The sequence below is a fragment of the Ovis aries genome, chromosome 13 (genome assembly GCF_016772045.2).
Source record: "Ovis aries strain OAR_USU_Benz2616 breed Rambouillet chromosome 13, ARS-UI_Ramb_v3.0, whole genome shotgun sequence".
NCBI lineage: Eukaryota > Metazoa > Chordata > Mammalia > Artiodactyla > Bovidae > Ovis > Ovis aries.
Window position 1 is genome coordinate 53,145,715 of NC_056066.1, and position 140,550 is coordinate 53,286,264.

General features: G+C 42.6%; 1 protein-coding gene and 2 pseudogenes across 4 annotated transcripts; 2 read left to right on the forward strand and 1 right to left on the reverse strand.

Annotated features, from left to right (window-relative positions):
* The first annotated feature begins 16,132 nt into the window (after positions 1 to 16,132).
* Positions 16,133 to 93,893, forward strand: LOC101105937 (tyrosine-protein phosphatase non-receptor type substrate 1-like). 4 transcript variants are annotated; one of them, XM_060396904.1, is made up of 6 exons: positions 16,133 to 16,287; positions 76,403 to 76,759; positions 82,288 to 82,608; positions 83,386 to 83,715; positions 87,606 to 87,711; positions 88,332 to 93,893. In XM_060396904.1, exons 1-5 carry the CDS (start codon positions 16,155 to 16,157, stop codon positions 87,707 to 87,709), a joined length of 1,245 nt encoding a protein of 414 aa, XP_060252887.1. In that variant the 5' UTR covers positions 16,133 to 16,154; the 3' UTR covers positions 87,710 to 87,711; positions 88,332 to 93,893. The 4 variants fall into 4 exon arrangements, with proteins under 4 accessions (XP_060252887.1, XP_060252888.1, XP_060252889.1 ...); XM_060396906.1 differs by lacking the exon at positions 16,133 to 16,287 and adding an exon at positions 55,437 to 55,558; XM_042229834.2 differs by lacking the exon at positions 16,133 to 16,287 and adding an exon at positions 55,437 to 55,558 and having other exon boundaries at positions 88,354 to 93,893.
* Positions 93,894 to 105,227: 11,334 nt separating this feature from the next.
* Positions 105,228 to 106,125, forward strand: LOC105606236 (alpha/beta hydrolase domain-containing protein 17C-like; annotated as a pseudogene).
* An 11,085-nt stretch (positions 106,126 to 117,210) lies between these two features.
* On the reverse strand, positions 117,211 to 119,381 carry LOC101115300 (melanocortin receptor 3-like; annotated as a pseudogene).
* Positions 119,382 to 140,550: the final 21,169 nt, after the last annotated feature.

Here is a 140,550-nt window from a genome sequence, read left to right on the forward strand (position 1 = left end):
AGGCGGCAAGAATACACGGAAGAACTGTACAAAAAAGATCTCCACGACCCAGATAACCATGATGGTGTGATCACTCATCTAGAGCCAGATATCCTGGAATGTGAAGTCAAGTGGGCCTTAGAAAGCATCACTACGAACAAAGCTAGTGGAGGTGATGGAATTCCAGTTGAGCTATTTCAAATCCTGAAAGATGATGCTGTGAAAGTGCTGCACTCCATATGCCAGCAAATTTGGAAAACTCAGCAGTGGCCACAGGACTGGAAAAGGTCAGTTTTCATTCCAATCCCAAAGAAAGGCAATGCCAAAGAATGCTCAAACTACTGCACAATTGCACTCATCTCACATGCTAGTAAAGTAATGCTCAAAATTCTCCAAGCCAGGCTTCAGCAATATGCGAACCGTGAACTTCTTGATGTTCAAGCTGGTTTTAGAAAAGGCAGAGGAACCAGAGATCAAATTGCCAACATCTGCTGGATCATCAAAAAGGCGAGAGAGTTCCAAAAAAACATCTATTTCTGCTTTATTGGCTATGCCAAATCTACCCCTTACCCTCACTCAAATTCTTAAGAAAACTTTTCTCTTGGTTAAAGAGTAGAATTTCTTGCATTGTTATCTTAGTCTCTGCTTCCATGCTGGGTAGAAGTGAGGAGGAAAGGATGGATAAAAGACACAAGAATCTTGCCTATATCACCTATATATTCATATCCATATCTATATCTATAATTATAACCATGTCCATATCTAAAACATATATGTATACACACATATACATATATATATAATCTAATGCTATCTGAAGCTTCCATGCCTTAGGAAATCTAATGAGTAATAACTATTCATTTTATTGACCACTCAGCATGTGCCAGACAATGTTGGAAATGCCCACAGCATTTACTCATGTGATGATTATATCCAAGCTAGATCCTCTTCTCAACCCTTACCTTACAGATAAGAAAACTGAGCAAGGAAAGTTCAGGGTCACTCAGTAAGGTACCTGATAAAGGTATGATTTGAACTCAAGCAACCTGGTAGTTAAGCTCATGAGTTTAACCATGGCTCTTCTTGATACTGTGCCCTTTTTCCATCCCATGATATTTCTGCACCTTCTGCCAGTGGGTGTGGAGAAGTATGGAGTGTAGGAAAGAGGGTTTATGGTTTTCTTCTCCTGGGCTCCTTCTCTTCCTGTATAAGTGCAAATTTCTTTTGTTTTTCATAAACTGACCTACGTGGACAACTCAACTTCTGATATACTAGTAATTTCCAGAGAAATCTCCACTTAAAATAGAATTCAGTGTCTCATGGAGATGTACAGTGGGCAATTCAAACAACATATATTTTGGGGATACTTTCTATATTGCAGGAAGGAACTTGGGGTACTTTGGTGAATAAAAGAGACTAAGAAGTTCTCCTCATGGATATTTAGCCTAGTGGAAGAAATGACAATAAACAATAGACTTATACTTAAATAATATAGTATATTAGAAAGTGATGTGTTTTTAAAAGAGTAGCTAGATAACAAATTGGGAGAATATGTTGGGTGCAATGTATTTCAAACCTGGTGATCTTGGGTGGGCATCTCTGAGAAGGGGAATTATGAGCAAAGATGAAAAGAAAATTCCGAAGTGAGCCATGTGGTTATCTGGGGGAGGAGCCTTCCTGGCAGGGAGCAGCATGTACAAAAGTCCTGAGAGTAGAATCATCCTCCTGTGTTGAAGGATTTGGTTTTGCTGTGAGTGAAATGGTTACCATTGCAGTTTCTTCTTTTAAGATTTCATTTAGTTTGTTGGACACAAACTTTTCCAGGAGTATGCCCTATTTTATTTATTTATTTTTTAAGGTAGTTTTATTTCAGGTTTTTAAAGGATCTCCATACTGGTCTCTGTTGTCACCATGTAAATTTATATTCCCAGACACAGATGTAAAGAAGAGACTTTTGGATTCAATGGGAGAAAGCGAGGGTGGGATGATTTGAGAGAATAGCGTTGAAACATGTACATTGCCATACGTAAAACAGATGAACCGTGCAAATTCAATGCATGAAATAGGGGACCCAAAGCTGGTGTTCTGGGACAACCCAGAGGGATAGGGTAGGGAGGGAGGTGGGAGGGGGGTTCAGGATGAGGGGGACACATGTAAACCTGTGGCCAATTCATGTTGATATAAGGCAAGCACCATCACAATATTGTAAAGTAATTATCCTCCAATTAAAATAAATAAATTATTTAAAAATTTTATATTTCCACCAAGAGTGTTTCCCTTTTCTCACATTCTCTCCAGTATTTGTTGCTTATGGATTTTTTTATGATGGCCAACTTGATTGGGATGAGGTTGTTTTGACTTGCATTGTAGCTTTGACTTGCATTGATTTAATAATAAGCAACACTGGGTATTTTTTATGTGTTTATTAACCATCTTGTATGTCTTCTGTGGAGAAATGTCTCTTTTTATGATATTGAGGTGCATGAGCTGCTTGTAGATTTTGGAGATTAATCCTTTGTCGGTTGCTTCATTTGCAATTATTTTTTCCCATTCTGAGGATTGTCTTTTCATCTTGTTTATGGTTACATTTGTTGTGCAAAAGCTTTTAAGTTTAATTAGGTCCCTTAGGTCCCATTTGCTTATTTTTGGTTTTGTTTCCATTACTCTAGGAGGTGGGTCATAGAGGATCTTGCTGTGACTGATGTCAAAGACTGTACTGCCTATGTTTTCCTCTAAGAGTTTTATAGTTTCTCATCTTACATTTACGTTTTAATCTGTTTTGAGTTTATCTTCGTATATGATATTAGGAAGTGTTCTAATTTCATTCTTTTAAATGTAGCTGTCCAGTTTTTCCAGCACCACTTATTGAAGAGACTATCTTTTCTCCATTGAATATTCTTGCCTCCTTTGTCAAAGATAGGGTGTATATAGGTGTGTGGATTTATCTTTGGACTTTGTATCTTGTTCCATTGGTCTATATTTCTGTTTTTGTGTCAGTACCATACTGTCTTTATGATGAAGTTTGTAATACAATCTGAAGTCAGGAAGGTTGATTGCTCCAGCTCCATTATTCTTTCTAAAGATTACTTTGGCTATTCAGGGTATTTGCATTTTTATATGAATTGTGAATTTTTTTCTAGTTCTATGAAAAAATGCTGTTGGCAATTTGATAGGGGTTTCATTGAATCTGAGATTGCTTTGGGTAGTATAGTCATTTTCACAATATTGGTTCTTCCAGTCCAAGAACAATATGAGCGTCTATTTATAGTGTCTTTGATTTCTTTCAGCAGTGTCTTATAGTTTTCTATATACAACTTTTATGTCTCCTTAGGTAGGTCTATTCCTAGGTATTTTACTCTTCCTATTTCAGCCCTCATAGTTTTGAAGAGAGAAGAGACATAATCTGACATGAGTTTTAATTTATTCTACTATTTGATTGAGAACAGACTATACATAACAGAAACAAGTAGCTGCTGCTGCTGCTGCTAAGTCGCTTCAGTCATATCAGACTCTGTGTGACCCCAGACAGCAGCCCACCAGGCTCCCCCATCCCTGGGATTCTCCAGGCAATAATACTGGAGTGGGTTGCCATTTCCTTCTCCAATGCATGAAAGTGAAAAGTGAAAGTGAAGTTATTCAGTCTATCCGACTCCTAGCGACCCCATGGACTGCAGTCTACCAGGCTCCTCTGTCCATGGGATTTTCCAGGCAAGAGTACTAAGAAACAAGTAGATCATTTGAGATAATCACATTCATGCAAAAAAAAAAAAAAGTAAAAGTGACTTGCACCTGGGCAGGAGCTAATAGAGATAAGAGAAGAAAGTCAGATTCCAGATGCATGCTGATGAGGAGGCAACAGAATTTTCTGATGCATAGGATTTGAGGTGGAAGAAAAAGACTCCAATGTTTTGAGATTTCTGCATCTGTGTTTTAGTGAAGGTTTTCACTTTTGTCCCAGGTTCAAAGGATTTGTTAACAAAATAAGCTACTCATTGTATACAAATCCAGTAGTCATGTATGAATGTGAAAGCTGGACTATAAAGAAAGCTGAGCAGTGGAGAATCTATGCTTTTGAACTGTGGTGTTGGAGAAGACTCTTAAGAGTCCCTTGGATTGCAAGGAGATCAAACCAGTCAATCCTAAAGGAAATCAGTTCTGAATATTCATTGGAAGGACAGATGCTGAAGCTGAAACTCCAATACTTTGCTCACCTGATGCGAAGAACTGACTCTGGAAAAGACTCTGATGTTGGGAAAGATTGAAGGCAGGAGGAGAAGGAGACAACAGAGGATGAGATTGTTGGACGGCATCACTAATGAGAGGGACATGAGTTTTTAGCAAACTCCGGGAGTTGGTGATGGACAGGGAAGCCTGGTGTGCTGCAGTCTATTGGGTTGCAAAGAGTCAGACCTGACTGAGTGACTGAACTGAACTGAACTGATTAGAGAATTATCAATATACAACTTTTTTTTTTTAAGAGAGAAATAGAAACAGCAGAGGATATTTAATCAGATTGGGTTTTGACCAACACCCAGACTCAAACAGCATTGGGAAGTCCCCGTGACACAGCACATCTGGAGTCCCAGTTGGGAAAAGGTCTCAGGCAGAATGTCTGTTCTATAGGTGAGAATTCAAAAACTGCAGTTCAGGATTCCCAGTTATAATCACAGAATGCAAACTGATAGCATCATCAATCTGTGAGCAAACTGCAGTTCTGGTTTCACGTTAATGCTGTTTGTTTTGTCATGTAAAACTTGGAATGTTGAGCCTGTGACTTGGTTAGCCAGGGCCCCTCCAGCGGCTCAACAATTTTAAGATTCTTATCCATGGTGCTACAAGATTTGCACTCACAGCAGGCAAGTCAGGGCACTCACAGTCAGGTCAGTGTCCAGGCAGGCTAGAAGCAAGGTCACAGGCCTGCTCTGCTTTGTCTCTGAAGCTTAAACAAGACTATTTTTTTAATTTCCCTAACAATCTGGAAGAAGAAGAGTGGCTCAGCTGAGATACAGAGAATGTGGGGGAAATTCAGTCCTGTTTTAGATGTTTTAACTGTGAGATGGTTATATCTATACAAAGAACATGAAGAGTATATAGTTGGACATTCAATTCAGAGCTTAGAGGAAAGGTCTGGAGCAGAGATGTAAATAGGATAATTATTGATTCACAAATTGTAGAGTATTTTTTTTTAATTCTTTGGCTCCTGACCCTTGTTCTCTTCCCCCTCCTCCTCTCCTTCCATTCCTCCCTCCAATGTTCTTTCCTATTTCTTCCAATTTTTGTCTTAACAGTTCAACTTCCTTAACCTCAATCTTGTCTAGACTTAAAAACCTAAACCATTTGATGATGTTGGTACATCACAGTACTTACCCTGTAATAGCATGCACCCTCATTAAGAGGCGTGATTGGTTACAAATAGTGCTTAGGTCCGTATAGTCAAAGCTCCAGTAGTCATATATGGATGTGAGAGTTGGACCATAATGAAAGTTGAGCACAGAAGAACTGAAGCTCTTGAACAGTGGTGTTGGAGAAAACTCTTGAGAGTCCCTTGCAGCAAGGAGACAAACCAGTCCATCCTAAAGGAAATCAGTCCTGAATATTCATTGGAAGGACGGATGCTGAAGCTGAAACTCAAAACTTTGGCCACCTGATGCGAAGAACTGACTCACTGGAAAAGACCCTGATGCTGGGAAAGATTGAAGGCAGGAGGAGAAGGGGATGACAGAGGATGAGATGGTTAGATGGCATCATTGAGTCGATGGACATGAGTTTGAGCAAGCTCCTGGAGTTTGTGATGGACAGGGAAGCTTGGCATGCTGCAGTCCATGGAATCACAAAGAGTAGGACATGACTGAATGACTGAATTGAACTGAAGTGAGTGGGTTACCAGCTCACACTCTGCAAAGATGAACCACACATTTTCTGCTTAAGGAATAGGGAAGAAACAGAAAAGAACACAGAATTTGTTTGTGGCACAACAGCCTGCTCCTCTGATTTATACCCCTGTAATTAGACCCTTGCCTGTTTAATAGAACATTCCAGATAATGAATATGTTTGTATTTCTCTGTATCTCCAGAAACTGGGTAGTTGAGGAGGCAGCGAAATCAATCTGGTAAACTTGCACATGTAATAAAATAATTGGCCCCATGGTGACTCGTGTCCCTTTAACTTGTAACTCATTGTCCAAATGTAGTCAGCCACCTGCAGTTCTTTCCAAAACATGATTTTGGAGTTTGCTGTTTCCTTGCTTGCTTGTCCCCATGGTTCTACCTTCCTATTCACTTGTAGTTTCCTCAAATGTATCAACATTTAGAATCACACATTTATCACTTCTTGGCCTTTCGGCTAAGATCAAGTGTAGAATCACACATTTAATTTTTCCTTGAACCATTTAGTTCAGTTGAAAAGCTTGGGGCAATCACCGTGTTTCAGATCTCTCTCTTTTTTTTTTTTTTTTTTTGCAGTGAAATATAAAAAACATAAAATTTACCACTTTAACTACTTTAAAGGATGCAAAGTGGCACTAAGGACCTTCACAGTGTTGTGAAGCACTACCAGTACATACTGCCAGAACTTTTTCAACATCTGTAGCAGAAAATCTATTCATTAAACTGTAACTCCCCATTTCTTTTTCCCTGCAACCACTGGAAACATCTATTCTGTGAATTTGCCTATTCTGTGTACCATAAGTGGAATCATCTACTTGTCCTTTTTTATCTGGCTTATTTCACTGAGTGTATTTTTAAGGTTCATCCATGCCATGATGTATATGTCAAAATGTTTTGCTTTTTAGGACTGAAATATTATATACATATATATATATATATATATATCACATTTAATTTATCTATTCATCTATTGATGGAATTTTGGGCTATTTCCTTTATATTGAAGTATAGTTGCTATAAAATAATTTGTAAACTACAAGTGTAAAATATAGAGATTCACAATTTTTTAAAGTTATACTCCATTTATTGTTATTATAAAATATTGGTTGTATTCCTGGTATAGTACAATATATCCTTGTAGCTTATTTCATATGTAATAATTTGTACCTCTTTACCCCTTAGCCTATATTTACCTCTTCCTTTCTTTGTTCCCACTAGTTTGCCCTCTATATCTTTGAGTCTGTCTCTTTATTGTTATATTAACTAGTTTGTTGTATTTTTTATTTTCCACATCTAAGTTGTATCATACACTATTTGTCTTTCTCTGTCTTATTTATTTCATTTAGCATAATGCCTTCCAAGTCCATCTATTTTGCTGCAAATGGCAAAATTTCATTTTTATGGCTGGGCAATATTACATTATAAATGGAAACCTGTTTGCAGGTTCAGAAGCAGCAGTTAGAACAAGACATGGAACAACAGAATGGTTCAAAATTGGGAAAGGAGTACGTCAAGACTATATATCATCGCACGGCTTACTGAACTTAATGCAGAGTGAAAAGTGAAAGTGAAAATCACTCAGTCATGTCCAAGTCTTTGCGACATCATGTGAAATGCCAGGTTGGATAAATCACAAGCTGGAATAGAGATTTCTGGAATCAAAACATGTCAATAACCTCAGAAAGTTAAGATGAACTAAAGAACCTCTTGATAAAGGTGAAAGAGGAGAATGAAAAAACTGGCTTAAAATTCAACATTCAAAAAACTAAGATCATGGCATCTGGTCCCATCAGTTCATGGCAAATAGATGGGTGGGGGGGGGGAATGGAAACACTGACAGACTTTATTTTCTTGGGCTCCAAAATCACCGCGGACTGTGACTGCAGCCATGAAATTAAAAGACACCTGCTCTTTGGAAGAAAAGCTATGACAAACCTCAACAGAGTGTTAAAAAGCAGAGATATCACTTTGCTGATAAAGATCCACATAGTCAAAGCTATGGTTTTTCCAATAGTTATGTACAGATGTGAGAGTTGGACCATAAAGAAGGCTGAGCACGGAAGAATTGATATTTTTGAACTTTGGTTCTGGGGTCTGAGAAGACTCTTGGGGTCCCTTGGACAGCAAGGAAATCAAAGCCATCAATCCTAAAGGAAATCAACCCTGGATATTCACGGGAAGGACTGATGCTGAAGCTCCAATATTTGGCCACCTGATCTGAAGAGCTGATTCTCTGACAAAGCCCTGATGGTGGAAAACATTGAGGGCATGAGGAGAAGGGAGTAACAGAGGACAAGATGATTGTATAGCATCACCAACTCAATGGACATGAGTTCTTCCTTCCTTCCTCCCTCCCTCCCCCCCCCCCCCCCCCCCCTCTTTTTTTTATTTTTTTTTTTAAACAAATAGTTATAGGAGAGATTGACATACTTATAAAACAGGGTAACCACAAATTTAAAACACACAATAGATTCAGGCAAAACAAAAAGAAGAGAATGTAAGTATAATACAAAAGAAAATCATAAAACCACAAAGGAAAAAAGTGAAAGAAAAAGAGAAAGAAGAAATATAAAATCAATTGGAAAGAAAAACTTAAAATGGCAACAAATATATACTCATCTATCAATACTTACCTTATATGTCAGTGGACTAAATGGTCCAATCAAAAGACACAGACTGACAGATTACATTTAAAAAATAAGAGCCTACAATATGCTGCATACAAGAGAACCAATTTAGGGCAAAGGGCTCACATAAATTGAAAGTGAATGAATGGAAAAAAATATTTCATGTAAGTAGAAATGAGAAGAAAGTGGGGGTTGCAATACACATATCAGACAAACTGGATTTTAACAAAGGCCACAAAGGTAAAAAGGACACTATAAAATGATAAAAGAATCAATATAAGAAGAGAATTTTATCAACATATATGCACCTAAATATAGGAGCACCCAAATACATAAAACAAATAGTATCAGATACAAGGGTAGAAATTGACATGAATAGTAGGAGACTTTCCACCCCACTCACATCAATGGGCAGATTTTCTAGAGAGAAAAGCAATAAAGCAACAGAGATCCTAAATTATATAAAAGAACAGTTAGACTAATTGACATTTTCAGGACATTATATCCTTCCAAAAGCAGAGCACACATTCTTTGTAAGTATTCATGGAGCATTTTCTCAGACTGACCACATATTGGGGCACAAAACAAGACCTAACAAATTTAAGAGTATAGAAACTATCTCAAGTAATTTTTCTGACTACATGGCATGAATCTAGAAATCAACCACAAAAAAAGAAATGAGAAAAAACAATTACATGGAGAGCAAATGACATGCTACTAAAAACCAATGGATCAATGATGAAATCAAAGAGAAAATTTAAAAATACCTTAGTTCAGTTCGGGCTTCCCTGGTGACTCAGACGGTAAAGCATCTGCCTGCAATGCGGGAGACCTGGGTTCGATTCCTGGGTCGGGAAAATCCCCTGGAGAAGGAAATGGCAATCCACTCCAGCACTCTTGCCTGGAAAATCCCATGGAGGGAGGAGCCTGGTAGGCTACAGTCCATGGGGTCGCAAAGAGTCGGACACGACAGAATGACTTCACTTTCACTTTCACTTTAGTTCAGTTCACTCAGTCGTGTCCAACTGTTTGCGACCCCATGAACTGCAGCACACCAGGCCTCCCTGTCCATCACCAACTCCCGGAGTCTACCCAAACTCATGTCCATCACCCATGTCGGTGATGCCATCCAACCATCTCATCCTCTGTTATCCCCTTCTCCTTCTGCCCTCAATCTTTTCCAGCATCAGGGTCTTTTCAAGTGAGTCAGCTCTTCGCATCAGGTGGCCAAAATACTGGAGTTTCAGCTTCAGCATCAGTCCTTCCGATGAACACATAGGACTGATCTCCTTTAGAATGGACTGGTTGGATCTCCTTGCAGTCCAAGGGACTCTCAAGAGTCTTCTCCAATACCACAGTTCAAAAGCATTAATTCTTCAGCAGTCAGCTTTATTTATAGTCCAACTCTCACATCCATACATGACCACAGGAAAAACCATAGCCTTGACTAGACAGACATTTGTTGGCAAAGTAATGTCTCTGCTTTTTAATATGCTATCTAGGTTGGTCATAACTTTCCTTCCAAGGAGTAAGCGTCTTTTAATTTCATGGCTGCAATCACCATCTGCAGTGATTCTGAGCCCAGAAAAATGAAGTCAGCCACTGTTTCCAACTGTTTCCCCATCTATTTCCCATGAAGTGATGGGACCATATACCATGATCTTAGCTTTCTGAATGTTGAGTTTTAAGCCAACTTTTCCACTCTCTTTCTCTTTCATCAAGAGGCTCTTTAGTTCTTCACTTTCTGCCATAAGGGTGGTGTCATCTGCATATCTGAGGTTATTGAGATTTCTCCCGGCAATCTTGATTCTAGCTTGTGCTTCTTCCAGCCCAGCGTTTCTCATGATGTACTCTGCAAATAAGTTAAATAAGCAGGGTGACAATATACAGCCTTGATGTACTCCTTTTCCTATTTGGAACCAATCTGTTGTTCCATGTCCAATTCTAACTGTTGCTTCTTGACCTGCATATAGGTTTCTTAAGAGGCAGGTCAGGTGGTCTGGTATTCCCATCTCTTTCAGGATTTTCCACAGTTAACTGTTATCCACACAGTCAAAGGCTTTGATATGGTCAATATAGCAGAAATAGATGTTTTTCTGGAACTCTCTTGCTTTTTCCATGATCCAGCAGATGTTGGCAATTTGATCTCTGGTTCCTCTGCCTTTCCTAAAACCAGCTTGAAAATCTGGAAGTTCACGGTTCACGTATTGCTGAAGCCTGGCTTGGAGAATTTTGAGCATTACTTTTCTAGCATGTGAGATGAGTGCAATTGTGTGGTAGTTTGAGCATTCTTTGGCATTGCCTTTCTTTGGGATTGGAATGAAACTGACCTTTTCCAGTCCTGTGGCCACTGCTGAGTTTTCCAAATTTGCTGGCATATGGAGTGCAGCACTTTCACAGCATCATCTTTCAGGATTTGAAATAGCTCAACTGGAATTCCATCACCTCCACTAGCTTTGGTCGTAGTGATGCTTTCTAAGGCCCACTTGACTTCACATTCCAGGATATCTGGCTCTAGGTGAGTGATCACACCATTATGATTATCTGGGTCGTGAAGATCTTTTTGGAACAGTTCTTCTGTGTATTCTTGCCACCTCTTCTTAATATCTTCTGCTTCTGTTAGAAATACCTTAAGACAAATGATAATGAAAACACAACCACACAAACTCTATGGAATGTTGCAAAAGCAGTTCTTAAGAGAAAAGTATCACAGGCCTTCATTAAAAAAAAAAAGAAGAAGAAAAATCTCAAGTTAGAAATCTAACCTACCTAACCTAATAGAATTAGAAAAAAAGGAACAAACAAAATCTAAAGTCAACAGAAGCAAAAGAATAATAAAGATCAGAGAGGACATAAATAAAATAGAAATTAAAGAAACTATGGAAGAAATCTATAAAACCAAGAGCCAATTCTTTGAAAGAGTAAATAAGATTGACAGACCTCTGGCCAGACTCACCAAGAAGAAAAAGGAGAACCCAAATAAACAAAATAAACAATGGAAAAGGAAACATAACAACCGATACTGCAGTATCAGTTATATATATATATATATATACACACACATATTTATATATCTTATGTGTATATGTGTAGAACATAAGAGAATCCTATGAATTCATAATCCTATGAATTATATGCCAACAAATTTGACAACCTAGAAGATATGGACATACAGTCCACCAAATTTGAACCAAGAAGAAATAGATAATTTGAATGGACCAATCACTAGAAGTGAAATAGAATCTGTAATTTAAAAACTCCTGGGGATTTCTTTGGTGCTCCAGTGGTTAAGAATCCTCCTTGCAATGCAAGGGACACTGGTTCCATCCCTAGTCCAGGAAGATCCCACTTCTAAGAGCAAGTAAGCCTGCATATCACAACTACTGAATCAGGACTCTAGAACTTGTAAGCTGTAATACTGAGGCCATGTGTTGCAGCTATGGCAGCCCACATGCCTAGAGCCTGCACTCCACAGCAAGAGAAGCCAGCACAATGAGGAGCCCACATACTACAAGGAAGAGTAGCCCACTTGCCACAGCTAGAGAAAGCCAGCATGCAGCAACAAAGACCCACTGTAGCCAAAAAATACATAAAAATAAATATGTATTTTTAATCTAAAGAAAGAAAAACTCCTTACAAATAAAAGTATAGGACAAGATGGCTTCTCAGGTAAAGCCAACCAAGCATACAAAGATGAACTTTTATTAATAATTCTCAAACTCTTCCAAAATGTTAAGAGGAGGGAACACTTCCAAAGACGTTCTATGAAGCCAACATCACTCTGATACAAAACCCAGACAAAGACACCATCAAAAAGAAAATTATAAGCCAATATTTTTGATAGATATCAATGAAAAAATTCTCAACAAAATATTAGAAAACCAAATGCAGTGACACATAAAAGAGATCATATACTAAAACCAAATGAGATACATCCCAAGTTCACAAGAATGATTCAACATATGCAAATAAACCAGTGTGATACACCACATCATAAAGGAAAACACAAAAGCCACATGATCATCTCAATAGGTGCAAAAAAGCATTTGACAGAATTCAGCAGCCAAACAGGATGAACTAAGCAGGAAGTATAACCCTCCCAGACGTCAGACACTATGATACAAAGCTACAGTAATCAAAACAGTATGGTATTCGCACAAAAATAGACACATGGATAAATGGAGCAGAATAGAGAGCCCAGAAATAAACCTATGAGTCTACATTCAATTAAACTTTGACAAAGGAGGCAATATACAATGGGGAAAAGATAGTTTCTTCAGAAAATGGCATTGAGAAAGCTGGACAGTTGCATGTAAGTCAATAAAATTAGAACACACCCTCTCACCATGCACAAAAATAAACCCAAATGTCTTAAAGCCTCAAGTATTAAACATGGCATCACAAAAGTCCTAGAACAGATCATAGGCAAAGCATCCATTGACATAAATTGTAGCAATGTTTTCTTATGTCAGTCCCCCAAGGCAATACAAGTGAAAACAAAAATAAAGTGGGACCTGATCAAACTATAAACTTTTGCACAGCAAAAGAAATTATAAACAAAACAAAAAGACAACATACGGAATGGGAGAAAATATTTGCAAATGATGTGACTGACAAGGGCTTAATTTCCAAAATACATAACAATTCATGTAACTCAACAACAAAATAACAAAACACCTAATTGAAAAATGAGCAGAAAATATAAGTAAACATTTTTCCAAAGAAATAAGGATGGCTAATAGGTATAGGAAAAGACATTCACTAATTATTAGAGAAACGCAAATCAAAACTACAATGAGGTTCCGCCTCACACTAGTCAGAATGGTCATCATTAAAAGTTCTACAAATAATAAATACTGGAGAGGATGTGGAGAAAAGGGATCCTCCTACACTGCTGGTGGAAATGGAAGTTGGTACAATCACTATGGAAAACATATGAAGTTTCTTCAGTAAAATAAAAATAGAATTACCATATTATTCAGTGATCCCACTCCTAGGCATATATCCAGACAAAACTCTAATCCATAAAGATACATGCATCCATATGCTCAAAGCAGCCCTATCCACAATATCTAAGATACAGCCACAACACTGAAGTCCATCAACAGTTGAATGGATAAAGAAGTGTGGTACGTGTATACAATGAAATGCTACTCAAACCCACACAAAAAATGAAATAATGCCATTTGAAGCAACATAGACCAACTAGAGATTATCATGGGCTTCCCTGGTGGTTCAGATGATAAAGAATCTGCCTGCAATGCAGGAGATCCAGGTTCAATCCCTGGGTCAGGAAGATCCCTTGAAAAAGGGAATGGAGATTATCATAATAAATGAACTAAATTAGAAAGAGAGAGACAAATACCTTATAACTTATATGTGGAATCTAAAAGATGATACGGGAATTCCCTGGTGGTCCAGTGGCAAGGACTCTTGAGTTTTCACTGTAGACGGCCCAGGTTTGACCCTTGTTGGGGAACTAGTATCCAAAAAGCCATGCCAGAAAAAGAAAATGACACAAATGAGAACCTACCTGTGAAACAGCAACTGACTTGCTGATGTAGAAAACAGACTTGTGGTTGCCAGGGGGAGAGCATAGGGGATTATAAGATATTATGTATGGTATGGATAAACAACAAGGTCCTTCTATATAGCATGGAGAGCTGTATTCAGCATCCTGTGATACACCAAAATGGAAAAGAATATATTTAAAAAACAATATATATATATGTATAACTGAGTCATTTTCTGTACAGCAGAAATCAACACAACATTGTAAATCAACAGTTGTTGTTTAGTTACTAAGTCACGTCTGACTCCTTTTGCAACCCCATGGACTGTAGCCTGCCAGGCTCCTATGTCCATCGGGTTTCCCAGATAAGAATACTGAAGTGAATTGCCATTTCCTTCTCCAGGGTATTTTCCCCAGCCAGGGATCAATCCTGCATCTTCTGCTTGGCCAGCGGATTCTTTACCACTGATGCATCAAGGAAGCTAACCCTAACCCACATCAGTTTTTAAAAGTTATAAATCAAGTAAACAAACAAGAATAGTGTTCCCCAAAGTGATCCAGGTCCTAATACTCATCTATGACTATTTTATGTGGCAAAAGAGAGTTTGTAAAAGTGAATTAAGTTAAGACTCTTGCTATGGGGAGAATATCCTAGATTATCAGTGTGAGCCTAATATAATCTGGTAAGAAGGAGACAGGAAATACAAAGTTAGAGAAGGACAAATGACAATGGAAGCGCTTCTCGAGTCATAAGAAGATGGAAACCATGAAGAAAGGAGTGTAGACAATCTCAAGAATTTGGAGAGGCAATGATCACAGCCTCCAGGAATGTAACCCAGCTGACTCCTTGATTTTAGTCCAGTAATACCATTTTTGGTCCTTTGACATCCAGAATTATCATTTTAAGACACTAAATTTTTGTCAGTTTATTACAGTAGCCTAAGGTAACTAATTTAACATGACTATGTCATTGGAGGGCTTCCCTGGTGGCTCGGCTGGTAAAGAATCTGCATGCAATGTGGGAGGCTTGCGTTCAATCCCTGTGTTGGGAAGATCCCTGGAGAAGGGAACAGCTACCCACTCCAGTATTATGGCCTGGAGAATTCCATGAACTATTCCATGGGGTTGCAAAGAGTCAGACATGACTGAGCAACTTTCACTCACTCGTTCATGTCATTGGGATAAAATCCCAGGGACTTCAAACAATGTTTTACTTTCTTCTTGAACTAAATGTGCATTTTGTATTGGGAGCTCTGCTCATCACTGTCACTTATGTAACCAGGTTGTTGGAGTCAACCCCAGCATGAGAATGTGGATCTCTGGGGAAGAAAGAAGTTGTTTCATAAAATTTTTCTCATTAAATAAATAGCCTACAAAATACATCCATCACTTCTCACAACTCAGTGGTCTAAAAAAGACATGTGGTTCCAGTTAATGCAAAGGTCAGAAGTGTGACATGAGGCCACAAGAAGAGCCAGAAATATTTGGTGTAGCACGACTGAGCGACTTCCCTTTCACTTTTCACTTTCATGCATTGGAGAAGGAAATGGCAACCCACTCCAGCATTCTTGCCTGGAGAATCCCAGGGACGGGGAGCCTGGTGGGCTGCCGTCTATGGGGTCACACAGAGTCGGACACGACTGAAGCGACTTAGCAGCAGCAGCAGACACATCCAAAGAGGGCTCAAGTACTCAATCCCATTCTCTGCCACATCATTTGACCCCTCTGTGCCTCAGTTACTCTCTTGTGTTAGTGCCTCACATTACAGGCTCATGGTATAGGTCACATGCGATGTACATGCAACGAGCTGAGTTCAAGGCTGGCTCATGGTGCACTAAGTCAATAAAACCTGTTGCTGATACATACTGAAGAAAACACATAGGATCACATAAGGATGGACAAATAACTACTTTGTGTTTTCTTCCAGGAGCAGCAGGTTAAGGAAGAGCTGCAGGAGATTCAGCCTGAGAGGTCAGTGTCAGTTGCAGCAGGAGAGACGGCCACTCTGCACTGTACCGTGACCTCCCTGAGCCCTGTGGGGCCCATCTTGTGGTTCAGAGGAACTGGGCCAGGTCAGGAGTTATCTACAGTCCAAAAGAAGCCCTCTCCCCAGAGTAACAAATGTTGCAGATGCCACAAAGAGAAACAACATGGACTTTTCCATCCATATCAGGAACATCACCCCAGCAGACACTGGTGTCTACCACTGTGTGAAGTTCCGGAAAAGAGAACAGGGCGACGTGGAGTTTAAGTCTGGACCAGGCACTCATCTCACTGTGAGTGGTGAGTACGGCCTTTGTCCCCTGGACTATGATAATATGTCAATAGGAACGCCCTCCACTCTTTTGGGGAAAAAGAAAAATCAGGTGCAACAGTGGGTGCTTATTCATGATCTGGACATAGTATAATTTCACTCTCTTCTACAGATCAGGGAAGTTGAAGCCTGTTGGGGTCGTGCTATTTGCTCAAGGCCCTGTGGCTGGTAAAGGTCGGGAAAGGCAGGAGGCCAGTCTGCCTGGCTCTACAGCCCATAGTCCTCTCCATCTTGTCCAGGCTTTGGTTCCAGGGATGAGGGAACTGAGAGTCTGAGTGACTCGCCCTGCCACAGGCCAGGTATCACCTCCCACTTCCAGAGAGTGCTCCCCTCAGTGTCGCAGAGTCTTCTCCTCATTCAGCAGTTACTGAGCACCTACTGTGCGCCAGACCCTGCTCTGGATGCTGTGGAATAAGCAGTGAACAAAACAGACGGGGCTTTTCTCCCATGAAGCTTGTGTCCTCTTCCCTCCTAAAGAGGAGAAATCCATCCAAGGCAGGGAGGGGAAAGTGTGTTTCCTTATTTTCTCTTCAGAATGCTACACTGAGAAGAAATTCCAATGGCACCAGCTCAGTGTTTACTCTGATGGCCCTGCTTGGAGGAGAGGCCTAGAGGTTGGGTGTTTCCTGGGAATCTGTTGAGAAAACCCTCCTGTGATTCGGGGACTGACACACAGTCACTGAAGGCTCCCAGCAGAGCTGGGTCATCTCAGAATGTCCCTCCCCAGGGAATAGGTTCCCCTTGTGGGTGACTTAGGAGGAGCCCCAATGAGGTAGCAAAGGTGCTCATTTAGAGTGTTCTGACAAAGATCCTGGATCCTCTTTCTAACTCCTGAATCCTGGACTGTCAGTGGAGGAAGTACCTTTAGATTCTACCATCCTCCCAAGCCCACATGTATCGATGGGGGCCTGAGGCAAAGAGGTGACAGGGGCCCAGACCACAACCACATGGTCAGCGAGGGGAATCCATCAAGAGCCCAGTACAATTCAAGGTCAGTCTCCTTCCTGTGCCAGCACTGGAACTCGTTTCATGGAAGAATCTGGCACAGAGAAGCTGCAGAATAAAAGCTCCTTGAATTAATCATGGAACAGGCACTGTTTCCCAAAGGTGCAGAAAGCCCCTCACATTCAGACCCTGAGCCTGAGGTGACTGGAAAACTCTCCCTACTTCCAGCCACGTGATCTCAAATCCCTCATTCCGTATCAGCACCTAGAGCTGGCCTATGCTTCAACAGTCACTTAATACTCAGCATATGGAGACAGCATCATTTACTGTACTGCTGATGGACACTAAGTTGTTCCTAACCTTGGGCTACTGAAACAGTGCTGAAGAGACAACTTTTCATGCGTCCCTCTCCTCAAAGGAGGAACACCCACTGGAAGTGGCACTGCTAGATCAGAGAGCATGTGGATTTTAATTTGTGTGATGATATTGCCTAATTTCCTCCTAGTCATGGCAGCAGATGAATCTCTCCAAACCTCCAGACATCAGCAGGGCAGGTGGCTTTATCCTGATTTTGAAGGTATTACTAAACTTCCCAGATGGTGGGTCTCCTGCTAAGTCTGAATACAGCTAGTAAGTGGCTCCCCACCTCTCAGATCTGCTGGCTTCCAGGACTGCTCATCCTGTTCCCCAGGCCGCCTGCCCAGATAATCCCCTAGATGAGAAAGAAGGGAGGGGAGGAGCAGCAGCCGGTCAGGTGCTGAATCTTCTTCATGGTGTTTACTTCTTATAAGCAGTGTCTGGGGAGGGGCTCATCTGTTTTCCCTTTACAGATGAGGACACTGAGGCTCAGAGAGGGGACCTGGCTGGTGGGCAGGTAGGGGAGCCAGGGTTGAAGCCCAAGCACCTTGACTCACAGCTCTGCTATCTGCACCCCCTGCTGTGCCTGTCAAAGTGTGGAGGAAACTCTCCTGTTAACTCTTGTATTTTTCTCTCCTTCAGCAATAAGCATTTTTGAGAAGTCTCGTGCGGGAAGCACAGCTAGCTTTACAAACCAGATTAGATAAACGCTGCAGTGCCTCATGACGTGCTGAAATATTCCTAAAAGTCAGGGCTCAGCACACGTAGCAGCATCAGGAATCTTTTATTCTGCCCGTTGTTGTGATGTTGCCCTTCACTAGGCTTTCCTGCGGAGCAGGTCCGGAAGGTGAGTGTGGACAGAGTCCAGAGGGGCCACTGCAAACCCAGCAGCACCAGACACGCCCATTCCTGGCTCTGCAGACTGAGGATGAGGAGTGGGAGGTGTTCCCTAGAGGGTAATGAGGGCCCTGCGTGAGCAAGAGTTCCTAGTCTAGACTTGGGTGTCAGGAGCCCATGTCTTTCCTTGTTGCTACAGGGCCCCCAGCTCTTGGCCCTTAGAGGTCTCTCCTCCCTGTAATCGCTGGAAGTCAGGAATCTGAGGGAAAAGGGAAGGGTGGTGGTCAGTGTGGAGGCTCCTGAAGGTGGGCACTTGCTCTGCTGATGGATATGAAACTTTGGAGGTGGCAGGAAATACTCCTGGGACAGAGTGGAGTGGTACTGAGGAAACAGTCCCTTCATTCCTCTCCCCTCAGTTTTCTCATCTATAAAATGGTAATCCTCATGGTCTCCTTTTAGGAGAGTTGGAAGGATTTGAGATGCTCTGTCTAAATCAGCACAGCATACGGAATTCCCCGATTGAGGTCTTATTTCAAGGCTGAGACCCAGTTCCCTATGCTGGGCATCCTCTCCTTCACCTGTAGAAAGGATAATCACACAACCTTTGCAGAGTGTCCTGAGGGCAGAATGACCTGGTGAAAGGACAGCTCCTCAGGGAGCGATGGTGCTGGCCTCCCACCTGTGCAGTCCTGGGAGCGTCTCACAGTTCCCTCTAGTCCTCAGTTTCCCCGTCTGCAAAATGGTGATAATCATACTACCTTTCAGGGGTCCATGATGACTGGAAACGGTCTAGGAAGTCCTGAATGGTGTGGGTTAGAGTTGGTCATGACTGGAGCGACTAAGCACGCACGTACACACGCAGATGTTACGATAACAATCATAGGTGCTATTGATTAAGCACCTATTATATGCAGGCTCTGTGGTTTACAAACATCCTCACTTATCTTACCAGGGGGAGCTATTGTCCACGTTGTATGGAATCAAACACTGAAGCTCAAAGATAGAGAACAAAGCTATTAAAATCAATCAGTCCTGCTGAGATGATCTCTGAACATTCCTTGACGAGTGTCCTTGGTCAGCTGCTTCCTCCCTGAGCCTTGTCCCGTCAGTGGAGCCGCTCTCAGCCCTCCCCCTCAGTACTAATGCAAGGGTTAAATAGCTGAGGGTCCTAGAGAAATCAGCCCATCTTTATGCTCTGAAGAAACTTTCAATAAGTTTCACAGCATCTTCTCCCTTTGGAGGCATCCAGGATGCTGTTGTTTTTATGACTCAACATATTCAAGTAACGTCTCCTCACTGCGTCCTCAAATGTTTGATGAAATTTAGGAAGAAAGTTAAATGCTTAAAAATGAAAATATCTGTAACATTTGCTGTCTGCGAACTTTTACAGGAGATGTTGGGTGATAATGAGCAATTTGGAGACACCCTCCAGCACCCTACACAGGAGAAATCACCCTCACTTTTATTGGCTGATTTGTGTACTTTTTCAGGACACAGGAGATACTTCTGCCTGCTTCTGAGGCCTGTGTCTATGTTTCTTCTGATTTAAGAACCATTAGGAAATTAACCACCTTTGGCTGCTCAGCACTCAGTGATCTTTGTTTTCAACCCAAAACTAACCCAAGAGAAAAACCCATATTCAGAAAAACATCTCATTGCCCTCTTACTTTGAGACTCTGGAATCAGCACATTATTCCTACTGGAATATTAATGGAAAGAATGGAAATTATGGAGTAAATTCACAGACACCTGAAGGGACAGCTCTGAATACAAAGTTTGGGTTCAAGATAGACCTGTGTTTAGTTTTGTAAACTATCTTGTGTTATACGCACAGAAGAAATGCCTGATTTAAACCTCACTGCAGTCCCAGAAAGGGAAATGCCTGCTGTCCCCTTTCGCTTCAGTCGTGTCCAACTCTGTGTAACCCCAGAGACGGCAGCCCTCCAGGCTCCCCCGTCCCTGGGATTCTCCAGGGAAGAACACGGGAGTGGGTTGCCATTTCTTTCTCCAATGTATGAAAGTGAAAAGTGAAAGTGAAAGTCACTCAGTCGTGTCCGACTCCTAGTGACACCATGGACTGCTGCCCACCAGGCTCCTCCATCCATGGGATTTTCCAGGCAAGAGTGCTGGAGTGGGGTGCCATTGCCTTCTCCAAATAATCCCCTAATATCATTTAGAGTGCAGTATACATTCAAATTTTCTAAGTATATCTTTTATCATTGTTTTTGTTCTCCAAAAATGCCTTTTAATTCATCTATAAATGCATGGTCAAATTTTCCTGTGACACCATCTGGCCCTTGAGGATCTTTATTTCTTTTTTAATTTGAAAATGTATCAGAATTGTTAAGGGCTATTTAAAGTATTCATTTCATATTATGTGAACTGTGATAGCTTTTGCTTTTGGAAGTATTTGGTCCATGTTGTCTATGCTGTCAAGTTTCTCCTTATAGCTGTTCATCAGTTCAGTTCAGTTCAGTCGCTCAGTCGTGTCCGACTCTTTGCGACCCCATGAATTGCAGCACACCAGGCCTCCCTGTCCATCATCAACTCCCGGAGTTCACTCAGACTCACATCCATTGAGTCCGTGATGCCATCCAGCCATCTCATCCTCGGTCATCCCCTTCTCCTCCTGCCCCTAATCCCTCCCAGCATCAGAGTCTTTTCCAATGAGTCAACTCTTCGCATGAGGCCAAAGTACTGGACTTTCAGCTTTAGCATCATTCCTTCCAAAGAAATCCCAGGGCTGATCTCCTTCAGAACGGACTGGTTGGATCTCCTTGCAGTCCAAGGGACTCTCAAGAGTCTTCTCCAACACCACAGTTCAAAAGCATCAATTCTTCGGCACTCAGCCTTCTTCACAGTCCAACTCTCACATCCATACATGACCACTGGAAAAACCATAGCCTTGACTAAACAGACCTTTGTTGGCAAAATAATGTCTCTGCTTTTGAAGATGCTATGTAGGTTGGTCATAACTTCCCTTCCAAGGAGTAAGCGTCTTTCATCTGCAGTGATTTTGGAGCCCCAAAAAATAAAGTCTGGCACTGTTTCCACTGTTTCCCCATCTATTTCCCATGAAGTGATGGGACCAGATGCCATGATCTTCATTTTCTGAATGTTGAGCTTTAAGCCAACTTTTTCACTCTCCACTTTCACTTTCATCAAGAGGCTTTTTAGTTCCTCTTCACTTTCTGCCATAAGGGTGTTGTCATCTGCATATCTGAGGTTATTGATATTTCTCCCAACAATCTTCATAGTATTCCCTTATTATACTTTTGATATCTGCAGAGTCTGTAGTGATGTCCTCTGTTTCATTTCTGATAGTAGAAATGTGTCATTCTTCCTTTTTCTTTCTCTGTTATACTGGAAGTTTTTCAACTTTATTGGTCTTTAAAAAGAAACTTTCAGTTATTTTCTTTATTGTTTCTCTGTTTTCAATTTCACTGATTTTTCGTCTTTATGATTTCCTTCCCTCTGCTTGCTCTGGGTTTACTTTGGTCCTTCTTTTCTTGTTTCTTGAGTAAGGAACTAGGATTATTGGTTTAGACATTTTTTCTGGTGCCACACCAGGGTCTCCTCTTTGCTGGGGAGTTAGGAGAGTGGGCCTGGGTGCCTGACCGCTAGGTTACTTCTCCAGTACCGGGGTCTCTAAGTCTGTCTCCTCTTCCACCTCAGAGTTCTCCTATGCTTTTCCCTTGTGTTATTTCTAGGGTTCAAGTTGTACTGACCTGGGTGAGCAGGAGAGAAGAATCCACTCCATCTTGCCTGGAGCACCTTGGAAATACTTCCGTCTCCTGCTGGGGCTCAGGCCAGGGCTGGCATTTCTCGGTCCTGTGGGTCTCAAGTCTGGAAATGTTTCCAGGGACATCCAGGTTGTGAGGCTTGAGCCAAGTGTAAGATGCCCGTGTGATCCTGCTGCTGCTCAAGTTGGTCTCCTATGAGCATGCACATCTTATTGCTCGTTTCCTTGAAATTGGGGTGTTTTTAGAATTGGTGTGTTTCCAGCCTGATGGACCTCTCGTCTCTCAGTACATAATAATCCAATAAGTTAATGGAGTTTTGGGTGGGTTGGTTGGTTGGTTTTTATAGAGGGAGAAAGGTTCTGAGTCCTCTAATTTCTTGGTTCTATTTTGTCTTTCAGGAACCTAAATACCTCCCCCTACTTTTTTCTTTTTCCCTTCACCACTCAATTGCCAAATTACACTTTTTACTCCTTTTCGTCTCTTCTCCCCAGATGTTGTATATTTTAACTTATTCCTGTCCTTTTCTTTTTTTATTGACTTCCCTGGTGGCTCAGATGGTAAAGCATCTGCCTACAATGCAGGAGACCCAGGTTCAATCCCTGGGTTGTGACGATCCTCTGGAGAAGGAAATGGTAACCCACTCCAGTACTCTTGCCTGGGAAATCTCCAGTACTCTTGTCTGGAAAATGGACTGAGGAGCGTGGTAGGCTACAGTCCATGGGGTCGCAAAGAGTCAGACACAACTGGGCGACTTCACTTTCTTTCTTTCTTGCCCATTTATTCACATCTCTCCTTGAATTAAGTTCCGATAGTCACTGTAAGTAACTACCATGTTTAGTGATTTAATGTGTGTGTGTTAAGTCACTTCAGTTGTGCTGATTCTTTGCAACCCTATGGAGTGTGGCCCACCAGGCTCCTCTGTCCATGGGATTCTCCAGGCAAGAATACTAGAGTGGATTGCCATGCCCTCCTCCAGGGGATCTTCCTGACCAAGGAGATCTTTTACATCTCCTGCATTGACAGGCAGGTTCTTTACCATAGTGCCGCCTGGGAAGCCCTCATACAGTTGCAGCACGCAGAAATCTACAACAGGCCAGCTATTGTAGACTAGAGTTCTCCTACAGAGCACTCCTTCTGAAGTCCCTTCTGAAGGCTGTAGGGGAGAGTCCATTTCCCTGCCATTTTCAGCTCCCAGAGGTGCCCACAGTCCTTGGCAAACGGCCCCACATCACTCTGACCTCTGCTTCTGACATCACATCTCCTTTTCCAATTGTCCTGCCTCCGTCTTTTACTTATAAGAATCTTGGTGATCACATGGGCTCTACTTGGAAAACCCAAGATAATGTGCCATCTCAAGGTTCTTGACTTGATCGCTACGGATCATCCCTTGTGACGTATGTAGTAATATATGCACACATTCTGGAGATTCTGTGTCGACCCTTTTCAATCAAGCATAAATTGAATCCCCTTCCTATGATCTGTGCACTGCTCTGTAGGACACTTTTCCAGTATTTTCAAATTTAGGCAAATTTAATATCACTTGCGGTATGTTGAAGTAACTCTGGGTTCCTCTTCTATCTGTCTTGTCTCTTTCTCCTGCAGTTTTCCAGGTGGCTGGCTGAGGATGGGATTGCAACCTAGTGAGATATTGTGCCCTAGGATCTGTTGAATTTTCCCTTGTCTCACAGTTATTTTTACTTCTGGCATTTTCTGTATAAGAAAGAGGACACTTGCAGTCTGGTAGACAGTGAGTAAGAATGAATGAATGACCTTTTTACTCTGATTTCTGCCTTGAGCTGAGCCCAGAACAGGACGCAGTCAACGGCTCAGAGTGGGGATGGGCCTACATAGCCTCAGGTAGAGTAAGTGAGACCACTGAGAATGGCTCCTGTGTGATCCCTCTAATCATTCCTCTTGTCCCCTGATTGCCAGGCCCAGAGATTCTCCTGGCAGTTCTCCTCGTCAGCCCCAAGCTGCTGCTGCTGGTCAGTGTGTCTGTCATCTTTGTCCACAGGAAGCATTGAGCCTGACTGTAAGTTGGGGTGGGAGGGATGGCAGGACAAGATCTGTCCTTGAAGACACAAGGTCATCAAGGGGGCCACCTGCAGGCCACACAGGGTCAGAGCCCACATGGAGTTAAGAGGTGACACACCTCTCTCAATACCCTCGGGAGTATCCTGTTTCCCTCTAAGAGATTCCCAACTCCCAGGGGGTGTGTGAAGTCCTGGAGGATGTGAGTTGGACTTGGGGTTTTCATAGTCTTAGCAGTTCTCTGGAGGAAGTAGCGAGAAGGTGCTATATGAGGGGAAGCTGAGTGGAGCACATTTCTAGATCCCTTGAACTCTACGGCATTTATTTGGAGGCAAAAGGAATCCATGTTTTAGGGTAAAGTTGAGAAGTCCTTGATCAGCTGTTCTGAGGGGTGTCTTGCTCTGATTCTGTGTGTGATGGAGTGGAAGGGCTGGAGAGTGGGTAGCAGGACCTGGGGAAGAGGGGAGGAGTCCAAGGGGACACAGTCCTATCTCAGGGGCTACCCATCCTCCTAGGACAGGCATCCAGGAGGAGAACACCTGGGCATGTGGGAAGCATGCAGGGAAGATTTTTGATTGATGAGCAGATAATTAAGGATCAACATGTTTTCACCTCCCTCCTTCCTCCCTACTAGGTGCCACCGCAGCCTCTACTGCTTCCTTCCCTCCTTGAGGGGCCCAGCCTAAGAGAATGACCCAGCTGGTATGTTCCATATGCCTCCCCTCCATGCAGACCTGCATACCTGCTCCTGAGCTCCTTCCCACAGTCCTTTGTGTCCCTTGAGCTGGGTCTTCATACGTGATCTTGAGCAGGGATCATGGGAAGTAGCTCTGGGCACTGACTCAGGACATCTCCCAGAAATGTGAGAACTAGATCTACGCAGACAGGTTATCTCTCATCCATCACCTCTGACTTGCATGACTACACATTAATGGACCCTGTACTGAGGAGTTACTCTGTTCTGGATTCCTGCTTTCACCTAACTCCTGATCCTCAGAGGTTCTCTAGTTCCTCTTCAGTACAAATATTCCTCATCTTTGTTTAAGAGAAATTACTCTCCTTGTCCATTGTCTAAATGGCCTACTTGTCAATTCTGGAAAGTAGTGTCCCCTCTTCTCTCTGCGATGGGAAGAGGAGTTTTTCTATTACTGTGCATCCTTCTCAACCCTGTTGCTCATAAAATATACCATGTCCAGGAACCTGGAGTCATATCTTTCTTTTATAGACAATATTCAAAATGGTTATGTCCAGTGGTGAGATGGTAAATCTTTAATAGTTGACTTTAAAAAAAAAAAAGCTTGATTGATAGTACAATTTTTGGTGTAAATACTCCCAATGTGGTTAATTTCAAGTTAGCAAAATCAATAATTAGCTTGCAAAATTCCTCAAAATGTAAATATCAGCTTTCATCAGTCCAAGCCTCCTCTAGCACACCACAGAGCTCTTTCCAGTGGGTAAGAATCTGCCCATTCTTATGCGCATCTCTACTCTGTGATCCCAGACATCATTATCTCTTCCTGAACCATTGCTATGGTCTCTAACTGGTTTTCCTGTTTCAGGCGCAGTGATTCTCTGGAAATGTCAGTCAAATCTGGTTGCTCCTCTGCTCCCTTCCCTCACATACCTGCATGGTTCATTCTCTCTTCCTACAAGCCTCTGCTCAAATGCCACTTTATCAAAGGCACCTTTCATACACCACCCCGTACAAAATATCAATTCCATTTCACCCTGGCATTCCATGCCTCTTCACCTGATTGGTTTTTTCCTGAGAACTTTTTACCATCTGATGTAGGAAGTGCTAACTGTGCATCATAGAGAAGAACCATAAAAATGACTATGTATGCTGAATCCTGGACAATGATCTCAGTAATCAATGGGAAAAATAATGATTATTCTATGATCTTTAAAATTTACTTTCAAAACCTTAAAAACTACCTTACTCTCATCTTTAAATATATGGAGACATTTTTTAAAAGTAAATCCAATAATATATAGTTTGACAAATTAGAAACACTGAGCGTTAATAAAACTTCTTTATAAAAACTTATCCAAAGTGTTTCAACAGTGCTTGACGTCTCCTTTTTGTATAATTTACAATGATTCAAGTCAATGTATGGCAAAACCAATACAATATGTAAAGTAAAATTAATTAATTAAATTTTTTAAAAAGAGTATCTTTTTATGACGTGATGAATTACCAAGCTCCTTGCTATGTTTGGATCAGTTTCAGACATGATATGCCTTGTACTCTCAGTGTTGTGAAATCTTTACGAGACTTTCTTTAATTTGCTGCTCTCACTCCCTCTGGGATCTTTTCACTCTTGGCCCCTCACCACCAGCTTCCTCATTTATGTGGTCAGCGGGCCTTCGCTAAGTTCTTCTCGCTGCACATCTGAAATTTTTCTAACAGTATAAAGTTACTACTCCCATGATCAGCTATTTCTTCTGTAATCCATTAATTTTCAGTTTGAACATAAGTTTCAGCATCATTTGTCATCTCTTCATTGCACTTTTCATTTTTGCTGCCAATTCCTTTCTACGATTTTTTTTTGTAAATGTCATGTAGATTTATCATCAGATGAGGGAGACAACAAAAGTACATATTTTAGTGTTTCTGCCTAAACAGAGTAACAGTGGCCAGTAACTTGAAGAAAGGACATGATGGATACAGATCACAATGAGCATCTATTAGCACATAGTGATTTGTGGTCTGCAGGACAGTTAGCAGCAAAGCTGTACTTTATGCAATTGCTCACAGCAAATTTCTTGTGGTAAATGACATCTGAACTGTCATGTATGGATCTGAGAGTTGGGCTGTGAACAAGGCTGAGTGCCAGAGAATTGATGCTTTTGAACTGTGGTGTTGGAGAAGACTCTTGAGAGTCCCTTGGACTGCAAGGAGATCCAACCAGTCCATCCTAAGGGAGATCAACCCTGGGATTTCTTTGGAAGGAATGATGCTAAAGCTGAAGCTTCAGTACTTTGGCCACCTCATGCGAAGAGTTGACACATTGGAAAAGACTCTGATGCTGGGAGGGATTGGGGGCAGGAGGAGAAGGGGACGACCGAGGATGAGATGGCTGGATGGCATCACAGACTCGATGGACGTGAGTCTGAGTGAACTCCGGGAGATGGTGATGGACAGTAAGGCCTGGCGTGCTGCAATTCATGGGGTCGCAAAGAGTCGGACATGACTGAGCAACAACTGAACTGAACTGAACTGTGTGTTGGGGGATTGGTGCTATTCAACTAAACTGAAATTCATGCACCATGCAAAATGTAATGTTTCTTCCTCAAACAGAAAGTCAGTTCTAATGAGAAGTGACTTTGAATCCTCAGTTGCCAAAACAGTGACTGCAACATACTAGGCTGTTAATATTTAATTTAATAAATGATTGAATTAGTTTTTACTAGATAATGATTTCAAAATAAAAATTACCTAAGTCAGTCACCTGGATCTTGTGTTTTAAAGTCCTTTCATCAAAGGCTAATCTCTCTTCTTGTGTTCAGAAATCCTATAATCAATTCAATATTCTTCAGAAAGCAAGGAATTTAAAAACCAAAAGAATACAGAAAAGCAAAATTGTCATTGATTGGAGTTTGTCAAAGGGGCTCAGAACCAATGAAAAGAGGTACTAATGGTCAACAATGGAACAATTTGAGCAACAAATATATAAAGCATTGGAGATACATATGTATGTGTGTGTATGTATATATATGCATATTCTGAATGTTTTTGTCCCCTCAAACCTCACATTTTAGAATACTATTGTCCAAGGTGATCCTGTTACAAACTGGCACATTTGGAATGTGATTACTTTATGAGGGCTCTCCATTCATGCATGGAATTAGTACCCTTGATTGCAACCATGAAATTAAAAGATGCTTACTCCTTGGAAGGAAAGCTATGACCAACTTAGATAGCATATTCAAAAGCAACAAAGGTCCGTCTAGTCAAGGCTATGGTTTTTCCAGTAGTCATGTATGGATGTGAGAGTTGGACTGTGAAGAAAGCTGAGCGCCGAAGAATTGATGCTTCTGAACTGTGGTGTTGGAGAAGACTCTTGAGAGTCCCTTGGACTGCAAGGAGATCCAACCAGTCCATCCTAAGGGAGATCAACCCTGGGATTTCTTTGGAGGGAATGATGCTAAAGCTGAAAGTCCAGTACTTTGGCCACCTAATGCAAAGAGCTGACTCATTGGAAAAGACTCTGATGCTGGGAGGGATTTGGGGCAGGAAGAGAAGGGGATGACAGAGGATGAGATGGCTGGATGTCATCACCGACTTGATGGACGTGAGTTTGAGTGACCTCCGGGAGTTGGTGATGGACAGGGAGGCCTGACGTGCTGCGATTCATGGGGTCACAAAGAGTCGGACATGACTGAGTGATTGAACTGAAATGCCGGGGTCCAGCCCTGGTGGATCCAGGGAATTCGACGCGAGGACGGCATTGGCAAGGAGAAACTAATTTATTTATTAATATAGAAATATAAGATTAGATTAGGAAGAAATGGTATAGTAGGAAATTTAGGCTGAGAAAAGGAGGCTGAATAACTTGGTTTACATGGAAAGCCACTAAAGTTCCAGACAAGGAACTTGCACCATCTACGTTAGGCCACCGGCGTCCGTTTGAATATCGGAGAGTGCCCCGCCTTGGGCTCTCTCTCTTACGGATCTTAGAAGCCGGGACAAGTAAGTAGACGTGGTGAGCCTCCTCGCTCCAGATGGGAATTCAGCCGAAAAAGGGAAGAAAAGAACGACATGGGGAAGCCCAGCATCAGTGCAAGACTCCAAAGACTCCACTTTCAAAATCAGCTTATATACCCCAAGTTGTACATAAAGAAATAATGGAATATGCAGAGTTATGCAGGGGCAGCAGTCCTGACCCTCATTGAGACAAGGCTTTCTTTTGCATACCCTCCCATTATCTTCCGGCCAAGAGGCCTGATAACGTTTTTATGGCTCTCTTCCTGGATAACTGTCTATCAACCAGAAAAGTCCTTTTCCCTAGAAGTGTTTTTTCTTTACTCTGCATCACCCTCAAAGTACTAAATAAAGTTTCATTCCTGTAGAACAAAGGTGTAGTGGGTTATAACAAAGAAAGTACTTAACTCAAAGATCTAATATTGCTAATACCAGGTCTACTACCTGTTTTTCTATATACCAACTATATCTAAAAATAAAGGATATGAAAATTTGGCAGCAAGTATTGGCTCAACAAATGAAACCTTTAATCAGTCTTATTCTAATGATTTTGACTCCTCGGAAGCCCCTACATTCCTAGGATGTTTTAAGCTTCCTATGCCTCCCGCAGTCGGGAGGCCTCAAACAATTATATGCACAGCTGTACGAGTCCTGCAGGCAGGCTAGAAAGCCATCAGAGGGGTTTTTGGATTGAAACACTCATATTATGCCCAGGAGATTTATTATCTAAAAGCTCTAAATTAATTTTTTTCTTTTCCAGAAAAGGTGGTGGGGGACAGCCCCTGTTAATATCAGAAGAGTAGGTGGAAAGCATAACACAGTAAAGCAGACTGGTCTTGGGGGTGAGGGATGCTCAGGAAATTCCAGGGGGAACCCCTGAAGCCTGATCACGTCCTTGCGTTTTGCCAGGCTTCCTTCCTCATGACCTTGTCACGGTGGGATTCCTCACGTTGGCTCCCGGCACTGAAAAAGACATCCAGTATCTTAGCATCTTCTGCCATGTGAAGATACAATGAGAAATCTGACATCCAGGAAGACCCTCACCCAATCATGCTGCCACCCTGATCGTGTACTTCGAGTCCCCATAACTATGAGCAATAAATTTCCTCTGTGAGCTGTTCAGTCAGATGTTTCGTTCTGTGCGTGTGTGCTCGGTCAGGTCTGACTCTTTTTGACCCCATGGTTTATAGCCCAGAAGGCTCCTCTGTCCACTGAATTTTACAGGCAAGAATACTGGAGTAGGTGGCCATTTCCCACTCCAGGGGATCTTCCTGAACCAGGGATCGAACCTGAGTCCTTTGCATCTCCTGCATTGGTAGGTGGATTCTTTACCACTGAATCACCTGGGAAGCCTTGTGACATTTTTGTAATAACAGCTCAAATAGACTAAGACAGATTATAGCCCAAATTATAAAAGAAATATATATGAGCCCATGTTGGTATAAATAAATAATTTAATATATTAATAAATGGAGGAAATTTTATTAATGAATTTTAATTGTAAATTCAATTACAATGTTGTGATGTGTTTTGTCACCCATCAACATGAATCGGCCACAGGTATACATGTGTCCCCCTCATCCTGAACCCCCCCACCACCTCCCTCTCCAAAAGTTTTCTGTGCAGGAAAGTCCCAAGAAATTTATGTACAAATAGATACTTTGGTCTAAATAAGGGAAAATCAAGTTCACCACTCCAAAAGTATGGGCTACACCTGTTAACTCCCTTTCAAAGAGGACAGAAAGAAAAGAGGAAAAAGGTAACTTCAAGGTAGGGAATCTAACAAAAATAAGTTAGCCAGGTCATCAAGAGTTCATCACCAATCAAAAATCAATATCAATAGGCATAAATCATATAGATTTGATTAAAAATGGCACTTTTCCTCTGGGATCTTCTTCCCTAAAGCCCTTAACCCTAGTTTAATTATGAGCAATGCATGGGACAAATTGTACTAATCCTAGAGAAATTTCTGATAATACATCTGAATAATATTCATTCAAAAACAAGGAAAGTCAGAGGTGTCACAACTGAGAATAACCTAAGGAGACATGACAAGTAAATGTGTACAGTATCCAGCATGGGATGTTGGAAAGGACAAGGATTTATGGAAAACTTAAGGAAGTCAGGTATAGGCTGAATGTTTGTGTCCGTTCAAAGTTCACATATTCAGATATGATCCCTGAGGTGATGGTGCTCAGCAGTGTGTCTTTGGGAAAGAATTAGATCATGAAGGTAGAGCCCTTTCCCAGAATGTCACATTGTTGGAATCATGAAGCATGTAGGTTTTTGCTTTCAATTATTAATAGCATTTAAGATTCCTCCACATTATGTCAAGGCTTGAGAGCTCATTTTATTTTAGTTCTGAATAATATTTATCTGGGTTTATCAATTTCTTTATCAATTCACCTACTGAAGGTCATCAGGGTTGTTTTCAAGATTTTGCAAGTATAAATAAAGCTGCTATGAACTTCAGGGAGAGTCTTTTCCAGGTCTCTTCCCAGTTGGTACCCCAAATATTCCTTGGGTTGTAGATGGCATTCCCCTGTGTCTTCACACTGAAACCGTGTACAAGCCCCTGTGTCCTTGCCTCTTGAAGTAAAATGTTGACTCGAGAGTTAATGACCGGGAAATGTGAAGATGTAGAAACAAAGAATAGTTGTTGAGCTGGGGCACTGGTAAAAATGTAGACTAAGATTCTGCCACATAACAGAGTCACTGAACTCCCAGTTCCCTGAAAGACATAGATAAAGGCCTGATACACATTCCAAGTTGTTTTTACAGGAAGCAGACCCCCATCCAGATGGAAAGTGTTGGCCACAAGAACATAGACCCTCGACTGATTGAAATCAGAAGGTTGATGCTGCTTGAAACATCACCATGATGCTAACCAGTCTAAGAAATGTCCATGAGCTGATCACGCTCTGCTCCATGAACACTATAAAACTCCTCCCTAACCTCTCCAGGGTGGGTCACATGGTCTTCAGAGCATTAGCCCATTGTGGATCCTTATGCCTGGCAAAGCAATAAAATCTATTCTCTTCTAATTAACCCAAAACTCTGTCTCTGTGTTTCTATTTGGTGCCAGTGAACAGAGGCCAAGTTTTGGCAACAACACCATCTTCTTTCTGTGAATGACCACTAAGATAAGTTGTGTCTGAACTCCTGATTCACATAAACTATGAAATAATGGACTTGTGTCTTTTAAGCCACTATATTTGTGGTAATATGTTATTCAGCAATAGAAAACAAATGCAATAAATTTGAGAAATCTGTCTAGAAAAAGTCCTCCATAGTTTTGTAGAACTCATCTCAATACATTCTGTGTGTATCTTCCATGAACTCAGTGACAATGATGGTTGTGTGATACCTAAGAACACATAGCAAGAGTATTAAATACTGAAGAATAAGATCTGCTGGGTAAGGTAGAGCACTGATTACTATGAAACATTGTGATAGTTCAGATTTTTTCACATGATAATTCTCATCCATTTGGAAAGATATCAATTTCATTGAGAAAGCAAGTCTTAACATTCATTTTCATGAAAGTGAACTTTCAGAAAATGGGAGATGGCTCTTTCTCCAGGTAACTCTTATAACATTGTATGCTGGTTATCAACACATTCTTAGATTGGGGCCTTGTCTCCGATCCCAGAACATAAAGAAAAGTCTAACATAAATTCTATTTGACACTTCTTGTTTAATTAAAATGTATTTGTCCTCATTGTAAGTGTGTTAAATTGTGTCTGCTATGCTCTGGGCCATCCTCATATCCTGATGCAGAAGGAAGATGCCAGCCTCCTTCCTGTGCATTGCCCTCCCCGCTCCTATTGATTCATGTGGCAACCACATTTATAAGTTGGTGCCAGTACATGTGGCTAAAAGGATGTGTAATGAGATCTCACCCTGATTTTAAGAGAACGTCAGAATATCTTGGGCCAAGACAAGGAACATGAGCAATGAAGTGGCATTCCCTACAGGAACTTCAGGTGAAGAGTTCTGGGTTAACTAACCTGAGAGTTGTGACAGTCAAGGCTGGAGATGCTCTAACCAGGACTACAACGTGTCTTCTTTGTCCCCAGGAAGTCTTTTCTAGTGGCTCAATTGCAACTGGGCAAGAAAGATAACTAATCTATGGTTTCAATAGAAGACATTTCCCACAAGTATTCCAAGTAGAAAACACAATAAGGATCAAAACAGGTTGATCCCATCTTCATCAGTGATGTGTCACAGGAACTGTGGAACCCTAGCTGTGTGAAGCGGGGCTTCCTAGTCGCTCAGATGGTAAAGAATCTGCCTGCAATGCAGGAGACCCAGGTTCAGTCCCTGGGTTGGAAAGATCCACTGGAGAAGGGATAGGCTACCCACTCCAGTATTCTTGCCTGGAGAATTCCACAGACTGTATAGTCCATAGGGTCGCAAAGAGTCAGACACAACTGAGCAACTTTCACTTTCACTTTCTGTTGTGTGAAGTTAATGACAGGACATCCTGACATGCCGTGTATCTGGTTCAGGCACTTATGTGTCCATGAATGGTGCTAATAATCTGATAATTCTATGCCCTTGCTTGGCAAAAGTAAAATTTTAAAAATCTGCAATATGCTGTAGATCATTGTCACATACTAGGTTCTGTTCCCCTTCATTCACAAAACAACCCTGTAGACTGACATCCTGCTGATGGCCCTTCTGGTTATTCACACTAGGGTCCTTTGTCCAATATTGAATCAAGCCCTTCTGTGGTGGCCAAATATGGTATATCCCAAATGTAAGGCATTGGACATTCCAAAGTAAAAATATTTGACATAGGAGCAAAGCAACTTCCAAAAAGTTGGGAACTGAGACCTGGAAGGCTGATTAGTCATTCTGAACTTTTGGAGCAAATCTGGGCTCCAAAATGTATGTTGTGTCTCTTATGACCTATTTCTTGACCTTGAATATCAGAAACAGATACTTGTAGCTGCCTTCTATCTTCTGGACTCAGGATGAAATCTCAGCATGGGTGAAACTTGCCCCCAGATTCCCAATATCAACTGAGCCAAAACAAGGGAATCCTTAAGCAAGCAGAATCTCTTCCCATCTTCACAATTCTATGCAACAATTTCCAACTGGAATATGAATGGGGCCTGTGGCAGGTACCTGAGGCATCACCACCGTTTAGTCAGGGACTTCATTCATTTACCACATAGGAAGTCAGTGAATGAGTGTGTCCTCCTACTAAGGCCAGGAGTAGCTCTGGGGAATTGTGAGACTGGAAGGAGAGGTCTCGAGTGTCACCCACTTACAGGTCATGTTTAGAAAAGCTCTCCAGGAGGGGTTGATTCACTCTCCTATCCCCTGACCTTTCCTTGGTCTGCCCTGAGAATTCTCCTCCAAGGTCTGCCCTTCTCTTATTCTCTGGGAATGTGTGTTTCCTCCCCCCTGCCATCCTCTGAATTAATATTGTGAAATACATTTAGATGACTGTGTTCTTCTTGAACACAAAACCAGCAGAAGGAAGAAAATGAGAAGATTAGGGCAGATTAGAGCAGAGATAAAAACAATGCAAAATCAAAAGAAGGCATTAAGAGAGGAAAGGAGGGAAAGATATGATATACAGAAAACAATGAACAAAATGGCAATAGTAAGCACTTCTCCAATAGTAATTATTTTAAATGTAAATGAATTCAACTCCTCAATAAATAGACATAGATTGACTAAATAAGAAAAAGCAACTAGGACCCAAGCACATTCTATCTATAAGAGACTCATTTTAGATCTGAAAAACATATTTAAACTGAGACTGAAAGAAAGGAAAATCATGTTCATTAAAATGGTAACCAAATAGCAGGGGTCACTATACTAAGAGTAGATAAAATAGAATTTAAGTAAAAACCTGATACTAGAAACCAAAAGGATTACATAGTGATCAAAAGGTCACTATGTATCAATTCAACCAGGAAAATATAACTGATATTTATACATCAAATGTCAGAGTTCTAAGTATAAGAAGCAAACGTTGAAATGACGGAAGGGAGAACTGGACTGAAATAAAATACTGAAAAGGAGACTTTCTCAGGAATCCAGGCTGGAAAAAGGTGGATGAAGCCTCTTGCCAGCCCCTCTGGGCAGCCTGGCAGGAAGGTCATATGTGAAAACACCTGCTATTTACCTTGGGTGTAGACAGTCGTAAGCTAAGGACTCAGGGTAAAAAGGGATGAAGGTGAAGAAAGGGAGGATACCTTGGACTGGTGATAAAACTCTCAAGTACCCACCCCCAAATTCCATTTCTCCACCCCCTGCTGCTGCTGCTGCTGCTGCTGCTGCTGCTAAGTCGCTTCAGTCGTGTCTGACTCTGTGCGACCCCAGAGATGGCAGCCCACCAGGCTCCCCGTCCCTGGGATTCTCCAGGCAAGAACACTGGAGTGGGTTGCCATTTCCTTCTCCAATGCATGAAAGTGAAAAGTGAAAGTGAAGTCACTCAGTCGTGTCCGACTCTTAGCGACCCCATGAACTGCAGCCTACCAGGCTCCTCTGTCCATGGGATTTTCCAGGCAAGAGTGCTGGAGTAGGGTGCCATTGCCTTCTCTGCTCCACCCCCTACATCCTCCTAAAGAAGAAGGAGTCAAACTCCTGTCCCCAACTCCATGTACTCTTCAGGTTGAATGTTCTCTGAATTAATAATTAGACTGGAGGAAACAGTAGACATTATGCCCAGCTATGCACCAAAGTCCCTTCCAGGAAGGCTTCAATCAACACTGGCTCAGCAGGAAGTTATTCAAAGTCAACTCTAAAGACAGGCCGGAATTCTTTCCTGACTGGCTTAGCTGGGAAACAGGTGGATGTGGGTTCAAGATTCTCATTCTCCCTACTATTAATTTTGATCATTCTTTATCCTCCACTCCCCCTCCCCACCCTGACTCTTCACAGACTCTTGTTCTTTCTCCCTCTTTCCTCTCCATCTTAATCTTTTCTCCCCTCCTTATCTCACCCTGTGTAGCTTCAGAGGTCTTTTTCCACAAGAGGGAGCTGCCAGCAAGCAGTTCAGCCCAAAGGGAGGGGGTTTTTTTGTGCTCCAACATTGCTAAATGAGTTAGCTCGGCAAAAGAACAACTGAGCGGAAGGGCAGAAATGTGGAGAGAGAAGAGGTGGAAAAAATTTCAGGTCAAGTTTAGCATTAGCCAGTTCTGGGCCAAGTAAGAATGAACCAGAGTCGGGAAAAGCTCTGTATGAGCAATGGGAACTTCTGTGACTGCAATCTGTATTACAGCCCAAGTAACCACCTGCATAAAAGGTAGAAGGGATACTGGGCTGGAAAACCACACATATTTACCACAAGGGCACTGACCCTGCATTCATTCTCTCTCTGGAAGAACTGGCCTTTTCTGCCTGCTCCAAGAATAGTCAGAAAGAACGAATGACCCCACTACCTTTCAACTTCTGTGTGCCTTCTTTTTTATCCAGCAGAAAATAAGAAAAATGTTCACCCAGTAGGATTCCAGATTGGTGTGAAAAACTCCAAACTGGTCCTTTCTGATCAGAATCAAGTTATAATATTTCTTTCTTCTTCACTCTGAGTATTTCTTCTTTGTCTTGTTTTTCTTCTTTGCCTGCATGAGTGTATCTGTCCAGCTGCTGCAAGGTTAGCCCCGTGAGAGCATCACTTTGATTCTGCCACCTCCCTGTGCAGCTGATTGAGGGCACTGTGGTCTGCAGTGGGGAAGGGAAACTTCCTTTTCTGGCATCAGGCCCCCTTCTGCTTGGACTTACTGCGCCTTTGCAGTAACACCTCCTCAGGTTAACCCTAAGCCCCTTCTTCAGCTCCCACCCCTTACACACTCCCACCTCTATACCTCTGGTCATGTTCGCTGACCCCTGTACAGCACTTTCTGTGTACCAGCTGTCCCCATGTATGTTGTCTGATGTATGAGATGGGACAGGCAGCAGGGGGATCAGAGAGACCAGGTCTTAAGGGTCTCAAACGACAGAGCTGGGGTTAGAGGCAGGGTTGTCTGTTTACACATTCAATGTGCTTTCCATACTTTTTTTTCTTCCATTCTCCATAAGAATACGAATCTTAAAGTTATAGAAGTCTTATTTCAAATCTCCATTTCAGTTCTCTATATTTAATATCCTGAACTGTCGTGTCTGTACACATTCAGTTCTCACAGTTGGCACCGAGACTTCAGGTCTCCCGAGAGTTTCCGACTGGGAATTTGATGCATTTAAGCCTCTCCTCTTTGTTGAGACCCTCACAACTGGCAAGCAGACACTGCCTCTTACGTTTGGAGGTGGCCAGTCTTTGGAGTGGAATGGATCGGTGCCACCTCTCATGGCTGCCCTGAGCCATCTGTGACACCAGAAAAAGAACTGTACTCCTGAGCTTAGTTTCCTAAACTGTGCAATAACAGTGTTACGTCCACCTCAGGGGGATCAGCTGGGGACCCCTTCCCTTGACCCCTGCTTGGCATCCAGACAGTGGGGCCCACGCTGGGTGCTCTTAGATGACTCTGTATAGTTTCCATGCTGCCCAGTCCAAAACTGAAGTGAAAGTAGGAAAATACTGAAGGTCGTTGATTATAATGGTGACAACTATGGAGAAATAGAGACAGCTGTGATGTAACAGTCATAATTCCTGAGCTGGAATGTGAGTTCTGTTTGCTGTGAGGCCTTTGGGTGAGTCATCCCTCTCTTCTGTCAACTTTAGAAATATGATTTAAAAGGTTTCTCAGATGGTTATAGCGGATATATGATGATGATAGCTATAACTTGTAGAGTGAGTACTGTATTTTAGGTGGGTTACTTTACTGAGTTTCCTAAATAACTCTGAGAATTAAGGATCATTCCCACTTTACAGATGAGGAGACTAAGGCTTAGAGAGTTGAGTTATCCAGGCTCATGCCATGGAGGGTCTGAAAGTGCAAACTTTGGCTGAGTGCGACCCCAAAGCCTGTGCTCCTACCCCTTCTCTGTACTGCCTGCCTTCATCTGACCTGTCCTTGAGCAGTAATACACCCTTCCCTGTCCCGGGACTGAAGACAGAGCTGATCTTAGTCAGCGAGCACAGATCCTAGGTCCTTAACTCCTGGCTAAGAACCCTGACTCTACTGACCAGCTGTGGAGCTTGAACAAGGTACTTAGGCTCTGGACTCAGGATCCTCATCTATGAAATGAGAACAGGAGCAGCTCCCTCCTAGGGTTCAATGAGGACTCGATGGCTTAGGTTTCATAGTCAGTAAGCAGGGTCATAAGGTGTGGGTGGGAGTCAGTCCTCCTTACAAACTCCCATGGATCCTGTAACTTCCTTGTCTTCCTTCTGAAATCAGCTTCATAATCAAGCTCACTTCGGAAGGTAATCTTCAAACTCTGTGGAAGAGGAGGCGATGTGCCTTGTCGATGGAGATGCTGACGATTTGCTCACATTGGATTTGGGCTCCTCTGCATCATCTCATAGGCGGTGTCTCCGCTATAGACAGGAGCAGCTACTCTTAAGCCTTGCAAGGCCCCCCTTCAGCGATCTGAGCTAGGTGCAAACATCCAACTGATCTTCATACCCCATAGATACCTCAGAGACCACATTACTGTGACCAGGATTAAAAAAGACCAGGGGTGTTAAAGATCAGCATCCACTCTACTAGAGACACCTACAGTGTAACCAGCAGTGTGCTTGTTCTGGAGGCTGATGGTATGCGCTCCCTTGTCCTTTGCTATGTCAAGCACAGGTCCAGATTGCTTTCCCAAGAAACTATTAGCCTAGATTTTCTTAGAACGGTTAGTGCAGAGTTAGGCTGTAATGTCTCTGGACCTCAGTTTCCTCATCTGAAAAATGGGACATCCCTCACTTGGTTGTGGTAAGGATATAGTACTCAACACATAAAGTACTCATGTTAACCACACAGATTGCAGCCTGTTATTACTCATTGCAATTGTAATTATTCATTCTTGTTAACTATTTACCTTATCTCTTAGAATTCAGTTTCCTTCCTTATTTGTAAAATGGAGACAAAACATTGCACTAATTTAGTATTATCATTAATATTTTTACATTAATGTGTATGAAGAGGGGATAAAGGTCCTTGTGAACTTTAAATTTTGAGGACTAAGATGTCTTTAGATAATTAATCATACCTGGTTAAAGACCTTATTTTTATTCTGGCTTTCTGTTGAATTTGGCCTGTGTCAGTGGTTAGCAGGTATGTAAATTCTTTGTGGTTATAAATATCAAGACTAAAGAGAATCTTATTGATCATCCCTTGTTTATGACTGGAAAGTCCTGAGAAAGCAATTGAGTGGTCCAAAGTTGCACAGCAGTAAAATTAATTACATATATATATCAGACTTTTAGGCTTCACTGATGGCTCACACAGTAAAGAATCTACCTGCAATGTGGGAGACCTGGATTTGATCCCTGGGTTGAAAAGATCCCCTGGAGAAGGGAATGGCAACCCACTCCTGTATTCTTGCCTGAACAATTCCATGGACAGAGGATTCTGGAAGGCTGCAGTGCATGAAGTCACAGAGAGACATGACTGAGCAAACAACACTGTCACACTTTCACATATCAGACTTTAAAGTTTATAAAATATTTTCCCCTTTGCTTTGTGTGTTATTATCACATCATTATGCCTGGTTAAAAATAATGGTATCCTTATCGCAAAAGAGGACAGCACAGTGTCAGCAAAGCACATTGGAATGGATTGACTTATTCAGTGTGTGTAACTGCCCTAGCCTATTTGTCTCAGTCAATTACAGAAGGAATTTTATTTCAAGAAGTGAAGGCTGCCTGAGATTGTAAAGTGAGTGAATGAGAGACCACTGACATGAATTCAGGCTTCAGATATGGGACCAGCTAGGAGACCATCTGCTTCTTACTTAAGTTCTCTCAGCCTTGGTATATTTGATTGTTAAGTTGAAGAATTATAATTTAGGAGAAGGCAATGGCAACCCACTCCAGTACTCTTGCCTGGAGAATCCCATGAACGGAGGAGCCTGGTGGGCTGCGGTCCAAGGGGTCATTAAGAGTTGGACACGACTGAGCAGCTTCACTTTCACTTTTCACTTTCATGCATTGGAGAAAGAAATGGCAACCCACTCCAGTGTTCTTCCTTGGAGAATCCCAGGGATGGGGGAGCTTGGTGGGCTGCTGTCTATGGGGTAGCAGAGTCAGACACGACTGAAGTTACTTAGCAGCACCAGCAGCAGCTTTATATGAATATTTATTAAATAAATGCCATGGTGTTAGAGAATTGTGTGGAGAGGCAAATATTGTAGAAAATACAGATATTTACAAATGAATTGATTACTTATAAAGTTAGCCCCTGCTCAACACTGTCTGCATCTCAGGTTGGATTTCCTGTCACAGAAATAATACTGTGGTTGACTTTATTGGGGTTCTTCTGAAAGCAGAGCCTAAAACAAGGTCTTGCATTAACCTTGTAAGTGGATGGAAGAGGATCCAGAGGACTTGGGAATAAACATAGGGAAAGTGAGAGAGGGAATGAGGGATGGCCCAAAAGAGTGAGTTACTGAATTGGGTGCCCCTGTGGACGACTGAGACTAAATGTTGCTGAGGACCCTCTGAGAAACTCTGTAGACTGATCCTTAAGATCGTCCATGCAGGGGGGAGGCTGGGATGTGTCCACAAGGGCTGGGTGGCATTTCATGGATGTGGAGAAATCCCAAGGCAGAGCATCAGGGAAGTCAAATAAATTTTTAAATTATCTTTTGCACTGTGAATTGAAATTTGAAGTGAAAGGTTTGATGGTATTTGGCACAAATTTTTAGGAAATATATTATGCCAATGTCTTTACACTCCCAATTGTTCTTTCTAAGAGTTGATGCATAGTTGTCATAATAGACTATGCTTAATTAAAATGTAAATTAAATAAAACTTTTCAATAATTGAAATGCTTTTCAAGTTCAAATTTGAAGCAATTCTGCTTTGAGAGTTTCATTGAAACTGGAGCCTCATAGTGTGTGGGGCCCTTCTATAGACTGTTTGATGTCTTTTCTGACACCAAGTAGCTCTTTGTGTTTTTATCATTTGGTTATGAAGAATAATTCAGAAAACCTATGCACAGTAACTCAAATATTGCTCTTGGTGCATGGGAGTCGTTATTATCATCGACTGTGTCTTGGTCTCTGTCCCGCAACACTCTCCTGGATATCATACAGCCCAGACAACTCACTCGTGGCTGGAATGGTCTATCTCAGACCCTCCATCCTTTTAGTGATCCTTTTCACTTCCTGGAACCCATGGCACTTGTTTGGTGGCACCTTAACCTGGCCTGTTCTCTATGGGTACCACCTAGTTACTAGGGTTTCACAATCCCTTCTCAGGGGCTGCTCTTCACTTGGTAGGAATCCCTGCCTGTGTGCCAAAGAGGAAAGATTGAGCACAGATAGTTACCTTCTGGGGATGGTGTCTTGCTTCGTGGTCCTACGCATGAGCAGCATCATTGATGTAACCATATAGATCAAGGTGACTTGAGAATAAAGAAACTATATTTGGAGAAAAAATACTGTTAGTTTTTTTAAAATGCAGTACATAAAAGGAGTTACTTCTTCTACCTCAGACCAAGAGCTGAAGTCTGTCTTAACTAGAACCGAAAGAGCTGATCTGACCTTGGACGATTTCGTAGTAAGAGACTTGGAACAGAGGGGAGGTGATCTGCACAAGGTCTTGTGTTTGGCTATTGTGTCAGTACAGGGACCAGAATCTGGTTCTTCCATCCCCTAGTTTACTGTGTGAACTGCACCATGCTGTGTGTTCCTATGAATTGTACTGAAACTCTTAATTATTTTTGTATTTTAAAATTTCCCCCAAAATTTTGAGGATGCACATATTCTACTTCATAGCTGCAAAATATGGTTGAAAAAATTCTAGAAGTTGCTAGGTCATAATTCCAGAAGCCTGCAATCAAATATTCTTGTAGTCTTAAATTTTGCCTGTCAGAATAGCAAATGATAATAAATATGGTCTTCAGATAACCCCTGTTTTGCCGCTTGTGGATTTAGGTAAATACTTAACCTGGATAACCCCTGCTTTGCCACTTGTTTCCTTAGGTAAATACTTCTCCAAACCTAAGTTCCTTCATATGTCTAGTGTTAGTATCCTGCAGTCATGAAGATTAGAGGCTAGGAGTCTTCATCAAGTACTAGAGTGAGTCAACTGATTCATAAGTTCGAAATGGAATTTGAAAAATTGCAACTCACCATTGAACACCATCAACAAGAGAATGCTGGATCCCACCAAAAAAAGGTACCCCATGTCCAAGGGCAAAGGAGAAGCCCCAGCAAGACAGGGAGGAGTGAAATCAAGTTTTAATCAAACCTGATACCTGCCAGAGACACTTGGAGGGCTCAAACAAAACCTTCTGTGCACCAGGACCCAGGGACCCCAGAAGAGACTGAGCCAGACCTGTCTCTGAGTGTTTGAGTGTCTCCTGCAGAGGCACCAGTTAGCAGTGGCCTACTGCAGGGACAGCAGCTCTGGCTGGAGCAGACCTGGCTGCAGCAGACCAAAAAAGATATCCTTTCATCATAGGAGACTGGAATGCAAAAGGTAGTTGAGATACCTGGAGTAACAGGCAAGTTTGTCCTTAGAGTACAAAATGAAGCAGGGCAAAGGCTAACAGAGTTTCACCAAGAGAAAACACTGGTCATAGCAAACACCCACTTCCAACAACACAAGATATGACTCTACACATAGACATTACCAGATGGTCAATACCAAAATCGGATTGATTGTATTCTTTGCAGCCAACGATGGAGAAGCTCTATATAGGCAATAAAAATAAGACCAGGAGCTGACTGTGGCTCAGATCATGAAGTCCTTGTTGCAAAATTCAGACTTAAATTGAAGAAAGTAGGGAAAACCACTAGACCATTCAGGTATGACCTAAATCAAACCCCATACAATTGTCTGGTGGAAGTAACAAATAGATTCAAGGGAGAGATCTGATAGATAGAGCATCTGAAGAACTATGGACAGAGGTTCATAACATTGTACAGAAGGCAGTGATCAAAACTTCCCAAACAAAAAGAAATGCAAAAAGACAAAATGGTTGCCTGAGAAAGCCTTACAAATAGCTGAGAAAAGAAGAGAAGTGAAAGGCAAAGGAGAAAGGGAAATACGTACCCAATTGAATGCAGAGTTCTTGAGAATAATAGCAAGGAGAGATAAGAAAGTTTTCTTAAGAGAACAATGCAGAGAAATAGAGGAAAACAATAGAATGGGAAAGACTAGGGATCTCTTCAAGAAAATTAGAGATACCAAGGGAACATTTCATGCAATGATGGGCACAATAAAAGACAGAAATCATATGGACCTAACAGAAGCAGAAGATATTAAGAAGAGGTGGCAAAAACACATAGAAGAACTATACAAAAAAAAATCTTAATGACCCACATAACCATGATGGTGTGATCACTCACCTAGAGCCAGACATCCTGGAGTGCAAAGTCAAGTGGGCCTTAGGAAGCATCACTAGGAACAAAGCTAGTGGCGGTGATGAAATTCCAGTGAGGCTATTACAAATCCTAAAAGATGATAGTGTTAAAGTGTTGCACTTAATATGCCAGCAAATTTGACTCCAGCAAAGCCAGCAGTGGCCACAAACTGGAAAAGATCTCTTTTCATCCCAATCCCAAAGAAAGGCAATGCCAAAGAATGTTCAAACTACCGCACAGTTGCACTCATCTCATATGTTAGCAAAGTAATGCTCAAAATTATCTAAGAGAGGGTTCAACAGTATGTGAACTGAGAACTTCCAGATGTTCAGGTTGGATTTGGAAAAGGAGAGGAACATCCATTGGATCATAGAAAAAACAAGAGAATTCCAGAAAAACATCTACTTCTGCTTCATTGACTATGCTAAAGCCTTTGACTATGTGGATCATAACAACCTGAAAAATTCTTAAAGAGATGGAAATACCAGACCACCTGACCTGCCTCCTGAGAAATTTGTATGCAGGTCAAGAAGCAACAGTTAGTACTGGACATGGAACAATAGACTGGTTCCAAATTGAGAAAGGGGTACATCAAGGCTATATATTGTCACCTTGCTTATTTAACATCATGTGAAATGCCAGACTGGATGACGCACAAGCTGGAATCAAGATTGCCAGGAGAAAAATCAATAAACTCAGATATGCAGATGACACCACCCTCATGGCAGGAAGTGAAGAGGAACTAAAGAGCCTCTTGATGAAAGTGAAAGAGAAGAGTGAAAAAGCTGGCTTAAAACTCAACATTCAAAAAACTAAGATCATGGTATCTGGTCCCATCACTTCATGGCAAATAGATGGGGAAACAATGGAAACAGTAAGAGATTTAATTTTCTTGGGCTCCAAAAATCACTGCAGATGGTGACTGCAGCCATGAAATTAAAAGACGCTTACTCCTTGGAAGAAAAGGTATAACCAATAGACAGCATATTAAGAAGCAGAGACATTATCTTACCAAGAAAGGTCCATATAGTCAAAGCTATGGTTTTTCCAGTAGTCATGTATGGATGTGAGAGTTGGACTATACAAAAAGCTGAGCACCAGAGAACTGATGCTTTTGAACTGTGGTGTTGGAGAAGACTCTTGAGAGTCCCTTGGATCGCAAGGAGATCAAACCAGTCAATCCTAAAGGAAATCAGTTCTGAATATTCATTGGAAGGACTGATGTTGAAGCTGGAGCTCCAATAATTTGGCCATCTGATGCAAAGAACTAACTCTTTGAAAAAGACCCTGATGCTGGGAAAAATTGAAGGTAGGAGAAGGGGATGACAGAGGTTGAGATAGTTGGATGATATCACTGACTCAATGGACAAGAATTTGAGCAATCTTTGGGAGCTGGTGATGGACAGGGAAGCATGGCATGCTGCAGTCCATGGGGTTGAAAAGAGTCAGACATGACTGAGCAACTGAACTGAATTGAAATGGAATTCAGGTTCACCTTTTCCTATTGAATTTCCACAAGAGAAAAGAAAGGAAAGATTAAGATGACTTCATCTTTCCATGCTTCCATCCAAGCATGCATTCATCATGCATTCCCATTCGGTCACCCCTTTACTTATGCATGCATCTGTTAACCAGTGTCTAACTCCTCCTCTGTGGTAGGACCTGGGTAGTTGACTCCATCGTTAAGAAGCCTGCAGGTTCCCACAGTGAACTTCCTACAGTAATTGTCTTATTACTCTTGGCTGTGTCAGTACCCCCTACAGTGACTGTGTCCCAATTTTAACCCTCCTTGGGGGCTATTACCAGCCACAGGCAGAGATTCTATCCACAGGCTGTGCATCTCAGTTGGCTGGAGAACTGCTATATATTCAAGGGAGCAGAGCAACCCACATCCAAGCAGAATACTGATTACAACTGCACCCTAGAAAGCTTGCAGTTATGAATGCCGCAGGGCAGGGGGTCAGAGCATGTGCTTGCCTGTAAGACACAAGATGAGACACAGCCTCACACTGTCCACAGCAGCCCACAGCACATAGAACGCATTGGGAGCCCAGGTAAGCTCACCTGGAGTGAGGTATTAACTCACAGAGCTCCATTTGCTATCTCCTCCGCCCATTGTCACTTAGGCTTTCCTCCGGGGCTTGAATGTGCTGCTGATAATCACTTTCATAGTTATCTACTTCCACAGATGCTGGAACCTGTAACAGGTGAGTTGATGGGAGCCTTAGTCTTAGAGATGAAGAGGATGGGAGCCTTCCTGGACTGGCAAGAGGAATACAGGACAAAAACAAAAGTCACACGATGCTCCAGCCTCAAGGGAGAGTTGGGAACCACCTTTTTTATCCCAAATGTGTCTTGGAATTCTCAGAGGTTTCTAATTCTCATGGTTTATTTAGTATTATTTGAAGTTTTTCCAAGTAAGTTTTTAGGACCCTAGAGGTGAGGGTTCAAGGTATGGAGGTGGGATAAAGGTCAAAGTTTTGAGACTCAAACTTCAAAGAACCTCTCCATAAACTGTTGTGTGTCAGTTATCACATGGTATGTCCCTGACCCTGAGGCACTGAGCTTGAAACTGGCCTTTCCTCCACCTCATAGAGAATCAAATAGATCAAGAAAAACAAATTTCCACTGAGCCTCTGATCACGAACACCCTTAATTTTTCAGAGCACATTTACTTTCATCCAGAGCATTTGCAAATGTGATTTCATTTTGACATGTAAATATTTAAAATCACTAAGTTTGAATAAGCATTTTCTATCTCGAAATATTAAAAAATGTAAAAAATCTCCATGGAACTATCTGCCATACCATCTTTGCAAACTGCTAACATTTTTCTGTTATAACCTGCTGTTCCTTTTAAAACTACTGTCCTGCGTTTGGTGTCTATAATTTCAAACCTGATTTTATTCTTCTGTAATATTTGTATAAATCCTCAAGCAGTTTATACTACTTGCATCTCTTAAATGTCATATAAATGCTATTATACTGTATACAGCATTCATTTTTTATACTTAACAAAGTTTGTGGGCTTTGTTCATGTTGATGTTCAAATTCCGCTGCTCTATAGTTTCTATTTTAAGAATATGCTACAATGTATTGATTCTGCTTGTGATGGGTTGAAACGCTTTATCTAATGTTTTGCTAGTACAATTTTACACAAATATTCTTCTCTTTTCTTCCTTGGCCCATAAGGGAGAGTCCCTCTTCCTTTGGTGTGATCCACAGAGTGGACTGTTGGTATCATTTGGAGAGCTGTTATTAAAAAAAAGGTTTTGATCTTGATCAAGTTTTATTCTTTCCATTTATGTCTTTGATATCATTATTTGTGTGTGTGTGTGTGCTAGTATATAGGTTGGATCTTATTTTTTTTTTTCCACAATGATTAATTATCCAGCACTCACGGATGGGCACTGCCACTTTGCCATACATCATTTCCATAGATTTCTGGTTCTTTTAATGAGGATTTTGTTCTTTTAAGCTACTTGGCTCTCTCTGACCAAACTACTCTATCTTAGGTAGATTAACATTATAATAATTTCTGACATCACAGTGGGGCAAAATTTCCCACCTTTGCTTGTTGTTCAAAACGGCCATGGCTATTTTTGTCCCAAATGCATTTTGCTTTGTTTTCTGCTTTTTAAAAAATGAAGTATAGTTGATTTACACTATTATGTTAAAACCAGGTATACATAGCAATTCAAGAGTTTTATAGGTTTTCTTCCATTTTAAAGTTACTGCAGGAGGGGACCGGGTCTTTCCCGCCAGAGCATGGCCTCAGTCACGTTGGTCCCCTCAGCCTCCTTCGTGTCTTTTCCCTGGGGCAACACGGGGCAACGCGGGGCGACGTGGGGCCGGGGGCTGGGACAGGCAGCCTTTCTGGCCAGAGGGACCCTCCCCATCCTCTAACATCTGAGCAGCCTGTACCCTGTGTGCAAGGTCACATTTTGCAGAAATAATAAATGCGCATCATCAACATTGCCTTCATGTGGACCCAGAGTGCAAGCACAGAGGAAGAGCAGACACTGACTCCACACTTCTGATGGAGGAGGCAGAGTGAAGGAGAGGATGAGGAGGGAAACTGGGACGTCGGTCATCTCTGGGCGTTGGTGTTGGGAACCAGTTTGGTAATAAAATCAAAGCATGTGATCTACAGCTCGTACATTATCTTGGTGTGGACCCAGAGAGCAAGCACAGATGAAGAGCAGACAGTGACCTCACACTTCTGATAGGTGCAGTCAGAAAATCAAAAGGTGTGATCAACAGCTCATTTAGCCTTGGTGTGGTCCCAGAGTACAAACAGAGATGAAGAGCAGGCACTGACTTCACACTTCTGATGGTTCACAGTTGGATAAGAAAGTCAGAGGTCGTGAGCAACAGCTCATACATTGCCTCAGTGTGGATCCAGAGTGCAAGCACAGACGAAGAACGGACACTGACTTCACACTTTTGATAGTAGGTCAATCATGTCTGCCTCTTGGTGTGGACCCAGAGTGCAAGCACAGAGCACAGCCCCACCGACTACAGCGCCAGGCTTCCCTGGCCATCAGCAAGTCCTGGAGCTTGCTCAAACTCATGTCCATTGCGTGGGTGAGGCCATCCTACCATCTCATCCTCTGTGGTCCCCTTTTCTGCCTGCTTTCGATCTTTCAGTTACTGTAGTTGTTCATCGTAGTGATGAGAAGAGTTCTGCCGGTGCCATTCACGTATCAATCTATTTGTAAGTTCCAACACCCCTGAACTCAGTTTAAAACTCGAGCCCAGAAAGGCCATTCCTTTACTGGATCCGATCTCACACATCTGCTAGCGTCCGATTTCACACATCTGCTAGCGGTGCAACAGAACTCCCATGTGTACTTTGTGTTTCGCTCCTTTGCCTTTTACAAAGATGAGTCTCCGAAGTGTTTCATTTTTTAATATAAATTTATTTTAATTGGAGGCTAATTACTTTACAATATAGTATTGGTTTTGCCATACATCAACATGAATCCACCACGGTGTACATGTGTTCCCCATCCTGAACCCCCCTCCCACCTCCCTCCCTGTACCATCCCTCTGGATCATCCCAGTGCACCAGCCCCAAGCATCCAGTATCATGCTTTAAGCCTGGTCTGGTGATTAGTTTCACATATGATATTATACATGTTTCAGTGCCATTCTCCCAAATCATCCCACCCTCTCCCACAGAGTCCAAAAGACTGTTCTATAGATCTGTGTCTCTTTTGCTGTCTCGCATACAGGGTTATCATTACCATCTTTCTAAATTCCATATATATGCATTAGTATACTGTATTGGTGTTTTTCTTTCTGGCTTACTTCACGCTGTATAATCAGCTCCAGTTTCATCCACCTCATTAGAACTGATTCAAATGTATTCTTTTTAATGGCTGAGTAATACTCCATTGTGTATATGTACCAAACCTTTCTTATCCATTCATCTGCTGATGGACATCTAGGTTGCTTCCATGTCCTGGCTATTATAAACAGTGTTGCAATAAACACTGGGGTACACATGTCTCTTTCAGTTCTGGTTTCCTCTACGTGTATGCCCAGCAGTGGGATTGCTGGGTCATAGAGCAGTTCTATTTCCAGTTTTTTAAGGAATCTCCACACTGTTCTCCATAGTGGCTGTACTAGTTTGCATTCCCACCAACAGTGTAAGAGGGTTCCCTTTTCTCCACACCCTTTCCAGTATTTATTGCTTGTAGACTCTAAGTGTTTTAAATGAATTTATACTGGTGCCATGGAAATGCATTATTAATGCTATTAATGAGCAAAGGCAGGGTTACTTAGTAACCTGAAGCCTTTTAAATCTATCAAAATAGCCTGTATCTTCACAAACTCTAGAGCTAGGAAGGATTTTTGAGGTGATCTTGTTTATCCCCTGGGTTGCTGAAGGAAAAACCTTCTGTCTTTCTATGCTGGAATCTCTGAAGTATGATATGAAACTTCATATGTGAAATGTATTTTGTTATATAGCCCCTTCTAGTTAAGAAACTTTGTTTATACCTTATTGAAATCTCTGTTGAGAAGGTTCCAGCAGAAACTCATTTGTCATTTCTTTCTAGGAAGAAAACTAGTGCTGTCAAATGCTTTTTCTGTATTATTATTCTGGTTATAACACACGGTAGGCTCAGTAATATGAAAGAGGAATAGGTTATTATTTGTTTGTAATTGTAATATTAGGTTGGTGCAAAAATATTTGCACCTTTGCATTGTTAAACATTTTGTCCTTTATATTGGCATACATTGTTTAATAAATGTGGTTATGTTATACATCAAAAAAAATAAAGTTATTACAAAATAATGGCTATATTTCCTTGTGCTGTACAATATGTTCTTGTTGCTAGTTTATACAGAGCAATTTGTATCTCTTAGTTGCATAACCCTACCCTTCCATAACCTACCCCCTTCTCTCTCCCCACTGGAAACTATTAGTTTGTTCTCTATATTTGAGTCTGTTTCTGTTTTGTTACATATATTCATTTACATTATTTTTTGATAGCATAAGTGATAACATAGATTATCTGTCCTTCTCTTTCTGACTTATTTCACTGAGTATAATACCCTGCAGATTCATCCACATTGTTGCAAATGGTAGAATTTCATTCTTTTTTTAAATGCCTGAGTAATATTCCATTGTATACCACATTTTCTTTATCTGTTGATAGATTGCTTCCATTCCTCAGCTATTGTAACTAAAGCTGTTATTAATATTGAGGTGCGTATATTTTCTGGATTAATGTTTCTGATTTCTTTGGATCGAGTGGAATTGCTGGAAAACATGGTTGCTCTCTTTTCAGCTTTTTGAGGTACCTCCGTGTCATTTTCCACAATGGCTGCACCAACTTACAATTCTACCAACAGTGTATGAGTGTTTGACTTTCCCCACACTTTTACCTGTATTGTTATTTGTAGAATTTTTGATGATAGTCATTTTGACAGGTGTCAGGTGATGTCTCACCTTAATTTGCATTTCTCTAATGATTAACGATACTGAGCATCTTCTCATGTGAGTATTGGCCATGTATATGTCTTCTTTGGAAAATGTCTACTCAGGTCTTTTATCAGGTTTTATTTATATTGAGTTTTATGATCTATTTCTATATTTAGATATATTTATATATTTTGGATATATATTTTGTATATTGGCCATACTATATGCAAAATATTTTCCTCCATTCATTAGGTTGTGTTTTCACTTTGTCGATGACTTCCTTTGATGTGCAAAAGCTTTCATATCTAATTAGGTCCCACTTGTTTATATTTGCTTTGTGTTAGAAGACAGATCTCAAAAATATTGCTACAATTTATGTCAAAGTGTTCTGCTTATGTTCACATCTAGGATTTATATGGCTTCCATGTTGCATTTAGTTTTTTAATCCATTTACAGTTATTTTTGCGTTTAGAAAGTAAACAGATTTCTGTACATTAAACTTCTATTCTAAAACTTTACCGAGTTCATATTTTAATTCTAATAGCATTTTTTTATGGCGATATTAGGATTTTGTCTTCAGCTCAGTTCAGTTCAGTCGCTCAGTCATGTCTGACTGTTTGTGACCCCATGGACTACAGCATGCCAGGCCTCCCTATCCATCACCAACTCCAAGAGTTTACTCAAACTCATGTCCATTGAGTCAGTAATGCCATCCAACCATCTCATCCTCTGTCATTCCCTTCTTCTCCCTCCTTCAATCTTTCCCAGCATCAGGGTCTTTTCAAATGAGTCAGCTCTTCACATGGGGTGGCCAGAGTATTGGAGTTTCAGCTTCAACATCAGAATTTTGTCTAGATAACATCATATCATCTGAAAATAGTGACAGTTGTGCTTTTTCCCTTTCCAATTTTGATGCCTTTTATACTTTTCTCGTCTGATTGCTCTGGATAGTCTTCCAATACTATGCTTAATATTATTAGAATTGGTAAGGGTGGGCATCCTGGTCTTGTTCCTGAATGTAGTGGGAAGGCTTTTCCTGAATGCAGTGGGAAGGCTTTCAGCTTTTCATCATTTAGTATGATGCTAACTCTGGGTTTGTCATAAACGGCCTTTATTTTGTTGAGACAACTTTGATGAGAATTTTTATCAGGAATGGAGGTTGAATTTGGTTTCAACAAAAAAAAAAGGTTTTTTCTGTTTCTGTTGAGATGATCATGTAATTTTTATCCTCAATTTTGTTAATGCGGTGTATTGCATTGATTGATCTGTGAATACTGAACCATCCTTGCTTCCCTGGGATCAATTCCACCTGCACGTGGTATATGATCTTTTTCATATATTGTTGAATCAGTTTGTTGATATTCTATTGAAGATTTTTCATACTCATCAAGGATGTTGGGCTGTTATGATCTTTTTTTTATCATGTGGTGTCTAGTTTTTATGTCACAGTAATGGTGAACTCATAGAATGAATTTGTAAATATTCTGTCCTCTTCAATCTCTGAAATAGTTTAAGAAGGATAGCATTAACTCTTCTTTATACTTCTGGTAATATTTTCCTATGAAACCATCAAGTTCTAGCTTTTAGGTGTGCTGCTAATTTAAAATCCGATTTCACTACCCATGACTAGTGTTCAGATTATCTATTTCTTCCTGATTCAGTCTTGAAAGGTAGTATATTTTTAGAAACTTGTCCATTTCTTCTAGATTGTCAAACTTGTTGCTATAACTGGTCATCATACTCTCATGACTTTTTTGCATTTCTCTGATATCAATTGTTATTTCTCCTTGTCGTTTATTATTTTGTTTCAGTCCACTCCCTTGTCTTCTTGATGAGCCTGTCTAAAGGTTTATCAATTTTGTCTATCTTTTCCAAAATCCAGCTCTGTGCGTTCATTCATGCTAAGTCATTCATGCTAAGTCATTTCAGTTGTGTTTGACTATTTGTGGCCCCATGGACTATAGCTGACCAGGCTCCTCTGACCACAGGATTCTCCAGGCAAGGACACTGGAGTAGGCTGCCACACCCTCCTCCAGGGGATCTTCCTGTCCTAAGGATCAAGACTGAATCTCTTATGTCTCCTGCACTGTTGGGTTCTTTACCACTAATGTCACCTGGAAAGCCCAAAAATCTGTTCTCAGTTCAGTTCAGTTCAGTTGCTCAGTCGTGTCCAACTCTTTGCGACCCCATGAATTGCAGCACGCTAGGCCTCCCTGTCCATCACCAACTCCCAGAGTTCACTCAGACTCACGTCCATCAAGTTGGTGATGCCATCCAGCCATCTCATCCTCTGTCATCCCCTTCTCCTCCTGCCCCCAATCCCTCCCAGCATCAGAGTCTTAGATTTCATTTATCTTTTCTGTTGTTTTTTGGTCTCTATTTTAGTTATATCTTCCCTGATCTTTATTGTTTCCTTCCTTCTGCTGACCTTTGGCTTTGTATCTTTTCCCTTTTCCAGTTCTTTCAAGTGGTAGATGAGGTAGTTTATGTGATATTTTCCATATATCTTGAGCTGGGCCTGTATTACTATAAACTTCCCGTATCAAACTACTTTAGCTGCATCGCATAGATTTTGGAAAGTTGCATTTTTATTTTCCTGTGCTCATGATATTTTCTGGTTTCCTCTGATTTTCATTGTCTCCAGATGTTTGTGCTTTTCCCACTTTTTTCCCGGTAATTGATTGCTACTTCCATATCCTTTTGGTTATCAAAATGCTTACTCTTTCTAAAGAGGTGCTTCTGTATTAGGTGAATATATGTTAATGAGTTTAATATCCTCTTCTTGTATTGATTGATTTATCCTTATATAATGCTTTTTGGTCTTTTATTTTAGCCTTTGCTTTAAAGTCTACTTTGTCTTTTATGAGTATTGATATCCCTTTTTTCTTGGCATTCCATATGTATAAAATGTAATTGTCATCCCCTCAGTTTCAGTCTCCAAATGCGCTTTAGAATCACGCTTTCAAATTTCATGAAAAATTGCTTTAGAATTATTTTTTTGATCATACTGAATTTACGTATAAATTTGAGGAAATTGAAATCTTTTCTAATATTCAGTTTTCTCATTCATGATCTGATATATCTCTATTAATTTGTTTTAAAATTATTTTAAATTCACCATTTTGCAATTGCTTTTTCCCTGAATGATCTTATGCATCTCTAGTTACAGCTATTATTAACACTTTCTTATTCATAGAATTTTTAAAAATTATTATTACTGTTTTTAATAGTTTTGACTATGGTATAGGATTATAATTGAAGTAGATCATGAATGTTAGATCAAGCCATGTTATAGAACTTTTACCTTGGCTAACAGTAAGGGCATTCTTTTTATGTGTAACTCTCTTAAAATTAAATCTCCAAACTTCCAAATAGTTTTATCTTTATCAAAGACTCATATGCAAACAGTTTACAAGTCCAATAGTTCTAACTATGAAGTTATACATATGAAAACTGGAGTCTCTAAATTCCTGCCATTTCCACTTCTGAGAGGAAGCCAACTTCAACTCTTTCAACTAATTATTTTAGCCACCTGTCATAAAACATGCTTATTGCTATGTCTTGAAATCTCACTGTTAGGCATTATTCATAGACCTCTCAGTACGGAAGCCAGGGAGGTAATATTCTGTTACTCCTGACCTCATGTCACACATGCACATCTTACTCTTTCTCACTCTAATATAATTATAATCTTGAATATGTCAATAGACCGTGTTTATGCAATGGCACCCCACTCCAGTACTCTTGCCTGGAAAATCCCATGGACGGAGGAGCCTGGTAGGCTGCAGTCCGTGGAGTCACGAAGAGTTGGACACGACTGAGAGACTTCACTTTCACTTTTCACTTTCATGCATTGGAGAAGGAAATTGAAACCCATTCCAGTGTTCTTGCCTGGAGAATCCCAGGGATGGGGCAGCCTGGTGGGCTGCTGTCTATGGGGTCGCACAGAGTTGGACATGACTGAAGTGACTTAGCAGCAGCAGCAGCAGTATGCTATGACTATGAAATTGTTTTTTATATTATAGCTGAGTTTGTTACATTCTAAGTTTTAGCTTATGTTGATCCTGTCTTGTGTATATTTGTGTAACCATTAGCATGATCAGATGCAAAATATTCCATAAGCGCCAAGTCTCCTATGTGCTAGCCCCTTAAAATAACAAATATCCCCACCAAACCAAAACTGTTGTGAATGCCTTTCTGTTTTCTCTATATATATAATTTTGGGAATGTTATACGAGTAGAGTTAATATTTTGAGACTGGTTTTGCTCACTCAACATAATGCCTTGAAGAGATTTATAACTGCCACACCATACATAGCTCATTCCTTTGGATTGCTGAGTAGTATATCCTCATACAGAAAGGTTGTTCACTTATTTTTAGATATTTTGATTTCTTCCACTTTTCTGCTTCAAAGTAAATCTGTTACATTTGTACACAGGTTTTGTATGAACACTGTTTTCATTTCTCTGGAATGAATGTCTTAGAGTGTAATTTTTGGGTCATGCAATCTACTTCCTCTCCGTAAAGTAGAAAATGATTCCTTTTTTTTTTGGATTCAGACCATAGCCTGAATAGTTGTGAGGTCCACATTGCACTGTTCATTTGGGCTAAGTTTTGCCAGTTACATTGATAAAATGTTGGAATAAGCAATCATTTCAAGAACACATGTGGTTCCATCCCAAAGTTGAGAAGGCCCTGGTGAGCCCCCTTCCTTTATCCAGGTCAGTCAGTAGGTCTTCACTGAGGCAGGTGCAGAATGAGACTGAAATCCAGCTACAACCTAGGGTCCTAGAATTGGGACTTTGGAACTCAGCCCCCAGCCACAGATCCTTCTTGGGGTCTGTGAGTTTGCCTGGGGCAAACTCTGGGAATCACCATAAATATGGAGAGGAACCCAGTGGAGGCAACAGAGGCCCTGGGTGGGGTGAGAGTTTTATTTCTGCTAGGCCTGTTCAGTCTCTGAAAATGTAAGATGACTAACTAGCTACATTTTCTGCCTGATTTCTATTTCACCTGAAACAGGAACTGTCTTGAACCTAGAAATATATTGTAATCTCATAGCCATTTGGCCCTATCATAGGCACTTCCTCTTATATCATGGTGGGTGGGGCTTCTTTCCTTTCCACAGAACACAGAAGTTCATGTTCTCCCAGCTCACACCTTTGGACAGAGCAGATTCCTCAGGCCTTCACGATGCCCATCCTTGCCTCCTCATTATACACTTCTCCTTGCCTGCTATTGATTCTACTGCTGGGATTCATAGGTGAGCATTTCTTGGGATAGAATCCCCTCTTCCTGCCCTGTGGACCTCCCCACTGCCCTGCACTTTTAGAGTCTCTATGTAAACATGGGTGAGCCACCAAGGGCAGCCACAGAAGGCCAAAGACTGGGCATTATCTGAAAGCATGAAATCAGGGATTTGAGTGTTTTCTTTGTGGATCCATCACCTCCAGCTGCTTAGCAGAGGTATCCAAATGGATGATGCTTCAAATACCAGCAATGACAAATTTATGTGCATTAACTTGTATAATCCTCACAACATCCCATATGATAAATGACCATTACTCCTGATTTGCGGATGGGGAGATTAAGGCAGAGAGTAACTTGCTCGATATTAACTGACCTAAGGCAGTGCAGCATGAGATTCAAATCTAGCATGTCCAGCTCAAGTTGATTCTTTTAATCATATCATGCAACTCAGCTTCTCAGAGAATCCTAATGGCAGTAAAATCAGAAGATACTGAGAAATAAACTATAGATTAGTCTTCACCCATCACGCTGCTCAGAGAACAGAAGCATTCAAATCTTGCATTGTGTACTCCCAAGTTTTGGTCAATGATGTGTTGAATGGTTCCCATGTGTTGAAGTTTGCACTAAATCTTTAACAGGTATTGTAATTTCATTTGATCCTAAAAACAACCTGTATACTACAATGCTAGGCTATTCTCTAATACATGTTTGTGGATGCATGTATTTATGTGTGTGTGTGTGTGTGTGTGTGTGTGTGTGTGTGTGTGTGAATATGAGGAAGTCTTTCCAGACACATGGGATTTCAAAAATACTTAATTTTTGTCTATATGAAACGATATAAAAAAATATGTTAAGTTTTTGCTGTCTTTCAACAACATACCTGCTTTCTACTTCTCTATAAACGTCTCTCACCCAAACTGTTACTTAAGATAAGAAAACTTCTCTCCTGGTAAATGAGTAGAATTTTATGCATTGCTATCTTAGAGTCCCCTCTTCCATGCTGGTTAAGGGTGAGGAGGAACGGAGGCTAAAATGGACTCAGAGACTCTTGCCTATATGATCTGTATATCCATATCTATATCTGTAATTATAACCACATCCCTGTCTATAACTTTTTCTATATCACTGAATGCTAGTTGAAGCTTCCATTCCTCAGGACATCAAATGAGTAATAACAATTCATTTTCTTAAACATTCATCATGGGCCAGAGTTGGAAATTCCCATGGTTGCTAACTCATGTGATCATTATATCCAAAGTAGATCCTCTTGTCATCCCTACCTGACAGATAATAAAACTGAGCAAGGAGGAGTTCAAGAACACTCAGTGTTACCTGATATGGTTTGAACTCAAGACATCTGGTAGTAGAGCTCATAGGTTTAACCACTGCTCTTCTCGATACTATGGCCCTCCTTCCATCCCAAGATATTTCTGTGGCTTCAGCCAGTGGGTCTGATGAAAGGGAAGTGTGTGTAGAGAGTTTGTGGTTTTCTTCTCCTGGGCCCTTTTTTTTTTGCTTCCTCATACGAGCAAGTTCCTTTCTGCTTCCTCATACAAGCAAGTTCCCTTTTTTCACCAAGTTATTTACATGGGAAACTCAACTTCTGACATAATTTCTACAGAGATTAACTGCTTAAAATAGAGCTCATTGTCTTGGGGAGATGTCACACTGGGCAGTTCACATATCATACATATATTACTTTGATATTTAGTATATGGCAGGAAGGAACTTGGAGTGAACTGTTGAATAAAAGAGACAAACTAATTGCCCTCATTGATGTTTATCTTAGCGAAAGAAATTATAATAAACAATAGACTTATAATTCAGCAAATAATACAGAATATTAGAAAATGCTACATGTTAGAAAAGAATAGCTGACCTGTAAAAAATGAAATTAGTTTGTTCTTTAACTTCATACACAAAAATAAGCTCAAAATGCATTAAAGACCTAAATTCGAGACTTGAAACTCTAAAGCTCCTAGAGAAAAATATAAGCGGAACACTCTTTAACATAAATCAGAACAATGCCTTTTTTGATCTATCTCCCAGAATGGAAATAAAAACAAAAATAAACAAATGAGACCTATTTAAACGCAAAAGTTTTTGCATGATAAATAAACAACAAACAAAACGAAGGACAACCCGCAGATTGAGAGAAAGTATTTGCAAATGATGTGACTGAAAATGGGCTAGTCTCCAAAATTTACAAGCAGCTCATGACATTTAATAGAATCAAAGCAAAAAAAAAAAAAAAAACACTCAAAAAATTAGCAGAAGACCTAAATAGACATCTCTCCAAAGAAGACATCTTTCCAAAGAAGATATACAGTTGGCCAATAGGTACCTGAAAAGATGTCAACGTAATTATTAGAGAAATGCAAATCAAAACTAAAATAAGATATCACTTCATACCGGTGAATGGTTTTCATCAAAAACCCACAAACTATAAATTCTGGAGCCAGTGTGGAGAGATGGGAACCCTCCTACACTGTTGGTAGGAATGTAAATTGATACCACTACTATAGAGAACAGTATTCATTCAGTTGCTCAGTGATGTCTGGCTCTTTGTGACTCTTGGACTGTAGCCATCAGGCTCCTCTGTCCACAGAATTTTTCAGGCAAGAATACTGGAGTTGGTTGCCATTCCCTACACAAGGGATCTTCCAGACCCAGAGATTGAACCCATGTCTCTTGAGTCTCTTGCATTGGCCTTTACCACTGTGCCACCTGGGAAGCCCCAGAGAACAGTATGGAGGTTCCTTAGAAAACTAAAAATAGAGCTACCACCCTGCAATCCCAGTCCTGGGCATATATCTGAGCATGAGCTACCATATGACCCTGCCATCCCTGTCCTGGGCATGATCTGAAAAGATACATGCACCCCAGTGTTCATTGCAGCACTGTTTACAATAGCCAAGACATGGAAGCAAGCTAAACATCCATCAGCAGAGGAATGGATAAAGATGTGATACGTATATATGGTCGAATAGTCCTCAGCCATAAAAAGAATGAAATAATGCCATTTGGAACAACATGGATGGACCTAGAGAGTATCATATTGAAGGAAGTCAGAGAAGGAGAAATATCATGACATCCCTTATATGTGGAATCTATAAAGACATGATACAAATGAACTACAAAACAGAAACATACTCACAGACTTCAAGAATGAGCTTATGGTTGTGGGAAGAATGGGGGGAAGGGATAGTTGTACAGTTGGGGATGGACACGTATGGTCTGCTGTACTTAAAACTTAAAATCAACTGTATAGTACATGGAACTCGGCTCAATGTTATGAGGCAGCCTGTATGAGAAGGGAGGTTGGAGGTGAATGGATATATGCATATGTATGGCTGAGTCCCTTCACTGTACACCTGAAACTATTACAGCATTGTTTTTTAATTGGCTTACCCCAATACAAAATAAAAAATTAAAAAGAAAACAAAACAAAGAACAATTGGATAACTCAACTGGGAGAATTTGTTGGGTGGGATGTACTTTAAACCTGGTAGTCTTGCATGGGCATCACAGAGATGGGGAAGTTTGAAAGAAAGTTCTGGGATGAGCATTGTGGTTGTCTCAGGGAGGAGCCTTCATGACATGAAGCAGCATGTGCAGAGGCCCTGAGAGTAGAATCATCCTCCTGTGTTGAAGGATTTGGGCTTTTGCTCTGAACGAAATTATTGCCGTTGCAGTTTTGAAGAGAGAAGTGACTTGATCTGACATGAGTGTGAATTTATTTGAGCATTTGATTGAGAATAGACACAGGGAGCTTCCCTAGTAGCTCAGCTGGTAAAGAATTCACCCGCAATGCAAGAGACTCTGGTTCAATTCCTGGCACAGAAGATCCCCTGGAGAAGGGATAAGCTGCCCACTCCAGTATTCTTAGGCTTCCCTGCTGGCTCAGACGGTAAAGAATCCACCTGCAATGCGGGAGCCCTGGGTTGGGGAGATCCCCTGGAATGGCATGGCAACCCACTCCAGTATTCTTGGCTGGAGAATCCCCATGGACAGAGGAACCTTGCGGGCTAGAGTCAATAGGGTCGCAAAGAACTGAACACAACTGACCGACGAAGCACAGCACAGCACGGCAAAGACTACACAGGATGTTCATAGAAGCAGGTAGAACATATGAAGTCATAACATTCATTCAAAAAAAGTAGAAATGGCTTGCACTGAACAGTAGCTAGTAGAGATAAGAGAAAGAGGTCATTGCACACTAATGAGGAGGCAATAGGATTTTCTGATGCATGGGACTTGGGATGGGAGAGAAAAACTTCAAGGTTTTGATAACTGGGCATCTGAAAGAAGAACTGTGGCTCAGCTGAAATATAAAGGGTGTGGGGGAAACTCACCTCAGTGTTAGATGTGTTAACTGTGAGATGTTTATTTCTATTCAAAAAGTATGACAAGTTGATAGTTGAATATACAAGTTCAGAGTTCTGGAAAAATGCCTGGACCAGAGAGGTAATTGGAGAGTTACTGATATACGGTTGGCAGAATTTTTGCAATCTCCTGGCTCCTCTCACCCCTCTGATCCCTAGCCTCTTCTCCCTCTTCCTGTCCCTCCATTTCTTCCTCCAAAGTTCTCTCACATTTCTTCCCATTTTTGTCCAAGCAGTTCAACTTCCTCAACCTCACTTTTTCTCTCCAGACTTAACAGTCTAAATCTTCTGAAGCTGTTGGCACATCATAAGGCCTGCCCTGTAATAGTATGTCCCCTCCTTGGGAGGTGTGACTGGTTACAAGTAGTGCTGAGTGCAGGGGTTTATCGGCTCACACTCAGCAAAGTTGAACTACAAAGGAATAGGGAAGAAATAGAAAAGAACCCAGGGTTTGTTCAGGGGCCAAGCAGCCTGCTCCTCTTATTTACATCCCTGGAATGAAACCCATGCTTGTTTAATAGAACATTTCAGATAAGAGGGATTGTGTTTGTACTTCTCTTCCAGTTCAGAAATCAGATAGTCAATGAGGCAGTGAAATCAATTGAATAGCTTGAACCTGTAGTGAAATAATTGGCCCAATGGTGACTCCTGGCTATTCAACTCATAACTTGCTGTCCAATCATAATCAATTACCCAGATTCTTTTTTTAAATGTTTTGTTTTGTATTGGAATATTCTCAATTAACAATACTATGATAGTTTCAGGTAGATAATATAGGGACTTAACCATATGTACATTTGTATCCATTCTCACCCTAATTCTCCTCCCATCCAGACTGCTACATAACATTGACCAGAGTTCCTTGTGCTATACACTTGCATATATACAATGCAATACATTGCATTAACTCCTTAGATTATTTTGGGTCAGTCACTCAGTTCAGTCACTCAGTCATGTCCGACTCTCCAACCCCATGGATTGCAGCATGTGAGGCTTCCCTGTCCATCACCAACTCCCGGAGCTTGCACAAACTCATATCCATTGAGTTGGTGATGCCATCCATTTTATCCTCTGTCATCCCCTTCTCCTCCTGCTTTCAATCTTTCCCAGCATTAGGGTCTTTCCAGTGAGTGAGTTCTTTGCATCAGATGGCCAAAGTATTGAGTTTCAGCTTCAGTATCAGTCCTTCCAATGAATATTCAGGACTGATTTCCTTTAAGATTGACTGCTTGGATCTCCTTGCAGTCCCAGGGACTCTCAAGAGTCTTCTCTAACATCACAGTTCAAAAGCATCAATTCTTCGGCACTCAGCTTTCTTTGTAGTCCAACTCTCACATCCATACATGACTACTGGAAAAACCATAGCTTTGACTAGACAGACCTTTGTTGGTAAAGTAATGTCTCTCCTTTTTAATATGCTGTCTAGGCTTGTCATAGCTTTTCTTCCAAGGAGCAAGCGTCTTTTAATTTCATGGCTGCAGTCACCATCTGAAGTGATTTTGGAGCCCAAGAAAGTAAAGTGTGTCACTGTTTCCATTGTTTCCCCATCTATCTGCCTAAAGTAATGTGACCAGTAGCCATGATCTTAGCTTTTTGAATATTAAGTTTTAAGCCAACTTTTTCACTCTCCACTTTCACTTTCATCAAGAGGTTCTTTAGCTCTTCTTCACTTCTTGCCATAAGTGTGGTGTCATCTGTGTATATGAGGTTACTGATATTTCTCCCAGCCATTTTCATTTCAGCTTGTGCTTCATCCAGCCTAGCATTTTGCATGATGTGCTCTACATATAAGTTACATAAGCAAGGTGACAATATACAGCCTTGACGTAATCCTTTCTCAATTTGGAACCAGTCTGTTGTTCCATGTTCAGGTCTAACTGTTGCTTCTTGACCTGCACACAGATTTCTCAGGAGGCAGGGTAGGTGGTCTGGTATTCCCATCTCTTTCAGAATTTTCCACAGTTTGTTATGATCCACACAGTCAAAGGGCTTGGCATAGTCAATAAAGCAGAAGTGTGTGTTTTTCTGGAACTCTCTTGCTTTTTGATGATCCACCAGATGTTGGCAATTGGATTTCTGGTTCCTCTGCCTTTTCTAAATCCAACTTGAACATCTATAAGTTCACAGTTCATGTACCATTGAAACCTGGCTTGGAGAATTTTGCGTATTACTTTACTAGCGTGTGAGATGAGTGCAACTGTGCAGTAGATTGAACATTCTTTGGCATTGCCTTTCTTTTGGATTGGAATGAAAACTGTTCTTTTCCACTCCTGTGGCCACTGCCAATTTTTCCAATTTGCTGGCATATGGAGTGCAGCACTTTCACAGCATCATCTTTCAGGATTTTAAATAGCTCAACTGGAATTCCATCACCTCCACTAGCTTTGTTTGTAGCAATGCTTCCTAAGGCCCGCTTGACTTCACATTCCAGGATGTCTGGCTCTAGGTGAGTGATCACACCATTGTGCTTATCTTGGTCATGAAGATCTTTTTTGTATAGTCCTTCTCTGTATTCTTGCCACCTCTTCTTAATATCTTCTGCTTCTGTTAGGTCCACACAATTTCTGTCCTTTATTGAGCCCATCTTTGCATGAAATGTTCCCTTTGTATCTCTAATGCTCTTGAAGAGATCTCTATAGTCTTTCCCATTCTATTGTTGTCCTCTATTTCTTTGCATTGATCACTAAGGAAGGTTTTCTTATCTCTCCTTGATATTCTTTGGAACTCTACATTCAAATGGGTATCTTTCCTGTTCTCCTTTGCCTTTAGCTTCTCTTCTTTCCTCAACTATTTGTAAGGCCTCCTCAGACAACTATTTTGCCTTTTTTCATTTCTTTTTCTTGGGGATGGTCTTGATCACTGCTTCCTGTACAACGTCATGAACCTCTGTCTATTATTCTTCAGGCACTCTGCCTATCAGATCTTATCCCTGGAATCTATTTGTCACTTCCACTGTATAATTGTAAGGGATTTGATTTAGGTCATACCTGAGTGGTCTAGTGGTTTTCCCTGTTTTCTTCCATTTAAGTCTGAATTTAAGCCACAGTCAGCCCCCAGTCTTATTTTTGCTGACTGTATAGAGCTTCTCCATCTTTGGCTGCAAAGAATATAATCAATCTGATTTCAATATTGACCATCTGGTGATGTCCATGTGTATAGTTTTCTCTTGTGTTGTTAGAAGAGGGTGCTTGCTATGACCAGTGCATTCTCTTGGGAAAATTTTGTTAGCCGTTGCCCTCTTCATTTTGTACTCCAAGCCAAATTTGCCTGTTACTCCAGGTATCTCTTGACTTCCTACTTTTGCATTCCAGTCTCCCATGATGAAAAGGATATCTTTTTTGGGTGTTAGTTCTAGAAAGTCTTGTATTCAGACCTTAGTGGTTTTGTATTCAGACCTTCAGCATTAGTGTTTGGGACATAGACTTGAATTACTGTGATACTGAATGACTTGCCTTAAGAATGAATAGAGATCATTCTGTCATTTTTGAGATTGCACCCAAGTACTGCGTTTTGGACTCTTGTTTACTCTGGGGGCTACTCCATTTCTTCTAAGGTATTCTTGCCCACAGTAGTAGATATAATGGTCATCTGAATTAGATTCACATTACTTTGCTGGCTAAGGTCTGTCTAGTCAAGGCTATGGTTTTTCCAGTGGTCATGCATGGATGTGAGAGTTGGACTGTGAAGAAACCTGAGCGCTGAAGATTTGATGGTTTTTAACTGTGGTGTTGGAGAAGACTCTTGAGAGTCCCTTGGACTGCAAGGAGATCCAACCAGTCCATTCTGAAGGAGAGCAGCCCTGGGATTTCATTGGAAGGAATGATGCTAAAGCTGAAACTCCAGTACTTTGGCCACCTCATGCGAAGAGATGACTCTTTGGAAAAGACTCTGATGCTGGGAGGGATTTAGGGGCAGGAGGAGAAGGGGACAACAGAGGATGAGATGGCTGGATGGCATCACAGACTCGATGGACGTGAGTTTGAGTGAACTCCGGGAGTTGGTGATGGACAGGGAGGCCTGGTGTGCTGCAATTCATGGGGTCGCAAAGAGTCGGACATGACTGAGTGACTGAACTGAACTAATCAGTCCATTTTAGTTCACTGGTTCCTCAAATGTTAATGTTCACTCTTGCCATCCCCTGTTTGATCACTTCCAATTCACCTTGATTCATGGACCTAACATACCAGGTTCCTATGCAATATTGTTCTTTATAGCATCACACTTTACTTCCATCACCAGTCATATCCACAACTGGTCATTGTTTTTGCTTTGGCTCTGTCTCTTCTTTCTGGAGTTATATCTCCACTCTTCTCTAGTAGCAATATTGGGCACCTACCGACTGGGGGAGTTCAGCTTTCAGTGTCATACCTTTTTGCCTTTTCATGCTGTTCATGGAGTTCTCAAGGGATGAATACTGAAGCGGTTTGTCATTCCCTTCTCCAGTGGACCACATTTTGTCAGAACTCTCCACCATGACCCAACCACCTTGGATGGCCCTACATGCCATGGCTCATAGTTTCATTGAGTTAGACAAAGCTGTGGTCCATGTGATCAGTTTGATTAGTTTTCTGTGATTGTGGTTTTCATTCTGTCTGTGCTCTGAAGGATAAAGATAAGAAGCTTATGGAAGCTTCCTGATGGGCGAACTGACTGTGGGGAAGAACTGGGTCTTGTTCTGATGGGTGGGGCTACGCTCAGTAAATCATTAATCCAATTTTCTGTTGTGCCCTCCCTGTTATTTGACCTGAGACCAAACTATGGTGGGAGTAATGAAAATAATGGTGACCTCCTTCAAAAGGCCTTTTGCAGGCACTGTTGTATTCAGTGCCCCTGACTCTGCAGCATGCCACTGTAAACACACACCTCTGCTGGAAACTCTTCTACCCTCACAGGCAAGTCTGCATCAGTCTCTTGTGGGGACACTGCTCCTCTCTTTTGGGTTCTGGTGCACACAAGGCTTTGTTTGTGCCTTCCAAGAGTTTGTTTCCCCAGTCCTGTGGAAGTTCTGTAATCAAATCCCTCTGGCCTCCAAAGTCAAATTCCCTGGGGATTCTCTGTCCCTTTGCCAGATCCCCAGGTTGGGAAATCTGTTGTGGGTCCTAGAACTTAACAGTGTGAGAATTTATTTGGCATAATTGTTCTGCATTTTGTGGTTTGTCTGCTCAATGGCTCTATGGTGGGGTTAAAAGTAGTATAGTCACTTTAACAATATTCATTCTTCCAATCTGAGAATGTGGTATATCTTTCCTTATGTGAAGAATCAGAGATCAAATTGCTAGCATTCATTGGATCATAGAGAAAGCAAGGAAATTCCAGAAAAACATCTACTTCTGCTTCATTGACTAGCCTAAAGCCATTGACTGTGTGGATCACAACAAACTGTGGGAAATTCTTAAAGGGATGGGAATACCATAACAACGTAACTGTCTTCTGAGAAACCTGTATGTGTCTACAGAAGCAACAGTTAGAACAGAACATGGAACAACAGACTGGTTCTAAATTGGGAAAGGAGTACATCAAGGCTGTATATTGTCACCCTGCTTATTTAACTTGTATGCAGAGTACATCATGTGAAATGCCAGGCTGGATGAATCACAATCTGGAATCAAGATTGTTGCTAGAAATATCAACAACCTCAGATATGCAGATAATAGCACTCTAACGGCAGAAAGTAAAGAGGAAATAAAGAGCCTCTTGATGAGGGTAAAAGAGGAGAGTGAAAAAGCTGACTTGAAACTCTAAATTCAAAAAACTAAGATCATGACATCTGATCCCATCACTTCATGGCAAACACAATGGGAGAAAAGTGGAAGCAGTGATAGATTTTATTTTCTTGGGCTCCAAACTCACCATGGTTGGTGACAGCAACCATGAAATTAAAATATGCTCCTTGGAAGAAAAGACAGCATGTTAAAAGCCAAAAGCATCATTTTGCTGAGAAAGATCTGTATAGTCAAAACTGTGACTTTTCCAGTAGTCATGCACAGATGTGAGAGTTGGACCATAAAGAAGGCTGAGCACTGAAGAACTGATGCTTTGAATTGTGGTGCTGGAGAAGACTCTTGAGAGTCCCTTGGACTGCAAGGAGATCAAAGCAGTCAATCCTAAAGGAAATCAACTCTGAATATTCATTAAAAGGACTGATGCTGAAGCTGAAACTCCAGTCCTAGATCCTGATGCTGGGAAAGATTGAAGGCAAAAGAAGAAGAGAGCAGCAGAGGATGAGATAGTTAGCATCACCGACTCAATGGACATGAATTTGAGCAAAATCTGGGAGATAGTGAAGGACAGGGGAGCCTGGCATGCTGCAGTCCATGGGTTTGCAAAGAATTGGACACAAATTAGCAACTCAATGACATGTGCCTTCTTTGGTTTCTTTCAACAGCATCTTATAGTTTTCAGAGTACATGTCTTATATTTCCTTAAGAATGTTGATTTTTGGTATTGTATTTATTCTGATGTGATGGTAAATGGGATGGTTTCTTTCATTTTTCTTTCTGATCTTTTGTTGTTGTATAGAAATGTAACAGATTTCTATGTATTAATTTTATATCCTGCAACTTTACCAAATTCATTGATGAGTTCTATTAGTTTTCTGGTGGCATCTTTTTGTTTGTTTGTTTGTTGTTTTTTCACTTTAATGAAGAGAGTTTATTATAGTGAGTTCATTAAAGAGCTATTGAATGATAAAGTGCAAACAAAACAAAGCAGTAACATGTCAGTCATGAGTGAGGAAAGAAGCTAGTACACCAAGGGCTTGAGGAGTATAAATGGAACAGCTGAGCATTTAGAGCAAAGAGAATTTTACTGACCAGTATTGAGTCAGATGGACTACACATGGACATCACCAGATGGTCAACACCAAAATCAGATTGATTGTATTATTTGCAGCCAAAGATGGAGAAGCTCTATACAGTCAGCAAAAACAAGACCAGGTGCTGACTGTGGCTCAGATCATGAACTCCTTATTGCCAAATTCAGACTTATATTGAAGAAAGTAGGGAAAACCACTAGACAACTCAGGTATGACCTAAATCAAATCCCTTATGATTATACAGTGGAAGTGAGAAATAGATTTAAGGGACTAGATCTGATAGATCGAGTGCCTGATGAACTATGGAATGAGGTTCATGACATTGTACAGGAGGCAGGGATCAAGACCATCCCCATGGAAAAGAAATGCAAAAAAGCAAAATGGTTGTCTGGGGAGGCCTTACAAATAGCTGTGAAAAGAAGAGAAGCGAAAAGCAAAGGAGGAAAGGAAAGATATAGCCATCTGAATGCAGAGTTCCAAAGAATAGCAAGAAGAGATATGAAAGCCTTCCTCAGCAATCAATGCAAAGCAATAGAGGCAAACAACAGAATGGGAAAGACTAGAGATCTCTTCAAGAAAATTAGAGATACCAAGGGAACATTTCATGCAAAGATGGGCTCAATAAAGGACAGAAATGGTATGGACCTAACAGAAGCAGAAGATATTAAGAAGAGGTGGCAAGAATACAGAGAAGAACTGTACAAAAAAAATCTTCATGACCAAGATAAGCACGATGGTGTGATCACTCACCTAGAGCCAGACATTCTGAAATGTGAAGTCAAGTGAGCCTTAGAAAACATCACTACAAACAAAGCTAGTGGAGGTGATGGAATTCCAGTGAAGCTATTTAAAATCCTGAAAGATGATGCTGTGAAAGTGCTGCACTCCATATGCCAGCAAATTTGGAAAACTCAGCAGTGGCCACAGGACTGGAAAAGGACAGTTTTCATTCCAATCCCAAAGAAAGGCAATGCCAAAGAATGCTCAAACTACTGCACAATTGCACTCATCTCACATGCTAGTAAAGCAATGCTCAAAATTCTCCAAGCCAGGCTTCAGCAATACGTGAACCGTGAACTCCCTGATGTTCAAGCTGGTTTTAGAAAAGGCAGAAGAACCAGAGATCCAATTCCCAACATCTTCTGGATCATGGAAAAGCAAGAGAGTTCCAGAAAAACACCTATTTCTGCTTTATTGACTATGCCAAAGCCTTTGACTGTGTGGATCACAACAAACTGTGGAATTTCTGAAAGAGATGGGAATACCAGACCACCTAACCTGCCTCTTGAGAAATCTGTATGCAGGTCAGGAAGCAACAGTTAGAACTGGACATGGAAGAACAGACTGGTTCCAAATAGGAAAAGGAGTACATCAGGGCTGTATATTGTCACCCTGCTTATTTAACTTCTATGCAGAGTACACCATGAGAAACGCTGGACTGGAAGAAGCACAAGCTGGCATCAAGATTGCCAGGAGAAATCTCAATAACCTCAGATATGCAGGTGACACCACCCTTATGGCAGAAAGTGAAGAGGAACTAAAAAGCCTTTTGATGAAAGTGAAAGAGGACAGTGAAAAAATTGGCTTAAAGCTCAACATTCAGAAAACGAAGATCATGGCATCTGGTCCGATCACTTCATGGGAAATAGATGGGAAACAGTAGAAACAGTGTCAGACTTTATTTTGGGGGGCTCCAAAACACTGCAGATGGTGAGTGCAGCCATGAAATTAAAAGACGCTTACTCCTTGGAAGAAAAGTTATGACCAACCTAGATAGCATATTCAAAAGCAGAGACATTACTTTGTCAACAAATGTCCGTCTAGTCAAGGCTATGGTTTTCCCAGTGGTCATGTATGGATGTGAGAGTTGGACTGTGAAGAAAGATGAGCACCAAAGAATTGAATCTTTTGATCTGTGGCACTGGAGAAGACTCTTGAGAGTCCCGTGGACTGCAAGGAGATCCAACCAGTCCATTCTGAAGGAGATCAACCCTGGGATTTCTTTGGAAGGAATGATGCTAAAGCTGAAACTCCAGTACTTTGGCCACCTCATGCAAAGAGCTGACTCATTGGAAAAGACTCTGATGCTGGGAGGGATTGCGGGCAGGAGGAGAAGGGGATGACAGAGGATGAGATGGCAGGATGGCATCACTGACTCGATGCACGTTGGCGACGGACAGGGAGGTCTGGCACGCTGCGATTCATGAGGGTGCAAAGAGTCGGACGTGACTGAGCGCCTGAACTGAACTGAATTGAGTCAGATGAGTATTGAATAAGATGAACAGAAGACAGAAAGTAGAGCAGTGATTTCACCCCAAAAGCAAAGTATACAAGTGTGAGTTTGGATCAGAAACAACATTTTAGTAGGCTAAGCTCTATAGTGAGGAGAGACTATATGTGAGAAATCATTATCAGAAATAATGGAGAAAACAAGTTGCCTATAGCTACAGTAGGCTTTTCATATCTTTACACCTCTGATCTCTTTAGGTTCTCCGGCATTTGTCCTTGATCGTTTAGGAATTATGGCATACACACAGGTCACCTTTGAATGAAAGATCTGACTTAGATCAGAAGTTCTCAACCTTGCACACATCAGAACCAGCCTAAGTACTTTTAAAATCCTCATGCTGAGACTGAACATATCCAAATCTAATTAAATTGGAATCTTTGGTGGTGAGACTCAGTGGTCTATAAACTTTTTTTACTTAATTCATTTATTTTAATTGGAGGCTGATTACTTTACAATATTGTAGTGGGTTTTGCCATACATTGACATGAATCAGCCATGGGTGTACATGTGTGGGTGTACATGTGTCCCTATCCTGTACCCCCTCCCACCTCCCTCCCCATCCCATCCCTAAGTGTTGGCCCAGTGCACTGGCTTTGAGTGCCCTGTTTCATGCATCGACCTTGGACTGGTCATCTATTTCACATATGGCAATATACATGTTTCAATGCTGTTCTCTCAAATCATCCCACCCTCACCTTCTCCCACAGAGTACAAAAGTCTGTTCTTTATGTCTCTGTCTTTTTTGCTGTCTCACATATAGGGTCATCATTACCATCTTTCTAAATTCCATATATGTGTGCTAATATACTATATTGGTGTTTTTCTTTCTGACTTACTTCACTCTGTATAATAGTCTCCAGGTTCATCCTCTGGTGGCATCTTTAGGATTTCCTATGTACAATATTGGTTTTTGTACTTTGTGATGGGCAAGTCTTTCATTTCCATTATGAAACTGACTCCTAGGTATTTTATACTTAGCTAATATGTAGCTATTATAAGTGAAGTTGCTAGCTTAATTTCTTTTTTGGATTCATTGTCACTAGTATGTAGGAGAAGGCAATGGCACCCCACTCCAGTACTCTTGCCTGGAAAATCCCATGAACGGAGGAGCCTGGTAGGCTGTGGTCCATGGGGTCGCTAACAGTCGGACAGGACTGAGGGCTTCACTTTCACTTTTCACTTTCATGCATTGGAGAAGGAAATGGCAACCCACTCCAGTATTCTTGCCTGGAGAATCCCAGGGATGGGGGAGCCTGGTGGGCTGCCGTCTATGGGGTCACACAGAGTCGGACACGACTGAAGCGACTTAGCAGCAGTAGCAGTAGCAGTATGTAGGAAAAAACACTGATTTTTGTGTGTTGACTTTGTATCTCAATACTTTGCCAAATTTATTTACTAGATTTACCAGTCTTTAATGTTGGAATCTTTTGAATTGCTACATGGAAATCATGTCACACACAAACAGGATCATTTCACTTCTTACCAATTTGAATACCTTTTATACATATTACTTAATTAATCACTTTTCTCCGAACTTCCAGTATTGTGTTGACTAGAACTGGCAAAAGTGGGCATGTCTTGTTCCTGATTTTAGGGGAAAAGCTTTCAGAATTTCACCATCAATGAGGCTGTTAATGTGGGTTTTTCATATACAACTTCATTTATTGGGCAATTTTCCATCTATTCCTAGTTTATTGATTTCTTATCACAGAAAATGTTAACTTTTGTTACGTGCTTTTTCAGCATCAATGTTTTTTCTCTTTATTCTATTAAAGTGGCAAAATATATGGTTTGATTTTCATATTGTTGTTTAGTTGCCACATCATGCCTGATTCTTTGTGACTCCATGGACTACAAAACACCAGTACATATATTTTCATATGTTGAACTATTTTTATATTCCAGCAATATATCCCAGTTTGTCCTGGTGCATAACTCTTTTAATATGTTATTGAATTGGATTTTCTAACATTTTATTGAGGATTGCTGCATCAACAGTTATGTGAGTTATTGGTCTGTGTCCATTCTTCTATCAATAGAGATTTAGATTACTTCCATGTCTTGGCTATTGTGGATAGTGCTACTATGAACTCTGGAGTGCATATATCCTTTTGGATTATGTTTTTCTGCAGATTTATGCCCAGAAGTGGATCATATGATAGCTCTATTTTTAGTTTTTCAAGGAACTTTCACACTATTCTCCACAGTGGCTGTACCAATTTACATTCCCACCAGCAGTGTAGGAGGGTTCCCTTCTCTCCACAGCCTCTCCAGCATTTACTGTTCGTGGATTTTTTGATGATAGCCATTCTAACTGGTATGAGGTGATATTTCATTGTAGTTTTGATTTGCATTTCTCTAACATTTAGCAATGTTGAGCAGCCTTTTATGTGCTTTTCGGTCATCGGTATGTCTTCTTTGGAGAAATGTCCATTTTTTGTTTGGGTTGTTTGTTTGTTTTGGTTACTGAGCTGTATGGCCTGTCTGTAAATTTTGGATTCTAATCCTTTACTGATCACATTATGTGCCATTATTTTCTTCCAAAATGTGGTTATCTTTTCATTTGGTTTATTGTTTCTTTGCTGCACAAAAGCTTTTGAGGGTAATTATGTCTCATTTGTTTATCTTTGTTTTTACTTCTTGGAGATGGATGGGAAAAGATATTGCTGCTTTTAATTCAAGGAATGTTTTGTCTTTGTTTTGCTGTGTTTTATTGTGTCTGGTATTAAATTTATGTCTTTAAACTAGTTTGAGTTTATTTTTGTTTATGGTACTAGAGAATGTTCTAATTTCATTTTAACATGTAGCTATCCTGTTTTCCCTGCATCATTTACTGAAGAGACTGCCTATCCTCCATTGTACAGTCTTAGTACATATATGTAATGGATCATTTAGTTCAGTTCAGTTCAGTTCAGTTGCTCAGTCATGTCCAACTCTTTGCGACCCCGTGAATTGCAGCACGCCAGGCCTCCCTGTTCATCACCAACTCCCGGAGTTCACTCAGACTCATGTCCATCGAGTCCGTGATGCCATCCACCCATCTCATCCTCAGTCGTCCCTTTCTCCTCCTGCCCCCAATCCCTCCCAGCATCACAGTCTTTTCCAATGAGTCAACTCTTCTCATGAGGTGGCCAAAGTACCGGAGTTTCAGCTTTAGCATCATTCCTTCCAAAGAAATCCCAGGGCTGATCTCCTTCAGAATGGACTAGTTGGATCTCCTTGCAGTCCAAGGGACTCTCAAGAGTCTTCTCCAACACCACAGTTCAAAAGCATCAATTACTCATCCACTAAAAAGAATGAAATAATGCCATTTGAAGCAATATGAGTGGCCCAAGAAATTGTCATACTGAATGAAGCGAGTCAGAGAGAGAAAGAGAAATAAAAGATAACACTAATATGTAGGATAAAATATGAGACAAATGAACTTATTTACAAAATATAAACCTTACGTTTCTTTCAGACTTAGAGAATAAATTTATGGTTATGAGGGCAGAATGGTTAGGGAGAGGGATAGATAGGGAGCTTGGGACTGACATATACAGACTGTTGTGTCTAAAATGGATAACTAATGAAGAACTACTGTATAGCACATGAAAGTCTGCTCAATATTACGTAGCAGCCTAAATGAGAAAAGAACTTGAAAAAGAGAGATATTGGTCTGTATTTTCTTGTTATGTGTTTATGTCACTGTGATATCTAGATAATGCCAATAGAACTCTGAAAAAGTTGAGAAGTCCTCCCACCTCTTAAGACTTTTTTGAAGAGTTTGAAGAGGGATACTGTTATTTTTCTTTAAAAATTTGGAAGCATTCACTAGTGAAGACACGGAGAAGGCACTCACACCCCACTCCACTACTCCTGCCTGGAAAATCCCATGGACGGCAGAGCCTGGTAGGCTGCAGTCCATGGGGTCGCGAAGAGTCGGACACGACTGAGTGACTTCACTTTCACTTTTCACTTTCATGCATTTGGAGAAGGAAATGGCAACCCACTCCAGTGTTCTTGCCTGGAGAAGCCCAGGAACAGGGGAGCCTGGTGGGCTGCCATCTATGGGGTCGCACAGAGTCGGACACGACTGAAGTGACTTAGCATCAGTGAAGACAAGTAATTTTGGGCCTTTCTTTGTTGAGAGGTTTTTTATTATTAATTGAATCTGATTGCTAGTTACAGGTCTACTCTAATTTGTTATTTCTTCATAATTCAGCTTCAGTATTGTGTCCTTATGAGAATTTGTCCAATTTATCTATGTTATCCAACTTTTTTAGTGTTTAATCATTCATAGAACTGTTTTAAAATCCCTTTTATTTCTTTGACATTATTAGTATGTTTTTTATTTCTGATTTTAATTATTTGGGTTGCCACGCTCTGATTTTTTCCCTTAGGCAATCTAGCTAAATTTGCTTAATTCTGTTGATCTTTTTGAAGAACCCCTCCTGGCTTTGCTGATTTTCTCTGCTGTACTATTCACATTTTACTTTTCTCTTCAATAATCTCAGCTATTTCCTTTCATTTGAAACTTTCGGTTTGGGGTTTATTTACTCTTCCTTCTCTAGTTTCTTGCAGTGTAAAGTTCTTCAGTGTCTGCATTTTCAGCCATCCCATTAGGGCTGCTTTCTGTTCATCTCATATATATTCGTAGTATGTGTTTATGTTTTCATTTGTCTCCAGGTGTTTTTTAATTTCCCTGGTGATTTCTTCCTTGACATGTTGATTTTTGAAGAGCATGTTGTTTGATTTCTATGTACCTATGACTATTTTATTTCCTCTTTTGTGATTGATCTAGTTTAATTTTACAAACAGTTTGAAGAGCATTTCTTTCAATTTCAATAAGTTGCCTTGTCATTGTTCGTGTGTGATAATGACACATATGTAGATTTTTTGCTATGGCAACTGGTTTATGTAACTGTAGACACAAAATAGCCCCCTGACATAGGAGGAACATCAAAATTGCTGAGTGCTAGGATGTGAAGCTCACCTTCTCCCACAAATACATCAAAAAACATGTCTACATGTGGAATGATTCTCACAGAATATCTGCTGAATGCTGGCAGAGGATCTCAGACATCTGAAAGGGCAATAAAATCTCTTTGTATCTGAGTGAAACAAAAGAGAAGAAAAAAGAAAGAAAGGAATCAGGATGGAACCTGTACACTTGAGAGGGAGCTATGAAAGAAGAAAGTTTCCTGTAACCTGGGAAGTACCCCCAATGGCAAGGAGATCAGCTGGGATATGGGGAACCTCAGAGCCTTGAAGGAGAGTGTAGCAACCAGTTTGCAGCAGCTAAAACATAGAGAGATACGCACAGATGGTCAGCGCAGCTGCCCTACACTTCCAGCCCGTTTGTCTGCTGGTAAGCACAGGGGCAGGGTTTGAAGCTCACCCCCACTTTGGAGCATTTGTTTCACCGCTGTCATCCTGGACTCCAGGTGGAGTCATGAGCTGCTTCTACTCCCATTGAGTGTTTGGGGGGCACGTGTGAGCCACCACTGCCACCAAGAACTCCAAACTGGGTATCAGACACCACATGGGCACACCCCCATAAGGGAACAATGGCCAGCTCATGCTAAGAGGTGACAGGTATATGTACTAAAAACAGCCCTTGCACCAGAAATATTAAACCCACACAATCTACATGTGGATGCTCCCATGTATAAACAGCCCTCCAAGACCACAGGAGATAATTGTTTCTCCTAAACTTCCAGAATAAGAGAAATAGAAGTAAAATGAAGAAGCAGAGGAACCATGCCCAGTTAAAAGACCAAGAAAATTCACCTGAGAAAGAAAATGAAATAGACCTCTTTAGTCTAATAGACAATAATTTCAAAAAGGAGATAAAATGCTGAAGAAAATACAAGAGAACCCAAATTTAAAAAATAAGAAATGAAAAAGGAAACATAAGTACAAGAAAAAATAAAGAAATCTATGAAGACTTAAATTTGAACAAATTCAACAACCTAAAAGAAATGGAAAAAAAAAATGGAAGTTTCTAGAAAAATGCAGTCCACAAGCTGCATGTTGTGGCCAAAGAGATAGAGAGACAGGTGTACCTATGTATGAAACCGAAACAGATTCACAGACATAGGGAACGGAGTTTGAGTTGTCAAGGTAGATGGGGTAGGGGTTAGGTAAGCTATTATATAAGGAAAGGATAAAAAACAAGATCCTGCTGTACAGCACAGAGAAGTGTATTCAGTATCAGGTGATAAAAATAATGAAGAGAATATATTAAAAATGTATATGTATAACTGAGTCACTTTCTATACTGCAAAATTAACATAGCATTACAAATCTATAGTTAAATTAAAGCAAGTTATAAATCAAGTAAACAAAACATAGACCACCAAAGAGATCTATGTCCTAATACTCACCAGTGAATGTTTCACTGTACATGGCAAAAAAATTTTGTAAAAGTGATTAAGAATCTTGCTATGGGAAGAATATTCTTGATTATCAATGTAAGCCTAATACAATCTTATAAGAAGGAGGCAGGAAAGCGAAAGTTGGAGGACAAGTGACAAGGGAAGCCCAGTTGGAGTCATAAGGAGATAGAAACCTTGAGAAAAAGAATGTAGATAGTCTCAAGAATTTGGAGAGGCAATGATCAGAGCCTCTAGATGAAATGTAGCCCAACTGGCTCCTTGATTTTAGTCCAGGAATTCTGTTTTTGGCCCCTTCATATCCAGAATCATAAGATAATAAAACTGTCATTTTTAGTCACTAAATTTTCTATACCTCTATACATCTGCCTTAGGTAACTAATATAATATGACTGTGTCATCAGAAAAAATCCCAGGGAGTTGAAACAAAGTTTTACTATCTTCATAAACTAAGTGTTCATTGTAAGTTGGGAGCTCTGAACATCACTGTCACTCAAGTATCCAGGTTGTTGGAATTCTATCATGAGTATGTGGATCTCTGGGGAGGAGAGAGGCTGGCCCATAAAGGTACTTGCAGTTTAATGAATAACATACAAAATACACGCATCACTTCTCCTCACAACTCGGTGATCTAAGAGGTCTCGTGGTCCCACCTAATGCAAAGGACAGAATGCAGCACTCCCTGAGGACACACAGTGAACACCCAGGAATACTGGGTCAATCATGACACTTCCAGAGAGGGCTCACGTTCTGAGTCCCCGTCTCTGCCACGTCACTGACGTCTGTGCCTCGGTTCCTCTCCTGTATTAGCGTCTTACATCACAGGCTCGTTGTGCAAGCTTCATGCAATGTACTTGCAGTGTGCTGAGTGTAAGGCCCATTCATGGTGCAGTCAGACAATGAAAGCTGTTGTTGATTGTTGATAAACATTTGAGAAAACCTACAGGATCACATGAGGATGAATACATAACTGCTTTGTGTTTTCCTCCAGGAGCGGCAGGTGAGGGGGAGCTGCAGGTGATTCAGCCTGAGAGGTCAGTGTCTGGTGCAGCAGGAGAGACGGCCACTCTGCACTGCACTGTGACCTCCCTGAGCCCCGTGGGGCCCATCAAGTGGTTCAGGGGAACTGGGCCAGGTCGGGAGTTACTCTACAGTCAAAAAGGAAATGTCTCCCCCCGAGTAACAAGTGTTGTAGATACCGCAAAGAGAAACAACATGGACTTTTCCATCTGCATCAGGAATGTCACCCCAGCAGACACTGGTGTCTACTACTGTGTGAAATTCCGGAAAGGAGAACAGGGCGACGTGGAGCTTAAGTCTGGACCAGGCACTCATCTCACTGTGAGCGGTGAGTATGGCCTGGGTGTCCTCATCCCCTGGTCTCTGACAAGTCAACAAGAATGCCCTTCACTCTTCAAGCAAAAAAAGGAATCCAGTACAACAGTGATCTGGACATGATCTGATTTTACTCCCTTCTACAAATCAGAGTATTTGAGGCCATGACGGTTGTGCTGTTTGCTCAGGGCCCCACAGCTGGTAAATGTGGGAAAAGTCTGGATCCCCGTCTACCTGGTTCCACAGTCCTTGTCTTTTCCATCTCATTCAGTCCTTTGATTCCAGGGATAAGGGAAATGAAAGTGAGCGACTTGCTCCTTGACAGGCCAGGCCTCACTTCTTACCTCTGGAGAGTGCACCGGCAGTGTGGCTGAGTCTTCTCTTTATTCAGCACTTATTGAGCACCTCCTGTGCACCAGGCCCTGCCCTGGATGCTGTGGAAGCAGCAGTGAACAAAGCAGGCAAGGGCTCCTCTCCCATGAAGCTTATGTCCTCTTCCTCCCAAAGGGAAGAAAGCCATCCAGGGCAGGGAGGGGAGATGTGTTTCTTTATTTTCTATTCAGACTATCGCACTGAAAAGAGATTCTAAGAGACACAGTCTCAGCGTTATTCTGATGGCCCTGATTGGAGACTATGTTGAGAGGTTGGGTGTTTCCAGAGGATCTGTGGAAAAAATTCTTCGGTCATTCATGCATTGACACATAATCACTGAAGTCTCCCAGCATCTCGGAATGTCCCTCCTCGGGGAACCAGTTCTCCATGTGGGTGATTCAGGAGCTGGAGCAGCCCCTATTGAGGCAGAAAAGGTGTTTATTTAGATATTTTCTGACAAAGACCCTGAATTCCGGACTCTCAGAACAGGATGGGTCTCTAGATACCATCCTCCCAAACCCCCATGTACAGATGGTGGCTGAGGCCAGGAGATGACAGCGGTCCAGACCACAGTCACACAGACAATGAGAGGATCCATTAAGAACCCAAACTGACTCCAGGCCAGTCTCTTTCCTGCACAGGCACTGGAACTCCTTTCATGAAAGAGACTTGCACACACAAGTTGCAGAATAAAAGTTCCTCGAGTTACCCATGAAACAGGCTCTTTTCATTGCTTTCCCCAAGGTTCAGAAGGCCCCTCACATTCAGACCCTGAGCCTGAGGTGACTGGAAAACTCTCCCTACTTTCACCCGCATGATCCCCAAACCCTCATTCCATATCAGCACCTAGAGCTGCCCTGTTTTTCAACAGCTACTTAACACTCAGCATATGGCAACACCACCATTCATCTTATAGTCTCTTGCTGATGGACATTAAGTTGTTCCTAACCTTGGGCTATTGAGACAGTGCTGAAGGGATAACCTTTCCACGCGTCACTCTCCTCAGAGGAGAAATATCCACTGGAAATGGCACTGCTAGTTCAGACAGTATGCGGATTTTAATTTGTGTGACAGTATTGCTAAATTTCCCTTCTAGTCATGGTAGCAAATAAATCTCCCCAAACCTCCAGACATCAGCAGGGCAGGTGGCTCTATCATGATTTTGCAGATATTACTAAACTTCCCAGTTGGTGGGTCCCCTGCTCAGTCTCAATACAGCTAGTAAGTGGCTCCCCCGCCTCTCAGATCTGCTGGCTCCCAGGGCTGCTCATCCTCTTCCGCAGGCTTCCCGCCCAGATGATTCCCTGGATGAGAAAGGAGGGATGGGAGGGGAGGAGCAGCCTGTCAGATGGTGAATCCTCCTTAGGCATTTCCTCATTATAAACAGTGTTCAGAAGGAAAGGTTGTCTGTTTTCCATTTTACAGATGAGGACCCAAAGGTTCAGAGAGGGGACTTGCTTTGTGAATAGCTAGAGGAGCCAAGATTGAACCCTAAACACTCACAGTATCATAGCACTGCTTTCTGTACACCCCACTGTGCTTGTCAAAGTATGGAGAAAGCTCCAACTCCAACCTCTTAAAATCTTGCTTTGTCCTCTCCTTTAGAAATAAACACTTTAAAAAGTCCTGTAAGAGAGGCAAGTCCAGTTTTACAACCCAGATGACACGGATCATTCAGTGTTGTGTGATGTGCTGAAATGTTCTTCAGTGACAGGGATCAACACTCTTAAAAGCATCAGGAGATTTTCTCCCCATTGTTGTGATGTTGCCCCTTCACTAGGCCTCCTGTGGAGCAGGTCTGGGAAGGGTGGTGTGGACAGAGTCCAGAGGGGCCACTGCGACCCCAGCAGCACCGGGCATGCCCATTCCTGGTTCTGCAGACTGAGGATGAGGAGAGGGAGGTGTTTCGGAGAGGGAGGTGTTTCCTTGAGGGAGTGGGGCCCCATGTGAGCAAGAGTTCCTAGTCTAGACTCAGGTGTCAGGAGTCCATGTCTTCCCTTGTGGCTTCAGGGTCCCCAGCCTGGGCCCTCAGAGGCCTCCTCCCTGTAGTCTTTCGAAGTCATTCCTGTTAATGAACTTGAAGCATGATTCCAGTTCACTTTCATGGAAAGTGAAAGTGAAAGTCGCTCAGTTGTGTCCAACTGTTGCGACCCCATGGACTACACAGTCCATAGAATTCTCCAGGCCAGAATGCTGGAGTGGGTAGCCTTTCCCTTCTCCAGGTGATCTTTTCAACCCAGGGATGGAACCCAGGTGGATTCTTTAACCAGCGAGCCACAGGTGAAGCACGGAAGTGACAGGAAATGCTGGGACACGGTGGGGAGTGAGAGGAGACAGTCTCTCCATTTCTCTCAGTGTCAGTTTTCTCTCGTAGAATAGTGATCCTCATGGTCTCCTTTCAAGAGAATTGGAAGTATTTGAGGCGCTCTGTCTAAATCACCAGCACAGAGTAGGTTCTCCTAATTGACGTGTGTTTTCAAAGCTGAGACCCAGGTCCCTGCGCTTGTCCCCATTCCTCACCTGTAGAAAGAGGATAATCACACAACCTTTGCAGGGTGTCCTGAGGGCACAGTGACCTGGTGACCGCACCACCCCTCAGAGGGCGATGGTGCTGTCCATCCCAGGAGGGCAGTGGAATCCTGGGAAAGTCTCAGTTTCCCTATCTGTGAAATAGTTGTAATTACATTACCTTTCAAGAATCTGTGATGACTGGAGAGGGTCTAGAAAGACCTGGGCTCGGGGCACTATGGTTGAGAGCCTGGGCCATACCCCTGCCTGGGCCCCCATCCCAGCTCTGCCCCGTCCCAGCTCTGGGACCTCTGATGAGTCCTTCACCACACTGCGTCAGTGTCCTTGTCCCTCAGTGACAGCCCCATCCTAACAGAGTAGCTGCAGGGATTGGATGATGGACGCATGTCAAATGATTAGAGCAGAGCCTGGCATGTCTTCCACCAACATGAGCTCTGACGTGCTAAAACCAGAGGATGTTCTATGGACCACTTTCCCTCTAAGACTAAGTACAACTAGGGTTGGTGTGGAACTAGGTGCCTTTCAACTTCAACCATTCGTGGCATCACCTGGGAGATGGTGAAAAGTTCCCCAGACCCTGGCTCCACCCTAGAAATTCTGATTTGAGTGCACAGACATGGCCTGAGCAGCTGAGTGTCTTAATTCCTGCAGAGGATGCTGGTGCCTAGTCAGGGCACAGGAGCCCAGAGCTACGTGTTTTCTGGGGTCACAGAGGGAGACCTGTAGTATTTCCCTGATAGACATGGACCCTTCTGGTGCCTGGATTGAAAGAACAGCTGTCCCCGGGGTGGGTGCTTCAGAATAGGCTGTGATGTTGACAGATCTTAGGAGGCCCAAGAAAATCAGCCCAAGTGGAGTGGCAGGAACAAATCCCACCTCCAACAGAACTCTCCTGATCTCAGAGGGTATTCTTCCCCACTCAGACCACCCTGTGCAGACCTGAGCTTCATCCCTGGGGAAACCTTCCCAACTTTAAACACAGGAATCTAAACAGGTGCTGGAATCCCTGAAACTCTCTGCTCAGCCAGGAGCCCTCCTGCTTCAAACACCGGAGAGGATCTGATGAAATCTATCCTCCTTCCTTTCAACTTGCTTGCTGATTCTGTAATGAGCTGATCTGCAGGAAAAGCGCCTGTGGTCTCTTGTGTGTTTTGAAAGCCTATTTCCCAAACTTACCTCTTGAGGGGATTATGTTTTTTAAAGGGGTCAGACTCATAATTTGGTGTCCCTACTATTTCTTTTCATGTTGATTTTTGCAAGGCAGCTGTATGGAGCAAGACTTGAGACTCTCCTTGGTGCTTCTATTGTGATTTTGTTTTGCTTTCTTTTGCCTAAAAATGTAGTTTCAGAACAGGAACTATCAGAGCATAGGATAATAATCACAGGTGTTACTAATTAAGCACCTACTGTATGCCAGGCTGTATATCTTACATATATCCTCACTCATCTTACAGATGGTGCTTGTACCCACTTTGCCCAGAAACAGTGAGGCTCCAGGATAAAAAAACAGTGACACTAAAATCAGTATGTCCTCTGTACAGTGAGATGAGCTCTGACCTTACCTGCTGGGTGCCCTAGGCCAGCTGCATCCTTCCTGAGCCTCATCCCATGTATAGGGCCACTCTCAGGCCCCTCCTCAGGGCTGGTGGGAAGATTAGAGAGCTGAGGGTGGTCAAGAGTTCAGCCCATCTTTAAGCTCTGAACAACTCTGGACAAGTGGTATCTAATCACAGTACTTTAAGGGGCATCTATGATGCTGGTGTTTGTTGGATTTGACATATTAAGGTTACTCCTATGTCCTCAAATGTTTGAGTTTTAGGAAGCAAGTTAAATGTTTAGAAGTGAAAATGTTTGTTACATTTGCTGTCTGACAACTTATAAGGGGATGTTGCATAATAGTGAACAATTAGAGACACCCAACAGCACCAGTCAACAGAGAAACCACCCTCATATTTGATTTGCTGATTTATGTATCTACAGATTAAATAGCAGTTTAAAAATTAACCAGGCTTCCCTGGTTGCTCAGACAGTAAAGAATTTGCCTGCAATGCAGGAGACCGGGCTTCGATCCCTGGGTCAGGAAAATCCCCTGCAAAGGAAATGGCTACCTACTCCAGTATTCTTGCCTGGAGAACTACATGGACAGAGGAGCCGGGCAGGCTACAGTCCATGGGGTCATAAAGAATCAGAGACAACTGAGCAACTAACACACACACACATATAAGAAATTAACCACCACTGGATTCTCAGCACTCAGTAATCTTTCTTTTCAATCCAGTACTAACCCAAGAGAAAAATCCAGACTCAGAAAAAACACCTTTTTGCACCATTCCTTTGAAATTCAGGGATTTATACATTGGTCCTATTGTAATATTCATGGAAAGAAAGACAACTGTGAAGGAAATTCATAAATTCCTGAGAGGACAGTTCTGCATATAAATATATTCTGGGTTAAACAGAGGTCTGTGTTTTTTTTAGTTTTGTGAAACACCTGAAAAAAAATGCTTCCAGTGCATTTAACCTTCACTGCAACCACGAATTTAAAAATAATATATTTGCAATTTCTTAACATTGTCACGAGTATTTGGTAATGATGATAATCACAATCATGTTCTTCGTTTATAAATGTTTCTTTTGTAGCCAAGCCCTCTCCGCCCATGGTATCCGGCCCTACAGTGAGGGCTACACCTGAGCAGACAGTGAGCTTCACCTGCACATCCCACGGCTTCTTCCCCAGAAACATCTCCCTTAAATGGTTCAAAAATGGCAATGAGCGCTCAGCTTCCCAGACCAGTGTGGACCCAGAGGAAGACAATGTTTCCTACAGCATCACCAGCACAACCAAGGTGCTGCTGGCCCCAGGAGACGTTCACTCCCAGGTCATCTGTGAGGTGGCTCATGTCACCCTGCAGGGGGGCCCTCCTCTCCGTGGGACTGCCAACTTGTCCGAGACCATCCGAGGTAGATGTCTCTTATGTCAGCCCTAGCCCACACCTGCCCCCAAGGCCCCAACCTGCTCCTCCTCCCTGCCTTTTGCTTCAGGCCTTGAATTGCCTGAAATCTACTTCCTGACAGTCCTGTCCAGTCTAGCCCTTCTAGAAAGGGCTCCTAGAAGAGTTGGTCACTCTATTTTAGTGAAAGTGCCAGATGTACAACTGCCATGTGCCAAGCACTGAGATAAGCAGTTTTCTTTATTAATGAAAGTGAAAGTGAAGTCACTCAGTCATGTTCTATTCTTTGCAACCCCATGGACTGTAGCCTACCAGGCTTCTCCGTCCATGGAATTTTCCCGGCAAGAGTACTGGAGTGGGTTGCCATTTCCTTCTCCAGGGAATCTTCCTGACCCAGGGATCGAACCCGGGTCTCCTGCATTGCAACCAGATGCTTTACCATCTGAGTATCTCCAATTACTGAGCACCTATGCTAAGCCCAGGACCCTATGTGCTTGGTGATTTCATTTATTTTGCTGCAGTCTTATATTCCAACTGCATGCCAGAGGCTGAGCTTGTTGATTTCACACATAATAACCCTAATAGGAGGTCCCTGTCCTTGAGCAGTGTACTTTCACTGTGTTCAGTGACTTCATTCATATGCAAACAGACCCTCAGTGTTTGAGCACCTACTGCATGCCTGGCTCTGTCCTGGGTGACGGCCTTGCTGTGCGGGGAGCTGTTCTCCAGCCCCTCTCCCATGGTGATCTGTGTTATAAGGTGCAAGCTTCTTCCTGTGCTGTTTCAGTTCCACCCACCCTGGAGCTTACTGCATACCCCACAGCGGAGAGCCAGGTGTTTGTCTCCTGCCAGGTGAACAAGTTCTACCCCCAGCCTCTACAGCTGACCTGGCTGGAGAACGGAAATGTGTCCCGAACAGAAGCGGCTTCAGTCCTCATAGAGAACAAGGACGGGACCTTTAACCAGACGAGCTGGCTCCTGGTGAACTCCTCTGCCCGCAGGGAAGCTGTGGTGCTCACCTGCCAGGTGAAGCATGACGGGCAGCCAGCGGTCTCCAAAAACCATACCCTGGAGGTCTCTGCTCCCCAGAAGGACCAGGGCACCCATGAACTTCCTGGTGAGGCTTCCATTACATCTCACAGGGCTTTTCAAATTTTATCTTTTTTAATTATTAAGAATAGTAATTCGAGTTTATTATAGAAGAGTATAAAAGTCTATAAATAAAAAGTAGAATTTTGAAGTAAGCGCCTCTCCCCCAAATTTCATACTCCAACAGACACAATTTAAAACGGGTTGGTACATTGTTTATATGACTTTTGACGTAAATATAATTAAAGAAGGAAATAAGATACGGAAGGAAACCATCTCATTCATACTGTCCTGCTTCTTGCTTTCTTCAGCTATTAGTAATTATGCTCACCATTCCATGTCTGCCCACCTCCCTCCTCCTTGTTCTTTCTAACCCCTGCCTAGTCTGTCTCCAGCCTAGACTTTCCATCCACATCAGGCACATCATCCCAGTAGACGTCAGCATCTGCTACTCTGTGAAGTTCTGGAAGAGGAGCCCTGAGGACGTGAAGTTTGAGTCTGGTTTTGGCACACAGTTGACCGGAGTGGTCACTGCACAGGGCTTCTTTGTCCTTTGATTTCTGACAGTGGACCAGCAGTGATCACAGTCACTCACTGCACGTTTACTAAAGGTAGCTCTCAGTTCACTTGCTGCTTTAGCCACCCAAAGTGTTTGGACTTTATAGAAGGGACTCATGGAGAAGTAGGGAAGGGGTGATGTGGTTGAAAATGTGTCACTTTTAGTCCAGATGACTGGGCTGAGATAATCAAGGTGAATCTGAGTCTCTGAGGACAGGGACCACCAGTCTATACAATAAATATGTGCTAACTAAAGATAGGTTCCCCCCTCAGCTGGGGCTTGTCCCAAGGATAGCCTCCCTTTCCATAAATAAAACATCTTGTAGGCTCTCATGTAACATCAAGAGAGGGTCAAGTCAGGTTCCAGGAATTGTTACTCCAGAAGACCTATCAAAGGCCCACTTTTCTTCTGACATACTCTATGGTGTTGTCCTCATCTGCTGGGTCAATACTGGGTCACTGAGTGTCCATGTCCCTGCCTGCTGGAAGGATAAAGAGAGGTAGGGGAGAATAAACAACTTCCCTTGAACAAGAGATATAGGACAGTTTCATAATAATGTCCACTTTAACTTAGTCCTGTGTGCACAACCAGTCAGTGGTGTCCACAATAGTGTGGTGATCTGGTTAAGTATATTGACTTTCTATAAAAATCATACAAGTGCACACTTAATCTAATCAATTCTAATTGACTAACACCATTTTTCAAATGGAGCATAAATTCAAATTTTCCAAAATACTATTATTGTTGTTTTCTGTGCACCAAAATTGTTTTTATTTGTAAGTTCTTGGCAAAATTTTCCCATGAAATCACCTGGCCTTGAGAATCTTTTGAAAATTAATTCAAATCAAATATTTAAGAGTATTCAGATTATTCATTTCATATTGAATGAGCTGAGGTAGTGTTTTGTTTTTTTTTTTTGAGGTATTTGTCCATCTCTAAGTTGTCAAATGTCTTTCTGTACAGTTTTCATGACATTTCTTCATTATCCTTTTGTCTGCATTATCTGTAGTGACATCCTTGATTTCATCCTAATACTGGAAATGTCTCATTCCTCCTTTTTTATTTGTCAGTTGTACTGGAAAATTTTCAATGTTATTGGTCTTTTAAAAAGAACACCCTCTTTCTTTCAGTAATTTTTCTCTCTTGCTTCTCTGTTTCCAATTTCATTGGTTTTTCTTTTTTTATTATTTCCTTCTTTCTGCTTGCCTTGGGTGTTTTTTGCTCCTCCTTTTCTCATTTCTTGAGGCATGAATTTAGGTAATTGGTTTAGACTTTTTCTTTTTTCCAGTGCCACACCTGAGTCTCCTCTTGTACTGCGGAGTTAGGAGAGTGAACTTGGATGACTGACTACTGTGCTCTTCCTCTAGATCTCAGATCCCTAGACAGTCTGCCTCCTCTCCCACCTCAGAGTCCTCCTATGCCTGTCTCTTGTGCTCTTTCTAGGGTTCCATTTGTACTTAACAGGGAGCATAGGAGAGAAAAGCCCATGGCATTTTGTCTGTTGCTGCTGCTGCTGCTAAGTCGCTTCAGTCGTGTCCGACTCTGTGCTATCCCAGAGACAGCAGCCCACCGGGCTCCCCCGTCCCTGGGATTCTCCAGACAGGAACACTGGAGTGGGTTGCCATTTCCTTCTCCAATGCATGAAAGTGAAAAGTGAAAGTGAAGTCGCTCAGTTGTGTCCGACTCCTAGCGACCCCATGGACTTCCGTCTGCAGTGGCTTGCAAATGCTTTTAGTTTCCAGTCTCCTGATGGGCTCAACCAGGGCTGCTGTAGGGTGCCTGACTCAGCATGCCTGCTAGTGTGTTTTTTGGGACGTCTAGGTTGTCAGGCTGAAGAGAAGTGTAAGATGTTGATATGACTTTCCTGCTGCTGCTGCTGCTACATCGCTTCAGTCGTGTCCGACTCTGTACGACCCCATAGACGGCAGCCCACCAGGCTCCCCTGTCCCTGGAAGTCTCCAGGCAAGAACACTGGAGTGGGTTGCCATTGTCTTCTCCAATGCATGAAAGTGAAAAGTGAAAGTGAAGTCACTCACTTTCCTACCGAGACCCAAAACCTACCCTGGGCATCTGAGGACTCCAACCACTGCAGTCCTGGGTGCAGTCAGTCTGGTGGGAAGATGGACATCTGATTGCTTGTTTTTATGATATTGGGGTGTTTTACAATAAATTCCTATCCTAATGGACTTCTCTTCCCACAGTATAGAACACACCAATACAGTAATGGAGTTTTTGACTGGTTGGCTGGTTGGTTTGATAAAGGGAAAAAGGTTCTGAGTCTTCTAATTCTTTGGTTCTCTTTTATCTTTCAGGAACCAGTATCTGAAATCCCTTCTCCCTACCTTTTTCTTTTTCTCTTTACCACTCGACTGCCCCATAGCACTTCTTTTCTCTTTCTGCCTTTTCTACACAGAGGGTATGCATTGTAAATCATGCCTGTCCATAGAGTCAAATCTGTCTTCCTTAAATTATGTTCCTATAGTCACTGTGAGTAATTAATATGTTTAGTGATTTGATACAAGATAAATATCTTATCATATAGTTGTAGAGGTCAGACATTATAATGGGTGACTAGGCTGTGTTCGTTCTGAAGATACTAGAGGAGAATCCATTTCCTTCCCTTTCGCAGCTTCCAAGCGTGCCCACACTCCTTGGTAAAGGGCCCCACATTACTCTGACCTCTGCTTCTGATCACATCTGCTTCTCCAAATGACCTGCCTCCATCTTTTACTTATAAGAATCTTCATAACTACATTGGCTCCGCTTGGAAAATCTAATTTAATGTGCCCATGTCAAGATCCTCAACAAATCACTACTGCTAATCCTTCTTGACATGTAAGGTAACATATGCACAGAACCTGGGGATTTTGTGCCAAGCCTTTAAAATCAGGCTTACCTTGAATCCCTTTCCTATAGTCTGTGCTCTTAGGAAATTTTCCCAATATTTTCAAAGTTTAGATATATTTAATATCGATGATGATAATTCCAAATAACTCTAGGCACCTGTTCTAGCTGCCTTGCCTGTTTCTCCTGCATTTCCCTGATGACTTGCCAAGGATGGAATTACAGCCTAAAGAGACATTGTGCACGAGGATTTGCTGAATTTTTCTTGTCTCTCAGTTATTTTCAATCCTGGCATTTTCTCTTCAAATAATAGGACCATTGCAGCCTGAGAAAAGAAAGAGGGAAAATGAGGCGGTTCTGTACCCTAATTTCTGCCTTGAGCCTTAGCTCAGGTTGCAAGTCAAAGCCATAGCATGTTGATGGGCCTAGGCAGCCTCAGATGGAGTAAGTGGAGGCCCTTGGGAACGGCTCCTGTGTGGCGCATCTGATCACCCCTCTTGTCCCCTGATTTCCAGGTCCAGAGCTGTCTTCTCTTTGGGCAGTTGTCTTCCTAGTCCCCAAGGTGCTGCTGCTGCTCGGCATCTCTGTCACCTTTGTCCACAGGAAGTATCGAGCCTGACTGTAAGTTATGGATGAGGGAGGGCAGGACAAAATCCAGAAGACACGCGTTCATTAGGGGGGCCACCCACAGGCCACACGGGGGCAGGGCTCACACAGAGTTAAGAGAAGGAGGCACACCTCCCTCGGTACCCTCAGGAGTATCATGTTTCCCTCAAAGAGGTGCCCAGCTCCCAGGAGATGATAAGCTCCTGGAGGGGGTGGTCTGCATCAGGGATTTCAAAGGGTTTCTTTCCCCTGGTGTTTCTGTGGAGGAGGTAGGCAGAGTGTGCTGAACGACGAGCAGCTGAGTGGGCGGCTCCCTTGGAGACCATTTCTAGATCACTGAACTCAGGGGCTCCCTGGGGCAACAGGTATCCACACTTAAGGTAATATTGGTCAGTCTCAGATCAGCTCCTCTGATGGCTGCTCCAACTGTGACCTCTGTGTGACAGAGTGGAAGGCCTGGGGAGGGAGCATGAGGGCCTGGGGAGGAGGCTGAGGGGACAGAGTCCTAACTCAGGGGCTGTCCATCCTTTCAGGACTGGCATCCCAGGAGGAGAACACCTGGGCATGTGGGAGGCATGCAGAGAACTTTTCCTGAATGATGAGCAGATAATTAAGTATGAAAATGTTTCCCACAGCCCCTTCCTTCCTCCCTGCTAGGTGCTGCCGTCAGCCTCTACTGTCTCCTTCCCTCACTGAGGGCCCAGCCCACAAGAAGGACCCAGCTGAAAGCTTCCACAACTCTGCTCCAAAAGTCTTCTGTCCATGGAGATCTGCCTGCCCACATGTTCACGAAACCCCCAGAGCTGAATCTTCATATGTGATCCTGAGCAAAGATCATGGGAAGTAGCTCTGGAGACTGACTACGACATCTCCCTTGGATGTGAGAATTCAGTTCAGTTCAGTCGCTCAGTCATGTCTGACTCTTTGCGACCCCAGGAACCACAACACACCAAGCCTCCCTGTCCATCACCAACTCCTGGAGTCCACCCAAACCCATGTCCATTGAGTCGGTGATGCCATCCAACCATCTCATCCTCTGTCATCCCCTTCTCCTCCTGCCCTCAAGCTTTCCCAGCATCAAGGTCTTTTCAAATAAGTCAGCTCTTCACATCAGGTGGCCAAAGTATTGGAGTTTCAGCTTCAACATCAGTCCTACCAATGAACACCCAGGACTGATTTCCTTTAGGATGGACTGGTTGGATCTCCTTGAGTCCAACTAATACAGATCAGGATTAAGTCCAACTAATACAGATCATCCATCACCTTGGACTTGGCCGTGGACTATACACTGATAAGCTGTGGAAAAGTTATTCTGTCTTCTAGATTCTTGCCTTCACTTAACTCCCAACCATTGAAGTGCCTCTTTAGTTTTAAACCAAGTGCCATCTTGGTTTTAAGAAAAAATTTTCTCCTTCCCCATTTGCCTAGATAGCCCACTTCTCAAACCCAGAAATTAGTGTTTCATTCTCTTTCTGCAATGGAAAGAGTAGTTTTCCATCAACTTGAATCTTTCACAATCCTTATGAATTGCTCATGGGAATTATGCTGTGTCCAGAAGCTTTGAATTCATCCTTGATTTCTCTTTCTTTTATGCTGTTGTTGTCGTTCAATCATTCAGTCATATCTGACTCTTTCCAAACCCATGTACTGCAGCATGCCAGGCATCCCTGTCCTTCACTGTCTCCCAGAGTTTGCTCAAACTCATGTCCATTGATTTGATGATGTCAACCAACTCATCCTCTGTCACCCCCTTCTCCTGCTGCCCTTAATCTTTTCCAGCATCAGGGTCTTTTCCAATGAGTCAGCTCCCCCCATTAGGGAGTCAAAGTTTTGGAGCTTCAGCAACAGCACAATCCTTCCAATTAATAATTAGGGTTGATTTCTTTTAGGAATGACTGGTTTGATCTCTTTGCTGTCCAAGGGACTCTCAAGAGTCTTCTCCAGCACCACAGCTCAAAAGCATCAATTCTTCAGCGCTAAGCCTTCTTTACAGTCCAGCTCTCACATTGGAACATGACTACTGGAAAAGCCATAGGTTTCACTAGTAGGATCTTTGCTGGAAAAGACATGTCTCTGCTTCTTAATATGCTGTCTAGGTTGGTTATAGCTTTTCTTCCAAGGAGCAAGAATCTTTTAATTTCCTGATTGCAGTCTCTGTCCACATTGATTTTGGAGCCCCAAAAAATAAAGTCTGTCACTGTTTCCATTTTTATCCCCATCTATTTGCCATGCAGTGATGTGACCGGATGCCATGATCTTCGTTTTTTGAATGTTGAGTTTTAAGTCAGAGCTTTCACTTTCCTCTTTCACCTTCATCAAGAGGCTCCCTAGTTCCTCTTTACTTTCTGCCATCAGGGTGGTGTCATCTGCATATCTGAGGTTGTTGATATTTCTCTCGGGGATCTTGATTCCAGCTAGTGCTTCATCCATTTCACATGATTTTTCTCTGCATATATGTTAAATAAGAAAAGCGACAATATACAGCCTTGATGTACCCTTTCCCAATTTGGAACCAGTCTGTTGTTCCATGTCCAGTTCTAACTGTTGCTTCTTGACCTGCATACAGATTTCTTAGGAGGTAGGTAATAGGGTCTGGTATTTACATCTTGTTAAGAATTTTCCACAGTTTATAACTCATATTCAATTCTGCCTTCAAAACGGTAAAGTCCAGTGGTGAGATAGGAACCTTTAACAACTGATTCTTTTTTTTTTAATAGGAGGCTAATTACTTTACAATATTGTAGTGTTTTTTGCCATACACTGACATGAATCAGCCATGGGTGTACTTGCGTTCCCCATCCTGAACCCTCTCCCACTTCCCTTCCCATCCCATCCCTCAGGGTCATCCCAGTTTTCCTGCCCTGAGCACCCTGTCTCATGCATCGAATCTGGACTGGCAATCTATTTCACATATGATAATATACATGTTTCAAAGCTATTCTCTCAAATCATCCTACCCAACAACTGACTCTTAGAAAAAAAAGAAAAGCCTGATTGGTAGTACATGCCACTTCTTTCTGTAAATACCCCCAATGTGGTCAATTTTAGGTTAGCATCAGTTTAACAACTTGCTTGCACAGTTCCTCAAAATGCAACTATCAAGTCTCATGAGCCAGTCCAAGCCTCTTCCAGCACACCACTGGACTCTTTCCATAATGTCCACTTTCTCATCCCCACCACCACTCCCTCGTCTCAGCCACCGTCATCTCTTCCTGTACCATTGCTATGATCTCTAACTGGCTTTCCTGTTTCAGGCACAGTGAATTTTGGGGAATATCACTCAAATCCTACCACTCCTCTGCTCCCCACCCCCACACAGACGCACCTCTCTCTCTCTTCTTTCCAACATCTGCTCAAATGTCACTTTATCCAAGGCACCTTTCATATACTACCCTGTATAAAATGTCAGTTCCGCTCTTACCCTGACATCCATGAGCTCTTAACCTTGTTAATTTGTTTCCTGAGTACTTATTGTCTTGATGGTCTGTACACAAGTTGGAAAAGAATTTCTAAACACAGAGAGTGTTTCAGAAAGGACTGAGTTAACTAAAAATAAAGGTCAGAGATAATGAGGACACTGGAAGCAAAGGGGCCAACTTCCCGACAGACCACAGAGAGATAACTGTTAAAACAGCGGGACGGCTCAAGGGAGAGCCATGCCTTTCCTGGGTTAGTAGTCAACTTTAACTGCCTCAGGAAAAATAAAATTCCTGCTGAAAGGGTGGCAGTAGGTGATTGGTTAGGATAGGTATTTTTACCTAATGTGGGGTCAGGGAGGAGGCCAGTGTAGATCAGGAGTGGGGATGGGAGTCACGGTAAATGTTGGCGAGAGGGTCAGTCGGTTCTGGAGATGACTTTTGCGCTGGGTTCTGCATCTGTGGCATTGGTACAAAGCCTCCCACCTGCAACACTGGTATACGGCTCCCTACATATTACCATCTGACATACAAAGCACATGCAGTCCTCACTTTGCAAGATAGAAAAGGACCATAAAAATTACTGAATAAACTCATAGTGAACTCAGTAATCGATAGGAAAGATAATGTTCATTCTATGATGTTTTAAATTTGTTTTGAAAACATTATAAACTCTCTGTCAGCTACTACTACTTGCACTTTGACAAATTAGAAACATTGAGAATTTAAGTAATTTATTAATATTTCTTTGTAAAAACATATAAAAAATGCTTGCACCCTACTTACATTCTTCTTGTATAATTTACAACATTGTTGCTCTTGTTCAGTTGCTTTGCGTCCAGCTCTTTTCGACCAGACAATACACAACCTTAACATACTGCCTTCCCAATTTTGAATCAGTCCATTGTTCCACGTAGAGTTTTAAATACTGCTTCTTGCCCTGCATACAGGATTCTCAGGAGACAGGTAATGTGGTTCAATATTCCCATCTCTTTAAGAATTTTCCACAGTTTTTTGTGATCCACACAGTCAAAGGCTTTAGCATATTCAAGGAAGCAGAAGTAGATGTGTGGGTTTTTTTTTTTTTTTCAGTTCCCTTGGTTTTTCTATGATCCAGTGTATGTTGGCAATTTAAAATTCAAGAAGGTAAAATGGTTGTCTGAGGAGGCCTTACAAATAACTGAGAAAAGAAGAGAAGTGAAAGGCAAAGGAGAAAGCGAAAGATATACCCAACTGAATGCAGAGTTGCAGAGAATAGAATGGAGAGATAAAACAGCTTTCTCAAATGAACAGTGCAAAGAAACAGAGGGAAACAATAGAATGGGAAAGACTAGAGATCTCTTCAAGAAAATTAGAGATACCAAGGGAACATTTCATGCAAAGATAGGCACAATCAAGGACAAAAATGGCAAGGACATAACAGAAGCAGAAGAGATTAAGAAGTGGCAAGAATACACAGAAAAACTGTACAAAAAAGCTCTTAAAAATCCAGATGACCTTGATGGTGTGGTCACTCACCTAGATCCAGATATCCTGCATTGTGAAGTCAAGTGGGCCTTACGAAGCATCACTATGAACAAAGCTAGAGTAGGTGATGGAATTCCAGCTGAGCTATTTCAAATCCTAAAAGATGACGGTGTTAAAGTGCTGCACTCAATATGCCAGCAAATTTGGAAAACTCCGCAGTGGCCACAGGCCTGGAAAAGTTCAGTTTTCATTCCAGTCCCAAAGAAACGCAATGTCAAAGAACGTTCAAATTACCATGCAATTGCACTCATTTCACATGCTAGCAAGATTATGCTCATAATCCCTCAAGCTAGGCTTCAGCAGTATGTGAACCGAGGACTTCCAGGTGTACAAGCTGTATGTTAAAAATGCAGATTAATTTACAATATAAGAGTATCTTTTTTATAACCTGGTGAATGATGCTCCTTTGGATCAGTTTCCAACATTTTATGCCTTGTACTCTCAACGTTGTGACATCTTTTCAAAACTTTCTTTAATTTGAAGTATTTGCTGCCCTCACTTCTTTTGAGAAAACTTCACCCTTTTCCCCACCATCACGTTCCTCATTTATGTTATAAGTTTGCCTTCCCTAAGTTCTGCTGACTGTGTATCTGGAATCTTTCCAACAGGATCAAGTTACCACTCCGTGGTCAGCTATTTCCTCTGTAACCCATTTATTTTCATCTTGAATATAACTTCCAGTCCCATCATTGTTTCCCAGCGCACGTTCCTCCTCGATGCCGGCTCCCTGTTACAATTGCTCATTTTGTAAATGTCATGTGGGCTCATCACCGGAAGAGAGGAGACAACACAACTACACATCCCACTGTTTCTGCCTAAACTGAGTGAGAGTCACAGTGACCACACTATAGACTTTCAGAGACTTGATATGAATGTTTATTGGTCGTGATGAGCATCTGTTATTACATAGTGATGTGTGGGCTGAAGGAGAGTAAGCAGCTTTAGGCAATCATTAGTCATACTTTATGCAATTATTCAGTTTCCTGTGGTAACTGAAATCTGAACTATGTGTTGCAAGACGGATGTTATTTAACTAGACTGAAAGTCTTGCATCATGAAAAATGAACCCCGATGTATGTGTTGTCTCTTTCTCAAACAAGATGTAAATTCTATCAGTTCTATGAAGAAGAGGCTGAATCCTCAGTTGCCAGATCACTTACTGCCACATGTCAGGCCATTACTGTTTAATTTAATAAATGAGTGAATCTGTCTTTACTAAATGATTTATTTCAAAATAAAAATGATTTAATTCAATCACTTGGCCCTTCTGTTCTAAAGGCCTTTCATTAAAGGCTAATCTCTCTGCTTTGTGTTTAGAGATCCTATCAAAAATTCAATATCCTTCAGAAAATATGGAATTGAAGAACTAAAAGAAAACAAAATGGAAAAGCAAAAACCATTGATAGGAGTTTGTCAGAGAGGCTCAGGAACCAACAGAAAGATCTCCCAGTGGAGAAAGCTGAAACAATTTGAGCAACAGATATATCAAATGTTAGAAATATATTTTTATGTACATATGTATATATAAATCTGAATATTTTTGTCCCTTCAAAATTCACATTTCAGAATATTAATGCTCAAGGTGACCATGTTAGAAATTGGAGCATTTGGAACATTACTAGTTCATGAGGAATTCTCTGTTATGAATGGGATTAGTACCCTTGTGAAAGAGAACCCCAAGATCTTCCTAGTTCCTTCTGCCATGTGAGATTACAATAAGAAACCTGCAGTCCAAAACAAGACCCTCACACCATCATGCTGCCACAGTCATAGTGGAATTCAAGCCTCCAGAACTGTGAGCAATAAATTTCTAAGTCAACCAGTCTGTGCTATTTTGTTATAGCATCCCAAATAGACCAAGACAGATTATAACCTCAAATAAAATAAATATCTATGACCCCCCATGGATGTAAATAAATAACTGAATACATTAATAAATGGAGGAGAATATGTAAATATCTTTTGTACAGGAAAGTTCCAAATAATTTGCATAGACAGTTCACTCTAAAGAAGGGGAAACCCAATTCAACACTCCTGAACTCTGGGCTGCACATTGTGACTCCCTTCCAGAGAGGACAAAATGGAAGAAGGAAAAGAGAGTAACTTTACAGCGGAGAAACCTGACAAATACAAGTGAGCCACTTCCTCAATAACCATAAACCAACATTATTAGGCATAAATTATTTTGTTGATTTAATGAACACTGAACTTTCCCTCTAAGACCATTTTCCCCAAAATACCCATAAATTCAGTTTAGTTACTGGAAGAGCATCAGAAAAACTGTAATCTAGGGACATACTAAAATATACTAGTATTCATCAAATTTGTCGAAATCATCAAAAGCAAGGAAAGTCAGAGAGGATTCACAGCTGAGAGGAGCCTTAGGAGACAGGACAAGTAAATGTGTGCAGTGTCCTGCATGGGATCTTGGAAAGGACAAGAACTTTGTATAAAACTTAAGGAAGTCTGTCGTGGAATGAAAGTTTGCATCCCTCCAAACTTCATCTGTTCAAGTTTAATCTCCAAAGTGATGATATTTGGAGGTGGGTCTTTGGGAAGAAATCAGGTCATGAGGGTAGAGCCTTTTCCCAGAATGTCACATAGTAGGAATCATGCAGCATGTAGATTTTTGCTTTCAATTATTGGCAGCATTTAAGGTTCCTCCACATTTTCTCAGGGCTTGAGAGCTCATTTCATTTTAGTTTCGAACAGTATTTGACTATCTGGATCTAGCAACTTCTTTTCCAGTTCACCTACTGAAGGTCATTGTGGTTGTTTTCAAGTTTTTGCAAGAATAAATAAAGCTGCTATGAACTTCAGGGAGAATCTTTTCCAGCCCTCTCTCCCAGCTCCTGATACCTCAAATATTCCTTGGATTGTAGATGGCATTCCCCTGTGTCTTCGCACCATCTTCTTTCTCTGAATGACAGCTAAATTAAGCTGTGCCTTAACTCCTGATTCACACATCAAGTTTGAAATAACAGACTTGTTTTTTTTTAATCCCCTATGTTTGTGGAAATACATTATTCAGCAATAGAATACAAATGCACCAAGTTTGAGAAATCTGTCAGGAGAAATTCCTCTATAGATTTTTTTTTAAGTCCTGCCCCAAGGCCACAAATGTGAGGTCTAGTACAAAGGTCACAGAAGTAGAGCCCAGAACCAATGTCACCTCCGAAGCTGACTGAAATCCTTTGTAACCATTACCAAAATCCTCCAGATAATCACCAGCAGGCTTCTTGAGCCAAATTAGGCAAAAATGTTCCCTCAGTAGTCACTCAGTAGTGCCCTAACCAATCATCTAGTGCCAACATTCCAGCAGGAATTTTCTTGAGACTATAAAAATTGGCTGCTGCTGCTGCTAAGTCGCTTCAGTCGTGTCCAACTCTGTGCAACCCAATAGACAGCAGCCCACCAGGCTCCCCCATCCCTGGGATTCTCCAGGCAAGAACACCGGAGTGGGTTTCCATTTCCTTCTTCAACGCATGAAAGTAAAAAGTGAAATTGAAGTAGCTCAGTCATGTCTGACTCTTAGCAACCCCATGGACTGCAGCCTACCAGGATCCTCTGTCCATGGGATTTTCCAGGTAAGAGTACTGGAGTGGGGTGCCATTCCACAAAAACTGTTGACTCTCCCTGATCAAGAGGTTGGCCCTGCTAAAACTCACAGTGCCTACATTATCTCTGCTTTTTGCTCTTACTAAATTCACTCCCATCTGAAAAGCTCTGTGTCTGGCAATTCTTCTCCAGCTGGCACTTGAACTGCTTCAACATTTGGTGGCCCATTCAGGGACTCTGTGCGGCTCTCCCTCTCTCTCTTTTCCTCTCTTGTTTCTTTTTCCTCGAACTCTTTGTGAACAGGCAAGGGATTATGAACTAACTGAGAAACTCTGGCCAGAGCTACTCTCCGGCATGTTCCAAAGGCCCCACATCACACTGTACCCCAATAACTGGCACCCAAGTGGATGAGGGTGCCTTTCCTCTTTGTCCTTTAAGCTGAGGACCAGACCAATTAAAACTGCACGTGCATTGTGCTCTGCTTCATTGCTCAGTTGTGTCTAACTCTCTGCAACTTCATGGACTGTAGCCCACCAGGCTCCTCTGTCCATGCAGATTCTCCAGGCAAAAATACTAGAGTGGGTTTCCAGGCCCTCCTCCATGGGCTCTTCCCAACCCAGGGATTGAAACCAGTTCTCCCACATTGCAGGTGGTTTCTTTACTGGCTGAGCCACCAAAGAAGTTGTCAGGAACTTAAAAACCATTAGGGTGACCACAACTTATCCCATGACAGGATAAGGGGATTTTGGAATGGGCCAGTCTATTAGAAGATCTGTTACTAGCAAGAAAACTTCTGTGCAATGTCAGGCCCATATTGGCTCAAGCAAACACTGAGCCCACTTCCCTTGGCCATTGCCTTCCAGGTAGGACTACAAGGCAGATTCCTCAGCCTGTCTTCCCTGCTGCTTTCACTTTTCCTTCCTCATTCCAAATTTAGCCTAGAGTGGTTTCTGAGTCATCGCAAAGAGTGTCTTCCACATTTCAGGAAATCACCATACCCCAAGTCACACTGGTCTGCGAACCTCTTTTGTCCTTTCCTGCCCTACCCACCAGATGCATTTTCACACTGTTTGTGCCGAGGCGTGTGCCTAGTCTAGTTTGTGCCACTCTGTCGTATGCTCAGACAGCACCTCTCGCTGTTGGGATTGTTGGCCATTTGTGCCATTAGATGTACAGTGTCTCAGTTGCACACAGAGGGTATATTGGGACAGTTGGGACGTCTTCTGTGGCCAGTGAACTCTCGGTACCCCCATCCTAAGAATGGGCTTAGGTACATCTCAAGAACCTCCCTCAGGCTCACCTCTAGGCTGTATTCCAGGAACTGGAAAAACTTTGACCCTGAAAGTCTTAAAAAGAAGAGACTCATAGTCTTTCGCAATGAAACTTGCAGTCGGTACGAATTGGGGAACCAAGAAAAATGCACTCTTAATTGCACAATAAATTACAGCACAATCCTCCAACTTGATCTCTTTCGTCATTCCTTATGCTTAAACCCTATGACACTCAGTCAGAATCCAAATCTGAGGGACTCGTGATGCATGTATCTTTCTATTGCCACCCTATCCCCTCAACCCTCCTTCTTTCTTCCTCTCTGTCATCCCTTTGGCCCAGGACTTTTTCCTATAATCAAAAGCCTGAAAACACTCTCCTAAACATTCTAAAGAATCTCCCTCTAACTCCCCTATCTCTCAGGGAGGTAGATGGATAGAAAATGGGGAGGAAAACAAGCTTCCCCAACTTTTGCAAGTTCCCTTATTCCTTCAGAGTCTTCTGATCAGACTAAGACCTCAGTTCCCGCAAGGGACAATCTCTGCTGGGACAACATCTTATCAGTCGGTCTGTCCTTGTCATCAAAGCCTATTTGAGCACTATTTGGTCTATATTTTAGCTATGGAACTATGAATATAAAAAAGGGAGATGAATTGTTTGACACTGGATGGCCATGACGCTCTTTAGACTCAGGAGAAAACTGGTTAAAATGAAATCCTTCTAAAATTGCAAAACCTGTTCTTTTTGCATGTGCAGTTAGAAGAAGCTGACTTGTTAAATTCTTTTCTTGACTAGGAAATAGCCTGAAATTGACTCATCGTATCCTTAAGAGACATAACCCACTCTGCCTGAGACTTCAGCCTTGGGCAAATTGGTAGAACTTCAAGCCAAGAAACAAAAAAACAAAGGGACACTTTAAATCTCAAGTGGAAAACTATGTGATATCTGTCTATCTGGATTTATGTATGTCTCAGTGCTTGTCTTTGTCTTTGGATACTATTGCTAAGGTTAATTTGTAGACAATCTCTAATTAAATTGACCTAAAGAAAAGTAAACACTTGCAAATCAAACAATTCTAAATTCAAGAGAAATTAAACTAAATGAATTTCAGGTTCACATGAACTGGGAAATAATCAGTAATAAATTAACCTGGTATTAATGCTTGTCTGTTAATCTAATTAATATAGACATGTCTTAAGGTTCATCAACATTGAGTAATACTTTTATTATGCTTAGGTTTATTGTAGACTAAATATGATCTTATTATCTCTGTTACAAATTTGTCAGCAAAGGAAGTCACTCAGTGTGAAGCAACTTTTAAAGAAAGAAAATGTAAATGAGATAAGAACTTTGGGTGATTTTTGTTTACCAATCTACAGAGTGCTGGCCTAAAGGACAGTTCACGTTTGCTTAAGCAAAGTAAGATGTATGTTTTTAATAAAGAGGTATAAGAAATGGAGTTACATTTTATTAAGGGAAAAGGAAGTAAGTCTCATGGGTGGCTGTTTCTGAATGGACAAAGTGATGGATACAGAAAGTGAAAAAAAAAAAAGCTTGTGGAATGTGGACCCTGAGAAAAGTTTTCTAAGACATTGAACTGCCTTTGAAAATTTTAATTGCAAATAACTACTATTTCACTGTGAATATAAGCTTGTAACAGACTGGAATTTGGTTTTCTCTCTTTGTTAAGAGAAAAAAAATTTTCTTGGAATGCAGCTTTTGATAACAGACTATGTGAATTTCTTTGCCTTTAAGTGATTTCTATTTGTTTTTTAAAATCTTTCGTTAGTTTGGTAAAATAAATATCATTTCATAATGATCTATGAATACTGTGGCACAGATAAAACTCATTCTGCTTCTACAAACGTTAACCCCTCTTTGTCAATCTTTTGCTATCCTGATGTCCTTGAAACATGGCCACAGTCTGTTCCTTAATCAGGGAATTTAGAATCAATAAAAAATGGCTGTGATTAAATAGTCAGGGCTATAGGAAATCCAAGAAAGTTGTTTGGCTTTTCCTAGCTCCCTGACAAACTTCATTTTTTTATTTGATGAAATAAAGCCTTTCCTGACTTCAGGATGTCACAAAAGAAACCATGTTAATAACTATTTGTGATACATCAGCAGAGTGAAGGCATTTTTGCCTTTAAGCCATTAAGTTATTCTTTAGAGCTGACACCCGTGGGGGAGTTTATTCTGTGTCCTGCTGGGTGGAAAAACCACAGGCTTAGGCTGCAGATAGATCCAGATTCAAATCTTGTCTCCAAGTTACTGTGTGGCCCTGGGAAACTTACCTAAGCTCTCTGAGCCTCAGTTTTCTTAACTACTGAGTGTAAGAAGTAACAACTATCATGCAGAATTCTGAGGCTTTGCTGAGATATGTTACTGAGTCCAAGTTCATACCACTCACTGATGTTGTTCAGTCACTAAGTTGTGTCTGACTCTTTTGTGACCCCATGGACTGCAGCCTACCCAGGCTCCTCTGTCCTCCACTATCTCCCAGAGTTATCTCAAGTTCATATCTATTGAGTTGGTGATGCTATCCAACCATCTCATTTCTCATCCTTCGCTGTCTTCACAGCAAGCCAATAAATTGAGAGATGAGTGTTGGGGCAAGGAACAGCAACTGTATTCAGAAAGCCAGCCAGATTGAAGAGAGGGCAGACTCCTGTCCCAAAGAACTATCTTGTCTGAATTAGAATTCAGGCTTCTTTTATACTCAGAGGGGAGGGAGTAAAGTTGAAAATTTCCTGGTTCCAGTCACCTCCTGTGTGTGTTAGGTGCTCAGTTGTATCAGACTCTTTGCAACCCTGTGGACTATAGCCTGCAAGGCTCCTCTGTCCGTGGAGTTCTCCACGCAAGAATACTGCAGTGGGTAGCCATTTGGGCTGTGTTAATTTCTTCCTTCCTGCAGTTATTCACAGGCAGGCCTGGTCAAGAAGTTTCCTGTGAGTTAAACAAAGGTATTTTAGCTTAATGCTCATTCCTTTGAAGGCAGGGTTCCCAGAGATGTGCCATTACACATAATTTACGCTTATAGACCACATCCCTTTAATGATTACCTTGTAATAGAACACAAAGATTCTACCTGTTCTAGGTATTACACTTCAAGCTTCCAGTCCAGTGGCCCCAGCTTTCCTTTCACCTTTCCCTCTTTTCTTTAAGGTCATCAGCTCTTGCTGAATTCCTCGTCTTTTGCTCTGTTATTGTCTAGTAACAGGAAATGTATGTTACAAAAGCATCTCCTTCCTATGCTCCCCAGGGGCCTTGGAAAAGATGGTCAGGCAGACAAGTTCGCTGGTCCTTTATTAATTTCAACAATTTCTATCGAATGTCTATTCTGGACCAGGCTCTTTACCAGGCTCTGGGCTACAGTGGGAACAAGGCACCCAGGCTGATTCTTGGAGGTGTGTCAGCTAGGATTCCTGTTCAATGAGCTGGGTTTCTTCCATTTGCCCTCCAGATCCATCTTTATCTCTCTGTTCTGAAAGGCTGACCACATCACAGGCTCCCTTGCTGTCTGGCATCTTGTTGGACTCAGCCACTGGCCCACTGCGGAGACCTCAGAAACAGAGAGTTGAGTGAGGTTGGAGGTTTTGATTCTTCTGGACTGCCTCCCACCCCCGAGAAAGCCACAGATCCTTCTAAATCGTCTTTCTCTAATTTCTGCAGTTTTAACCGTTTGAGGCACATTGCCTCTTGGGTTTAGGGTCTTGAGTTACTGCACCATCCCTTGTGCCTTCCTCACATCTACACTTTTGAATAAAACCTTTTCAAGTACTCCTACTGATATTTGGGTTCAGTTCAGTCGCTCAGTCGTGTCTGTCTCTTTGCGACCCCATGAATCACAGCACGCCAGGCCTCCCTGTCCATCACCAACTCCCAGAGTTCACTCAGACTCACGTCCATCGAGTCAGTGATGCCATCCAGCCAACTCATCCTCTGTCGTCCCCTTCTCCTCCTGCCCCCAATCCCTCCCAGCAACAGAGTCTTTTCCAATGAATCAACTCTTCACATGAGGTGGCCAAAGTACTAGAGTTTCAGCTTCAGCATCGTTCCCTCCAAAGAAATCCCAGGGCTGATCTCCTTCAGAATGGACTGGTTGGATCTCCTTGCAGTCCAAGGGACTCTCAAGAGTCTTCTCCAACACCACAGTTCAAAAGCATCAATTCTTTGGCGCTAAGTCATCTTGATTTGAGAAGTGCCTCTGTTTTCTGCTGGAGTCTGACTCGGTTGCAAATAACAAACATCCACACTGGCTCTGATGTACATTAAGAAAGGAGAATTGCCCACATTCAAAACATTCATTGCATTTCTATTCTGTATGAAATTCATGGTGGTGTCTATTGAGGGTTGAATTGTCGTTAAAGGTTTCTCCATGTTGTATACATTGAAAAGAATTTTTTCCAGTACAAAATCTCTGATATACCATGAGGTGTACAACTTTTTTTTGAAAAAGTTTTTCCACAGTGATTACATTCATAAGGTTTCTGCCCTGTATGAATGCTATGACGCTCATGAAATGTGACTTCTGGCTCTAGGCTTCTCACTTTGATGGTGTTCACATGACTTCTCATTCTGGTATGGATCCTTGTTTGGTTAAGAGGTGAGCTGTCATTGATTCCTCCCCAACCCCAGATTCATTACTTTCAGAGCAGATGTCTTTACAGGGAATTCCAAGGTGTTTGATGAAGTTTGAATTTTGACTGGAAGCTCTCACTCAGGGGTTATATTCAGGGTTTTAATCCAACATGAATGAACCAGGACAGAACCATCTTTCATCAAGCAAATGACTTCATCCACGTATAATTTGCCTCGTGATCTGCCATATCTAGATCATGATTCAAATTCACTCTAAGTGCTTCACATTGATGGGGGATTTATTTTTTGGAGAAGTAAGTATGGAGGTTGAACCAACAGGTGTATGTGTGTGTGCTCTGTCACTTCAGTCGTGTCTGACTCTTTGCAACCCAGTGGACTGTAACCTTCCAGGCTTCTCAGTCTATGGGATTCTCCAGGCAAGAGTACTGGAGTGGATTACCATGCCCTTCTTCAGGGGATCTTCCCGGCCCAGGAATCGAACCTGCGTCTCTTGCATTGCAGGCAGATTCTTCACTGACTGGGCCACCAGGGAAGCCCTCACACCAACATGTTTTCCAACATCCTCACCTTGGTCTGGATTTTCCTGTAAGAGAACATCTCCAGGGTGGAAAGCTCACCTGTTCTATTGCCAGTTTGTCAGGTCATCATCTTTTCAGAAAAAGTCATAGGCTGTTCTTTATGAGTCTTTCAGTGTTATGAAGGAATAGACACAGCTTCACAACTGTTTTACCCTAAGGTGGGCTCCTTAATTTTGCCATAGGGTGAGCTCTTTATATTACAGAAATCTCACATACAAATCTTTTCCCTGTCAGGTTCTGGGAGGGAACCTGCCACTTAGCACCTACCTCGCATTTCTCCCTCCTTGGTCCATAGCTTTCCTCCTTGTTTCAACTTACAGATCACATCTGGTTTGCTGTCTTTTTGTTTGTTTGTTTTTTGGATGAGCCACTTGACTTGCAGGATGTTAGTTCCCCCGACCAGGGATCGAATCTGTGCCCCCTGCAAGGAGTTCAAACCACTGGATCGCCAGGAAAGTCCTTGGTTTGCTATCTTGGTGCTCAGTGGAGAGTAGGGTCTGTAAGTCCCCAGCATCGTGTCCCAGTGGTCAGCCATCTGTGCAGTCCCTGCTGCCCCAGGTAAAATTCATGGCCACTTCTGTAAATGTTGCCAATGCCTTCTATTTGGTCCTTGCAAAGTCTTCTTGGGAAAAATCAGAGAAGGTGGATTATTTTGCAATTTATTTATTTTTGCTTATCTTCTAGTTCTTTGTGTGTTAGTTCACATTTCTTATTAATGGCTATGGGCATTTCATAGCATTGATATGTCATTATTTATTCAAGCACTTGCTTGTGGCATCTCAATCACTTCATAATTAAAAAACAATCATTTTATAATAAAAATAAGCTGTTAAGGATTTAAAAGTTTAAGCCATTTCAAAAGGAAAAGCTAGAATTTGTTTAAAAAAAGAAAATTACCAATCCTCAAAGTCTAAAACGTTTAAGAGTAGATTTTGATAAGATGGGCATACCTCTTAAATGAAAAAAATCCAAACTTCTTTTTCTGAAAAGAAAAAGACCAAAGTCTGTCTGAGTGTACATTTCTACTGGATAATAATTAACTAATTATTATAAACTTAACTAATGAAATTAAATGGGACAAGACATGATTGTTGATGTCTGGGGGAAAAAAATTCAGGTAATTATACATTCTCCACCCAAACAAAAGGTCAGGCTGTCCTACACTGTGAAGCCATCACATGGGCCATTAGCTTAACATTAAGCCAGAGAAGTCCTGCCTTCAGTGTTTTGATCCATTTCAAAAGCTACTCTGAGCTCCTGGCACCTTCTTCTGCCACATCCTGTACACACTATGCAGGGAATGGACCCCAGGAGCATACAAACCAATGGAGCAAGTGAGCCCTTTATGACTAAAGATGCTAAATCTGAAACACATGGTCCTTTTATCACTTGGAATCTGCAGCTTATGCCTCTTGTCAGGTGCCCGAAAAGCTGCCAGAAGCAAAACTTCCCAACTGAAAGCGTTCTTAGAGATGGGTTTAAGTGAAACTGGTCCTCCGTCCCTGACACCAGTAAAAGTGTAGGTGCTCCAATGTCTTCTAGGGGTGGTTTAGACTCTTGCTCATCCAGGTAGCTGGGTCGTTGAGCAGTGCACCTGGGACAGTGTGCATCACATCTCATTTACACATCTGTTCTTTTTGAGGGTTTCCCTTTTTCAACAACTTTGTTGTTGTTTAGTCACTAAGTCGTATCTGACTCTCTGCAACCCCACTGCCTGTAGCTCACCAGGCTTCTCTGTCCATGGAATTTCCCAGGCAAGAATACTGGAGTGGATTGCCATTTCCTTCTCCAGGGGATCTTCCCCACCCAGGGACTGAACCCACATCTCTTGCATTGGCAGGCAGATTCTTTACTGCTGAGCCACCAGGGAAACCAGTTTTAACAATTTTATCTAGATAAAATTTACATACCATAAAACTCACCCATTCTAAGTGGGTCACTGAGTTTCAGTCATTTTCCTGAGCTGTGCAATGAGCTGTTTTTACTTCTAACAGATACGTGGGTTTTTTCCCCACACCAATCAGTTCTCCCACTTACTAGAAACCAATCAGTTCAGTCGCTTAGTCGGGTCCGACTCTTTGCGACTCCATGGACTGCAGCACCCCAGGCCTCCCTGTCCATCACCAACTCCCGGAGCTTACTCAAAGTCACGTCCATTGAGTCGGTGATGCCATCCAACCATTTCATCCTCTGTCGTCCCCTTCCCTTTCTGCCTTCAGTCTTTCCCAGCATCAGGGTCTTTTCAAATGAGTCAGTTCTTCACATCAGCTGGCCAAAGTATTGGAGTTTCAGCTTCAGCATCAGTCCTTCCAATGAATATTCAGGACTGATTTCCTTTAGGATGGACTGGTTAGATGTCCTTGCAGTCCAAGGGACACTCAAGAGTCTTCTCCAGCACCACAGTTCAAAAGCATCAATCCTTCCGCTCTCATCCAATAGGATGTCCTGCAAATCAATTCAATTTGTAGTTTGGCGCCTGGCGCCACCCGCTGGGCCGCCGCAGACCTACCCCTGCTCCCAGCGCCGCGCCAGCCTGGTCTGCCCCGCCCCCTCGCACCCTCCCGCCCGCCCCGGGGCCTCCCCCCGCCTCCTCCAGCCTGCCCTTGAGCCCCAGCGGGGCCTGCCTGCCTGCCTCCTGTGCAGGCGGCGCGCTGCAGCCGCCCGGATGCCGGAGCCAGGCCCCAGACTGAACGGCTTCTCGCTGGGCTAGCTGTGCTGGCTCTTCTGCTGCCAGCCCTGCCCGAGCCCCATCGCCACCAAGCTGGCCTGCCTGCCGCCCGAGCCCACCTACACTGTGCTGGTGCCGGAGCAGCGCGGCCCCGGCGCGCCCGCTCCGGACTCGGCTGCTTCCACTCCTCCACCTCCGCCGTGGCCGCAGCCCGGGAAGAGGGGAGCGGGGCCCGGCGCATGCAGCCTGCACCTGAGCAAGCGCTCCGACTGCTCGCAGCGCTAGCTGGAAGCGGTCGAGTTCTTCTCATGCACCGCCGGGAACAACCGGCTAAACTGCATGTTCGTGCGCTGCGCGCCCTCCAGCAGCTACACGCTGCTCTTCTCGCACGGCAACACGGTGGACCTGGGCCAGATGTGCAACTTTGACATCGGTCTGGGCTCGTGCATCAGCTACAACATCTCCTACGATCTACTCCAGCTACGGAGAGAGCTCCGTCAAGCCCTCCCAAGGTCTATGCCGACATCGACGCCGCGTGGCAGGTGCTGCGCACCTGGAAAGATCTGCATCATTGAAATGCACAAAACTTAGCTGTCTGCCTCCCAGCAACATCTTCTTGCTGTCTGTATCAGCCTGTGATGAGCTAGCTGCAGACACTAGCTTTTCCTGGTGTGCTCTGGTATCGTACCATCATTGGAGCATGGATTGCCACAAACGGCCTAAGTCCAGAGAACATCATCTTGTATGGCCAGAGCGTTGGGACAGCCCCCCAATTATCCATTGATCTCTATGTACAACCAAAAGTATAAAAAGCTTTTCCAGACGATAAAGGAGGAGCCAGTCACTGGAAAGACTGGTTTCCCACGTGTGGTCTTTTCTTCTCTTCTGGCTGGATTCCCATCTGGGGCGTGGAGGCTCACCATGTCTACTTACTTGCCCTGGCTTCTAAGACCCACGCGAGAGGGAGCCCAAGGTGGGACACCCTCTGCTATTCAAGCAGGCGCAGGTGGCCTAATGCAGATGGTGCAAACCTCTTGTCTCGAGGTTTTATTAGCTCTCTGCATAAACCAAGTTATTCAGTCTCTTTTCTCCACTAAATTTTCCTACTACACTATTCTTTCCTAATCTCTCTTTATATTTCTAAATAAGTAAGTTTTTCCTCGCCTACTCCATCCACCCTTTGAATTCCCTGGATCCACCGGGGCTGGACCCCAGCAAGTTGTCACCTGTACTTCTCACTGACAAGCTATACTTTGGCACTTCCTGCAACATCCCCCTCCTCAGGTGTGATAACTCACAGAAGGATTCAGAGAACACAGGAAAATACTTACTATGACTGGTTTATGGTAAAGGGTGCAACTCAGGAGCAATCACGTGGGCATAGGGGCAAGGTATGCAGGAGGGGTGCTGAGTTCCCAACCTCTCTCTAGGCATGTCACTCTCTCAACACCTTGGTGTTTTCACCAGTCTGGAAGCTCCCTGAGCCTTGACGTTTGGGGTTTTATGGAGCATCCATTACCTAGTTCTGATTGAGTGAATCGATAGCCAGTACTAATTAACTCACTGTTAGCTCCTCTGTCCTCTCTGGAGGTCAGCACAGCCCTCTAGTCGTGCTTACTAGCCTCCTCCCTAAAGCCATCTGGGGGCCCCCAACATGAATCATTTGGCTACTAGCCTCCTTCCTGAAGCCATCTAGACCACTCATCACCCCAGAGACTCCAAGGATTTTAGGAATCATGTCCCAGGAACCAGGGACAATGACCAAATAGTGATTTCTTGTATCATATCCAATAACACCACAATCCAGTGTTAGGGTATTGCTGTCACCCCAGTGAGATCTCTTGTGTCTTTTACAGTTAATCCTCATCCCTAGCTCCAGCTCCAGGTAACCATGGATCGACTTTCCATCTCTACGAATTTGCCACTTCTAGACATTTTTGTATTAATGGAGTAATACAAAGTCTCATCTTTTGTGTCTGGCTTCTTTCACTTGGTGTACTATTTTTGAGGTCGTCCACATTGTAAATGTAGTTCATCCCTTTTTATGGCTAATATTTCATTGTATGAATGTGCCACATTTTTTGTTTATCCCTCTATCAGTTGATGGACATTTGGGTTTTTCCACTTTTTGTTGTTGTTCAGTCACCCAGTCAATGTCCAACTCTTTGTGACCATATGGACTGCAGCAAGCCAGGCCTCTCTGTCCCTCACCATCTCCCAGAGTTTGCCCAAGTTCATGTCCTTGCATCAGTGATGCCATTCAGCCACCTCTTCCTCTGACGCCCTCTTCTCCTGCCCTTGATCTTTCCCAGCACCAGGGACTTATCCAATGAATCAGCTGTTCAAATCATATGATCAAAATACTGGAGTTTCAGGTTCAGCATCAGTCCTTCCAGAGAGTATTCATGGTCAACTGAATCCAGAGACTGACTGGTTTGATCTCTCCTTGCTCTCCAAGGGACTCTCCAGCACCAGTTTGAAGGCATCAATTCTTTGGCACTCTGCCTTCCTTATGGTCCAGCTTTCACAACCATACATGACCACTGGGAAGACCATAGCCTTGACTATATGGGCCTTTGTCGGCAGAGTAATGTCACTGCTTTTCAACACACTTTCTAGGTTTGTTATCACTTTCCTGCCAAGAGGCAAATGTCTTCTGATTTCATTACTACAGTCACCATCTGCAGTGATTTTAGAGCCCACTGTCAAGAAGAAGGAAATCTGTCACTACTTCTACTTACCCCCTCTATTTGCCATGAAGTAACGGAACTAGATGACATTATATTAGCTTTTTTTTTAATATTTAGTTTTAAGCCAGCTCTTTCACTCTCCTCCTTCACCCTCATCAAGAGGCTCTTTAGTTCCTCTTCGCTTTCTGCCATTAGAGTGATATCATACACACATCTGAGGTTATTGATGTTTCGCCTGCCTATCTTGAGTCCAGCTTATAACTCATTCAGCCCAGCATTTCTCATGATGTACTCAGCATATTGATTAAACAAACAGGGTGACAACAGACAGCCCTGTTATACTCCTTTCTCAATCTTGAAGCAATCAGTTGTTCCATACAGGGTTCTAATTGTCTCTTTTCCACTTTTGGGCTACACCAAACAATGCTGCTAGAATATTTGTATGAATAACCTTTATTTTTAATAATAATAAAATGTACAGAGGAGAAAAGTTTCAAAATGAAAGTGATATTTAGGTAATGATTCTTTGATATTTTAATTATTTTCATTAGAGAATAATTACTTTACAATATTGTGACAGTTTTTGCAATATATCAGCATGAATCAGCCACAGGTATATATGTGTCCCCCCAATCCTGAGCGCCCCTCTCACCTCCCTCCCTACCCTATCCCTCTGGGTTGACCCAAGCACCAACTGGGTACTCTGCTTCAGGCATCAGTTCATACTACTGTTTTAAGTGTTAAGATGCCGTTTACATATATTTCTGTCTGATTCATAACACTCATCCACTTGGTTAGTTCTTAGAAGGACCATGGCCCAGAAAATTCAAAGTTGCCCCCTCTTGGTACTGTGAAACCAAAGACAAGACTAGGGATAAGAGACAAGCAATTCAGCAAACTAGCTTATGCAAGCCCTGAATGTTAGAAGCAAAGGACTAGAAAAAGCAAACTGTGGGTTGGCCCGATACAAAATGAAGTCTCTTTTCTGGCATGTATATTTGTGTTTTTGCATAAGGTCTTTTAAGGATATTTCAGAAGTTTAGAATGAATGTGCAAAGAGTCACTTGAAAATGTGTTGTTGCTTAGTCACTAAGTCATGTCAGACTTTTTGTGACCCCATGGACTGTAGCCCACCAGGCTCCTCTGCCCATGGGATTTCCCAGGCAAGAATACTGGAGAAGAGCCATTTCCTTCTCCAAGGGAACTTCCTGACCCAGGGGTTGAACCTGCGTCTCCTACATTGCAAGTGGATTCTTTACCACTGAGCCACCTGGGAATGGCAATCGAATCCAGTATTCTTGCCTGGAGAATACCATAGACAGAGGAGTCTAGTGGGCTACAGTCAATGGGGTCTCAAAGAGTTGTACATGATGGAGTGACTAACCAGGCAGACATATAGGCACCTGGGAAGCCCAGAAATGTATTGAGTTACCTAGAAATTATCAAGTATATATATATTTAAAATATGTATTTATTTGGCTGTGCTAGGTCTTAGCTGTGGCAAACAGGATCTTTATTTGCAGCATGGGGGCTGCAGCATGTGGGATCCAGTTCCTTGACCAGGGTTTGAACCCAAGATTCCTACAATGGGAGTGTGGAGCCCCAGCCACCGGACCACCAGAGAAATCCCTATCAAGTGTGTCTTAAGGAAAGGACAAGAATCCAGGAAACTGGCAAGAATGAGTGTATTCTGCAAATCAAGCCTACAAAAGTACTGGGGACAGGGCTGGAGGGTGAGTGGGGAGTGGACAGTGCCTAATTTTGGAAATAGCACTCAGGTGTCTGGTGTCTCCCCCTACACTCCTCACCCCCTACACAGCTGATGGCCCTGCCCCAGCTCCCAGGTGGGAGTTTCATCCAAGCCTGAGCACATGCACTTGCCACAGTGATTGGCTTAGAGATGGGGTGGGCCTATGATTTAATTTAGCTGGTCTGAAGTTTTTCTTTTTTGGGTGATGGCACATGGATAGGGAGAGGATTGGGACAGAGAAGCTGGTTTTCTACTGGAGTCAGTGATCTGATAGAAGTCTGGTACTATTGTACCACACTGTGGAAGGAAAAAAAAAAAAAAACTGCCCAAGAAAGAAGCCAAAGGTGAGGAAATTAGACTCATGAGACAGAGATTTCTGATGGCACCTCTTCAGTCCCCAAATGTAGGAGGGCCCAAATATTAATAAATTCTTCCTTCTTTTTTAAAATAAGCCAGTTAGAGATGGATTTTTGTTGTCAGCAATTCAAACAGTCTTGACTCTCCTCTTGCTTGGAATACATTGAGGTCATCAGAATTAGATTTAAAATCACGAGAGTAACAAGCTGTCTCTTGTTCCTAAGAGAGGGGAAGCAGATTCTTAGCTGTTCAAGTGTTTCTGGCTGAGTCTTTGAATGCAGGGAGAGGTTTGTTTGTCTTTTCCCTGGATCTTTGCTTCCTTCTCTCTTCCTCTGCTGGGGTCCTGAGGTTGGGGTGGAAGTCTGAGCAATTTAAAATCTACTTGGTGAAGAATTCCTTACCCACTCAGGGAAGCTGATAAGAACAAGACCCACTCCTGTGACACAGATGAGAAAACCGAGGCTCAGGATGGCTAGATGATTAGGTCAAGAAGACACGCTGAAAAGATCCACCTGCCCAGGGCTATCTGTTTCTTTCCCTGCAGTCTGTTTCTTTCCCTGCAGTCTCTCACTGAAAGGCGATCCAGACCTTGCTTGTCCAGGGCAGTCTCTTCACCTGCCCCCTAGGCTTCCTGAGGATGTGGCCTCCCCTGCCCCTGGCATACAGTACCTGGTCTGCATTAAACACTGGACAGATACTTGTGATGACAGAAGACTGAGGAAGTGAGATGTGAGGAAGAAAAGGTAGACATTGAAGCGAGTGCATATTTTATGTGCTGAGTGGGATATTTGACGCCTAACATCTTTTTTTAATTAATTCTATTTATTTATTGTGGGTCGTGCTGCATGGCCTGCATCTAGCTGCCCATCATCTGCTGGCAAAGGCACACCTTTCCCTCCAGATGAGGCTGCCCAGAAAGCCCAGGCTGTGTTAGCATCCTTGCATTCTCTAGTTATGGAGTCAGACCAGAACTGCTCAATCTGGATTCATCTAAACATCAAGGGGTCAAGGAGTGGGTGAGCGACACACAGCACTGGAAATGCTGATTTCACTGTCTAGATTTCTGCTTCTTTTCATACCCTAATTAGGAACATTTCCAGGGAGCTCTGCTTGCCTTATCCTTAGTAGAACAGGAAGGCAAATCTCAAGTTCCCTTGAATTATCTGCTCTAGTGGTTTTTGTTTTCACTTCTAGCTAATTCTTTTTGATGTTAACGTCGCATCTTATATGTAAACCCAATATGTAAGTCAGATCACAGGAGAATCTGTCTCCCTAAGCTTGGAGCCCTTCTCTCTTCTCAGTCTCTGCCCCTCTTTTCTCCCCTTCCCTTACCTGCCTCCCCCTCATGTTCCACCCCACCCCCATGGGCCTCTGTATTTATCACGATGATATTGTTTACAAATGGCAGTAGCTCCTAACAGAAGGTCCAAGCATAGGACTAGCTTCAGGCATAGCTGGAGGCAGGTGCGCAAATGAGAACAGCTGGCATCCTGTCTCTTTCATCTGCCTTCTGCTTTCTTTGATGGTGGCTTCATCCTCGAATACCACTCCTGCAGCCCCCGCGCAACTTGGTACCCAGTGGTTCGTGGGAAAGGGGACAGCTCTTTCTCAGTAGTTCAAGTTCTGAGAATCTCCCTGGGCTGCTTTGGGTCGCATGTGGCTGCTGTTCCCCAGACGTGGAGGACTCATGGACCAGGCACCTCCCTGTGGCTGATGTTGAGTGGGGTCTGAGTCACCTGATTCGCAGTCCTGAGGCAGCAGTCACCTGGGACCTCGATGGACAGGGGCAAAGCTGAAAACCTCCCACGGTGTCCAGTTCTGCTAGCTGCAGGGATACATGACTGAAGCCCAGAGACGGTGACAGACTTGCTCACAGCCACACCAGACTAGAGACACACCGGGTCCCAGGCACTGAATTCCAGCTTCGTTTCCTCTGCTGACACCCCCAGTGTTTTCAGAGATGGGCAAGCCATTTTACTTCCTGATAAACAGAGTTCTTCAAAGCACCTCTTGTGGCATCCATCCTAAGGGTCCATCAGTGACATTGCTCTTCTGTTCCCTCTGAGGATGCATGAAAGTGCCAACCTTTTAAAACCCCGCGCATGTCACATGAACGGAATACACACAGGGAAGGATTCTTTCCCTTCTGCAATTAGAAACCAAGAAAGAATCTTCCTTTCTTCTTTGTTTCTCAGTATCTATTTTTCAGGTCAGACCTGTGCTCTATATATATACCTTCAGGGAAATGAGCCAATTATCCAGGTGTTTCACAGGAAATGCATTTCTTTGGCTTGAGCAACTCACATCATTAGCTGCTTCCCACTTCCACTCAACTGCTGGCTCTGGGGGTAAAGAGGCTTTCTGTGTCACCTGATGAAAAGATGGCAAAAAGAATTTGTAGGGATTTTTCTGTATATTCATTATTAATACTTCCACTGGAAAGTACACCAAGTTCTCTATTGGGTCTGAGAGTTGCTGGAGTCCCTTCAGACCTGAAGAGCATCACCACAGGCCACCTGCTTCATCACACAATGGGTACCTGGGCAAGCCATGGACCGAGGAGCCTGACTGTGGGCTGAGTCCCAGCTCTGCTCCTCGAATTCTGAGTAGCTTGAGTCTGGATAATTAACCTACTCCACGATCCTATTTATAAGTTTCTTTTTCTACAGGACAAGATTTTAATGGTGCTTATTACCTCATAGGGTTTTCATGAGAATTCAATGAGTTAATATACCTAAGGGCTTAGTCCAATGTCTGGCACATAATAATGTCAGGTAATGCATTTTATTATTATTGTCACTTACTTATTTGATTCTCACTTAAGTGTTCTTATGTGAGAAAGGTTGAGTTCCTCATTTGAAGAGTTTGCTTGTTTTCTGCGTTTTGTCAACTGTTTTTTCCAGTTCCTGGATTTATATTGGTTCTGGGATGTTGTTGCTGTTGTTTAGTCATTAAGTCATGTCTGAATCTTTGCGACCCCAAGCCCTATAGAAAGTCATCACAATTAAGCTCAAAAGTTCAACTTAAATAGGGACCACGGGTGATGATTTCTAGGGGTGCCATAAGTCAACACCTGCTGTGATTCTGCCTTGGCGAAAGAGGGTGAAAATGAGCCCAACAAATGAACGAAAATCACAATGTATTTTATTTCCAAAAATTAAGCATTTTTTGAACCTGACTGTCCCCCTGCTTAAAATGCACAGTGGGTTTCCGCATGAAGGTCTGGGAAAGTGGTCATGGAGGAGACAGTGGCAGCATGATGTCCAGGGTCATTCACTCCAGGAAAGGTTGCACTCGCAGGGCTACCCACAGACTTTGGGAGAGCAGAGCAAGTAAAGTGATGACTTGTTTTCTTGGTTTTTATGACAGCTTGATGGAAGCTCTGTCATGAACATATGGACTCCTAGTTGTAGGAATAGTCCTTAAAGCCTCCCTCCACAGCAGCAATGACCCTCTGGGGCCACTGGGCCACAGTTCAATGATGCTATTTTCAGGAGAAGTGCTAGGGTGTCCAGGTTGGACTTGGGGATGTGGGTAGGCACCTCAAGTTTAAATCTCCACTTCTCCACTTGTAGCTGAGTTTCTGTAGACTCCTGAGTTTCAGATGCCTTCTCTGCAAAATAAGGATGAGCCTAGTGTTTGCCTCAAGAGGTTATGCAGAGATCAAAGAAGTGAGTGCCTGCAAGGAACTTAGCCCAGTTCCCGGCATGGGGTCAGCTCCATGCAGATGTGTATTTTTGACTATGCACTGTGCTCATGTATAAGTGCTCTGTGTCTCTGCTATTTAAAAGGAGGTCCCCAGACCAGTAGCCGTATCCTATGGGAGCTTGTCAGAGTCAGAAATTCAGAATCTGAGAGAATAACATTGACATATATACACTACCATATGTACAGTACCTTGTGGGAAGCTGCTGCATAGCACAAGGAACTCAGTTTGGTGCCCTATGATGACCTGGAGGGGTGGGATGGGAGGGGATGGGAGGGAGGCTCAAGAGGGAGGATATAAATATACTTACAGCAGATTCACGTTGTTGTACAGCAGAAACTAACACAACATTGTATAGCAGTTATACTCCAATTAAAAATAAAGGATAAAAAAAGAAATTCAGAATCTTAGACTCCACTCCCAACCCATTGAATTAGCTTTAGCACTTGAACAAGATCCAGAGTGATTCCAGCAGGCATTTCTGTTCAGAAGCACTGCTCTCAGCTAAAATGTACATAGAAAGGGCAGCTGGGTCCGTTTTGATATGGAAACCTGTTGGCAGCATCATGTTGGTGCAAAAAGACAGCAGCACCAGGGCACAAAATATACAGTGACCCTGACTTAGCTGGCCATTTTGGGGCAGTCATATAACCCCTCTGGAATGAAGTTTCTTCATCTGTGGGATGACTCACCTATTTGGAGACTTGAATGTGAAAACTAATATAAAAGAGTGCAAAGTATGCTATTTTATCTTGTTTACATAGGAAAAAGGCATCATAATCCCTATGGCCATCAATACCATTTTTCAAAGAATTCAATTCCTCATTTTCCATGTTAATTTGCCGAGTAGCAAAGACCTGTTATTTGGTGCCTCAATTACAATAATGCAGAGTGACATTGGCCCAGGAATTTCAGCCTGGTATGTTTGGAAACTAAATGGGAGAGTTTTGTAGTTTGGCTAAAAAGCATTACCCTAGAAAAGACCAGCAGTGTGGTCAATGGGGATGTTTACACCATTGACAGAATAGTCATGGAATTGCAATGTCACGAATGATGGCCACAAACAGAAGCCAGTAAGATGCTTCCAGGTGGTATGGTTCAATGTGACACACGTTTATCAGCTACGAAAGCCTTTAATTATTTCCAAACATCACAACCAAAGTGAGAAACAAATCATATTGTTCACATTAGCACAGATAAAATACAAAAACCCCAAAACATTACAGCACAAGAAAAATACACAGTTGTATACCAAAGACACAGCATAATGTAAGAATTCATGGGAGAGGGAAAGTGGGGACATCCAGAAAGTACAGTCCAAAGTCCCCTGGGGTGGAAGGGGGTCTGATGGATGTATGTAGCACACAGCTTTGGACAGCGTTCATCAGCAAAGCTTGTCCTGAGTTCACAGGAGTGAGTCACTTTACTTGATACAGTATAGACTTTGATAACAGGGTCACCCAACTTCAACACCATGTCAAACAAAAGGAACTGTGAATAGAAACCATCCTCCTTCATGCTGCTGCTGTTGCTGCTGCTAAGTCACTTCAGTCGTGTCTGACTCTGTGCGACCCCATAGACGGCAGCCCACCAAGCTCCTCTGTCCCTGGGATTCTCCAGGCAAGAACACTGGAGTGGGTTGCCATTGTCTTCTCCAATGTATGAAAGTGAAAAGTGAAAAAGAAGTCGCTCAGTCGTGCCCGACTCTTAGCGACCCCATGGACTGCAGCCTACAAGGCTCCTCCATCCATGGGATTTTCCAGTGGGTTGCCATTGCCTTCTCCTTCATAGATCACAGCAAATAGAAAACCTGTGCTAGAGACTCAGTTCTTATGAACAAAAGAGCTTCCAAGAAAACCACAGGCAGCTCAGAGTCTAACTCCCTGAAACTACAGTCCAGAAGTTTCTTGAAACACATGTCCTCCCACCCACAATTCTGTCTCTTGTTTAAAGACAGAAAAGGAATCATAGGAAAAATCACCTTTTTGAAATAAGGAACTGTATGCCTTAAAATAGCAAGATATCAAAATACTTTGTACACGGGTATGTTCTGATTCTCCAAAGCACTTTACTTCTCTTTCATTAGTCTTGCAAGCTGCCCTGTGTTGGATGCTTACAAACCCAACAAAAAACAAAAACAATATCAATAACACAAAAATAGAAGTGGGTTCCATTCCCATGCTAGTTTGGTGATGGGGGGGATGGAGTCAAGAAAAGTGGCAAACAGCATAGTATTACTTCTCCCACAAAGAGGTTGCTGTTTTTAGGAAGTTGTTTTACTGTAAATAGAGTAATCACAATGGTGTAATCACTCACCTAGAGCCAGACATCCTGGAATGTGAAGTCAAGTGGGCCTTAGGAAGCATCACTATGAACAAAGCTAGTGGAGGTGATGGAATTCCAGTTGAGCTATTTCAAATCCTGAAAGATGACGCTGTGAAAGTGCTGCACTCAATATGCCAGCAAATTTGGAAAACTCAGCAGTGGCCACAGGACTGGAAAAGGTCAGTTTTCATTCCAATCCCAAAGAAAGGCAATGCCAAAGAATGCTCAAACTACCGCACAATTACACTCATCTCACATGCTAGTAAAGTGATGCTCAAAATCCTCCAAGCCAGGCTTCAGCAATATTTGAACCATGAACTTCCAGATGTTCAAGCTGGTTTTAGAAAAAGCAGAGGAGCCAGAGATCAAATTGCCAACATCCACTGGATCATGGAAAAAGCAAGAGAGTTCCAGAAAAACATCTATCTCTGCTTTATTGACTATGCCAAAGCCTTTGACTGTGTGGATCACAATAAACTGTGGAAAATTCTGAAAGAGATGGGAATACAGACCACCTGACCTGCCTCTTGAGAAATCTGTATGCAGGTCAGGAAGCAACAGTTAGAACTGGACATGGAACAACAGACTGGTTCCAAATAGGGAAAGGAGTATGTCAAGGCTGCATATTGTCACCCTGCTTATTTAACTTCTATGCAGAGTACATCATGAGAAACGCCGGGCTGGAAGAAGCACAAGCTGGAATCAAGATTGCTGGGAGAAATATCAATAACCTCAGATATGCAGATGACACCACCCTTATGGCAGAAAGTGAAGAGGAACTAAAAAGCCTCTTGATGAAAGTGAAAGAGGAGAGTGAAAAAACTGGCCTAAAGCTCAACATTCAGAAAACGAAGATCATGACATCCGGTCCCATCACTTCATGGGAAATAGATGGGAAAACAGTGGAAACAGTATCAGACTTTATTTTGGGGGGCTCCAAAATCACTGCAGATGGTGACTGCAGCCATGAAATTGAAAGACGCTTACTCCTTGGAAGAAAAGTTATGACCAACCTACATAGCATCTTCAAAAGCAGAGACATTATTTTGCCAACAAAGGTCTGTTTAGTCAAGGCTGTGGTTTTTCCTGTGGTCATGTATGGATGTGAGAGTTGGACTATGAAGAAGGCTGAGCACCAAAGAATGGATGCTTTTGAACTGTGGTGTTGGAGAAGACTCTTGAGAGTCCCTTGGACTGCAAGGAGATCCAACCAGTCCATTCTGAAGGAGATCAGCCCTGGGATTACTTTGGAAGGAATGATGCTAAAGCTGAAGCTCCAGTACTTTGGCCACCTCATGCGAAGAGTTGACTCATTGGAAAAGACTGTGATGCTGGGAGGGATTGCGGGCAGGAGGAGAAGGGAACGACAGAGGATGAGATGGCTGGATGGCATCACCGACTCGATGGACGTGAGTCTGAGTGAACTCCGGGAGTTGGTGATGGACAGGGAGGCCTGGCATGCTGCAATTCATGAGGTTGCAAAGAGTCAGACACGACTGAGCAACTGAACTAAACTGACTGAACTGAAGTAGAGAAATAGATGAGAAACTCAGTCTCTTACGAGATGAAGGCAAAGCCATTTGCGCAGCGGCAGCCAGGTGTTGGCAGCTGTAACAGGTTTGCTTGAAGGAGATTCCAGCCGCCCTTACTGTTACTGCAGATCCTTCGGTCTGTCTGACCTGAAACATGAGGGAGTGAGTGGGAAGCATCACAGACCCTGGGTGCGTGAAAATGAATGCAGACAGCACCAGAGCGGCCCCCACAGGTCCTCCCCCCACCAACCAGTGACTGTTCAAGAAATCAGTTTGCGACTTACCCATGGGTAAGCTGGTAAAGAACTCACCTGCAATGCAGGAGACACATTAGACACGGGTTTGATCCCTGGATCAGGAAGATCCCCTGGAGGAGGAAATGGCAACCCATTCCTGTATTCTTGCCTGGAAAATCCCATGGACAGCAAAGCCAGGTGGGCTATAGTCCACAGGGTCACAAGAGTCGGACATGACTGAAGCGACTTAACACTATTGCACAGCAGGTGGGCATCCTTTCAGAGAGCCTGTTATATCCATTTTGCCCTTTTAAAATGCCCTCTGCAAGCTTAAAAACAAAAGACACATAGGATCATGGCTAATAACACATTTTTTATGTCTTTTAAGTAGTTTTCTCCCTTCCTGCTAAACACTTGGGCTGGCTAGAGGGTCAAAGGTGACCAGACTGAGTACCCTTCCCATGGCCCCACGTCTTATCCCACATTCATGCTGTTGCAGCTCCAGAGGATCTCCTTGAAGGTGCTGCACAGCTCCAGGCTCCAGGAAAGCACATATCAGCAGGTTGATGATGGCGGCACACATGATGAGGACCAGGTGGGTGTTGGAGTGGGCAGTGTAGCAGACGCAGTGGGGTTGGTGGGGCAGGTTACGATGAGGACGAGGTGGAGGAAGAAGGGGGCCCAGCAGAAGATGGGGACCCCCGGCAGGCTTGTGATGGTGACTGCCCCCTTCATACACGAGTGCTGCCGGTCAATGGGCCATCCCCTCGGCGGGCAGCTGTGCAGCGATGTGCTCAATGTGAAGCAGGGTGAAGAGGAGCAGGTGCACATAGAGGGTGCCCATGAGCAGCAGCATGGCAAGGAACATGCTGATCAGGCACACGATGACCGTCTTGCTCTCGGAGTAGACAATGAGCTCCACACTGCAGACCCTGCAGCCCAGCCAGATGGCCGCAATCAGGGCCAGCACCTTCCACACGGTCATGATGCTGTGGTAGCAAGTGTGTAGAAGATGGTGGTGTACCTGTCGACCGCAATGGCCAGGAGGTTGCAGATGGGGCCACCAGGGAGAGGCAGATCATGGGGTCAAAGACATTGTCCATGTGCTGGATGAGCTGGTCCTTGAAGGGCCGGTAGTCGCTGTTGACCACGGGGATCATGAGAGTCTCCAAGGCATTGGACACGCTCACCAGCATGTCAGGCATGGCCAGGCTGCAGAGGAAGATGTACATGAGGGAGTGCAGGTTGCCAGGATGACCAGGATGTTTTCCAGAAGGCTGATGATGCCCAGGGCCAGGAAGACCTCAGGCTTGATGAAGACCTGCTCGCAGAAGCTGCTGCTGCTCTGATTGCTGAAGTTAGGGGCTGCAAGATGCTCTGAGCTGGTAGGCAGCGATGGTTGAGCAAAGTGCAGATAGCATGAAGCATTCATTGCTCACAGTCAGCTGGCTGATCAGAGGAGGGGCTCCAGCAGGGTCCCAAGGCTGCAGTTGCTGCTGATTCTAGGAAAGAAAAAAATTCCTTCCGTATCCTTCTTTTAGATGCTTTTCCATGCACTCTTAGATTTTGTTCTTCCCCAGAATAAAAGGATGGAGACAGGGAGAGAGAGAAACAGAACAATAGGGAGAGGGAGGAAAAAGTCAGCTTGGAGACGTACAGAGTACTTTCCTCTGCTTCTCCAGGATGAGCAGTTTTAATAGAAACTCTTCTCTCTCTCTCTCTCTCTCTCTCTCTCTCTCTCTCTCTATCCCTTCTTACCTTCCTTCCATCTCTCCCTCTTTTCCCCTCTCACATCCCCATCTGGGAACAGAAACTCAGCCAATGGCTGGTACAGTTACGGCAGTTTTCATGGTAAGTCACGGGACGTGGTACCTGTTGTTAGGAGTGAGAGGTGGACACTCAGTTTATATACATTGGCTGGAGGCAAACACCTCCTTCTTAATCTTCAGTGCAGCAAAATGACCAGTGAGCATTGGGCGCCTCTCTGACTGACAGTGCCAACTCCCAGGGCTTGGACTTGGAGATTCAAACGCAGCCTGGTGCCCTCTACAGGCCAGACTGCTCATCTCTCCATTGATTGGGCTGAGCAGTTTCTGTCTGGAAAACGGCCACAGCCATCCTTTCATCCATTTATTTGCTCATTCTTTTTTTTTTTTTTTTTTTTTTGATAGCAAACATTTACTAAATGCCTACCATGTGTCAAGTTTCTGCCCCGTGAAGGAACATCCTTGTTTCCTCCAAACTCAGAGTCTGGGGTGGAAGACGAGAAATCCAGCGTTTTTATTATAGGGGGATACATACTTGAATCAGGGAATGCCAGGGGCTGGGGGAGTTCAGAGGGGACCCCCTCACCTGAGAGGTCAAGGGACGTTCCTGGAGGAAGAAGCCTCTCAGCTATGACTTCAAAGAACAGAGGGGATGCCCAGTGGTGAGGCAGGCGCTGGGGTTGAAGGAGGTAGCAGTGGATTCCTGGCAGAGCGAATAGCATGCTTACAGCCTACAGGCTAAAAGCAGTGTTTCTGCGCCCTGGACATAGGAGTCATCTGTAGGATGTGGTCACGGGGATCGCATCTGACCTCCTGAATCAGAATCACCCAGGGACGGGAGGTGGGTAGGTGTGTTTTCACTTTTTAACGGGTGAGGGAGGACATAGCCAAGGTTGAGAGCTATGGAAAAGAAAGCTTGGTGCTTCTGAAGGACTTTCGTTTTCTCTGGCCGGAGTGTGGAGCCAGGAGACATAATTTGAGAAGTGAGCCTGCAGATTTTTTCTTTTCCTAAGTGGAGAAAGGCCAGGATCCTGAAGGGCAGTCTCAGCCGAGTGTGGGAGTTTTCGACTGTATCCAGAAGCCAACAGGGGGCTGTGGAAGAGAGGAGGTGGGGTTTGCAATTTAGAAGGATTCCTCATTGCCTGGTGGAGACTGCCTCAGGAGAGGATGAGTCAGGAGCCTGGGGGGCCAGGGCTGCAGAGATTCACAGTGAGATGATGGTGGCCTGAAGCAAGGAGGTGGCCACGGGGCCATGGAAAGAGTGGACAGAGATGCTTGGGGTGGTGGGTTCTGGAGATGTGAGTGTGATGATTAGGACAGCGCAGGGAACACCTCTGCTTCCTTCTTAAGTAACAGGAAGAACAGAGATGGAAAATGTATTGGTTGGCCAAAAAGTTCGTTCGGGTTTTCTGTACTATCTAATGGAAAAACCCGAATGAACTTTTCAGCCAGCCCAATAGAAGGCAGGATTTAGCAGCTGACTTTGATACTTAGTTCATGTCAGATGTGATGCTGGACAGTAAAATGATGTAAACTCTGGACACAAAGAGTCTGCTTCCCCAGCCCTCCTCGCCCAGTACCTGGGTATCAATTACAGGTAGACTGATGTTCTGATTATCCAACTATCAGCTAACCATGTATGTGAGTGTTACTGTGTGTGTATTAGATAGAAGAAATGTGCATATGAAATAGAAGATAACTTAGAATACTTATGAAACTGTGGGGGTGGCGAGGTCTTAAAAAGATAGGCAACCAGATGGGAGAAGGGATAGTTAGGGAATTTGGGATGGACAGGTACCCACTGCTATATTTTAAATGGGTAACCAACAAGGACCTACTATAAAGCACAAGGAACTCTACTCAGTCACATGTGGCAAACTGGATGGGAGAGGAGCTTGGAGGAGAATGGCTACATATACATAGATGACTGCGTCCCTTTGCTGTCCACCTGAAAATATCCCAACATTGTTAATCAGCTATATCTGAACACAAAATAAAAAGTGGGGTTTCCTCAAAGAAAAAAAAAGGCAACCAGAAATTAAGTGTGAAAATATCACCAAAGTCAGAAGACAAACCGGAAGAAAAGACTTTCCATAGGCAAAGATTACTGTCTCTTCAATACAAAGAATACTCTCACATTAATAAGAAAGAGATGATTTACCTCTTAGAACACCGGGCAACAAAACAGGGATAGGAATTCACTGAAGAGGAAATGCAAGTGGCTAATAAACTTATGAAAAGATATTCAGTCTTCTGGGGAATCCAAGAAATGCAAATCAAACTTCAGATGGACAAGGGTGAAAAGGATATCAAATTCAGCAGAGAGTGTTGGGAGAACACCCTCATGCATTTCCAGGGTTTGTGGATAGTCTCATCATTTTCAGTGTCTACTAAAATCAAAAGAAACGCACCTGAGTGTGGGTCTCAGTCTGTGAACTGAGGGGCATGAGAAATACTTCTACTGATTTTCAGCAAAGTGACTTCATTTCTGATGCTAAACCTCCCATGTCCCAGGTTGCAGAAAACACAGTCCTAATCCTTGTGGAGGTTTCTCTGGGTCACATCCAGAGGTATATTTATACTGTCCTGTCTGTGGTTTCGGGGCCCCTTACCTGTAAAGATCAGACTACTAGGTTTTTGCCCTGCTCTGTGTTTGGCCTGGGCTGAGCACCGACCATCTTTCTCTGCTTCTGTTCTCTGTTTATGAGCATTGTTGAGAGTGAGCAGGAGGGACCCAGCACCCTCATGCCTAAAGAATGTTGAGTTGGTCTCCTCTAAGCTCTACTCTCCGCTTTCCTGGGGGAGTAGCACAGACACAGCTACTTTTAAACTGAAACTGTAGTTTGTTTTCTACTTCTGTGACTCTACTTCTGTTTTGTAAATAAGTTCATTTGCACTCATTTTTTTAGATTCCATATATAAGCAATATCATATATTTATCCAGATATTTGAACTCCATGACTCAAAGAAACTTTTATTACACAACTGCTTTTAAGATTTACTTATTTATTTTATATTTATTTTGTTTTTGTCCATACCACGCAGTATATGGGACCTTAGTTCCCGCATCAGGGATTGAACCCACAGCCCCTGAAGTGGAAGTGCAGTATCTCAACCATTGGAATGACAGGGAATTCCCTAAAATTTCTTTTTACTTATACTCAAGGTTCCTAATATTTTTATGCCTGTAAATTTTGCTTTACCTTTTTAAAATTGAGCTATAGGTACCAGAAAATTCATGATTTTGAAATATACAATTCAGTGGGTTTTTGTTTGTTTTTTTAGCATCTTCGAGAAGTTGCCCAGCCAACACCGCTATCTAATTCCAGGACAGTTTCATCACTTCATCTCCATGAGCAGTCACTCCTCATTTGCTGCTTCCCTCAGTCTCTAACAACTGCTAATCTATTTTCTATCTCTATGTGACAGTAAAAAATATGCTCATCGAGGCTGTGTTTAACTTTTGGATCACAAAACCCTCCATTTCCTGACTTTCTCATTTTTCAAATTCAAAAACAAACGAACAATACCAATAGCTGTAGGTGAAAATGTAAACTGAACCAGCCAACTCTATGGAAAACAAAGCAGAGGATCCTTAAAAAACTAAAAATAGAGTTACTGTATGATCCAGCAATCTCACTCCTGCCTGGGCATATATCTGGAAAAGATGAAAATTCTGATTTGAAAATATACGCTCACTCTAGTGTTCATAGCAACACTATTTACAATAGTAAAAACATGGAAACAATCCAAGGGCCCAACAACAGATGACTGGCTTAAGAAGATGTTTATATACAATGGAATATCACTCAGCCATCAAAAGGAACAAAGTATTATCATTTGCAGAATGTGACTAGACCTAGAGATCATACTGCTAAGTGAAGTCAGTCAGTAAGAGAGAGACGAATATGATAAGATATTCTGTAAATGTGGAACCTAAAAAATAATACAAATGATTCTACAAAACAGAAACAGACTCACAAATATAAAAAATAAACTTATGGTTACCAAAGCATAAAGGGAGCAGGGAGGGATAAATTAGGAGTATGAGATTAATAGATACAGATACTGTATACAGCTACTGATATTGTATATAGATACAGATACTGTATACAGATACAGATACAGATTAACAGATACTATTATACCTAAAATGGATAAGCTACAAGGATTTACTATGTAGCATATGGAACAATCTTCAATATCTTATAATAACCTATACTAGAAAATAATCTGAAAAAATACATAATTGAATCACTTTGCTGTACACCTGGAACTAATACAATATTACAAACCAACTATACTTCAAAAAACAAACAAAAAGCAACAACAAAAACCCAACAACTATAAATTCTTCTGTATTAAAATTCAGTATAAAAGTGGTAAAGTAAGAACAATCAAAACAACAAAACACAGATCTCTTCCTCTTACTCTCTTGAATTTCAAGATCTTATGAATAGAGAATGAGTTATTTTGTTTTCTGAACACTTCAGTGCAAGGAACAGATCAAGATACTGTTTTTGTGCCTGGTTTTTAAAAAGACCTTGGAGAAGGAAATGGCAACCCACTCCGGTACTCTTGTCTTGAAAACCCCATGGACCGAGAAGCCTGGTAGGCTACAGCCGATGGGGTTGCGAAGAGTCGGACACGACTGGGTGACTTCACTTTCACTCACTTTTTTAAAAAGAACATTCTTTGCTCTCTGCTGAAACCTCTTTTGGAAACTTAGGGTAACATTTTGCTTCTCCAAGTCCATTTTCCTATGGTTAGTTGACAATTGTAGCAACTGAGTCAAATTAAGCATAAAAAGCAGTTTTCTGAGGGTAGAAAAACAAAAGATCCATGTTGTTCCCAGTTCTTCTGGTTAAAGGACCAGATATGAGGAATTAAAGCCCTCCAGGGTATACAGTGACTTAGCAGCAAGCAGCATGGTATACAGACAAAATCTCTCTGTATTTTTGGTTGAAAAAAAATCAGTCTTAGCACTTTGTAGTTATACTATTTTCTTCAATCATAGAATTAAGTGCCCTTAACTTTCCTCACCTCCTCTTGTTACCTTTGCCTGTTTAGCACCTAAGTCCTATGTTCTGCGGAGAAGGCAATGGCACCCCACTCCAGTATTCTTGCCTGGAAAATCCCATGGACGGAGGAACCTGGTAGACTGCAGTCCATGGGGTCGCGAAGAGTCGGACATGACTGAGTAACTTGACTTTCACTTTTCACTTTCATGCATTGGAGAAGGAAATGGCAACCCGCTCCAGTGTTCTTGCCTGGAGAATCCCAGGGATGGGGGAGCCTGGTGGGCTGCCATCTATGGGGTCGCACAGAGTCGGACATGACTGAAGCGACGCAGCAGCAGCCTATGTTCTGAGTGTTGTGTTTCTTGGTGAGGAGGGACATTACTCTGATGACATTACAGGGCTGGCGACTATGCCACTGAGTTGTCTCACACCAGGACAGATGATCTCAGGCTAGAGCTTCTCAACCTTTGCTGTGCATCTGAATCACCCAGGCAATGCTGATGCTGCTGGCCCACGGACTGTACTCTGAGTAGGGAGGAAAGTGATCTAGTCATTTGCAGACATAGATGGAGAAGCTGTGCTAGGAGAGCCAGCCATGTGTGGAGTTCACTCTGTTGATGTGGAAAAGGAGCACCCCATTCTCAAAGGCCCAGTGGATAGGATGCCCCAGTTGCTGGACTCAGTATGTGACCAGTGTCAGTCACATAGGGGGTTGCCCAGAAGCATAACTCAGGCATCATTCCTGTTGTATGGCCTCTAAGCTCAACGTTCTGACCTCCCCAGAGAGGTTGTGAGCCACCCAATATCATTTAGTAAATTTCTCTTCTGTTTAAATTAGCCAGAGTGGGTTTTGTTACTTATAACCAAGAATCTGACCCACTCTTGCATTCCAATCTGGATCAATAGGTATTGACTACCTGGAGGGCTGGGTAGTGAAGAATCCACGGCTTCATTCCACTTGGAAGAAGAGTTCTGTGATGAAGACCCTGATGCTGGGAAAGACTGAAGGCCAAAGGAGAAGAGGGTGGCAGAGGATGAGATGGTTAAATAGCATCACTGACTCAGAGGACATGAGTTTGAACAAATTCCAGGAGATGGTGAAGACAGAGAAGCCTGGCATGGTGCAGTCCATGGGGTCGCAAGGAGTCGGACACGACTTGGCAACTGAACAGCGAGAGCTAATGCAGGAACAGAAGCCTGCACACTGTGCCTCTGACGTCCCTGTATCGCAGTCTGTATGAGCTCCTTTTCCTGCTCTAACAAGTCACCTCAAACTTAGCAGCTTAAAATATCAGAAATGTATTCTCTCCCAGTTCTGGATCAAAAATCCAAAAGAGGTTAGCAGGGCTGCATTCCTTCTGGAGGTGACAGGAGAGAAGCAGTATTCTTGCATGCCTCAGCTTCTAGAGGCCACCTGCATGTCCTGGCTCATCGCCCCTTCCCCCTGTTTCAAAGCCCGCCTTGTCATGTCTTAAATCTCCCTCTGACTCTGACCTCTGCCTTTACGTCTCCTTTTGTGACTCCTGACCCGGCTGCTTCCCGCACTGCAGGAACCCTTGTGATCACACCGGGCCCGCTAGGGTCATAATCTAGGATCACCTCCCATCTCTAGACCCATAACCTTTTTTTCTTTTAAGTTTTCTTTTTTTTATTTACTATCTTATTTTATTAAAACATTTTTATTGGAGTGTAGTTGATTTAAAATGTTGTTAGTTTCTGCTGTATAGCAAAGTGAATCAGTTATACAAATACATATAGCTACTCTTTTTTTTAAGATTATTTTCCCAGATAGGTCATTACAGAGTACTGAGTAGAGTTCCCTGTGCTATACAATAGGTCCTTATTAGTTATTTATTTAAATATAGTAGTGTGTATATGTCAATCCCAACTTTTCAATTTATCCCTCCCTGCCTTTCCCTCTTGGTAACCATCTGTTGTTCAGTTGCTAAGGCGTGACCCGGTCTCTAACCTCTTCCCCGCATTTTTCAACCAGAAGTCCAGACATGGTGCCAGATCACCCTCTGTGGTAGCTCCTTGCAGCTTCCATGGGGACAGGTGCCAGGCCCTTGTGCCCAGAGCCTCTGAAAGATAACCCTCTTTGAGGTGGGGGGTGGCGTGAAGTTCCTCCCTTGCATCTGGTCAGAATCCTCCAGAGACTGTACATCCACCCTCTTGGGGTTAAACTGAGAGTCAGGGCTTCAGGTATCTGTGGGTGGAGTCAGGGGGCACCTAAGGAGGGGGAGAGGGCTCTGGAGGCGTCAGATCATCAGTCCTTCAGCTGCCACACGGACACTCCCAGACTAGACTGTGCTTGTCTCCCACTTTAAGGAAGATCCTCACTGAGGATGGTGTCCAGCTCTGAGTGAATTCCACTCGAGGGTGTGGTCTGACTGCCTTCATCAGCTTCTACCCTGTTCTGCAGGGTTGCGGGGGGAGATGAGAGGAACATCCTGTTCTCTCTTCTTCTCTAGAATCGGGGTTTCCTACAGAACCTGGTGGCAGGCTGGGTTCTCCAGGATGGAGGTGGGCAGGCGGGAACTTTTCTGGAGAAGTGCTTGACTGTGTGGGGAGGAGGAACCAGGATGGAGCAGAGGGGAGAGTTGAACTTGCCATCACAATGTGGTCCTCAGCCAGTCCTGCAACAGCCCGGAGCTGGAAGGGCTGGCAGAGCTGGACTGACCTGGGAGTTTGCACCCCAACATCCAACGATCCTCTGTGTGGGATTCCCCTGCCCACACAGCCTCGTGCAGACATCCCTCTTCAGCTTAATGGCCAGCGAGCCCCCGAGAAGGACTCAGCTGCTTGCTATTGGCCCCCAGCTCTCCCCACGGATGAGGAAGGCTCTTTGGACCCTGGAGGGAGAGGGGGACTGTGTATCGCACCTGCCCATCCATCACCCCGTCTGTACCTATACAGTGCAAGTGCCTAAGAGCACACCATAATCTGTCTCCTTCAGTCAGGTCCACCTAAGGAGGATTCAAGTTCTAAAACCAGACATGAAGACAAACCCCAGAGAGATACTCCCGCCAGAAGAGGACAGAAACCAACAGAAGGAAGGGAAGATTCATGTCTTTCAGCTCATGGGCATCTGGCTTACACTTACCGAGAGCTGTGCAGGCTAGAATCTCCATCACTGTTGGATGGCTTCTCTTTCTCTCTGTAGAACATTCCAGAACACACGGAGTTGTGTTTGTGTGTGTCAAATGTGCTTGCTCTGTGACTCCAACACAATAGCAATAACTTTTCTAAACATTTATTTGGCCACTCTGCATGGCATGTGGGATTGTAGTTCCCTGATTGGGGATCAAACCCATTCCCCCTGTACTGGGAACATGATCTTAACCACTGGACCGCCAGAGAAGTCCCCAACAATACTTCTTGGTAATATCACCCTGCCCCGGACACACTTCTTGTCAATATTCCTTGCGTGCTCTGCTCTTGAGGAGCCCAGATGTGCTGTATGTGGCAGAACATATAATATACAAAACAGAGTGTGCCAAGGGCTGTAAAAATGTAATAGTTGAGACCAGGTTGCTGTGCTGTGCTCAGCTGTGTCTGACCCCATGACCTGGTGGACTGTAGCCCACCAGGCTCTTCTGTCCATGAAAGTTTTCAGGCAAGAATACTGGAGTGGGTTGCCATTTCCTCCTCCAAGGGCTCTTCCCCACCCAGAGATCAAACTCCCATCTCCAGCACTGGCAGGCAGATTCTTTACCGCTGTGCCACCTGGTAAGCCCCTGAGACTGGGTTAGAGGAATTAATTTCAACCATCTGACCTGGTTCCTCTGTGGCTTTGGTAGGTTTTCCTCTGAGAAAAGATTTTGTAATCGTCAGGCACACCCATGGAAGTTTTACTGAGTAAGGTACAAGAGTCACAACAGGTAGAATCCTTCAGAGTCCTACGAGGTTGACCATGAAGGTTTTCCTATTTCGCTGAACTCATAATTTCAAGGAATGTTTGTTGACAAAAATACATGTTGATCTCATATAAAATGGAATGAGAAAGAGGAGCTTAAGAGCTTGAAGGGCAGCTAGGGTGACTGTTCTGCCGCCAGAACCTTTCTCCCTAAAGCAGAGGGAGAATAATAGCTCTCTGATGCGATCTAAACCATGGCAAACACGAGTGTTTTCTTTGCTACAAATGGCTTCTTTTTTTTAAGTCAAGGCTTTTATGGAAACATTCTTTTCAAAGGAAAAAAAAAAAAAAGACTGGGTTCCTGTCGATGATGAATAGTCTAGGTTTTGCCTCAGATGTGCCCACGCTTCTCTGAGAATTGAGATTTGCCCAGTGGGGAGCACTCAGGTGACAGCTATAACGTGACAGGCTTGACTTCATGTCCAAGTGGGTGCGTTCCACATGGGCACGTGATGCCCAAGAGCAACTGTGAAGGCCGCGTGCGTGCAGGTCTGGCTTGCAGTCCTGTCCTTGAGATGTTATCTCCGGTTAGCATCTGCAGAATGTTAGCTCCCAACCTCTGCTTTCCTGGTGCTTCTCCAATCATCTACTTTCATTGGCTTTCTTCCTTTTGGGGATCAGTGGTGTGTTTTGCTGGGTAACACAGCACAAGTGGATGTGATTAAATGCCCAGTGCTATGCATTCAATCACATCCCTAAAGGGAGAAAGTACATTTCTGGCAGGTTTTCCAGAAGTCAAAGCGTTACAAGACTATGCAAAGTTTGCCTCCAGAAGGACCTTTTATCGTAGATAAATTTATGGTTGAGTTTAAGAACATCTGACCTCTTCATAATATTGAGATTTCCATTCTGAAAGAATATGCTTCACCATCCTAATATTTCTTAATAAAACTGACATTTTCTACAAATTCCTTAAATTTTTCTCTACATATTATATATTTGCTGCTGATGCTGCTGGGGTAAATGGGGGTATTTTCCTCCATTTATTTCCTGTACTAAGTTAATTCCACCTCAGTTTCTCTGAAAATGCAGCCAAACTGTTGAAAGTCAGAATCCTGAAATGACCTAAACCCCAGACTCCAAGCTGGTTTGAGTAGAGCTGCTTTGCTGCAACCAGTTTCCAGGGACTTCTTACCATAAAGTGGCTCCAATTCTCATGGCAGCCTGTCACTCAGAGAGGCAGACAAGGAGCCAGGATTCTTTATCATGAAATGGGGCCCATAACCCCTCCCTCTCAGGTTGTTAGAGATAATGTTAAGCATCAGGCGCAATGCTTGACATGTTGTTGATAATAAATCAATTGTTAAAAGTGCACATTCTGGGTTCAGGTCATATAGGTTCAAATTCCTGCAGTCAGATGTTTCTTAGCTGTGTGTCCTTAGGTAAGTGACTCGACCTTGCTGAACCTCAAGCTATTTGATCTGTGAAATGAAGATGGCAATAGTATGGACTTGTTGGCAGCTGTGGAAGTGACATGAGAATCCTTGCACAGGACTTATCGAGGCTCCAGTGTGTGCTGAGTGCCAGGTGAATAGCTTCCCTTCCTTGGCCATTCCTGAGCCCCAAGGGCGCTGAATGAGTGACCTTGAATGAATGGAAGAACAAGGGGGTGAAAATATTAAACTGGAGGAATACAATGGTTTCTGCATAAAACCTGAATCCATAGTTACCAGTTTTGAGTCTGTTACAAAATTCTAAAAGAAAATCAAGACCAATGGTTCTTAACTGGAGTCTCTTTTGCATCCAGGGGACATCTATCAGTGACTGGAGATATTTTCATTGTCACAACTACGAGAGTGTGTTATTGGCATTGAGGGGGCAGAGTCCAGGGATGCTGCTAAACATCCCACAGTACGAAGGACAGCCCCCACTGCGGAGAATCATCCAGCTCCAGATTCCAGTCATGCTCAGGTTGACAAACTCAGGTCTAGGCATGCATTTATTTCTGGTCCCTTATGGTTTATTAGATCGTCAGATCATCTGGTTTTGGATGAGATCATCTGATCCAGAAATTCCTGGTAATAACTAGCAACTTCTCAAGCTATAAAGCAGGTGCCTGATTAGTTGTTCAGTCATGTCTGACTCTGTGCGACTTCATAGACTGCAGACCTTCATTCCCCTCTGTCCGTGGGATTCTCCAGGCAAGAATATTGGAGTGGGTTGGCATTTCCTCCTCCAGGGGGTCTTTCTGACGCACCAATCAAACCTGTGCCTCCTGCATCTCCTGCACTGGCAGGCAGATTCCTTACCACTGAACCACCTGGTGTTGATGTTCAGTCACTAAGTCATGCCCGACTCCTTGCAACCCCGTGGACTGCAGCACGCCAGGCTTCCCTTCACCATCTACTGGAGCTTGCTGAAACTCATGTCCATTGAGTTGGTGATGACATCCAACCATCGCATCCTCTGTCGCCCCCTTCTCCTCCTGCCCCCAATCTTTTCCCAATATCAGGGTCTTTTCCAATGAGCTGTCTCTTCGCATCACATGGCCAGAGTACCACCTGGGAATTCCTATAAAGCAGGTAACAGATGCCTCATAGGACCCCAAAGATGCCATGTTTCCTCTTTGACTTGCTAAGTTTCTAGATACCCTGGTGGTAATGTTCTGATTCAACTTCTTGGATCAAATATTCCTCAGGTCTAGGATTTGCTGTAATTAAACCTTGAGGAAATTGAAGCTTTTCCCTTTGAGAAAAAGCTCATGAGATGAGTGGTTCACACTTTCCAGTTAACCGTGGCCTCCCTGTGATTTTTCTTGCTGCTTCTGCTGACTTTGCTATTCCCTCTTATTCACTGATTCTTGTGTTTCCCAGTCTCCACTGATAGCTAAACTGTTGAAGAGCAGCAGGCAAGGCTCCTTGCAGCCCTGAGAATCTTTCCAACTGGGGAACTTCAAGAGGACTCGGCTGCTGAAGTAGCCAGTGAGTGACACCATGAACAAAGCTTCTTATACCTATGGGTTGGGGAGGGAATGGAATGTGAGAAGTCACCATTAAGTTTTAAATGATTCTCAGAATGCAGGGACTAAAGTGATGAGCATGTTTTAATTCATCAAATACTTTATTGACAATCATCTAAGTTCAAAGAGACACACAATTGCAGAGACTGCTCGTTTGCTTTCCTCAATATCTACTCTCTACCATGCCATAATAATAAAAGGATTACACATGGCGACCCAGAGCAAATACTCTGTTTTCAGTTCTCCTTGCAGCTAGGTATGTCCTGTGGCTAAATTCTGGCCAGTAGGATGGGAATGGAAGCTTTGTGTGGTAGCTTCCAACAACACTCCCTGGTGAATGCCCTTTGTTTTTTGCTTCCATCCTACTTTCTGAAGATAACTGTGATGGCTGGAGCTCCAGCCAACATCTTGGACCATGAGTACTAGTGCTGTAGTTCAGGGATAAGAATCGGAAAAGAAATTGGATTGCTAAGGACTTATTGGCACAGAGCCACCTTACCTGGCCACCTCTGGACTTCTACCTGACAGCAAGAACTGTTCTATTTGTTCAAAGCCATCATTAATCAGCCTCAATGTCACCTTGATACCAAGAGCAGAAACTGAAGCTATAGCTCTCGTCTTGATTTCTGTGCCCAAGAATGTGTTTTCATTCATGAAAAGTCTTCTGACTTTATGAAGTGGGTTTCAGAGGCTTAGGAATGTTGTCCTTGGAAAGTTCCTATGAGATGGTGTAAAATGGAGAGGTTTTACACTCCACAGTAGATGCTCAAAAGATACATTAATTCAGTGAATGATGTAGGTTGATGAAGCTAAACATTTGTGAGCTGGAAATCTGCTAGGCTCAGGGAGGGCCAGAATCTGAAAAGCTCTTCTTCTTCTCAGTTTATTAACAATGACTTGAACAAAGGATGAGTTGGCCCAATGTGCCATGACTTGCTTTGGCATTCGTCAAGTTTTCCTTGAAATAAACACCCCCATACATTTGCCTGCCTGCTTGAAGGATATTTAATTTTTTCTCTTTGTTGATTTAATTATATTCATTGTAGAAAACAATACAGAAAAGTTTAAGAAAGAAATAAAATAAGTGATAGTACTGCTACCTTCTTTATATTTTCATTTTAGTCTTGATTTTATGAAAAACAAGATATGTTTGTGACTAGAATTTACACCCCCCTCCCTAAGTTTTTCTCCTGCTTTCCCTACATTAAAGCACGTACAGGGCCTTGATCTTTTGTGACTGGGGAGGGGCCCTGTGCTGGGGCAGGGAGGCTGGCTAAGCTGCCTATGAGCCCCTTCCTTTGCTGTCTTTGTTTCCACAGCAGTGCTCACTGATGGAAGAAAAGAGGGGCTTCTTCAGACTAGTGATGATTAGCCTGGGGTTCCCAGAATGACCCCAACCTGAGCTCCACCTGGGCTGAACCAGGCAGGTATGGTAAGGCCTCTCGTTAGTCACTCAGTTGTTTTTGACTCTTTGTGACCCCATGGCCTATAGCCCACCAGGTTCCCCTGTCCATGGGATTCTCCAGGCAAGAATAAGAATATCGGAATGGGTTACCATTCCCTTCTCCAGGAATCTTCCCACCCAGGGATTGAACCCTCATCTCCTGCATTACAGGCAGATTCTTTACCATCTGAGCCATAGGGAAGCCCTAAGGCCCGAAACATAATATGCACACGAATCACTTAAGGATCTGGTTGAAATGCAGACTCTGATCCCATGGGACCCAAGTGATGCTCATGCTGCTGGTTCAGACCACATCTGGAGTGGTGGGCCCTACGGGATGTCAAGGTTACTTTCAAGAATTTTGGCATAAGTGTCACCCAGACTTGTAACTTTTCTGGTCAGAAAGACCAGAGCACCTGACCTGGCAGAAAAACAGAGCCTTGGCAATGGGCATTCTGGGATAATGCTGTGCACACACAAGCAAAGACCATGGGGTTCTGGGTGAAAACCTTGACTAAACCCTAGATGGTAGGTGGAGGAAGGGCTGAGCCCAACCAAAGCCAAATTTCTTAAGATCTTTGCAGGACTAGGGCTTAGAGGTAAAATTAAGTTGATTTATGAAAAATAAGACCTTTGAGAACTCACACCCATAAAAGATGTCCTTTTCATTATAGGGGACTGGAATACAAAACTAGGACGTCAAGAAACACCTGGAGTATCAGGCAAATTTAGCCTTGGAATAAAGAAGAAGCAGGGCAAAGGCTAATAGACTTTTGCCAAGAAAACGCACTGGTCATAGCAAACACCCTCTTCCAACAACACGAGAGAAGACTCTACAGATGGACATCACCAGATGGTCAACACTGAAATCAGATTGATTAAATTCTTTGCAGCCAAAGATGGAGAAGCTCTATATAGTCAGCAAAACAAGACTGGAAGCTGACTGTGGCTCAGATCATGAATTCTTTATTGCCAAATTCAGACTTAAATTGAAGAAAGTAGGAAAATCACTAGACCATTCAGTTATGACCTAAATCAAATCCCTTACGATTGTATAGTGGAAATGAGAAATAGATTCAAAGGACTAGATCTGATAGACAGAATGTCTGAAGAACTATGGACGGAGGTTCGTAACATTGTTCAGGAGGACAGGGATCAAGACCATCGCCAAGAAAAAGAAATGCAATAAAGCAAAATGGCTGTCTGGGGAGGCCTTACAAATAGCTGTGAAAAGAAGAGAAGTGAAAAGCAAATGAGAAAAGGAAAGATATTCCTATTTGAATGCAGACTTCCAAAGAATAGCAAGGCGAGATAAGAAAGCCTTCCTTAGTGATCAGTGCAAAGAAATAGAGGAAAACGATAGAATGGGAAAGACTATAGAGATCTCTTCAAGAAAATTAGAGATACCAAGGGAATATTTCATGCAAAATGGGCACAATGAAAGACGGAAATGGTCTGGACCTAACAGAAGCAGAAGATATTAAGAAGAGGTGGCAAGAAAACACGAAAAACTACGCAAAAGAGATCTTCATGATGCAGATAACCACGATGGTGTGATTACTCACCTAGAGCCAGACATTCTGGAGTGCAAAGTCAAGTGGGCCTTAGGAAGCATCACTACAAACAAAGCTGGTGGAGATGATGGAATTCTAGTTGAGCTATTTCAAATGCTAAAAGATGATGCTGTGAAAGTGCTGCACTCAATATGCCAGCAAATCTGGAAAGCTCAGCAGTGGCCGCAGGACTGGAAAAGATCAGTTTTCATTGGAATCCCAAAGAAAGGCAATGCCGAAGAATGCTCAAACTACTGCACAATTTCACTCATCTCATATGCTAGTAAAGTAATGCTCAAAACTCTCCAAGCCAGGCTTCAACAGTACGTGAACCATGAACTTCCAGATGTTCAAGTTGGATTTAGAAAAGGCAGAGGAACCAGAGATCAAACTGCCAACATGCATTAAATTAAAAAAGCAAGAGACTGGAGCAACATCTATTTCTGCTTTGTTGACTATGCCAAAGCCTTTGACTATGTGGATCACCACAAACTGTGGAAAATTCTGAAAGAGATGGGAATACCAGACCACCTGACCTGCCTCTTGAGAAATCTATATGCAGGTCAAGAAGCAACAGTTAGAACTGCACATGGAACAACCAACTGGTTCCAAATAGAGAGAGGAGTACGTCAAGGCTGTATATTGTCACCCTGCTTATTTAACTTATACGCAGAGTACATCATGAGAAATGCTGGGCTAGAAGAAGCACAAGCTGGAACCAAGACAGCCAGGAGAAATATCAATAATCTCAGATATGCAGATGATACCACCCTTACGACAGAAAGCAAAGAAAAACTAAGGAGCCTCTTGATGAAACTGAAAGAGGAGAGTGAAAAAGTTGGCTTAAAACTCAACATTAGAAAACTAAGATCATGGCATCCGGTCCTGTCGCTTCATGGGAAATAGATGGGAAACAGTGGAAACAGTGACAGACTTAATTTTGGGGGCTTCAAAATCACTGCAGATGGTGACTGCAGCCATGAAATTAAAAGATGCTTACTCCTTGGAAGGAAAGTTATGACCAACCTACACAGCATATTAAAAAGTAGAGACATTATTTTGCCAACAAAGGTCCATCTAGTCAAAATTACCATTTTTCCTGCAATCATGTATGGATGTGAGAAAGCTGAGCACCGAAGTATTGAAGCTTTTGAACTGTGGCATTGGAGAAGACTCTTGAGAATCCCTTGGACTGCAAGGAGATCCAACCAGACAATCCTAAAGGAAATCAGTCCTGAATATTCATTGGAAGGACTGATGCTGAAGCTGAAACTCCAATACTTTGGCCACGTGATGGGAAGAACTGACTCATTTGAAAAGACCCTGATGCTGGGAAAGATTGAAGGTGGGAGGAGAAGGTGATGACAGAAGATGAGATGGTTGGATGGCATCACTGACTCAATGGACCTGAGTCTGAGTAAACTCTGGGATTTGGTGATGGACAGGGAGGCCTGGTGTGCTGCAGTCCATGGGGTCGCAAAGAGTTGGACACGACTGAGTGACTGAACTGAATTGACGAAAAATAAAGAAGTGTTCACTTTTTTACAAACATGAATTTGGGGACTGAAACATTTCATACTCTATCATGATGTACATTAAGTAAGTTTGCAGCATGCTGAATAAACATTTTTAAAATCTTGTTTTGCTTCTGATTATGATATTATGAGGGCTTCCCTGGTGGCTCAGTGGTAAAGAATCTGCCTGCAATGCAGGAGCCCCGGGTTAGATCCCTGAGTCGGGAAGATCCTCTGGAGGATGGCATGGCAACCCACTCCAGTACTTTTGCCTAGAGAATTCCATGGACAGAGGAGCTCGGCAGGCTATAGTCCACGGGGTCACACAGAGTCAGACACTATTGATGTGACTAAGCAGCAGCAGCATGATATAATGAACGTTTTCCCAACTCTGAAAATAAACACCTTTAACAATTCCATTCTAGGACAGTGAGGGCCTGGTCCTTTGTGTTCAGCACTGTATTTTCAATACTCAGCACAGTGCCTGGCATGGCGTGGAGGCTCATGAATTATTTGTTCATTCGCTCAAGCGCAGATATGCCCTGATGGATGATCTCTCTGTGGTGGGCCACTTAGGTTGTTTTCAGGTTTATAAATCATACTCTGGTTTGGCATTCTTGGTGGAAACTTTTGTCCACACACTTGACTGTTTCCTTAGATATCAGCAGAAGTCAGTGAATTCACCGGTCAGTGAATATACAGTGAATATATTCAGTTTCTCATAAAACCCTTGCTTGGTGGTATAGTCGTTAAGTCGTGTCCAACTCTGGCGACCCCATGGACTGTAACCCTTGCTCACTGCTCTGCAAAAACCCACATAATACAGACATTAACTCAATTTCATATGATGCAGATTCTTCTTAAAATTTACTCCAAGGGTTAATCCACTGAAAGACTTGAATTACAGAGCTTAAGTTTGTGTAAGTTTAGCCCAATTTAGTAAGAACTTAGATATCAATGAAGAGACAGGTGGGATTTTTTTTCCTCTATGACGTGGTCATGTATGGATGTGAGAGTTGGACTGTGAAGAAGGCTGAGCACTGAAGAATTGATGCTTTTGAACTGTGGTGTTGGAGAAGACTCTTGAGAGTCCCTTGGACTGCAAGGAGATCCAACCAGTCCATTCTGAAGGAGATCAACCCTGGGATTTCTTTGGAAGGAATGATGCTAAAGCTGAAATTCCAGTACTTTGGCCACCTCTTGCGAAGAGTTGAAAAGACTCATTGGAAAAGACTCTGATGCTGGGAGGGATTGGGGGCAGGAGGAGAAGGGGACGACAGAGGATGAGATAGCTGGATGGCATCACTGACTCGATGAATGTGAGTCTGAGTGAACTCTGGGAGTTGGTGATGGACAGGGAGGCCTGGCGCAGAGTCGGACCCGACTGAGCGACTGAACTGAACTGAACTGATTACGTGGCGCCATCTAGTGGTTCCTGCAGAGAATGCAAGAACAAAAACTGGAGGATTAAAATGAATGGCGCTCTTTTAACTTTCCTTCCCTTCTCCTTCTCCAATGGACCACAAGCGGAGAAATAGCTCCAGAAGGCATGAGAAGCAAGCAGAAACAATGCCCAGCTGTGGAAGTGTCTGGTGGTGAAAGTAAAGTCTGATGCTGTAAAGAACAACAATGCGTAGGAACCTGGAACATTAGGTCCATGAATCAAGGTAAATTGGAAGTGATCAAACAGGAGGTGGCAGGAGTGAACATCAACATTTGAGGAATCAGTGAACTAAAATGGATAGGAATGGGTGAATTTAATTCAGATGACCATTAGATCTACTACTGTGGGCAAGAATCCTTTAGAAGAAATGGAGTAGCCCTCATAGTCAACAAAAGAGTCAGCAATGCAGTACTTAGGTGCAATCTCAAAAATGACAAAATGATCTTGGCTTGTTTCCAAGGCAAACCATTCAGTATCACAGTAACCCAAGTATAGGTGCCAATCACTAATGCCGAAGAAGCTGAAGCTGAACATGAAGACCTACAAGACCTTCTAGAACTAACACCAAAAAAAAGATGTCCTTTTCATCGTAGGGGACTGGAATGTAAAAGTAGGAAGTCAAGAGATACCTGGAGTAACAGGCAAGTTTGGCCTTGGAGTACAAAATGAAGCAGGACAAAGGCTAACAGAGTTTTACCAAGAGAACGCACAATCATACCAAACACCCTCTTCCAACACAACAGATAACTCTAGACATGCATCTCACCAGATGTTCAATACCAAAATCAGATTGATTATATTCTTTGCAGCCAAAGATAGAGAAGCTCTATACAGTCAACAAAAACAAGACCAGGAGCTGACTGTGGCTCAGATCATGAACTCTTTGTTGCCAAATTCAGACTTAAATTGAAGAAAGTGGGAAAAACCAGTAGCCATTCAGGTATGACCTAAATCAAATCCCTCATGATTATACAGTGGAAGTGACAAATAGATTCAAGGGGTTAGATCTGATAAACAAAGTGCCTGAAGAACTATGGATGGAGGTTTGTAACATTGTATAGGAGGCAGTGATCAAAACCATCCCCAAGAAAAAGAAATGCAAAAAGGCAAAAACGGTTTTCTGAGGAGGCCTTACAAATAGCTGAGGAAAGAAGAGAAGCTAAAGGCAAAGGAGAAAAGGAAAGATATAGCTATCTGAATGCAGAGTTCTAAAGAATAGCAAGGAGAGATACGAAAGCCTTCCTCAGTGATCAGTGCCAAGAAATAGAGAAAACCAACAGAAATAGAGGAAAGACTAGAGATATCATCAAGAAAATTAGAGATACCAAGGGAAATTTTCATGCAAAGATGAGCACAATAAAGGACAGAAATGGTATGGAGCTAACAGAAGCAGCAAATATTAAGAAGAGGTAGTAATGATACACAGAAGAACTACACAAAAAAATATCTTAATGACCCAGATAACTACAATGGTATGATCACTCACCAAGAGCGAGGCTTTCTGGAGTGTGAAGTCAAGTTCAACACTATGAACAAAGCAAGTGGAGGTGATGGAATTCCAGTTAATTCAAGTCCTAAAAGATGGTGCTGGTAAAGTGCTACACTCAATATGTTGACAAACTTGGAACCCCCAGCACTGGCCACAGGACTGGAAAACTACAATTTTCATTCCAATCCCAAAAAAGAGCAATGTCAAAGAATGTTCAAACTACCACACAATTGCACTTATCTTACACGCTATCAAAGTAATCCACAAAATTCTTCAAGCCAGGCTTCAACAATACATAAACTGTGAACTTTCAGATGTTCAAGCTGGGTTTAGAAAAGGCAGAGGAACCAGAGATCAAATTGCCAACATCTGTTGGATCATCAAAAAAGCAAGAGAGTTCCAGAAAAACATCTATTCCTGCTTCATTGACTATGCCAAAGCCTTTGACTATGTGTATCACAACAAACTGTGGGAAATTCTGAAAGAGATGGGAATACCAGGCCACCTTACCTGCCTCATAAGAAACCTGTATGCAGGTCAAGAAGCAACAGTCAGAACTGGACATGGAACAACAGACTGGTTCCAAATTGGGAAAGAAGTATGTCAAAGCTGTATATTGTCACCCTGCTTATTTAACTTACATGCAGAGCATATCATGGGAAATGCCGGGCTGGATGAAGCACAAGCTGGAGTCAAGATTATGGAGAGAAATATCAATAACCCCAGATATGCAGATGAGTCACTGTTATTCATGAAGAGATGTTAACTAGTGTGTCTCATTTCTTCTACTTTTTAATCTTCTAGTATTACTGATTTTGATTCACTCAATTTCTATGCCGTAAGAACTTTACCAATAATTCTTTCAACATACAGATATATTATTAAGAAAATCTATTACTATCTATCTAATCTATTACTATCTAAAATCTAACTTATTTTACACTTAATTATGCCTTGCAATACTCTGTGTTCTAGAGACCATGGTTTTAAAAACACTTTTGAATGAATGCTACTACTTTAATTAACGTTACGAACCTAGACAACATTAGAAAGCAAAGACATCACTTTGTCAACAAAGGTCCGTACAGACAAAGCCATGGTTTTTTCAGTGGTGACATACGGATGTGAGAGTTGGACCATAAAGAAGGCTGAGCGCAGAACTGATGCTTTCAAAGAGTGGTTCTGGAAAAGACACCTGAGAGTCCCTTGGACAGCAAAGAGATCAAAGCAGTCAATCCTGAGGGAAATCAACCCTGAATGCTCACTGGAAGGACTGATGCTGAAACTAAAGCTTCAATACCTTGGGCATCTGGTGTGAAGAGCCGACTCACTGGAAAAGACCCTGATGCTGGGAAAGATTGAGGGCAGGAGGAGAAGGGGACGACTGAGGATGAGATGGTTGATGGCACTGCTGATTCAATGGACATGAACTCGGGCAAACTCCGGGAGACAGTGAGGCACAGGCAGGCCTAGCATGCTGTGACCGGAGTTGGACCTGACTTAGCGACTGAATATCAGCAACAGCAACAACTAC

Excerpts from the sequence above, each read along its gene's own strand:
- LOC101105937 (XM_060396905.1), top strand. The coding sequence starts at position 16,155 with ATGGACTTTTCCATCCATATCAGGAACATCACCCCAGCAGACACTGGT. Across the intron at positions 16,288-76,402 it reads CACTCATCTCACTGTGAGTG|GAGCGGCAGGTGAGGGGGAG; the intron begins GTGAGTACGGCC and ends GTTTTCCTCCAG. Across the intron at positions 76,760-82,287 it reads CACTCATCTCACTGTGAGCG|CCAAGCCCTCTCCGCCCATG; the intron begins GTGAGTATGGCC and ends TTTCTTTTGTAG.